The following is a 121,896-nucleotide window of genomic DNA, read 5'->3' as shown; positions in this document are numbered from 1 at the left end:
TCTCCAGGGATCAGGGTGCCCCAGAGGCAAACTTACCTGCTTGGAAAATGCCAGCTGCTTTGGGTGTCTGACTGCCCAGACAGGCCGTGCTGGATATTCTCTGTTTGGCCCTCCAGATCCACTCTCCACCTTTCTCCACCCTGCTTTATGCCCTGGGAGGGTGGCTTGTACGGACTGCATCACCCAGGCTTCCTTGCCATTTAACTTCCAGCTGGGTTTTGTCAGTGGTGAGGCACTTGTTTGAGAAGATGTGGGTCTTTATTTCCCTGCCCTCTCCCTGCAGGTTTCATTAAAGGGCACAGCTGCTGCCAGGCGGGCCTCTCTTACTACAGCTCTGTTACGGGTTGAATTTGGCCCCCCACCCGACAAAAGGTATGTTGGAGTCCTAATCTCCAGTACCTCAGCATGTGTCCTTACTTGGAGACAGCGTCTTTCCAGAGGTAATCAAGTTAAAATGAGGTTTTAGAATGGGGCCCAATGCAGTATGACTGGTGTCCTTATAAGGGGAAATCCCAACCCAATGAGAGACAGGTGCACAGGGAAGAGCATGTGGCGAGGGAGATGACGGTTATCTAGAAGGCAAGCAGAAGGGCCTGAAACACATTCTCCCTCACAGCCCTCAGAACGAACCAACCCTGCCAACACCTTGATTTCAGACTTCTAAGCCTGTGAAACAAGAAATTTCTGTTGTTTAAGCTACCCAGTTTGTGGTACTTTGTTATGGCAGCCTTGGAAAACTTTTTTTTTTTTTTTGAGACGAAGTTTTGCTTTTGTCACCCAGGCTGGAGTGCAGTGGTGCAATCTCGGCTCACTGCAACCTCTGCCTCCCAGGTCCAAGCGATTCTCCTGCCTCAGCCTCCCAAGTAGCTGGGATTACAGGTGTCCACCACCATGCCCGGTTAATTTTTTTTTGTATTTTTAGTAGAGACGGGGTTTCATCATGTTGGACAGGCTGGTCTTGAACTCCTGACCTCAGGTGATTCACCTGTCTTGGCCTTCCAAAGTGCTGGGATTACAGGCGTGAGCCACCGTGCCCGGCCCCTGGCAAACTATTAATAATAAACCTCTCCCTGGGTTATGATAACATCTCCCTCGTTTTCTCCCTTTAGGCCTAGATGGTTAAAACTCCAGCTGCTGCTAGTCCCTGGATGTCTGACTATCCCTTGTTTGTCTTCCTTAACACCTTTATTCCTTCATTACATTCTTTTTAATTAGCCTTTAAATGTGCCATTTGTTTCCTGATACCCAGGCCTATAACATAATTATAGATTTTCTCAATACAATTCACAAAACCACGTATCCAAAAGGCGAGAGAAAGTTTTGTTGGGGTTCTCCAATTATGCAGACAGCTATTGGAAATCTTATTCAGAATAAATCATCTCATGTATTTTCACTTTCTCCTGTTGTCCATTTTATGTCACAGGACATCGGGAACGTCATAACGGGATGTGCTGCTTTGGATTTAAGTCATATTAAAACTTTAGAGAAAGCATAATAATTTGTGATAATCAAGGCAGAGAATGTTGGGTATGAAGAAACATGTGAACTCAACTTTAGACGTTCAGACTTCAAAAATGTCAAAGAAGCATTAGAGAAGATTCCAGGGCAGTCTTAACAAGTAAGTTAGCTCAAAAGGGATAGGATCTTTTCAGAAATTAAATTCTGAGACAACCCATGAGCAGCCAAAAATATGATGGGTTATGGTTTCTGAATACCTCTACTTTTAAAGGGACTTGCAGGAAAAAAAACAGCAATGGAGAAGGGTATGCATGTAAGAATGAATAGCTACCACTTTTTTTGTCTTTTTTTTTTTTCCCCCCCTTTTTGTGCAGAAAGGGGTCTTGCTGGATTGCCCAGACAGGTCTCTAACTCCTGGATTCAAGGTATCCTCCCGCCTTTGCCTCCCTAAGTGTTGGGATTACAGGCGTGAGCCACCGTCCCTGGCCTATACTGTTTTTTTGTTTTTTGGGGTTTTTTTGAATTATTTTTGCTACCACTTTTAAGAACAGTTTCTGGGGAGCCTAAGGCGAGCAGATTGTTTTAGACCAGGAGTTCCAAGCCAGCCTGGGTAACGTGGCAAAACCCCATCTCTACAAAAAATACAAAAATCAAGTGGATATGGTGGCATGTGCCTCTAGTAGTTCCAGCTACTGGGAAGGCTGAGGTGAAAAAATTGCTTGAGCCTGGGTTGCAGTGGGCCAAGATTTCGCCACTGCACTCCTGCCTGGGTGACAGAGTGAGACCCTGTCAAAGAAAAATAAATAAATAAATTCTGGAAGGGTAAAAGTCCAGAATAGGCCAAGTTCTGCAAACTTAGGAGAAAAAACTGATTTTAAAGTTAGATTTAAAGCAAAATGCACAAAAAGGGGATGGTTGTAGAATAGGGGAAATGAACAAACTTACTTATATGAACAATTATAGAGATCTTAGACAAAGTGGAGAGCCAAAACATGATGGAGGAATAGAGAAAAACAGATGGACAAAAAAGAGAAACGGTCAATTCTGGGAACTCAGTCCAGTGAACTTCACATTGACTCTGGAAAAATTCTGAAAATGAGTTATCAAACAGATGGTTAGTAAGCTCTTAGAGAAGCAACAGTCACTCAGAGTCAGAATAGGTATGACTGTCTCATGCTAAGCTGAACATATTTCCTTTTTGATGGGTCTGCAATAACCAATTCAGATTTAATACAGCTCTAATATTGTCCCTCTCAGTGTTTTCTCTTTCATCCTGATATTTCTCATAAACTGCAGATCATTTATTCTTTTTTTTTTTCTTTTGAGACGGAGTTTCGCTCTTGTTGCCCAGGCTGGAGTGCAATGGTGCAATCTCTGTTCACTGCAACCTCCGCCTCCCAGGTTCAAGCGGTTCTCCTGCCTCAGCCTCCCAAGTAGCTGGGATTACAGGCATGTGCCACCACGGCCAGCTAATTTTGTATTTTTAGTAGAGATGGGGTTTCACCATGTTGGCCAGGATGGTCTCAATCTCTTGACCTTTGATCTGCCCGCCTCAGCCTCCCAAAGTGCTGGGATTACAGGCATGAGCCACGGTACCCGGCCCATTTATTCTTTTATTAGACAAATATTTGAGCACCTACTAAGTGCCTGACACTGTGTAGGCACTGAGTATACATCAAGGAAAATCTAAGCAGGGTCTCTACACTCAAACAGTTTACTTTGGGGTGGACAGTACTTTCCCAATTCTGGGATTTTTCCTAGCCATCTGCTCTCTCCCTGTCTTTTCTAAACCACATGTAGTTATCCTGAACTCACACAATCCTCAGAGTCTAGGGCTTCCCTGTCTGTCCTAACCTTCCTTTGTTTTCAACTTTACAGCAGGGAATAGACTGGGCTGCATCCTTCCTTGGCCAACAGGTACTGTCTTCTTTTGCAACATACCCAGACATGCTATCATTCAGGTTCCATGCAACATATATCAATTATCTAAATTTCAAATTTGGCTAACCTGCCTTTCCAGCCTCACCTTCCATTTCATCCCTTCAGTTGTTACCAGCCCCAATCCTAGCCCCCACCTACAGGTGTCCATGTCTGTGCCTTTTTGCTCAATGTATTTTCTCATTCAGGAATGCCTGACATCTCCTTCTCCACCTACAGAAATCTTACGTATTTCCTAAGACCCAGCTCAAAAACGGCCTCCTCTGTGGATGGGCTTAATTACTTACTTTGCTCAATAAGTCCTGCCAAAGCCCCCATGCTTGACTTGTGCTGTACTATTGCCCTCTCATCTTCCCTTCTCAATTACTTGTTTAGGGCAAAGGTCTTCAGAGCTTCCACTCTGACCAGCTGTGGTACTTTACAATAGGGGCTGGTAAATTAAGATCTGAAATAAGAATAGTTAAAACGGTTGAAAAAAGATCAAAAGGGCCTGGCTCAGTGGCTCACACCTGTAATTCCAGCACCTTGGGAGGCTGAGGTGGGAGGATCACTTGAGACCTGGATATCCAGGCTGCAGTGAGCCGAGATCATGCCACTGTACTTCACCTGAGTAGCAGAGCAAGACTACTCCTCTTTCTTTAACCCTCACCTTCCCTTCAAAACCTAACAAAGGCCATGTTTAAATCAATAGAAGAACATTTTATGACATGTGAAAATTATATGAAATTCAAATTTCAGTGTCCATAAATAAATCTTTATAGGAACAAAGTCCATATTTTCTATGACTGCTTTTGAGCTCCAGTGGCAGAGTTGAGTAGCTGAGAAAGAGATCTTATGGTCCACAAAGCCTAACTATTTACCATCTGGCCCAAAGAAAAACTTTGCTGAGCCTGCTATACAATAAGGGCTTGATGATTAAATAACTGGGTCGTACACCAAGATTCTGAACATATAGGCAGGTCCTCTTAAGTTTAGTGTCTTTGTGTAATGGAAGTAATAACTATTTTGCCTTTAAGTTGCCATAAACATCAAATGAGATAATGCACTTAGAAAAGTAAAAAAAAAAAAAAAAAATCTTATAAACAAGACAACTTCATCATGTATTGAAGGTGGTAGAATAAAAAAACATTAAACGTTTTTATTCTCATTTCCCTTTCTTTCCTTTACAGCTTTCATTTAAACTTGAAATTTCAAGAGAAAATTCACTTTTGAAGTTTTTACTTTTCAAGTGATAATAGGGTCACAGGTTCTTTCCTTCCAGTCTTTCTGTGTTGCTCCCACTCCCTTTTCTTTCTCACATGTAATTTTTTTCCATTTTCTTTAAATAGTATCTCAACTGGGCTCACAATAGCTCAGGGAAGGAGAAACTGGGACATGCCTGATTAATCCATTTTACAGGCCAGGAAACTGAGGCAGATCCCAATTGCCTCTGAAGCTCTGACTCAGCAGCATGCAGGGAGCCCTGCCGCTCTCTGCGCCTTTTCTAAGCAAATAGAACAAAACTAACCTTGCCAGGTTTCCAAGCTTGGATCTCTAACACTCCTTCAACGTTCACCCCCGACGTTCCTCCTCTCAGCGCCCCCTCCCTCTCCTTGCCGCCCCCTCCTCGGGAGCAGGTGGTAGGCTCCGCTCCCAACGCGCATGCGCGCGGCACGGTGGGGCGGGGGCGGGGCGGGACTGGGGGTGGAGTGTGCGCGGGCTCGGTTTTGGGCCGCGGCGGGAGCTGGAGTCACCGCCACTCGAGTGCGCAGGCGCTTGGCGGTTACCGGTCTCACCATGGAGCGGAAAGGTGAGCGGTGGAGCGGCCTCCGCCACGAGGGGCAACGGCCGCCGGGGCGAGGCCCGGGTCAGCGCCCGGAGCTTCGCCTAACTGCCGCGGTTCGGTCCCCGAGCTTGCGGCGCCCCTCCACTGAGGTGGCGCCGCCCCACACCCCCCGCCTCTGGGCTGCGGGTCCGCGCCCCTCAGCCCGGGCGTCCTCCGGCGCCGGCCGTCGCCGCCCCTTGTTCCCTGCCAGGCCGGCTTGCGCCTTGGGGCCACTCCAGGGCCCAGACCTTGGCGGGCGAGGCAGACCTCCGCCCGCCCGCCCCCTGACCCGGCCTGAGACCCCTCCGGCGCATCCCGCCCGGGCGCTGCTCTGTGCCCCGTGGGCCGCCAGCCCCCCGGCCGGCCGCCTTGCCGAAGCCTCCGCGCTCGTACCGCAGCCGCCCCTGAGACAGGCCCCGCAGCCGGGCCTGGCGCCCCTGCTGGGTCTCCACCCTCACCTTGGTCACCTCCTTTCCTCCACATTCGCCCTTCATCCATCCCTCTCTCCTGCAGTGCTTGCGCTCCAGGCCCGAAAGAAAAGGACCAAGGCCAAGAAGGACAAAGCCCAAAGGAAGTGAGTCTTGTACCCCAACATCCCATTCTTTGGATTTTCCTCCGGCACCTTCTCTGCTCTGGTTTCGCGTCTTGAATGTGCACAGGGTTCGGGCACCCTGTGGCCGCAGCCACATGGCCTCGGGGCAGCTCGGAGGGTCGCTCTCCAGCAACCATGTGGAAGAGGGCTGCTGTTGCTGAACGCCAGGCCTGGGTCTTAGCAGCCCCAGGCTTGCTGGAAAGGGCTGTCGGAGGAGGACCAGAGCCCGCCCGGTACCTTTCCTCCCCAACTCCACAGAGGAGGCACAAACTCCCCTAGCTTGGACCCCCCCACTGGAGCTGGTAGATCATTATCGTTCTGTTTCTGAACTCTGGTCTCTCTCTCTTACCTGCTCCCCAACGTCTTAACTTGCCTCCAACGTCTGCACGGTAGGCCTTAAGGAAATTCTTGAATGAGTTTTTCCGTGTTTACTTTGGGTTCTACCAACCACACACTCCCTTTCATAGAGGAGGGCATGGGGCTTTTCTTTGGGTTAGTCAACTTCCTGAGCCTGCAAGGCGCATCGGCTTTTTTGCACTGTGCCGGCAGACCGCTGTGTATACAGTCAGTATCTGTTAACTGCTTCTTTTCTGTCTAAACCTCAACCAAATGCAGATAATCTTCCGGAGTGGGCATCACAATAGTAACGGGAGAGTTCTTTAACACACATTGATGGTTCTGGTTTGGTGTATTAAGCGCCACATGTCCAGTTTTGTCAGTGGGATGCATAACAGTAGTTTAGTGCTATCGTGGCAAGTTCAAAAGTTGGTCACAGCCTAATAGAAACTCAGGTAGCAGGCTTCATTCAGCAAGTGAGGCTAAGCCTAAAGAACTTTCATCATGTACTAACGTTTAACTGCAAAGGGTCTTGGAAATCAGCTCTTGGAAATCATCTCTCAGAGAGAGATTCTATGCCTAGTTCTTAATTTTAGATGTATTATCTTTATACTTTTAAATTTATTTGATGTTTTGTGGCATTGTATGCGGTCTAATTCCCTCTGAGTTGATACAACACATTTAAAAGGCCTTCCTAGGTCACCCCACTGAATGACAATACCAGATTTAGGGGGGCGTAGGGGTGTGTGTTGTTTTTGGAGGCTACCTACTGTATGGGGAGAGCACATAATGACTTCTCTCTTTCAATAGAACTAAAGTGGTAGGTGACCTCACCTCTTGCTCCATTTTCTATTCTGTCTTATGAAATGTATTTTGTAAGTGCTTGGTGACGAAGGTTTGTAAATGGTGAGTTTGTGTGTGTCTGTTTGCCTTTGGATTATCCGTATATGGGATTATTCAAAACCATTTTTTAATACTAGATTGTTTAATAGAAACAGCAAGGTGCTAACTTGGTTCTAGTATGCAGTAGGAATTGAAATGTTACTTTTCTGTGCCTAGTTGAGTTATTCTTTGTGGAATTGATAAGAATGTGTTAAAACGTTCTTTTCTATTGATACGAGGAAGTTGCGGTTTTTATTATATTACTGTATTTTTTAGAAATCCTGGTCTCTCAGACCATTTGTCCAGATCTCTCTTACCACTTGGAAATTAATTTGAGATTAGCCCAAATCAAGCTATAATTTGAGGGGTAAATGTATATAGGTGATCATATACTTTAAGCACCAGATATCTATTACTTCTGATTATCTATTTCGACTATGTGCTTTATTTCTAAAGCCAAATATATGTATATCTGTTACCCCATTCACTACTATGGATAACTTAGAGTTATTTGTGTTGTTAATTGTTTGCAAGTGTGGATTATAGATAACGTAGCAGTCATTTTACTGAATATTTTATCTTGAACAACTTTGACTCCTGAAAATATGCGTGAATGAACTGCCCCATTTACTTGTAATTTCAGAGGTGTTTTATTTTTGGTTTTGTTTCCAATTAATACGTTTTTGCGTTTTTTTGTTTTAAATTTACCTGCCTTTTTTTTCTTTTTCTTTTTGAGGCAAGTTCTCTCTCTGTTGCCCAGGCTGCGGTTTAGTGGTGCGATCTTGGCTCACTGCAACCTCCACCTCCCAGATTCAAGCAATTCTCTTGCCTCAGCCCCCCAAGTAGCTGGGACTATAGGGGTATGCCACTACGCCTGGTTAATTTTTGTATTTTTTGTAGAGATAGGGTTTTGCCATGTTGCCCAGGCTGGTCTCAAACTCCTGAGCTCAGGTAATCTGCCTGCCTTAGCCTCCCAAAGTGCTGGGATTATAGGTGTGAGCCACTGCACCCTGCCCTTTTTTTTCCTTTTTCTTTCTTCCTTTTTGTTTTTCTTTCTTTCTTTCTTTGGTATCCCAGCCTCCTTTTAAGTAGCTGAAATGTCTAATTAAGTTGGTTAGAGTACTGTGTCAGAAGTTCAAGCCTCAACTAAGATAACTTGACTCTCTTCCATGACTTCTGATTGCACTCCTGATGACTTCCATTTACTTTGCAAAGGCAAGCTGCTAGTTGCAGAAGGTGAGTCAGGAAGATTTGAGGAAGAAGCATGCCATAGAGTTTGGTCTTTGGAGATAGATGTGGTTTTGAATTCTGATTTTGCTACTGTTTAGCAATCTGACCTTAAGACAAGTTGGTTAAGGAAACAGTCTTTTTTTTTTTGAGACGGAGTCTTGCTCTGTCGCCCAGGCTGGAGTGCAGTGGCCGAATCTCAGCTCACTGCAAGCTCCGCCTCCCGGGTTTACACCATTCTCCTGCCTCAGCCTCCCAAGTAGCTGGGACTACAGGCGCCCGCCACCTTGCCCGGCTAGTTTTTTTTTTTGTATTTTTTAGTAGAGATGGGGTTTCACCAGGTTAGCCAGGATGGTCTTGATCTCCTGACCTCGTGATCCGCCCGTCTCGGCTTCCCAAAGTGCTGGGATTACAGAAGGAAACAGTCTTATGTATAAAACTGACTGGCAGTTTAGTCATAATGAAAACTGATCAGGACCTAAAGGTATAAAAACTAAGCATTTAAATGAAAATTTTAGAAAGTTTTGGAAGTAATACTTTTGTAAGTAATACTTCGGCTTATTTACAGTAAATAGCATCCTTAGTAGTCTAAATAGTCTGACTAAATAGTCGTGTTGTGTCACAGGCAGAAGGGATTTTCAGTCCCCTGGTACTGTAGATCTTAAACCCAGAGTCTTGAAGCTGGTGACAGAAGAACCAAAACTTGGAATTCAGGGTCCCTTTCCAGCTCAGTGTTTGTTAGAGTGGATTTCCTTTGGGTTCTTTTCACTGTGCTGGAGTATTTGACTTTTGGGATTTTTAATTTTCTTATTTAGACAATTCCTTCTTCGTTTTACTTTTTCAGACACTATGCTTTTATTTACTAACATTAACTAGTTGGTGATGATCTCCATTTTACTTTACAGATAAGAGAATTGAGGTTTGTCAGCTTACTCTCCTAGAAAATTGCAAAGCTAGGATTTGAACCCAGGTCTGACATACCCAAAGCCCTGGTTACCAGTCATGTGTTTCTAAGTGACAGACCTTTTGGTGTGTCTTACAACAGGTAAGGTAGAAGCTGAGTTGAAAGAGGCTTCTGAATGAGAGACCTCCGGATGCTTGGGGGTTTGGGTGCCCTTTCATGACCTACTGTCCTGTGTCTTTGAAACAGCACAATCATCTATCTCCCTCTGAACATTTGTTTTCAGTGTTTATACCAGTAGCTGTGAGCCTTTATTTATTTGTCATAAGCTTTTATAATTTAACAGTCTATGTCTGTTTTTGTTTTGTTTTGTTTTTTGAGACAGGGTCTCTTGTCACCCAGGCTGGAGTGCAGTGGCATATTCTCAGCTCACTGCAACCTCTGCCTCCCGGGCTCAAGCGATTATCTTGCCTCAGCCTCCCAAGTAGCTGAGATTACAGGCACCTGCCACCACGCCCAGCTAATTTTTGTATTTTTTGGGGTAGAGACAGGGTTTCACCATGTTGGCCAGGCTGATCTCAAACTCGACCTCGAGTGACCCACCTTGGCCTCTCATAGTGCTGATATTAGAGATGTGAGCCACCGTGGCTGACCTATATGTCTGCTTTTGAAGTTATTTCTGTGGAATGTAATTCCAGAATGGATTTCATACTTACTGATTTTATTACTTTATTAGGAAGTTAGTTTGGACGGTAATTTTCACTTTATTTGCAGTTAAATAATTATGGATTTGGTATACATTTGGTAGTAAGATTAATTCAGCTCTAACACTGATTTGTGGAGTCAGTTGGGAGCTATATTGAAAATTTACTTGAATTTGGCCACAAATTTAAAAAAAAAATTTGCAACAGAAAATACTTAAATATCTAACATTTTTATTCAGTAGGAAGTAGAGCCAGTAAATTTGAACAATTTTAAAAAATGAAATGGTATTTGATGCTTTTTACACTTAGCAGTGCACCTTAGAAATTGGTTCTATATTCCTTATAGTGCAGCCTTACTATTTTTTTTAAGGTCTACCTTTTTCACTGAATCTTAGAAATAGTTCCATATCAGGAGAGAAAGAGAACCTCATCTAGCATTCCGTTAAGTTGATACGCCATAATTAAATTTATTTATTCATTTATTTGAGGCAGTCTTCGCTCTTGTCACCCAGGCTAGAGTGCAGTGGTGTGATCTCAGCTCACTACAACCTCTGCCTCCTGGGTTCAAGCGATTCTCCTGCCTCAGTTTCCCGAGTAGCTGGGATTACAGGTATATACCACTGTGCCCAGCCAACCATAATTTAATTTTTATTAAACAGATGTATATACTTTTTTTTTTTTTTTGAGACAGAGTCTCGCTCTATCACCCAGGCTGGAGTTCAGTGGCACATTCTTGGCTCACTGCAATCTCTGCCTCCTGAGTTCAAGTGATTCTCCTGCCTCAGCTTCCAGAGTAACTGGGACTACAGGCGTGTGCCACCACACCCCACTAATTTTTTGTATTTTTAGTAGAGACAGGATTTCACTGTGTTAGCCAGAATGGTCTCCATCTCTTGACCTCATGATCCGCCCACCTCCATCTCCCAAAGTGCTGGGATTACAGGCGTGAGCCACCGTGCCCGGCCTGTATATACTCAAAAAAATGGAATCACTGGACATACTTTTCCCTAGTTATCATTATAATGAGTATTTTTCATGTATTAAATATTCCACTATGGGCTGTTTCCAGTTTTTCACAATTCACAACTATAGTGAATAATCTTTTGGACAAATCATTGCTCACATCAGTGATTATTTCCTTAAGATAAATACTTAGAATGGTATATACATTTAAAATATTTTTACTTCATATTGTCAAAATTTTCTCCAGCAAGATTTTTTTTTTTTTTTTTTTTGAGACGGAGTCTCACTCTGTCGCCCAGGCTGGAGTGCAGTGGCGTGATCTCAGCTCACTGCAAGCTCCCGCTCCTGGGTTCACGCCATTCTCCTGCCTCAGCCTCCTAAGTAGCCGGGACTACAGGCACCCGCCACCATGCCCGGCTAATTTTGTTTTTGTATTTTTAGTAGAGACGGGGTTTCACCGTGTTAGCCAAGATGGTCTCGATCTCCTGATGTCGTGATCTGCCCGCCTTGGACTCCCAAAGTGCTGGGATTACAGGCATGAGCCACCTTGCCCAGCCTTCCTCCAGCAAGATTTAACAGATTTGGCCAGGCACAGTGGCTCAATCCTGTAATCCCAGCACTTTGGGAGGCCGAGGCAGGAGGATCACATGAGTTCAGGAGTTCAAGACCAGCCTGGCCAATATAGTGAAACCCTGCTTCTACTGAAAATACAAAAATTAGTCAGGTGTGTTGTCAGGTGCCTGTAATCCCAACCACACATGAGGCTGAGGCAGGAGAATCGCTTGAACCCGGGAGGTGGAGGTTGTAGTGAGCCAAGATCACACCACTGCACTCTAGCCTGGGCAACAAAGCAAGATTCCGTTTCAAAAAGAAAAAAAAATTTAACTAGTTTAACTCTTGTTCATTAAACAAATAGTTTCTGAACTCCCACCCTGTCCCAAGCACTGTTTTCCATATTCGGGATTCAGCAGTGAAAGAAAAACATTCCTGTCCCCTTGGCTACTATATTATTATAGTGGGAGGGGAGACAATAAACAATAGACATAAATAAGTAAATTATATAGTATATTAGGTGATAGGTAGAGAGAAAAGAGAAAGATAAGTGGGGGTTGAGAAGTGGAGATAAGGTTACAGTTTCATATAGGGTGATGGAGGCCACACTGAAAAGGTGACATTTGAACAAAGACTTGGAAGAGGACTGCTCTAGGCAAAGCAGTAGAAGTGGGAGTGTTCTTGTATCTCCTGTGAAGCCACCAGAACTAGGTAATATTACTTGAAAAATCTTGCCAAATCCGGTAATCTATGAAGTACCTTGTTATAATTTTGAATTTTTTGGTCCATTTTTAATATTAGATTGTTGATCTTTTTCTTGATCTTAAGAGCTCTTTATTAAGAATGTATCCTAGCCGGGCGTGGTGGCACACGCCTGTGATCCTAGCACTTTGGGAGGCTGAGGCAAGTGGATCGCCTGAGGTCGGGAGTTCGAGACCAGCCTGACCAACATGGAGAAACCCCGTCTCTACTAAAAATACAAAACATTAGCTGGGCGTGATGGCACATGCCTGTAATTCCAGCTACTTGGGAGACTGAGGCAGGAGAATTGCTTGAACCTGGGAGGCGGAGGTTGCAGTGAGCCAAGATCATGCCATAGCACTCCAGCCTGGGTGACAAGAGCGAAACTCCATCTCAAAAAACAAAAAAAGTATCCTTTGTTGTGTGGCAGACTTTTATTTCTCAGCTTGTTATTGGTCCTTCAAATGTCACTTATAGTGTGCTTTTTACATAAATTGATTTTTAAAACTGTGGCAAATCTGTCTTTTCCTCTGCTTTTTCCTTTTTTTTTTTTTTTGGGACAGAGTCTTGCTCTGTCACCCAGACTAGAGTACAGTGGCATGATCTTGGCTCACTGCAACCTCCACCTCCTGGATTCAAGCAATTCTGCTGCCTCAGGTTCCCGAGTAGCTGGGATTACAGGTGCGTGCCACCACACCCGGCTAATTTTTGTACTTTTAATAGAGACGGAGTTTCTCCATGTTGTCCAGGCTGGTCTCAAACTCCTAATTTCAGGTGATCACCTCCCTTGGCCTCCCAAAGTGTTGGAATTACAGGCATGAGCCACTGCACCTGGCCTCCTTTGCTTTTTACTTTTTTTTTTTTTTTTTTTTTTGAGACGGAGTCTTGTTCTGTCGCCCAGGCTGGAGTGGAGTGGCGTGATCTCAGCACACTGCAACCTCCACCTCCCAGGTTCAAGTGATTCTCCTACCTCAAGGTCAACTGTTATGTATTTTTTAAAATTTGCATTTTTAATTGTATGTGATTCCCTTAAATATAAATATGTACTTGCAAAATTGAATTTCTAGAACTCCTCTTGTCAGAAAATATTTTGTTCTCTTCTTCCTCTGTAGTTTCATTGGTTAGTAAGTTTTGTTTACATTAGTATGTCTACTACAGTGAGTCCCAGGCTTGACAAATTACCATTTTCCTTTACATTACTTGAAAGCAGCAACTTGTGGAAGTGCCAAAGTGAATAAGGCTGTGGGTGCTTAGGAATTCCCTTATTAAAAGTGAAGAAGGCTGGGTACAGTGGCACATGCCTGTAATCCCAGCACTTTGGGAGGCCAAGACCTTGAGCCAGAAACTTGATACTAGCCTGGGCAACATGGCAAGATCCTGTCTTCTAAAAACACAAAAGTTAGCTGGGTGTGGTGGCACGTACCTTTAGTCCCAGCTACTCAGGAGACTGAGGTGAGAGGATCTCTTGAACCCAAGAGGTAGAGGCTGCAGTGAGCTGTGATTATGTCACTGCACTCCAGCCTAGGTGACAGAACGAGACCCCATCTCCAAAAAAATAGAAAGAAAGATGATCAACTAAAATCAATTTAGACCTTGTGGAATAACTGGCACATTTTTGTGGGCCCACTTTAGGTAAACTCTTTTGCTCATGCTCTCCAAATCCTCTCTATCACTGTTACTAGTTTGGGGATATTTTTAAATTGGCTAAAAGTATTACAGGCATACCTCGGAGATACTGTGGGTTCACGTTCAGTTCAGAGCACCTCAAAGCGAGTCACACAAATTTTTTGTTTCCCAATGCATATAAAAGTTATGTTTGCACTGTACTGTAGTCTATTAATTTTGCAGTAGTGTCATGTCTTTTAAAAATGTACAGACCTTAATTTAAAAATACGTTATTGCTAAAAAATGTTAAGGATCATTTGAGCCCTCAGTGAGTCATAATCTTTTTGCTGGTATAAAGTCTTGCCTCAATAATAATTTTTGTTTAAGAGGGATGGGGTCTGGTACTCTTGCCCAGGCTGGAGTGCAGTGGTGTTCTCATAGCTCACTGCAGCCTCAAACTCCTGGGTGCATGCGTTCCTCCTGCATCAGTCTCCCAAGTAGCTGGGATTACAGGCACATGCCACCTTGCCCAGCTAATTTTTTTTTTTTTCCTCCAGGAATGGAATTTCATTATGTTGCCCTCAAACTGGCCTTGAACTCTTGGCCTCAAGCAATCCTCCTGCCTTAGCCTCCTGAGTAGCTGGGATTAAGGGTGTGAACCACTGCACCCAGCTGTGGTCTTGCCTTAGTATTGATGGCTGCTGACTGATCTGGTGGCTGCTCAAGGTTGCAGTGGCTGTGCCAATTTCTTAAACAATGAAGTTTGCTGCATCTGTTGACCCTTTCTTTCACAAAGCTTTTTCTGTAGTATGTGATGATGTTTGATAGTATTTAACCCACAGAGGAACTTGTTCCAAAATTGGAGTCAGTCCTCTTAAACTCTGCTACTGCTTTATCAATTAAGTTTGTTATATTGTAAGTCCTTTGTTGTCATTTCAACAATGTTCACAGCATCTTTACCAATAGTAGATTCCATCTCAAGAAACCACTTTCTGCTGGGTGTGATGGTATGCACCTGTGGTCCTAGCTACTTCAGAGGCTGAGGTGGGAGGATCACTTGAGCCCAGGAGTTCAAGGCCAGCCTGGGCAACATAGCGAGACCCTATCTCTTAACAACAAGAAAAGAAGAAACTACTTTTCTTTTTTAAAAAAAATTATTTATTTATTTATTTATTTATTTATTTATTTATTTATTTTGAGACAGGGTCCCACTATGTTGCCCATGCTGGTCTTGAACTCCTGGGCTCAAGCCATCCTCCCACCTTGGCCTCCCAAAGTGCTGGGATTACAGGCGTGAGCCACCACGCCCGGCTAAGTAACCACTTTATCATCATAAGCAGCAGCTCCTCATCTGTTCAAGTTTTATCATGAGATTGGAGCAATTCAGTCACATCTTCAGGATCCGTGTCTAATTCTAGTTCTCTTGCTATTTCTACCACATCTGTAGTTACTTCCTCCACAGAAGTCTTGAACATTTCAGTCATGCATGAGGGTTGGAATCAACTTCTTCCAAACTCCTGTTAATGTTGATATTTTTACCTCTCCCCATGACTGTTCTTAATGGCATGTAGAATCATGAATCCTTTCCAGAAGGTTTTCAATAGATTTTTCCCAGACCCATCAGAAGAATCACTATGGTAGCTATTGTCTTATCAAATGTATTTCTTAAATAATAAGTCTTGAAAGTTGAAATGACTCCTTGATCCATGGGCTACAGAATAGATGTTATGTCAGTAGGCATGGAAACAATATTAATCTCTTAGTACATCCCCATCAGAGCTCTTAGATGACTAGGTACATTGTGAAAGAGTGGTAATATTTTCAAAGGAATCAATTTTTCTGAGCAGAAGGTCTCAATAGTGGCCTTAAAATATTCAGTAAACCATGCAGTAAACAGATGTTCTGTCATCTAGCTCTTGTTCCATTTATAGAGCACAGGCAGATTTAGCATAGATTTTAGCTAGCATAGATTTAGCATAATTCTTAAGAGCCCTAAGATTTTTGGAATGGTAAATTAGTATTGGCCTCAACTTAAAGTCACTAGGTGCATTAGCTGCTAACAAGAGAGTCAGCCTGTCCTTTGAAGCTTTGAAGCCAGTCATTGACTTGTCTCCAGCTATGAAAGTCCTAGATGGCATCATCTTCCAATAAAAGGCTCTTTTGTCTACACTGAAAATCTTCTGTTTAGTATAGCCACCTTCATCAATTATCTTAGCATCTGGGTAGCTTGCTGCAGCTTTTTCATCAGCACTCACTGCTTTACCTTGCACTTTTATGTTATGGGGATGGCTTCTTTCTGTAAACTTCATGAACCAGCCTCTGCTGCCTTCAAATTTTTCTTCTGCAACTTCTTTACCTCTCACAAACTTCATAAAATTGAACAGTTAGGGTCTTGCTCTGGATTGAGTTTTGGCTAAAGAGAATGTTGTGGTTGGTTTGATCTTCTATTCAGGCCACTAAAACTTTCTCCATCTCAGAAATGAGGCTTGTAAGCTGGGCGTGGCGGCTCACTTCTGTAATCCCAGTATTTTGGGAGGCTGAGGCAGGTGGATCACCTGAGGTCAGGAGTTTGAGACCAGCCTGACCAACATGGTGAAACTCCGTCTCTACTAAAAATACAAAATTGCCGGGTGTGGTGATGCATGCCTGTAATCCCAGCTACTCAGGAGGCTGAGGCAGGAGAATCACTTGAACCCAGGAGATGGAGGTTGCGGTGAGCCGAGATTGTGCCATTGCACTCCAGCCTGAGCAACAAGAGCGAAACTCCATCTAAAAAAAAAAAAAAAAAAAAAAAAGGTAAGGCTTGTATTAGTCTGTTCTCACACTGCTATAAAGAATATTACCAGAGACTGGGTAAAGGAAAGAGGTTTAATTGACTCACAGTTCTGCAGGCTTAACAGGAAGCATGGCTGGGAGGCCTCAGGAAACTTAGAATCATGGTGAAAGGCAAAGGGGGAGCAGGCATCTTCTTCACAAGTCGGCAGGAGGGAGTGTGTACAAGAACCAGAAGTACAAGGAAATACCACACTTTAAAACCACAAGTGTGTGCAAGGAAGTACCACACTTTAAAACCATCAGGTCTCATGAGAACTGTCATGAGAACAGCGTGGGGGGAACCACCCCCATGATCTGATCACCTCCCACGTGGTCTCTCCCCTGACATATGGGTATTACAATTTGAGAAGAGATTTGGGGTGGGGACACAGAGCCAAACCATATTACTTCATTCTTGGCCCCTCCCAGATCTCTTGTCCTCACATTTCAAAACAATCATGCCTTCCCAACCATCCCCCGAAGTCTTAACCCATTCCAACATTAACTCAAAAGTCCCAAGTCCAAAGTCTAATCTGAGACAAGTCCCTTCCACCTATAAGCCTATAAAATCAAAAGCAAGTTAGTTACTTCCAAGATACAATGGGGATAACAGGCACTGGGCAAATGTTCCCATTCCAAATGGGAGAAATTGTCCAAAACAAAGGGGCTACAGACCCCATTAAAGTCTGTAATTCAGCCGGGCAGTCATTAAATTTTACAGCTCCAAAATAATCTCCTTTGACTCTGTGTCTCACATCCAGGGCATGCTGATGCAAGAGTGGGATCCCATAGCCTTGGGCAGCTCCTTCATGGACTGGCATCGAGTGCCTGTGGCTTTTCCCGGTACATGGTGCAAGCTATTGGTGGATCTACCCTTCTGGGGTCTGGAGAACAGTGGCCCGCTCCTCACAGCTCCACTAGGCAGCGCCCTGGTGCGGACTCTGTGTGGGGGCCCCAACTCCACATTTCCCCTTTGCATGGCCCTAGCACAGGTTCTCTGTGAGGGCTCCAACCCTGCAGCAGACTTCTGCCTGGGCATCCAGGCATTTCCATATGTTCTCTGCAATCTAGACAGAGATTCAATTCTTGACTTCTGTGCACCTCTGGCCCAACACCTTGTGGAAGCTGCCAAGGCTTGGGGCTGGAACCCTCTGAAGCAATGGCCCAAGCTGTACCTTAGCCCCTTTTAGCTTTTTCTTCCTAAGCCTCTGAGTCTGTGATGAGAGGGGCTGTCACCAAGATTTCTGACATGCCCTGACGACATTTTCTCTATTTTCTTGGTAATTAGCAGCCAGCTTGAATTTCTTCCCAGAAAATGGTTTTTTCTTTTCCATCCCATTGTCAGGCTACACATTTCCCAAACTTTTATTCTCTACTTAGCTTTTAAACATTAAGTCCCAATTTCAAATGATCTGTTTCTGAATACATAAAACTGAATGCTTTCAGAATAACCCAGGTCACGTCTCGAATGCTTTGCTGCTTAGAAATTTCTTCTGCCAGATACCCTAAATCATCTCTGTCAAGTTCAAAGTTCCACAGATCTCTAGGGCAGGGGCAGAATGCTGCCAGTCTCTTTGCTAAAGCATAGCATGAGTGACCTTTACTTCAGTTCCCAATAAGTTCTTCGTCTCCATCTGAGACCACTTCAGCCTGGACTTCTTTGTTCACCTCACTATCAGCATTTTGGTCAAAACAATTCAACAAGTCTCTAGGAAGCTCCAAACTTTCCTACATCTTTCTGTTTTCTTCTGAGCCCTCCAAACTGTTCCAACCTCTGCCTGCTACCCAGTTCCAAAGTCGCTTCCACATTTTCAAGTATCTTTATAGAAGTACCCCACTCTCTGTGATACCAATTTACTATATTTATTAGTCCATTTCACACTGCTGTAAAGAATACTACCTGAGACTAGGTATATAAAGGAAAGTGGTTTAATTGACTCACAGTTCCACAGGCTTAACAGGAAGCATAGTGAGGAGGGCTTAGGAAACTTACAATTATGGTGGAAGGCAAGGGGAAGCAGGCACCTTCTTCACAAGGTAGCAGGAGGGAATGTCTGCGAGAATGAGGAAGTACCATACTTTAAAACCATCAGCTCTTGTGAGAACTCGCTAACTATCAGGAGAACAGCATGAGGGAACCATCTCCATGATCCATTGACCTCCCACTTCATCCCTCTGCTGACATGTGAGGATTACAATTTGACTTGAGATTTGCATAGGGACACAGAGCCAAACTATATCAAGGCTGTTTCTCTTGTTATTCATGTGTTCACTCCATCTTATTTATTTATTTATTTGAGACAGAGTTTTGCTCTTATTGCGCAGGCTGGAGTGCAATGGTGCAATCTTGGCTCACCGCAACCCGTACCCCCCAGGTTCAAGCGATTCTCCTGCCTCAGCCTCCCAAGTAGCTGGAAACACAGACATGTGCCACCACGCTCAGCTAATTTTGTGTTTTTAGTAGATATGGAGTTTCACTATGTTGGTCAGGCTGGTCTCGAACTCCTGACCTCAGGTGATCCACCCACCTCAGCCTCCCAAAGTGCTGGGATTACAGATGTGAGCCATTGCGCCTGGCCTCACTCCAGCTTGTCTTAAAGCAAATCCCGGGCGTCATATTATTTTATAAATTATAGACTCTTAATTTTTTTCAAAGCATAGCTACAGTAGTATAATTGCCCTAAATTTTTTTAAACAAGTCATTAATGTCAAGTATTCAATCTGTGTTCAAATTTTCCTAATTTTCTTTGGATCAGGATCCACAAAGTCTTTCCATTGCCTTTGTTTGAAAAGTCTCTAGTCTTTTATTCTGTGGGTTCTCTGTGGTTCTTTTCCTTGCAAATTTTTTTGGCAAACTACCTATTGGTGGTAGTGTAAACTTTCATCAGGAAGCATCAATTCTGGTTGTCTCTTCTTTTCTAGTGTTAGTGGCTACTGATCCTTGCTTAGATCCATTAATTTATTTAGGGTTTCAAAAATATTCTATTCCTTAATTTATTGTAATACTTCTATAAACAGAAACTTTATCTCATAACTTTGGTTACCCAGAGAGAGAGTTCACAGATCCCTAGCATGCTCCAAAATGACCAATAAACATTTGAAAATAAACTCAGAAATTTGAACATATTTGTGGTTCAGTCCATTAGAGTGGGGTATTTTTTTTCCCTACAGTTTTATGGAGGTATAATTAAAGTTCATTTTAACTGTGCAATTCAGTGGTTTTTAGTATGTTCATAGAGTTGCGCAAACATCACTACAATGTAAATTTAGGTTGTTTTCATCAACTCCAAAAGAAACCTGGACCAATTAGTAGTCATCCCCCGTGACTCCTGACACTGCCTCACCTTCAACCTTAGGCAGCCACTAATCTACTTTCTGTGCCTATGGATTTTCCTGTTCTGGACATTTCATATAAATTGAATCATAACATGTGATATTTAGTGACTGGCTTCTTTTACTTAGCATAATGTTTTTAATATTCATGCATGGCTCACATCTGTAATCTCGGCACTTTAGGAGGCTGAGACCGGTGGATCATTTGAGGCCAGGAGTTTGACACCAACCTGGCCAACATGGCCTAACCCCGTCTCTACTAAAAATACAAAAATCAGCTGGGTGTGATGGTGCACACCTGTAATCCCAGCTACTCAGGAGGCTGAGGCATGAGAATCACTTGAACCTGGGAGGTGGAGGTTGCAGTAATCCAAGATCATGTCACTGAACTCCAGCCCATGTGACAGAGTGAGACTCTGTCTCAAAAAAAATAAAATAAAATTCATATGTGTTGTATCGTGTGGTTATTTTTTTTTTTTTGAGACGGAGTCTCACTCTGTCACCCAGGCTGGACTGCAGTGGCCGGATCACAGCTCACTGCAAGCTCCGCCTCCCGGGTTTACGCCATTCTCCTGCCTCAGCCTCCCAAGTAGCTGGGACTACAGGCGCCCGCCACCTCGCCCGGCTAGTTTTTTGTATTTTTTAGTAGAGACGGGGTTTCACGGTGTTAGCCAGGATGGTCTCGATCTCCTGACCTCGTGATCCGCCCGTCTCGGCCTCCCAAAGTGCTGGGATTACAGGCTTGAGCCACCGCGCCCGGCCTTCATGTGGTTATTTTTATTGCTTGTCCACTGTTTGGCTAATTGGAGTTTTTTTTTTCATGATAGCTCCTGAGTTCATTTTACTCAACCTGAGATGTCTTTGATAGCTTTTTAAAATCTGATATGACAGTATGTCTAGAGACTTATCTTGTACATTTTCTGCCCCTGGCTAGGAAATAGGTCTGTCTCCGAGAAGCCTTTTAGTGGGAAATAGTATTTGGAGAACATAATCTGAGTGCTTAAGGAGTTTATTACTAGTGAGTTAGTTAGTCATTGTTTTTAGGCCTTTTCTGTGACTAGAGCTAGGAAATAAGTTGTGTTTTTTCTTTTAAAAAAAATCATGAGTTCATGCTATACTTAAACATGGAATCATAGGACCCAAGGATTTTTCTTTGATTTTATATTTCACTCTTCTTTTCTCCCACGCTGAAAATCCCAGTTCTCAACAGCACCATGGTTGCTCATTTTTTTTTTCCTGCAATGTATACACAACAGTCTTAGAATTACAATTCCAGCACTACCCCAACAATATGATTACTAAGGAAGATGACAATTTTTGTTCACTGAGGATGTAGAATCAAGTGACTAAATTTTGTAGTTGCATTGACTAGTTCCTTGCTGTAGGATTATGCTGCCACCTAGTTTCTCAGATTCATGTGTTTCATTTTGCTTTCATTTTATATCATCTTTGACTTTTTTAAAAAGTCCAAGTCTTGCAGAATTATTTGGGTCATCTAGGCTTATTGTGTAAAATAAATACTGTATGTAATTTGTGATTATGTTGGTTTTTTTAGAATATGGCTTATGAAGCATACTATGAGTAAGACAAAAGAGAATGGTTCTGTGCTTATTAGAGTGTGTGAAGTATGCCTCCTTCTTTATATCTAAAGAAGAAAAGGTTTCTCAGCTCCTGTTACCCTGTGAGAAGATGAGTCCACTATTACCACGTCTTCAGCTTTTTCAAGAGAAGCTAGAACTTTGTTTTTATGTGATTCTTCAGATTGTTTAGTGTTCACAGCTTTTGTCTGTTTTTTATTCTTTGTTTGGGATAAGGTCTTAGTCACCTAGGCTGGAGTGCAGTGGTGTGATCATAGGTCACTGCAACCTCAAACTCCTGGGCTCAAGCATTCCCTCTGCCTTAGCCTCTGGAGTAGCTAGGACTACACCACCAGGCCCCCTTAATTTTTAATTTTTTTTTCTTTTCTTTTCTTTTTTTTTTGGAGAGATGGGGTCTTGCTATGTTAACCACGCTGGTCTTGAACTCCTGGCCTCAAGGGATCCTCTCACCACCTTGGCCTCCCAGATTACTAGAATCACAGGTGTGAGCCACAGTGCCCAGCCCATGACTTTGTTTATTTTTTATTTTTTAATTTTCCTTACTTTTTTTTTTTTTTTTTTGAGACAGAGCTTCACTCTTGTTGCCTAGGCTAGAGTGCAATGGCGTGATCTCGGTTCACCGCAATCTCTGCCTCCCAGGTCCTGGTTCAAGCAGTTCTCCTGCCTCAGCCTCCTGAATAGCTGGGATTACAGGCACCCACCACCATGCCCAGATAATTTTTGTATTTTTAGTAGAGACAGGGTTTCACCATGTTGGCCAGGCTGGTCTCAAACTCCTGACCTCGTGATCCGCCCGCCTCGGCCTCCCAAGGTGCTGGCATTACAGGCATGAGCCACCGCACCCAGCCCATGACTTTATTTAAAAACCATTGTATACTTTTGTTTACAGGCAGGATTCAGCTTGCAGCCTGTAGCATATGTAATCTTTGCCTCAGAGTCTTTATGGTGAAAGGTAGGCATTAATAGGCCTACTGTTGCAAGTTCCCTCTCTGAGTGATAGTATTAAGCACAGTTATGGAAGAGCCCCATGGTTCCAAGGGCCTCTTTGGAGGATTAGCTTTGGAAATTTGAAAAAGACCAACAAAGATCAACTGTGAAGACCATAGTATCCAGTTTTTCAACTAATTTAACAAGGTATAACTTCAGAAAGTTACCAGAAGCCCACAAAATAATTTGAATACACTTGATTTTCAGGTAACTGTAGTAAAATGTTTCCACTAAACACAAAAATCAGTTGGCAGGAGCTAGATAAAATAAAAATCATGGCTTGGCATGGTGGCTTGTGCCTATAATCTCACCATTTTGGGAGGCCAAGGTGGGAGGATCACTTGAGCTCAGGAGTTCAAGACCAGCCTGGGCAATTCAGTGGGACCCTGTCTTTAAAAAAAAAAAAATTAGCTGGGTGTTGTGATGCACGCTTACAGTTCTAGCCATTTGGAAAGCTGAAGTGGGATTGCTTGAGCCTGGAAGGTCAAAGCTGCAATGTGCCATGATTGTGCCACTGTACTCCAACCTGGGTAACAGTGAGACGCTAACTCAAAAAAATATATAATAAAATAATATAAAAATCATGTTTATTTGTACCATGGAGTGCCTTTATTTGTGTTCTTAAAATTCAGGTATGTAATTCATTGCTATTGGGTACTTTATCGGTGGCTTAAATGCCTTAATATTGATGAGTATTTTAGGATGGCATATCAAGAAGTTTCAGAAATTTTAATATATATTTTAACTACCACGTAAGAATTGTCACCAATTCTTGTTTGGTGAACAAACATCAATAGTATGAAGTTTGGTACTTGTAGTCAATCATGTTGATAACCTTTTTTAATGTACTCAAATTCTAAAATTTGTGATCTGAGTGTCATAGAGGCCTATGCATTTTGAACAAGGCTAACAGTCCTTTTGTGGGTAGTCTTGTGATTTTTTTTTTTTTTTTTTTTTGGAGACAGAGTCTCACTCGTCTCCCAGGCTGGAGTGCAGTGGCACAATCTTGGCTCACTGCAAACTCTGTCTCCCGGGTTCAAGTGATTCTTGTGCCTCAGCCTCCCAAGTAGCTGGGATTACAGGCACGTGCCACCACACCTGGCTAATTGTAGTATTTTTAGTAGAAGTGGGGTTTTACCAGGTTGGCCAGGCTGGTCTCAAACTCCTGAGCTCAGGTAATCTGTCCACCCTGGCCTCCGAAAGTGCTGGGATTATAGGCGTAAGCCACCACAGCCTCTTGTGAACTTTTGTTTCCTGAAATACTAGGGTAAGCCTTATTTTGTAACTGATTATCAGTTACCGTGTAGGCAACCGTATCTTTCTGTTCATTCACTTTGCTTTTTTTTTTTTTTTTTTAAAAAGGGTCTCACTGTGTTGCCCAGGCTGGTCTTGAACTCCTGGGCTCAAGTGATTCTCCCACCTTGGCCTCCCAAAGTGCTAGGATTACAGATGTGAGTCAGTATGCCTGGCCCACTTTGCTTTTAATTATGGTGCTACTCTTCAGCTTATGAACATTTTTTGATGTGCCTCCACCTAGCAATTTGATCAGAGATGCCAGGTTTTTTCTGTCTACATATGAGCTTGAGGACAATTTCCCTTCTAGTTTTCATGCCTTTTAGAATAGATTATACAGGAATTGTATTTTGCATTTTTCTTTACTAGAAGAATGCGGTGGGATAAATTAGGTAATTCATGCTAGTATTTCTAGGTAGAAGGATAATATAGGTATATGCTCATATGCTGTTTATCAAAAAGAGCTTGTCCTTTTGAATTACACAGTCCCGGATTTCAGCCTGCCTCCAACACCATTGTTAGGTGAACATGAACAGTTTCTTTTGACTTTCACCTCAAGTTGCCTTATCTGTAGATGGCAAGGTTATAAGGATGAAACTGCGTTGAGTGCCTAGGCCAGTACTAAGGTGAAATCAGTTTTCGGATGACTGCTTTCTTTCTTGTGCTTCCTTCTTTACCTTAGATGGGTTTATCTTTGTCTTTTATGTGACTTTTTTCTTGAATTTTTATTTTATTATTATTTTTTATTTTTAGAAACAGGGTCTTACTTTGTTGCCCAGGCTCTGGAGTGCAGTGGCGTGATCATAGCTTACGGCTGCATCACACTGCTGGGCTCAAGGGATCCTCCTGCCTCTGCTTCCTTAGTAGCTGGGACTACAGGCATATGCCAAGACTGGCTAATCTTTTTTTTTTTTTTTTCTTTTTTTCTTTTTTTTTTTGTAGAGACGGAGTCTTGCCATCTGGCCCAGGCTAGGCTCAAGCATTCCTCCCGCGTTGGTCTCCCAAAGTGCTGGGATTACAGGCATGGGGCCACCGTGCCAAGTCTATGTGACATTTCTTAATACTATTCGTGTATCAAACTAATAGTTTTAGCTCATGTGTTGGTGTTTCATTTTCATGTATATTTCATGTATATGTATGTGCATATATATATGGTAGAGTTTGGAATATAGTCACCTGAGGATCAGGGTTGAATTATATTTATTCGTATGTAACAGCTCATAAACTTAGGCACTCAAATTTTTATTTTGATATTGTTAGACCCTGGCTGCAGCTTAAGATTTCTGAGTTGAGAAACTTAGACTACTTGTGAGTATGTCTCAGAAGTTAAGTTCAGATAAAATTAGATATGTAAAGGATTATGTCAATTTGCAAAAGAAAAAAAAATCTTTCAGGAAAAATATATATGGAAAAGGTAGTGGGAGAAATTTAGCATTTATTGAGTTCCATTGTGTGTAGGTGCTAGAACTTAAAATAGCGTCTTGTTAAATCTTTGCATCAGATCTAAGTAAGTGTGATAACTCTAGAAGGGATACAGAGATGACTGGAACACAGTCCTTTCCTTCAAGGGATTTAGGATTTCTTAAGGGAAATAAGTGTACAAACATGATTTTCTTCAATCTTCTGTAACAGTACCAAAAATTGGGTGGCTAAACAACAGAAATTTATTGTCTGACTGGCTAGAAGTCTAAAGGGTGTCAGAGGGTTGATTCCTTCTGAGGGCTGTGAGGGAGAATCTGTTTCAGGCCTCTTCCTTGCCTTATAGATGGCCATCTTTTCCCTGTGTCTCTTCACATCGTCTTCCCTCTGTATGTGTGTGTCTCTCGACATCCAGATTTCCTCTTTTTAAAAGGACACTAGTCATATTGGATTCAGGCTTATCCTGATAACCTCATCTTAACTTGATTACCTCTGTGAAGACCCACCTAAATAATGTCACTCACGGTTATTGGATTCCAGTATGTTGGACTCCAAAATATCTTTCTAGGAGGGGCACAATTCAGCCTCTAACACAGGCCTCAGAGCGTAGTTCGCTGCATTAGGAGATCTTAACCATTCCCCACTCCCAAGACAGAAAAGACTAAAGTTTATATGTAAGTAAACTAAAGTTTCAAAGATGCTTTTTCCAGTCAGCTTTTAGTCTCTCTCTCTCCCTCTTTAATTTTTAGATTTTTTTGTTATGTAAGAGATGGAAATCTCACTATGTTGCTCAGGCTGGCCTTGAACTCCTGGGCTTAAGTGATCTTCCACCTCAGCCTCCTGAGTAGCTGGGACTACAGGTGTGTGCCACCACGCCCAGCTTTAATCCATCTTTTAGAGCCATAACTAAATCATTTCTAAGACCCCAAACATACCATCTTTTTTTTTTTTTTTTTTTTTTGAGACAGAGTCTTGCTCAGTTGCCCAGGCTGGAGTGCGGTGGCGGGATCCCAGCTTACTGCAAGCTCCGCCTCCCGGGTTCATGCCGTTCTTCTGCCTCAACCTCCTGAATAGCTGGGACTACAGGCACCCGCCACTATGCCCGGCTAGTTTTTTTTTTTTTTTTTTTTTTTTTTCGTATTTTTAGTAGAGACGGGGTTTCACTGTGTTAGCCAGGATGGTCTCGATCTCCTGACCTCGTGATCTGCCCATCTCGGCCTCCCAAAGTGCTGGGATTACAGGCGTGAGCCACTGTGCCTGGCCACATACCATCTTTAAATCAGTTCCTCTTCCTGAATTTCCATTTTCTGAAATCACCATTTTGAATCATTGCAGATAAACTCCAGCATCGCTCACCTCCTTACTCAAATGTCACAACACTACTTAAAATAGCATGAGCACACTGTGTCCCCTTGCCCTACTTAATTTTTCTCTATAGCTCTTTTCATAACCCGACATTGTAGAGCATGTATCTCCTGGAGAGACTGAGGTAGGACTTTGCTGTCCCAACTTTTGCTGTTCACCAGCTAAAACTCAAGAACCAGATAGGTTCGGATAAATTAGTGCTATTTTTTGTCACTTCATGCTGGAATGTAAACGCAATGAAGGCAGGGACCCTATACTTGCTCACAGCTGCATTCTCAGTGCCTAGAAAAAAGTACCTGGGATATCTACAGACACTCAGTAAAACTAAGTTGAATAAATGAACGAATACTTGCTTGTTTCTTTTATTTTCTACCTACAATGCTAAAATTTATGTTCAGGCACTGCATTAACCACAGGATTAACATATCCTCACAAATGCCCTATGAGGTAGGCATCATTTCTGCTTTCATTTTACACATAAGGCAAGAGGCGCAGAGAGCTTCTTACACTAACAGTTTATTCAGAGTTTTGGAGCTCTGGTACAAACTATGGAGCCAGGATCAAACTCAAGTCTCCTGACTCCAGAGACCTTTGCTGTAACTATTACCTCTGCAGTGGTCCCCAACATCTCTGCTTTCTGGTTCCCCTACATTTTACAAACCTCCTTACCAAATAAATCTTTTCTTTTTTTTTCCCAAGATGGAGTCTTGCTCTGTCACCCAGACTGGAATGTAGTGGTGGTGCAATCCCAGCTCACTGCAAACTCCGCCTCCCGGGTTCAAGCGATTATCCTACCTCAGCCTCCCAAGTAGCTGGGGTTACAGGCGCCCACCACCATGCCCAGCTAATTTTTGTATTTTAGTAGAGATGGGATTTAGCTAAGTTGGCCAGGCTTATCTCAAACTCCTGACCTCAAGTGATACACCCGCCTCGGCTTCCCAAAGCTCTGGGATTACAGGCGTGAGTCACCGCACCTGGCTCCAAAAGAATCTTTCTAAAGCATTTCTTTTGTAGGGCCACTCTAATGGCTCCACTTCCTTCCATGTAAAGTGCTTCAATGCTTGACATTTAAGGCTCTTCACAGTCTAGTTTTGTTGGGGGCAGAGGGGTAATGGACTTTAACTGAAGAATGAATAATAACTAAAGACGAAAGAGAAATACCTTGTACACATCCCTGTTCTAGGCATTTAGGATACGCCATTGAACAAAAAAAGGCTGTCCTCATGAAGCTTACATTCTGAGAGTGTCTGGAGGAAGACAATAAAATGTCAAGTGCTGAAGAAAAGTAGCAGGGTAAGGGGAATGGCAGAGGGCATGTGGCAAAGACTGCTGTTTCATGTAGGAAAGTCCAGGAAGTTCTCTGAAAGGGTGCTACTTTCGCACAGACCTAAGAAGATATGTATAGAGAGATGGGTTGGAGGGGGCAATGAAGAGACAGATCATGTCAGGTCTTGTAGGCCATTGTGAAAAAAAATCTGGAGTGTGGTGGTTGCCTAACTGTGCTTCATTAAAGATCACCAGTGTTTTGTTTTGTTTTGTTTTGTTTGTGAGATGGAGTCTCACTCTGTCGTCAGGCTGGAGTGCAGTGGTGCGATCCCAGCTCACTGCAACTTCCAGCTCCTGGGTTCAAGTGATTCTCCTGCCTCAGCCTCCTGAGTAGCTGGGACTACAGGCACGCGCCAACATGCCCAGCTAATTTTTATATTTTTAGTAGAGATGGGGTTTCACCATGTTCGCCAGGCAGGTCTTGAACTCGTGACCTCAGGTGATCCGCTTGCCTCGGCCTCCCAAAGTGCTGGGATTACAGACGTGAGCCACCGCGTCCAGTGTTTGTGTAGAATTTGTTGACATTTTTGTTTTGTTTTAGAAAATGTAAACTGGAGTTCAGAGGGGTTTAATGTGAACTGGAGGTCAAAGGGCTTTAAGAGAGAGGTTTTAGGGAAAACAGATAAGAAGGCATGCTTGACACTGGAAGAACCTGGCAATATGATAAATGAACTTTTTTGAGATGGAGTCTTGTTCTGTTGCCCAGGCTGGAGTGTAATGTCATGATCTTGGCTCACTGCCACCTCCACCTCCTGGGTTCAAGTGATTCTTCTGCCTCTACCTCCCAAGTTCAAGTGATTCTTTTGCCTCAGCCTCCCAAGTAGCTGGGATCACAGATGCCTGCCATCATGCCTGGCTAATTTTTGTGATTAAATTAGCTTGTAAAAAATATAGTAATACATAGTTAAAAAATAATTTCTTTATTTCAGTAGTTTTTGGAGTACAGGTGGTTTTTAGTTACATGAATGAGTTCTTTAGTGGTGATTTCTGAGATTTTAGTGCACCTGTCACCTGAGCAGTGTACACTTAACCCAATATGTAGTCTTTTATCCCTAACCCCCCCATCTTCTCCTCAACCTTAAGTCACCAGAGTCCATTATATCATTCTGTATAAGTCCTCATAGCTTAGCTCCCACTTATAAGTAACAACATACAGTGTCTGCTTTTCTCCATTCCTGATTTACCTCGCTTAGAATAATGGCCTCCAGCTCTATCCAAGTTGCTGCAAAAGACATTTCATTCCTTTTCATGGCAGAGTGGTATTCCATGGGATATAGATGCCACATTTTCTTTATCTGTTCTTTGATCGATGGGTACTTAGGTTGGTTCCATATCTTTGGAATTGAGAATTGTGCTGCCATAAATACTTTAAAAGTCCATTGCATAGATACATATTCAAATATAATAAACATTCATAATGCAATGTATTGATCAAGGGGCCTGAGTAGATGATCCTTTTAGCAATTACTGGTTTTACCTTATGTGAACAAATTGGTAATCAAATTTAAATAAACAGATACAGGTGACTTATGCAGCTAATAAATATATTCTACTCACCTCTTGTTGGACATTTAGATTTCTAATTTGTTGCAATAGAATACACAGTGGAAACCTTTTAAAATAAAAGCTACAGGCTGGGTACAGTAGCTCATGCCTGTAATCTCAGCAATTTGGTAGGCCGAGGCTGGAGAATCACTTGGGCCCAGGAGTTTGAGACTTGTCTGGGTAACATAGTGAGATCACATCTCTAAAAAATTTAAAAATTAGCCAGGCATGGTGGTGCACGCCTATAGTCCCAGCTACTTGGGACTGAGGTGGGAGGATCACTTGAACTGAGGAGGACAAGGCTGGAGGGAGCCGTGATAGCACCACTGCGCTGCAGCCTGGGCAGCAGAGCAAGACCCTGTCTCAAAAATAAATGCATGAATTAATGAATTAATTAAATAAATGCTACATAGTCCTCTGTCTCACCTTTTCCCTAGACATAGGCCTGCTTCCTAAAATAACTACTTTTACCCATTGCTTTTTGTTTATTTTATTAATAGTTGGATAGACGTGCACATCTCCAGCATACTTACTGCTATTCCTTGATTCATCAGCTTTAGCTATTACCATAAATTCTTGCTATGATTGAGGAAGATAGAGTTCACCTTGTACTATCACCACTTATCTCTCTCTTCCTCTCAATAAAGCATTGTATTTGGACCTAGTTATCTAACAGCTTTATTGAGACATAATTTGTATGCCATAAATTCACCCATCTAGACCGGGTGTGGTGGCTCATGCCTGTAATCCCAGCACTTTGGGAGGCCGAGGCAGGCGGATCACGAGGTCAGGAGATCCAGACCATCCTGGCTAACATGGTGAAACCCTGTCTCTACTAAAAATACAAAAAATTAGCCGGGCGTGGTGGTGGGCGCCTGTAGTCCCAGCTACTGGGAGCTTGCAGTGAGCCAAGATTGTACCACTGCACTCCAGCCTGAGTGACAGAGCGAGACACACACGCGCACACACACACAATTCACCCATCTAGTGCACAGTTCCATTGTTTTAATATAATCAGAATTGTTATAGCTCACCATGATCTAAATTTAGAGCATTTTTATCCTCCTGTAAGAAAACTCCAAACCCATTAATAGTAACTCACCTTTACTCCCTTTACTCAGACCCTGGCAACTGCTAATCTACTTTCTGTCTCAGTGGATTTCCCTTTTCTGGACATTTCATGTAAATAAAATCTTATGATTATGTGGTCTTTTGTAGCTGGCTTCTCTTAGTATAATGTTTTCAAGGTTCATTCATCTTGTTAAAGCAGGTATCAGTACATTATTTCTTTTTATGTATAGAGATGTGAATTTTGTTTTGTTTTGTGGATACTCAGCAGTTGGTGGACATTGGATTATTTCTACTGTTTGGCTATTAATGAATAATGCTGTATTTGTATATTCCACCCTGCCCGCAGGAATCAGTCAGCATTTTACTTTATAGTAAAAAATTCATAGTAAGTTCCTGCATTTCCAAGTTAACCAGATCCCATTCAGGTTAACACTACTGGTAACAAAATCATACAGCTATGCATTGTGAACATCCATGTACAACTTTTTGTGTGGATACATGTTTTCATCTCTTGGTATATACCTAGAAGTGGAATTGCTGGGTCATATGGTAATTCTAACGTTTAGCATTTTGAGGAATTAAACTTTTCCAAAGTGGTTGTGCCATTTTACATTCCCACCAGCAGTGTGTAAAGGTTCCAGTTTTTTTCACTTCTTCACCAACACTTGTTATTATCTATTTTGATTGCTTTATAACTTTAATATACCTGGAGTAGTAAAACTTCAAACTGTTTTGTCTGCTCTCACACCACAACAATGAACACAGACTCCTGTGCCAAATGTGTGAAACTTTCTCCCCCGCCATACACCATGCAATCGGTTCTGCAGCAGATACCAGCTAGATGTCCTCTGATGCAATTCAGTTCTGACAGTGTCTTCCTGGAGACCCACCCCACGGATTGAGGGCTCACTCCTCAAGACTGCCCTTCCCCCATTTCCAATGCCAGTTGCAAGCCCAGGTTGTTTTACCTGTGCTTCTGATCAACTGGATATAAATTGGATTTTCCATGACACCTCCTTGGGTTGAATTAATTTGCTAGAGGAGCTCACAGAACTCAGGGCAACATGTTTACTGGGTTTTTTTTTGTTTTTGTTTTTAATGAAGGATATTACAAAGGATAGAGATGAATAGATGCATAGGGCCTAAGAGAGCTTCCATGCCCTCTCTGGGTGCACCACCCTCTAGGAATCTCTACTTATTCAGCTGTCTGGAAGCTCTCCATACCTCATCCTCTTGGGCCTTTCATGGAGACTTCATTGGATAGGCATGAACAAAGCATAGACAACTGTGTAGAAATGTGATTGGACAAAAAGAGTACGACCTAATAGACTGAGTATAGAAACCCAGCAGGGCCTGTCTGTTCAGATTCTTGGCCTCTCTGTGCATCATTCGTTCCCCCAAGGTATGGGGCAGGACCTCTGAAATGAGGATCCTATGAATCAGAATCAGATAAGGTAGGTCAGATAATTTCTTTATGGAAAGGCACGGAAGGATTACATTACTGCAGTGGGAAGAAAAAGGAGCAGGTGAAAGAGGGCAGGAGGTCTGTTTTCCGAGGCCTGCTTTTGAGACCTAAAGAGCCCCAACATTATAACAAAAAGACTGATGAGGGCTGTGGGAGTTATGAGCCAGGAACTGTGAATGAAACACACACACACACACACACACACACACACACAAGCATATGCCTCAACCTTTCTTTTTGGTTTCATCAACTGTAGGCGCTTTAACTTTGTAACATGAGAATATTGGTGGACTTTTCTTTCTTTCCCAACTGCCCCCTAAATTCTGTCTTTACAATCTTTACAAAGAATCCTTACGTTCTAGTTTGCAGCCATAATTAAGTGTTTTGTGCTTTATCATTGGGTTGATTTTGAAGTAGAAAATCAATAATCTGCATTTATGTTATTTTGACTGTGTCTTGTGACTATAATTGTGTAACTTTTTTTGTTCAGATTTTGTTTCTTGGAATTTGTAATTACATTTTTCTCCCTTATGTTACCTCTTTTTTATCATATTGTTAGATTCTTCCAGAAAGTATGTCTCAAGCATACTTTCTTGTCTTTGTTTTTTTCCCTGGAATATCTCAGAGCCCTCTGGTCTCTGGCTTTAGGTCAGATTAAATGCATTTCAGGCCTTCTCTATAGTTGTGCTCTTGTAACTTCCTTTTTGGCTCTTCTGTTTTTCATCTGTAAAACAGAATCCTATGGATCCTATGTCCTCTTTCTCAGTTTTACTGCTTTGTTTTCTTGACCTCAAGTAACTTCTTCAGACAAGATGAATGAGAGATAAGTTTCAGTGTCTGTCCATATTTGAAAAACTTTATTCTGCTCTCAAATGCTGTTGAAACTTAGACTAGGTTCAAAAAAATCCTCAGAATTTAGAAGTCATTGCCTCATTGTCTTTTAGTGTATTGGCTTTCTGATGAGATAGATAATGACAGTCTAATTACTGCTCTTCTAGCTTTTTTTTTCCTAGAAGCCTTTAGAGTCTTAACACTGGGATTTTTAAAATTCCCTAATAATGATTTAAGTGGAGCTTCCATTCAATCTCCAGAAATTTCTTGAATTTCTTTAATAATTTTATCTCTACTATTTTCATAAGTTTCTCTTTCTGCAACTCTGATTATTCAGATGTGGGAACTTCTGGATTGATTGTGTTTGTCTCATCTCTTTTTGAGCATTATTATCTTGAATAGAGATATTACGGGATAATGGGCAATTATGAGATAAGTGGGCATTTTTTCCCCCTACATTTAGGGAATGGTCAACTTTATTTTCTAAAACTTCTTTCTGACTTTACTCGTCTTTTAGACTACAGCATCATAGTCTATATGGAAATGGACATCATTTAACATTTCTCTATTCATATTAACTAGTTTTTAAGTTTTGTGTTTCTCCTGAATGCATATCTCTCCTCTAGGGTCAGTTTTCCAATTGCTTATCTTGGTCTCTGTCTTTGGGGCTGTGGACTTTCCTCAAATGTTCAATGATCTTTAGTTACCTTTTATTTTTATGGATGAGGCATTAGAGACCTGATTGATAAACCCTACGTCCCTTGCAAGGCTTTTTCTTTCTTTCTTTTAATTTTATTTGAGACAGAGTCTTACTCTATCACCCAAGCTGGAGCGCAGTGACATGATCTCGGTCCATTGCAACCTCTGTCTCCCGGATTCAAGCGATTCTCACACCTCAGCCTCCCAAGTAGCTGCGATTATAGGTGCGTGCCACTGCACCTGGCTAATTTTTGTATTTTTAGTAGAGACGGGGTTTCACCATGTTGGCCAGGCTGATCTTGAACTCCTGGCCTCATATGATCCACTGACCTCGGCCTCCCAAAGTCCTGGGACTACAGGCATGAGCCACTGTGCCTGGCCAGCTTTTTCTTTAGGGTAAATAGGTAGGAGGGTACCTGTGTGATGTTTGGTCCCCCTGAATGCCAGAATCTGGACAACTTTACTCTGGGGTACCATCATCTACACTAACAGCATTTGTTCTTTCCAGTTTATTTCATTTTCTTTGGAGAATAGACCTCCCTTTTTTCCCCTGCAAGATAAATACCAGCCTGTCTGCTGTGCAGTGTACAGTGTCAACTCCATTATACAAGCCTTCAGTTAATCTCCCGCCACCCCCTTTTTTTGAGACAAGGTCTACTCTGTCACCCATGCTGGAGTGCAGTGGCACAATCATGACTCACTGCAGCCTCAACCTCCCAGCTTCAAGCATTCCTCCCACCTCAGTTCCCCGAGTAGCTGGGACTACAGGCATGCACCACCAAGCCCGGTTAATTTTTGCATTTTTTTTTTTTTTTTTTTTTTTTTTAATGATGAGGTTTCACCATGTTTCCCAAGCTGGTCTTGAACTTTTAGGCTCAAGGGATCTGCCCACCTTGGCCTCACAAAATGCTGGGCTTACAGGTGTGAGCCACTGCAACCGCCCCATTTCATTAACTTTCATTAAGTTTGAATCAGAGCATCTGTTTCAGAATTCCATCTTAATCTCAAATTGGAGAATGTTGTTCATTCAGACTCCTTATTTTCACTTAGGAAAGTGGGCCAGTGTATTACTAAATAAATTTCCCAAAGACATGTTTTCAGTTACAATGGACATTGAATCGTGCAGTTTTATAGCTAATTTTGTGTGCCCTGGGGGATTAAAAAGAAAATCAAGAATTGAGAAGGTTGGAATGGCCACCAAAAATCTAAATCATTAGTTGCATCAAGGTATTTCTTATGTCTTAATAGCTCAGTCATAGCATGTAACTGGTTTTGCTATTAAAATGTTTTTCTGTTAATTGAATCTTTTGAAAAAATAATCTGATGGAACAGGTTGATGAAAAGGTAAATAAATACTGAAAAATGTAAGATGTATTTTCCTTTAGCCATTGAAAGGAATGCTGTGTACCCTACCTTTTGTTTTTGTTGTTGTTTTTAGACAGAATCTTGCCCTATTGCCCAGGACAGAGTGCAGTGATGCGATTTTGGCTCACTGCAACCTTTGCCTCCTGGGTTCAAGTGATTATTGTGCCTAAGCCTCCCAAGTAGCTGGGATTACAGGTGCCTGCCACCACACCCAGCTACTTTTTGTATTTTTAGTAGAGATGGGGTTTCTTTATGTTGGCCAGGCTGGTCTCAAACTCCTGGCCTCAAATGATTTACCTGCCTCGGCCTCCCATAGTGCTGGGATTACAGGCATGAGGCCCAGAGGTACCCTGCTTTTTTTGCTTAAAGCTCCTAGAAGACAGGCAACTAATAAGTGTCAGAGCCTGAATGCAAATTCAGGTTTTTCTGCTGCTTGAACTTCTCAGTGCACAAAAATTGTGATATAACTAATTGAAGACATACAGAGAAGGAAATCAGTAAATATTTTTAATGCATTATAAAATGAAATATTTACCTATCAAATAAGCTAAGTTTTCAGAATGGGGTAGTACTTAAATACCAAAAGCCCATGTGTGGCTGTGGGGGGGTGTAACTTAGTACAACCTTTTTGGGAAACAGTCATACTACATAAAAATCATTAGAAGCATTCATGGCCACTGACTAGAAGGAAATATTCCAAAATGTTGATAGTTATGTCTTGAAACAAGTGTTTTCCAAATTTTCCTCATTTAACATGTTATTTTTATAAACAGGAATGTTTTAACCCCACTTAGTGGTTTAATTTTAGGGAAATAATTCTAATTACAGTATAAAGATTATCCAAAAGTATTCAACAACTATATTTTTAGTAGTGAAAAATTAGAAATAAGTTAAATGTCCAACTGAGCAGAATGTGCCAAAGTAAGCAGTGATACTTCTAAGGGAAGCTTGTTAAGATTTTTTTTTTTTAGGCCGGGCACGGTGGCTCAAGCCTGTAATCCCAGCACTTTGGGAGGCCGAGATGGGCGGATCACGAGGTCATGAGATCGAGACCATCCTGGCTAACACGGTGAAACCCCATCTCTACTTTAAAAAAAAAAAACAAAAAAAACTTTTTTTTTTTGTTTTTTTTTTTTTTTTTTTTTGGAGACAGAATTTTGCTCTTGTTGCCCTGGCTAGAGTGTAGTGGCGCAATCTCGTCTCACTGTAGCCTCCACCTCCCAGGTTCAAGCAATTCTCCTGCCTCAGCCTCTCAAGTAGCTGGGATTACAGGTGCCCACCACCACACTGGGCTAATTTTTTGTACTTTTAGTAGAGATGGGGTTTCACCATATTGGCCAGGCTAGTTTCAAACTCCTGACCTCAGGTGATCCACCCACCTCGGCCTCCAAAAGTGCTGGGATTACAGGCATGAGCCACCATGCCCAGCCTGCATGTTAAGATTTAAGAGATTTCATAGAAATTAAAAAAGTTTATGATAGAAAAAGCCAGATGCAAATTTGTTTATATAGTATGTGATTACAGATAAATATTTTTATGAAGATACAGCAACATAGTGGAAGAAGATTCAGTAGTTTATCAGTGATTATGTTTGGATATTGAGATTCAAGTAATTTTTCTCCTTTGTACTTTTTAATATTTTTCAGATTTATCATGTACTGAAGTTGTAAAGTATTTTTCTAACATGAGGTAAAACTACAGCTAATGTTTTCCTAGGCGGCCACTTGGTAATACTCTGTTCGTATTATCTGAAGATTTAGTTTTTTGTGGGGAGGGCGGCATTTGATAATGTCTTATTTTCTTCTGTCCAAATGGAATGGGCATTTTTGTATCATTTCTTAGATCTGAAACTCAGCACCGAGGCTCTGCTCCCCACTCTGAGAGTGATCTACCAGAGCAAGAAGAGGAGATTCTGGGATCTGATGATGATGAGCAGGAAGATCCTAATGATTATTGTAAAGGTAAGTTCATAAGGAGGTATGAAGTGAGACATGATCCATCTATTTGCAGTTTCTCATTTGGATGTTTGATCTATCAGCATAAACACAGTTTTATTGCTGTTTACTTGTATCCTTTTCTCTAAAACTTAGGAAATAGTATTTGTTCTTAGTCTGACTTAATTTATCAAAGCCTGATTTTATATTAAATGTTTTTACCTTTTTCCTCTTTAAAAGTTATAATACATATTTACCTTAGAAAATTCCAGAGCTGTGTTAAACAGAAAAGAGTGTAAAAGCCTTCTGCAATGCTATCAGCCACGTATAACCATGGTAACATTTTGGCATATAGATTTTTACAAAATACCTTCTTACTACTTTTTTTCTCATAGTGATGGCTGTTAAGTTAAACTGGAATTACAGACACTTAAATGGTGTCATCAGGTTGCCTGTTATCTTTTCTGTTTCTTGATGAGACTTTCCAGAGTCTTTGGGTAGGAACACAAAATGGAATGTATCATACCATCTAGGAGAAGAACGTGGCCCTTATTGTCAGCTGGCAAAGATAAATATGAAAATACCTTGATTCTTGCCTCTGTTGGCAGCTTTTTTGAGGCCTTCCTCTGTTTTCTTTTTTTTAGGGGTTTTTTTGTTTTGTTTTTTGAGACAGAGTTGCCCAGGCTGGAGTGCTGTGGAGTCTCAGCCTACTGCAGCCTCTGACTCCTGAGTTCAAGCGATTCTCATGCCTCAGGCACCCACCACCACGCCTGGCTAATTTTGGGGTTTTTGTTATTGTTTGTTTGTTTGTTTTTTGTGTTTTTGTTTTTTTGTTTTTGAGAAGGAGTCTCGCTCTGTTGCCCAGGCTGGAGTGCAGTTGGTATGATCTCAGCTCGCTGCAAGCTCCGCCTTCCGGGTTCACGCCATTTTCCTGCTTCAGCCTCTAGAATAGCTGGGACTATAGGCGCCTGCCACCATACCCGGATAACTTTTTGTATTTTTTCAGTAGAGACAGGGTTTCACCGTGTTAGCCAGATGGTCTCGATCTCCTAACCTTGTGATCTGCCTGCCTCAGCCTCCCAAAGTGCTGGGATTACAGGCATGAGCCACCTCGCCTGGCCCTTTGTTTGTTTGTTTGTTTTTGTTTGTTTGTTTTGAGACAATCTCACTCTGTCGCCCGGGCTGGAGTGCAGTGGCACGATCTCAGCTCACTGCAACCTCTGCCTCCTGGATTCAAGCAATTCTCCTGCCTCAGCCTCCCGAGTAGCTGGGACTACAGGCATGCACCATGGCACCAACCAATTTTTGTATTTTTAGTAGAAGACACGGTTTCACCATGTTGGCCAGGCTGGTCTCGAACTCTTGACTGCAAATGATCCACCCTCCTCAGCCTCCCAAAGTGCTAGGATTACAGGCGTGAGCCACTGCACCTGGGCTGTTTGTTTTTATTTAGAGGAACAAAATCCCGTTTGCTTACTTGTTTTTGTTTGTTTTGTTTTGTTTTTTGCTAAATAAACAATTATTCTGTCTCGTAAAAAACACCTGAGACTGTAATTGTAAATAGATATATATTAGATATATATGTTTAGATAAACCTATTGGATTATTGAGAGACAAGAATATTGTGATATACAACCTTTTTATTGTTTTTGGATGAGGCTGTTGTAGGCTTAATCTAAATCATTAATCTTATTCACTTTTTTTATAACATGAAGTCAGTAATACTATGTGGCTGATTTGACTATTAAGGTTTTCTTCTGTTGAATTGATTGTATAAAAGAAACTTTTTGTTGATAAAAGGTATATAGATGTTGAAAAATGTGATGTAAAAATGCCTTTTCTTACCATTGTTTCTCGTCCTGGTTTTTCTGATTTCCCCTGTGTCTTCCAGGAGGTTATCATCTTGTGAAAATTGGAGATCTATTCAATGGGAGATATCATGTGATCCGAAAGTTAGGCTGGGGACACTTTTCAACAGTATGGTTATCATGGGATATTCAGTAAGTTTTAGTGGTTCTGTAAAAGAATTAGTTAGATGATGTCTAAATATGTTTGTCTGAGTTTCCACTGCTGATCCAGACTTCAATCTATCTCTAGCCTGATTCATTTATCAGAATTTTGTTGTTGGCAATAGTCTCTATATTCTTGGAGAAATCACTTTTCTTTTGTGAAGAATCGGTATTATATATCTCCCTTTCTACTTTAGAGACAAGAGTGATTAAATTAATGCTGGTAAAGCTTTTGTCGTTTGATTTTTTGTTATTTTTATCGTTTTCTTTTCATCCAAATATTTCTTCTGGCTGCCTGTGGGAAAATATTACAGCTATTAACCTTTTAGTTTTTGCCTATATACAGATACAAGAACACTTGGAATTTGGTAATATCTTTCCCCTTATTTATCCTCATTTTGAAGTTTTGCTTGAAATTCAGGGAGATATTCAAAAGAAGGATTTTAACTCAGAGAAAATGTTCAACAACTGAGATTATCTGAGAACAGATCTTTTATTCTTCCTACAAATGAAATCTGGCCAGTTAGCATCATTAACAAGTACAAATGTTCCCACAGAAGTAGCTTGTTTGGGCTACAGGGAAACATGAAATCAGTATTTGTCCTTTTTAACCATCTTATAGCTAAACCTTAGCTTCCTAAAGTAAGGGTAGGCTATGTAGTCTTAATTGCCTGTGTTTGTTTCTTAGGGGGAAGAAATTTGTGGCAATGAAAGTAGTTAAAAGTGCTGAACATTACACCGAAACAGCACTCGATGAAATCCGGTTGCTGAAGTCAGTGAGTATTAGATTATATGTATGAATGCAAAGAATTATAAATATATCAAGTTTCATTGAATTAAAGCACACCAAGTGGAGACTCTTCAGCATGGATAATTTTCTCTATAAAGTTCTAGTATCCTTAAAGAGGTTAAGGAAGACAACAATATTTACACATTCCATGCATGTAGTAGGGAACTGGTGGGAAATGCTATGATTAGAATTCTTCTTACACACATGAACCAAAAAAAACCTTTCAAATGAATAAAAATATTCACTGAGCATGTTTTACAGGCCAGGTAACTACTGTCATAATGTTTTTCTTTCCTACTATGGTTAAAAGGAAAGTTGTGTAAATAAATGTATAGCATCTTTTTTGTTGTTTTCAAATATGTTATAGAATACATGATATAAAAATACTGTATTTACTGATTCTATTTATACCTGGAAACTGAGATAAATTCTATCAAAAATGTACTTTTAATTTTGTTTTAAATTAGGAATATGCCATTGTGGTAGAAGGAACTTAAACTCAGAATTAGAAAACCTGGGTTTAGGTCACCTTTACCCCAATACGTTCTCCATGTTACTGTGTTTTTCTTTCTGAGTTTAGATTTTTTATTCATAAAGTGAGAATGTTGCACCAGGAGATTTCTATGGCAGTAGTTTTCTTATTTTCGACTCCTGGCCTCAAGTGATCTGCCTTATTGGCCTCCAGAGTAACTGGGGTTACAGGCACAAGCCACTGCACCTGGCTTAAGACAGTACTTTTCAGAATGTCCATTTGTGACAAGTTTAGGAGCCTTGTACCTACCCAAAAGTAAATTAACATAAATGTTTTTCCATGAAAAAAAAAATATCGGCTGAAATAAACAGTGCTGTTGGTGCTATAGTTGATTCGCATCCTGCAAAAGCTGCTTAGTTCCTCATAGCCTGGTAATCTGCAGTTAATTTGGAGGCCACACTTTGATATCAGGGAGCAAAATAGTTTAGCAAAATTAGAAAAATAGTTCCTGTTGGTTGTATTTCCTCTTATGAATTGACTAAGATTTTTCTCCATTAAAGCTATTGAAATGTTAGTATATTTTAAAGATAGATTTATGTGAGCTCTTTCTTGTAGTTAATTTGCTGTAAGTATTCTTCCCATACCATTTGGCTTATTTCCATGCTTTACTGTCTTTTCCCCACTACAGGTTCGCAATTCAGACCCTAATGATCCAAACAGAGAGATGGTTGTTCAACTACTAGATGACTTTAAAATATCAGGAGTTAATGGAACACGTATCCTTTTAAAAACCTATTTGAGAATAAATCATCCCAATCCCAAAGAAAGGAACTAGATTTGTTGTGTAGATGGCCTTGGTGTCTTTTCTCAAGGCAAATTATAATAAAATTACCTCTTTTATTGTATACTTCTGAACACAGATCTGAATTTTGTCTGATTTTGTGTGGTGTGATTTTTCAGGATATTGCTTTAAGTTTTTTGTCCCCTTTTCAGGCAATTAGACCGAAATCAAAGAAACTTTTAGAAAATGCCTTGTATCACCAAGTAAAGAATCTATGATTTTTGTTAGCACGGAAACTTTAAGGGAAGTAATTTATTATGAAAAATAGTGTGTTGGCTGGGCATGGTGGCTCACACCTGTAATCCCAGCACTTTGGGAGACCGAGGCAGGTGGATAACGTGAGGTCAGGAGTTCGAGACCCACCTGGCAAACATGGTGAAACCCTGTTTCCACTAAAATACAAGAATTAGCTGGGCGTGGTGACAGGCTTCTGTAATCCCAGCTACTGGGGAGGCTGAGGCTGGAGAATCACTTGAACCCAGGAGGCAGAGGTTGCAGTGAGCCGAGATTGAGCCCACTGCACTCCAGCCTGGGCGTCAGAGCCGGACTCTGTCTTAAAAAAAAAAAAAAAAAGATACTGTCTAAAAGAAAGAAAGAGAAAGATAAAGAAAGGAAGAAACTGGGTAAACAATTTAAAGTATGATTGTATTTATTATACTAAGCCTCAACTTTGAAGAGGCTGTGAATGTAGATTATGTTTAGAGTCTAAAAGGGTATAATTATTCGTGTTCTGTTATAATGAAAAACTGACTTGTTTTATGTTTTTATCTGGATTTTTAGAATTGTAGAATTGGAAGGAACTATAGCTGATTTTCTTCACAGGTATCAAAGTGATGTGTGGTGAGCTAATTGAAAAGTTGTTGAAACAGCTATGCTTATAAAGGCCAATCAGATTTTTCAGTAAAAGATGAAGTCGAATCTTACTTAGATTGGAGAATCTAAAATACCTGTTTATAAGCTAGTCTTAAAATGTATAAAGACATTTCATATATTATTTTACTTTTCATGCATGTTTAGCTTCCTTTAATGCACATTCCTAATTGCTGTTGATCTTTTTTTATTTAAAGGAGACAGGATTACATGTGACTGTAGTTTCATGTAGACTATGGGAAGAGATTTGAACAGAGAAGCAGGAAGGAAGTTGGAAAGGAGATAAAACAGTTGATAATGTGGAAAGACTATTGTTCTAAAGTCAATTCTGAGTCATTTCTTAGAAAAATACAAATCACAGATCCCCCAGATGTCTAAAGAAAACTGCTGCAACCATCTTAAAACAGTATCTTGTGCTTATTGTGGTCATTTTGTAGATGGCTTTCTCTCTCTCTCTCTCTCTCTCTCTCTCTCTCTCTCTGTGTGTGTGTGTGTGTGTGTGTTTTCAAAGAATTAAGAATTCTAACCAAGAAATTTTTTTAAAACACACACAGGGTGTCACGATGGCCGTATCTGTTTTTTCTATTATTTAATCTTGTAATGTTTTTCATTGTGCCAGATTTCTTTACTAATTTGCGAAAGTTCCAAGTAAAACTATAGAAATACTCTCGAATCTCCCCGGTAATGCTGAGTACCTTTATTTGACCCTAACTAAGCAAAGAAGGCTTTTTAACTATTGAAATATCTTAGTATGTTTGAATTTCAAGTTCCAAGATATTTTTCTTTTCTTTTTCTTTTTTTTTTTTAGATGGAGTTTCATTCTTGTTGCCTAGGCTGGAGTTCAATGGCACGATTTCGGCTTGCTATAACCTCTGCCTCCCGAGTTCAAATGATTCTCCTGCCTTAGCCTCCCGAGTAGCTGGGATTACAGATGCATGCCACCATGCCCAGCTAATTTTGTATTTTTCATAGAGACGGGGTTTCTCCATGTTGGTCAGGCTGGTCTCGCACTCCTGACCTCAGGTGATCTGCCCGCCTCGGCCTCCCAGAGTGCTGGGATTACAGGTGTGAGCTACTGTGCCCTGCCCTCAAGATATTTTTCAAACATTGCTAGGTGATTTCTCTGTAGCTTCTGTCCATTGATTCCCTATTTTCTTTTCTCCCTTTGTTCTTAGCCATTTTTTCCTTTCTTCATCTTTATCTCCCAGCTGTCTTTGCTCCTGCATTATTTACTACTATTAGAGATTGAAAGGATATAACTCAGAACACTATGTTAAGGGTTAGTAATGGCTCATGTCACTGTCCTGCTCCTACCCATTTTCCCAACATAACATACCCACACAGAGCTGTACATTCACATTCGTGTGTTTATGTTTGTTCAGGCATTTTTTTCTCTGGACCACTATCGTTTCTCATATTAAAATATAAAGGACACTAAACTAGAAAGTTAGTTCTTACAGAATTCCATGTAAACTGGCTCACTCTACTTGCCTGGAGGGTGAGGGGAAAAGAATGATTAAGAAGGAGGACAGTTGGTTTCTCTGTATAATGTTGACATTAGCCAGTCATTATTATCTACCTATATGACTTCCTATGTCTTTAGGATACTTTTTTTTTTCATGCTATATGCTGTCTTTTTTGCTAGCTCCTTTTATTCATAATGTGCCCTAAGTGTGCTTACTCAATAATGTAAGCCTTTTATTTTCAGCCTTTTGTTATTTTCTTTCCACTGTCTCCCCAAGAGATTTTTTTTAAATTTAACCTTGAGATTTCAATTACCAGTGCTTCTGATTGCTACTCATTAGCTTTCTTTCACTCCAGTTATTTGGCTCTTCCTTTTTGCCAATTGATTATGATGTTCTATCAAATATTTTTTTAAGCTACTATATGTTTGGTCATTTTAATATCACTGCTTACAAATTAAAACAACATTTTCAAATTGTAATATTTCTCTCAACAAATAAAAAGCAGATCAAAGCTAGAAACATTAAGAGAATAGCTTTACAATCCTATTTTATGTTTAGTCTTTTTAAGTAATCTGCATTTTAAATAATCTTGTTTTGATAAATTTTTTATTTAATTGCTTTTTAATTTTTATTTATTTATTTATTTTGAGACAGAGTTTCGTTCTTGTTGCCCAGGCTGGAATGCAGTGGCTCAATCTCGGCTCATTGCAACCTCCGCCTTCTGGGTTCAAGTGATTCTCCTGCCTCACCCTCCCGAGTAGCTGGGATTAGAGGTGCACACCACCACGTGCGGTTACTTTTTGTATTTTTAGTAGAGGCAGGGTTTTGCCATGTTGATGAGGTTGGTCTCTAACTCCTGACTTCAGGTGATCCACGCGCCACAGCCTCCCAAAGTGCTGGGATTACAAGCGTGAGCCACCGTGCCCAGCCTATTTAATTCCTTGTTTAAAAACATTTCTTGGCCAGGTGCAGTGACTCACACCTGTAATCCTTGCACTTTGGTAGGCCAAGGCAGGTGGATCACGAGGTCAGAAGTTCAAGACCAGACTGGCCAACATGGTGAAACCCCATCTCTACTAAAAATACAAAAATTAGCGAGGCGTGGTGGCACGTGCCTGTAATCCCAGCTACTTGGGAGGCTGAGGTAGGAGAATCGTTTGAACCTGGAAGGCGGAGGTTGCAGTGACCTGAGATCATGCCACTGCACTCCAGCCTGTGTGACAGAGCAAGACTCCACCCCAGGGGGGTAAAAAAAATTTTTTTCCCAGCAGTATTGTAGGTAAATTTCAAATGTAAAGAAGTAGGAATAGTTTAACAAATCCCCACAGATCCATTACCCATTTCAGGAGTTATCAGCTTATAGCCAGTCTTGTTTTGTCTGTACCTCTTGATAATTCTGTAGCCAATCTTAAACATTTTATCAGTAATTGTTTTAGAGTGCATTTCTAAACGGCAAGGACTCTTAAAATATAACCTAGCCAGTCACTGTGGCTCATGCCTGTAATCCCAGCACCTTGTGAAGCTGAGGTGTTCAAGACTAGCCTGGGCAGTGTAGCAAGACCCTGTCTCTACAAAAATAAAAAATACTAGACAGGCGTGGTAGCTCATGCCTGTAGTCCCAGCTACTTGGGAGGCTGAAGCAGCAGGGTCACTTGAGCCTGGGAGTTTGAGGCTGCAGTGAGCTGTGATAGCACCACTATACTCCAGTGTGGCTGGCAGAACAAGATGCATTCTCTGACAAAAAGATTTGTTAATTAAGAAGATAACCTGAATGCAATTATTATACCAAAAAAAAAATTGGGGCCAGTTTTAGTCACAAGTTTCTCTAGTCAGTGTTTCAATCTCTCCAAATGTCTTGTGCTTTATTTTGTTTTTGTCTGCTGCTGCTGCTGCTACTATAACTACTGCTACTACTGGTTGTTATTATTGTTCTTATTGTTTTTCTTCCTCTTTGGTCTAATTTTTTCTTTATTGTGGTAAAGTACACATAACATAAAATTGTGCAGTCATTACCATCATCCATCTTCATACCTTTTTGTCTTGTAAAACTGAAACTCTACCTGTTAAATGACTATTAGATCTCATTGGTTTATTGTGTTAAGTCCTCTATTTCCTTGCTTATCTTCTGTCTGCTTGTTCTATACATTATTGAGAGTGTGGCATTAAAGTCAACTATTATTGTAGAACTATTTCTCCCTTTAATTGTCAATTTTTGTTTAATATAGTTTGGTGGTCTTTTAATAAGTATGTAAATGTCTATAATTGTTATATCTTGGTGGTATGTTGAACCTTTTATTAATATATATAATATCCTTCTTTATCTCTTGCAACTTTTTCTGATTTAAAGTCTATTTTGTCTGATATTAGTATAGCCACCCCTGATTTCTTTTGGTTACTATTTGCATGGAATCTTTTCTTCAACCTTTCACTTTTAATCTGTTTGTGTATTTGGATCTAAAGTGAGTCTCTTGTAGACAGCATATAGTTGGATCATTTTTTTATATATATATTCTACCAAACCAAAGTTATACTAGCTTTTAGACTAATAATTATTATTTGACATATTGGGTTTTTAAATCATGTAGAAAACAAAAAGAGTTATAAACCATTATTACAATAATACTAGCTTTTATAATTACTCAAGTATTTACCTTCATTGATAATCTTTATTTCTTCATATGGATGCCTGGCTTTGTGTTATTGTTTAGTGTCTTTTCATTTCACCTTATAGGACTCCCTTGACCATTTCTTACAAGACACATCTGGTAATGAACTCGATCAGCTTCTGTTTACATGGGATGTCTTAATTTTTCTCTCACTTTTGAAATACTGTTTTGCTTAATACAGGATTCTTGGTTGACATTATTTTTCTTTTAGTATTTCGAATATATTGGCCCACTGCTTTCTGGCCTCCAAAATTTCTGATGAGAAACTTGCTGATAATCTTATTGAGGATCCCTTGTATGTGAAGAGTCACTCTTCTTGATGCTTTCAAGATTCCCTCTTTATCTTTCAAAAGTTTGATTATAACATGTCTTGGTGTGGGTCTCTTCGAGTTCATCTTACTTGATGCTCATTAAGCTTCTTGGATCCATGTCTTTCATCAAATTTGAGAAGTTTTCAACCATTGTTTTTTTCAAATATTCTCTCTGGCTGTTTCTTCTTTTTTTTATTTTTTATTTTTTTATTTTGAGATGGAGTCTCACCACTCTGTCACCCAGTCTGGAGTACAGTGGTGCAATCTCAGCTTACTGCAATCTCTGCCTCCCGGGTTCAAGCTGTTCTCCTGCCTCAGCCTTCCGAGTAGCTGGGATTACAGGTGCACACCACCACACGCAGCTAATTTTTGTGTATCAGTAGAGACAAGATTTCACCACGTTGGCCAGGCTGGTCTTGAAGTCCTGACCTCAAGTGATCTACTTGCCTTGGCCTCCCAAAGTGCTGAGATTACAGGCGTGAGCCACCGTGCCCAGCCTCCTCCTCTGTTCTTCTGGGACTGCCACAGTGTATATTTGGTCTACTTGATGAAGTCCCACAGGTCCCTTAAGCCTCTTCACTTTTCTTCAATCTTTTTTCTTTCTGTTCCTCACACTTGATAATTTCCATCATCCTATCTTCTGCCTACCCAGATCTGCCTTTGAATCCCTCTAGTTAATTTTTTATTTCAGTTATTGTACTTTTTAGCACCAGAATTCCTTTGGTTTCTTCTTAGTTTTTTTCTTATCCTTATTAATATTTCCATTTTGTTTATATATTGTTTTCTTGACTTTCTCCACATCTTTTGTTCTTTGAGCTTTTTTTTTTTTTTTTCCCCTGAGATAAGGTCTTGCTCTGTCAAGGTCTTCACACCACCCAGGCTGGAGTGTGGTGGTGGGAACACGGCTCACATCAGCCTTGACTACCCAGACTCAAGTGCTTCTCCTGCCTAAGCCTCCAGACTACGGGTGCATACCACCACACCCAGCTAATTTTTTAACTTTTTGTAGAGATGGAGTCTCACTGTGTTGCCCAGATTGGTCTTGAACTCCTGAGTTCAAGCAATCCTCCTGCCTTGGCCTCCCAAAGTGATAGGGTTACAGGAATGAGCCACCACACCTGGCCTGAGCATCTTTAAGACGTTTGTTTTAAAGTCTTTATCTAGTAGGTCTGCATCAAGTCTTTTTCAGGGACAGTATCTATTGATTTATTTTTGTCAATTGAATATGCTGTACTTAACTATTTTTTCATATGCCTTGTGATTTTCTTTTGAAAACTGGACTTTTAAATCTGATATGGTAACTCTGGAAATTAGATTTGGCCATATCCCTAAGGTTTGATGGGGTTTGTTATTTTATTTATTTATTTTTTTCTGAAACAGGATCTCACTCTCTTGCCAAGGCTGGAGTACAGTGACACAGTCATGACTTACTGCAGCCTCGACGTCCTGGATTCAAGCAATCTTCCTGCCTCACCCTTTCAAATAGCTGAGATTACAGTTGTATGCCACTACACCCAGCTAATTTTTTATTTTTTGTGGAGATGGGATCTTGCTATGTTGCCCAGGCTGGTCTCAAACCCCTGGACTCAAGCAGTCATCCTGCCTCGGCCTCCCAAAGTGCTGGGGTTACATGCATGAGCCACTGTGCCTGACCGTGTTTTGTTTTTGTTTTTGTTATGTAGTCTGTCTCTTCCAAGGATCCGCCTGAGACGTAAACGAAAGGTCTTTGCTCAGTCTGCATCTTTCCCTGGACATGCACAGTCACTTTCTGATTTTACCTCTATATGCAGTTGCTTTTGAATGTCCTAGTCTATTTATTTATTTAGAGACAAGAGTCTCTCTCTGTCACACAGACAGGTACAGTGGCACCGTCTCAGCTCACTACAACCTCTGCCTCCTGGGTTCAAGCAATTCTTCTGCCTCAGCCTCCCATGTAGCTGGGATTACAGGTGCATGCCACCATACCTGACTAATTTTTGTATTTTTAGTAGAGACAGCATTTCACCATGTTGGCCAGGCTGGTCTCGAACTGCTGGCCTCAAGTGATCTGCCCACCTTGGCCTCCCAAAGTGCTGAGATGAGAGGTGTGAGCCACCATGCCTGGCCATAAATGTCCTAGTCTTAATGTCTAACTCCCAAAGGGGAAAAAGAAAGAAATGAAGGAGAGGAAATAGGGCACTGGCCCTATAAATCCTTGCAAGATCACTTCAGCCAGAGGAGGGGCTTAAAACAATGGAGCGGGGGTACAAAAATGGCCACCCGCCTTTCTGATACTTGGAACAGGATCCTTTTTGCTCACTGTGGCTCCAACAAACTGTGTGCAGGGCTGCTTGCTGTAGGATTAGGGGATAGGTGGGTGCCACTGTGCTAAGAGCTGAAATTGACCAACATTTATAATAATTTATTATCCAAGCCTCTTCTTCTGGAAGTTGTGAGCATTCAGTAGACTCCAGAGTTTCTTAAGAATCACATTAGACAGATTCTGCCAATGCATTGGTTGTCTAGGTGGGGAAACAGATTTCTGGTGGCTTCTTACTCTACCATCTTCTCAGAATCTTCTCTAGTTTGTGATTCTTACCTGAGTCAGGATCTGTATGACATTTTGGCAGTTTATTACTTGGCATCAAGATGTTCCAGGCTCACTTTGTGAATTTCCTGTCTTAAATCTAGAATCAGTTTTTCTCTAAGAAACCCTAATTCTGTTGAGTGGGAAATGATATCCAGAATCTAAGCACTTCGGGGTATGCTTTGCTACTTGGTGAATCTTTACCTTTATGATTTGTTGATTCATTGCAAAAAGCACATACTTTCACCTCCTTCCTGTCTTCCCTTTTTGGGGGTCACTATTTGAGTTGCCCCCACAGCTTACTCTTTTGTGGATGTGTGGATTTGTTTGGATTATTTTTCCAAATTGTTTTCTTTTAAACTAATTCTGTTGCTGTGCCGTCAAGTTCACTAATCTTTTTCTTCTACAATAATCTGCCATTTATTCCATCCAGTGTGTTTTCATCTCTCACATTGCGCTTTTTGTCTCTGGAAGTTCATTTTCAGTCCTTTTTTTTTTTTTTTTTTTTTGAGATGGAGTCTCCCTCTGTTGCCCAGGATGGAGTGCAGTGGCGCAGTCTTGGCTCACTGCAACCTCCGCCTCCTGGGTTCAAGTAATTCTCCTGCCTTAGCCTCCTGAGTAGCTAGGACTACAGGTATGCGCCACCACACCTGGCTAGTTTTCTTTGTATTTTTAGTAGAGACAAAGTTTCACCATATTGGTCAGGCTGGTCTCGAACTCCTGACCTCGTGATCCGTCCGCCTCGGCCTCCCAAAGTGCTTGGGATTACAGTCATGATCCACCACGCCCGGCCCATTTTCAGTCTTCTAAAAAATACCTTTCATATCTCTACTTAATTTTTTGAACATATGGAATACAGCTATAATAACCATTTAATGTCCTTGTCTAATTCTAACATCTGTGATGGTTCTGAGTCAGTTTCACATGACTGATTATTTTAAATTTGGATATGTTTTATTGCCTGGTGATCACATTTGTAAGTTTTACCTTGTTGGCTGCGGGATGTTTTGTATTTCTGTAAATCTTCTTGAGCCTTGTTGTGGGATGCTATTATGTTACTCGGAAAGTGTTTTATCCATTTAGATTTTACTTTTATGATTTGTTAGATGGATCCAAAGCATTGCTCAGTCCAGAGCTAATCATTCCCTCTGCTGAGGCAAGACCTTCCCAAATATATCCTACCCAATACCCTGTGACTGAATTTTTCTAGTCTCTTTGCTGGGAACAGGCACTGTTCCAAGCCCTATGCGAATGCTAGGCATTGTTCTCTATAATCCTTTAAGATGTTTTTTTCTTCTCTGCCTCTGCTAGTTTCCTCACACACATGTGCTTTGCTGAATCCTTAAAGGGGCGGGCCCCCTCTGCAAATCTCCAAATTTCTCCCTTTCTGCAGCTCTCCCCTCTCTGATACCTTGTTCAGTGATTTATAGCTGCCTTGGTCTCTCCATACTCTCAACTATTTGAGTTGCCCCCACAGCTTACTCTTTTGTGGATGTGTGGATTTGTTTGGATTATTCTTCCAAATTGTTTTATTTTGAACTAATTCTGTTGTTCATTGATTCAACTTGTGGAGTCTACCTGGAAAGCCTCAAGGCAATAAGATGGGGCAATCCCCGGGTTCAGCTCTTGTTTCTTTTTTTCAGGAACCACTGTACTTGTTGTCTAATGTCCAGAGTCTTCTGTTGTTTCTGTATTTGGTCTATTTGAGTATTGTTTTTTTCAATAAGATAAATCCAGTCCCTGTTACTCCATCTTGGCTAAAGCAGAAAACTTGATAGGTGCTAGGTTTTTTTTTTTGGTTTTTTTTTTTTTGTATTTTGTTTTCTTTTTGAGACAGGGTCTCACTCTGTCATTCAGGCTAGAGTGCAGTAGCATGATCTCTGCTCACTGTAGCCTTAACCTCCTGGGCTCAGGTGATCCTCTCACCTCAGCCTCCCGAGTAGGTGGGACTACAGGAACACGCCGCCACACTTGGCTAATTTTTGGATTTTTCTTATAGAAATGGGATTTTACCTTGTTTCCCAGGCTGGTCTCCTTGAACTCCTGGGCTCAAAGGATCCACCTGTCTCGGCCTCCCAAAGTGCTAGGATTACAGGCATGAGCTACCATGCCTGGCCCTTCATAGGTTTTATATTTAAGAATTTGCCAAGCAGTTTTCCAAAGCACGTGTACCGTTTTAGACTTCCTCCTAGCATAATACAAGAGTTCTAATTGTTGGACAACCTCACCTACATTTGGTGATGTTTAGTTTTTTTATTTTAGTCATTTATTAGTTTGAGATGCTATCTTATTGTAATTTTGTTTTTTGTTGTTGTTTTTTTTTTTTTTTTTGAGATGGAGTCTCGCTCAGTCACCTAGGCTGGAGTGCAGTGGCCAGATCTCAGCTCACTGCAAGCTCCGCCTCCTGGGTTTACGGCATTCTCCTGCCTCAGCCTCCCGAGTAGCTGGGACTACAGGCGCCTGCTACTTCGCCCAGCTAGGTTTTTGTATTTTTTAGTAGAGACGGAGTTTCACCGTGTTAGCCAGGATGGTCTCGATCTCCCGACCTCGTGATCCGTCTGTCTCGGCCTCCCAAAGTGCTGGGATTACAGGCTTGAACCACCGTGCCCAGCCTCTTATTGTAATTTTGATCTGTGTTTGAAGTTGTCATGTACTTTTAATTTTAGGTAATTTGGAACGTTTCTTTTATGAAATTGCCTTTTTTTTTTTTTTTTTTTGATTTATTTAAGAATCTAGGCTAGTTGTTTTATGCCACCTTAGTTTGGATTTGTTTGACTGTTCCCTCATAATTAAATTCAGGTTAACCGTGTTTGTCAAGCATATTACATGGATTATGTTTTAGTCTTCTCAGTATATTGCATTAGAAGGCACATGATGTGAATTTGTGCTTATCATTGGTGATAATAAGTTTGATCACTTGGTTAAGGCAGTGCCTTCCAGATTTCGCAATTGTAAAGGTACTTTGTTCTTTTTGTAATTAATAAGCAATCTGTGGAATGATATTTTGACACTGTGACAATCCTTTTTCCCAACAGTCTTTCACATATCGTTTTAGTATTCACTGATTCTTATCTGAATCAGTAATAGTATATACTGTAGTGATTGTAAAATAGTGATTTTCTATTTCTGTAATCCCTTATATATTTATTATTTGGTTTTCTTCTCTAAAGAAGATGTTTCTCTTCCTCCTGCCTCCACACTTACTTTCAGATCAGTGTGGACTTGTTCTGTTTTCAATTCATATATTAACTCGTAATTTTATTTTTTAAAATGGTCTGGCCGGGTGCAGTGGCTCACGTCTCTAATCCCAGCACTTTGGGAGGCCAAGACGGGCCTAGACCATTACTGTATATGTATGTCTTGCATGTAGAAGCTAGTGGGGGTGGAAGACATCAAGATACTACTAAAATCCCTGTTGTGCCCTGCACAATTTTAGACTCAGAGTATTCCTACTGTGTGGTGTCATCAGGTTGTTCATACATAAGGACAACACATGGTGGCGCTGGAATCAAGATTAGTTTTGTAAACTGCAGAGCATTAAGCAAGTTTCCTATTTAAAAAAATGTTGGCATTTATGTTTTTGAGATTTAAGTCTTTCTTGTACATTTGTCTCTTTTATAGTTAAGGAATGATTTGTGTTTCCTTGCTTTGAAACTGTGAGTGTGGGAATTTTTACCCTGGACACCAATTTTGATATTAGGGAAGAAACTAATTTACCTAATCAACAGCTTGAGCCTAGTGCTTTCTTTCACTATTTGCATATGTAGGTTTCACTTTTTCTTTTACCATTGAGTATTTTAATGTACATAATAATACTGATAAGTCAACCGCCCACAATTTTATGTTTCATGGATGCTTTCATTGACTATAGAATTAGACTTTGAAATTTTAGAATATTGACAGCTACATATTTATTCATTCAAGCTCTGTAACTTTTTATACTGAAAGAAAACAATACATAATATTTTAATGGGTGGAATTCACAGCTTGTCTTGCCCTGTTCTTTTGTGCCTTTTTTTTTTTTTTCCTCCTTAATGAATTCCTAGATATCTGCATGGTATTTGAAGTTTTGGGGCACCATCTGCTCAAGTGGATCATCAAGTCCAATTATCAGGGGCTTCCACTGCCTTGTGTCAAAAAAATTATTCAGCAAGTATGTATCTTAGTCTTAACCTTGTAGTGATTTTTTAATATTCTTAAAGTGTCAGGAGTTTATTTTTTCCAATAGAATTTTTGTTTTAAGGCCGGGTGCAGTGGCCCCCACCTGTAATCCCAGCACTTTGGGAGGCCGAGGCAGGTGGATCATGAGGTCAGGAGATCAAGACCATCCTGGCTAACACGGTGAACGCCATCTCTACTAAAAATACAAAAAATTAGCTAGGTGTGGTGGCTGGCGCCTGTAGTCCCAGCTACTCGGGAGGCTGAGGCAGGAGAATGGCGTGAACCCAGGAGGCAGAGCTTGCAGTGAGCCAAGATTGCGACACTGCACTCCAGCCTGGGCAACAGAGCGAGACTCCATCTCAAAAAAAAGAATTTTTGTTTTAAAAAGTAAGTTATTGGCTGGGCACAGTGGCTCACGCCTGTAATCCCAGCACTTTGGGAGGCCGAGGTGGGCAGATCACCTGAGGTCAGGAGTTCAAGACCAGCCTGGCCAACAATGCAAAACCCTGTCTCTACTAAAAATGCAAAAATTAGCCGGGCATGGTGGCAAGCACCTATAATCCCAGCTACTCGGGAGGCTGAGGCAGGAGAATCGGTTGAACCCGGGAGGCGGAAGTTGCAAGTTGCAGTGAGCTGAGATCGTGCCACTGCACGCCAACCTGGGCGACAGAGCAAGACTCCGTCTCAAAGAAAAAAAAAGTTAATTTTAATTGCTAAAATTAAATATTTCATGCAACCTTTAGAGTTTATTGTGCTTATTCTGTTTTTAAATGTTTTAACATAACTATTTTCGCCTAGGTTTGCCTCCCATAATAATTAGAAAGGGAAGCTGAGATTCCTGACTTGGGAACATTGGAGCCCTTATCCAGAAGTTCTGGTTGCAAATAGTAATTTTACATGAATAGATAATTGCTATGTCAGATTATTGCCATCTCTTTATACAGCATGATTCATGGGAATTTTCTAATTTTCTAAAGAGCCTTCAATATACAGTATAGAATTTTACCATCAGGAAAATTTTAATACTTCAAGGGGCAAAAATTTGTTTGGATAATATGTCCTGGAAAGAGCTCCAAACTGGGCGGCAAGAGACCTCAGTTCTTCATCAATGAGGAAATTTGAATTAAAGATATCTAAATCTCTGTCATCACCTACATTACAACACTTAGAGGGTGTGTTGAATGTTTATTCTCAGTCTTTGCAATGTACATAGTTGAAGAATATCTCCAAATAGAATTAGCTTTGTAAAACATTGAAGAATTTCTTATTGTAAATAAATTCTTGCCTTTTTCATAGTTTAATCTTTCTGAGGGCCGGGCACGGTGGCTTACGCCTATAATCCCAGCACTTTGGGAGGGCCAGACGGGTGGATCACGAGGTCAGGAGATCGAGACCATCCTGGCTAACATGGTGAAACCCCATCTCTACTAAAAATACAAAAAATTAGCCGGGCATGGTGGCAGGCTCCTGTAGTCCCAGCTACTCAGGAGGCTGAGGCAGGAGAATGGCGTGAACCCGGGATGCGTAGCTTGCAGTCAGCCAAGATCGTGCCACTGCACTCCAGCCTGGGCAGCAAAGCGAGACTCCGTCTCAAAAAAAAAAAAATCTTTCTGAGAAAGTTTCTTTGTGCTTTTTTTAAAAGGTGCTTTTATTCTCTATAGAAAACTCTATCATATCTTTTTTTTTTTTTTTAATGTCCTGTTATAATCTCTTGCTTATCCAGAAAACCTGTATTTTGTGTTTGCAAGTCTGCCACTCTATTTCCATTCAGGTGTTACAGGGTCTTGATTACTTACATACCAAGTGCCGTATCATCCACACTGACATTAAACCAGAGAACATCTTATTGTCAGTGAATGAGCAGTACATTCGGAGGCTGGCTGCAGAAGCAACAGAATGGCAGCGATCTGGAGCTCCTCCGCCTTCCGGATCTGCAGGTATATTTTCTTTTAGGGACTTTGCTCTCATTAGAAGTTAAAAGAAATTTCTATTTTTATTCTGTTACCAGGGAATTAAACACTACTCAATCCATTTCAATAATAACATATTTAAGAAATATTATCAGCTTCCAAGAGACATTCTCACTGTTACTTCCATAGGGGAAGGAGAAAACTAGATATTGTTGTGTCTTTGTGTTGTATCTTATAAAAGCTGGTGTGTATTGTTTAAAAATATTTTTTCTTATGATTTGATGGTTTTTGAAGTGTTTACCTCTTACTGTGATCACACATGCTCATTTATAGGACTGGTAGTCTATAGAGGGACAAGATAACATTGCTATTAAGAGTTTGGGTTTAAACACTGGAGTAGACACAGTTGGTTTGAATTTGGGTTTCATCCTACACTGAGAAACCTTAGCTGAGTTATTTTGCTTTATTTTCCCTCCACTGGGAATTGTTGGGATTAAATGGTGAAGCAGTTAGTAGTGTGCCATACAGTATTATATACCAAATAAATTATGGGACCAGGCACAGTGGCTGATGCCTATAACCCAACACTTTGGGAGGCTGAGGTGGGAGGATCATTTGAGCCCAGGAGTTTGAGACCAGGCTAGGCAATATAGTAAGACCCTGTCTCTACAAAAATTTAAAAAATTAGCCAGGCATGGTGGTGCATGCCTGTAGTCCAGTTACTCAGGAGGCTGGGGCAGGATGATTGTTTGAGCCTAGGAGGTCAAGGCTGCCACGAGTTGTGATAGTGCCACTGCACTCCGGCCTAGGCAACAATGTGAGACCCTGTCTCAAGACATAACATTAAATAAATAAATATATAAAGGCTGCTTTATGATTTTTTTTTTCTTTTGAGATACAGATTTTAGTTTTAGTGGTGTCACTTTTTAGGAACTTGTTTGATTCTCAAGTTGAAGTATTAGTTATATACTTCCTTTAAAAAGGAAGACTAAAGAAGGGGGAAATGGGGAGTTGGTTGTTAAATGGATGTAGTTTCTGTTTTACAAGATGAAAACATTCTACAGATGCTGTTATACAACAGTGTGAATAGTGTTAAAACCACTGAATGTACACTTACCCAGAGTATAAATTTTTATTACGTGTTTTTTTAGCCAGAGTTATTATACAAATATTTTTAAAAGAGGAAGACTGAAGATCTGCCTTCCAGCTAAGCTACAGTTATCCATGACATGCTATAGAGCAAATTACTATAGCTCTTGATGTCACCTAGACTCCCCTTTTAAAACTGACAGATTCTGGATAGCATTTGAGGTGAAGAGGTTGTTGCTTGTCCCTTTCTATTTAAAGCAGTGCATAGGAATGGAAAATAGGTGATTTTAGCAGCTTTAGTCGTGGAAACCAGAAATGGGAACTTGGTTCTTTGCACTTACTGATGCTACCTTTTTTTTTTTTTTAAGTTTGGCAATTTCTGTTATGCATTATTTTCTTTAAAAATGTTAACAATAATATGGCTTCTGCTTAAGTCATTTAAACATAATAAGTTTTTTCTGCAATGTAGACTACGTAAGAAAGACTTTTCATTCTGGTAGAGTGTTTTATCTGAGCCTTAGTTTATATTGCCTGATGAATGCCAGAATTCTTACTTGGTTTTCTTTTCTTTTCAGTCAGTACTGCTCCCCAACCTAAACCAGTAAGTATAAGGTGTTTCTATATCTAATTCTGATCTATGGACTGCGGGCATGGGTTCTTCCGTTGTGGATGGTAATAGTTTGTTTCAAGTTTGAGAACCAAAAGGAAAAAAAATTCCTGCGCTTCTATAATTTTCTCCAGTAAATTCCCATGCACCTTCATCAAATTTGTACTGGTGAGGCCTCTAAAAAATTTGAGTTTGTCTGAATGTAAACCAGCCCCACAGACTGCTCAGAAGACCACACTTTGTTATTTTATTCTGTTTTTATTTGGGTTTATAAGAGTATCCCACATCTTTTAATTTAATGAAAGACTTAAGTGCTATGTTAGGGAAAGATTTGTGAAATTTAATTAGGAGGTAATTAAAGTTAACAACTATCTCCAACTGGGGGTAATTAATTAGCCACCTGAAGGCTTTATCTGTTTGTAATCTCCGCCCAGGCTGACAAAATGTCAAAGAATAAGAAGAAGAAATTGAAGAAGAAGCAGAAGCGCCAGGCAGAATTACTAGAGAAGCGAATGCAGGAAATTGAGGAAATGGAGAAAGAGTCGGGCCCTGGGCAAAAAAGACCAAACAAGCAAGAAGAATCAGAGAGTCCTGTTGAAAGACCCTTGAAAGAGAACCCACCTAATAAAATGACCCAAGAAAAACTTGGTATAAATAGAACATCACAAAAATTACTTTACAACACACTTTAATGTTAATTTATCATTGCTATATAATACAGTGGTTTCATACATACAATATATCTCTGGGGGTATCTTTATAAGAATATGGATCTTGTCATAAATGTTAGGCAGGTAATGTTTAAATGTAATTTGTAACTTTTCTCAGGACATGGAACATAGATTTCATTTAACAATTGGGTAAAAGGTAAGGTCTTGGCCCTTCCAGAAATGGGTTTTAGATGTTTAGTCATGTTTTTATGTCACTCAGTATAGTTCTAGAAAATGTTTTAATCTTGTGAGAAATGTTTCTATTGTTTCATTCACACACATATGCATACATCTTTTTTTGTTCATTTGTTCCTTAGAAGAGTCAAGTACCATTGGCCAGGATCAAACGCTTATGGAACGTGATACAGAGGGTGGTGCAGCAGAAATTAATTGCAATGGAGTGATTGAAGTCATTAATTATACTCAGAATAGTAATAGTGAAACATTGAGACATAAAGAGGATCTACATAATGCTAATGACTGTGATGTCCAAAATTTGAATCAGGAATCTAGTTTCCTAAGCTCCCAAAATGGAGACAGCAGCACATCTCAAGAAACAGACTCTTGTACACCTATAAAATCTGAGGTGTCAGACACTATGGTGTGCCAGTCTTCCTCAACTATAGATCAGTCATTCAGTGAACAACACATTAGCCAACTTCAAGAAAGCATTCGGGCAGAGATACCCTGTGAAGATGAACAAGAGCAAGAACATAATGGACCACTGGACAACAAAGGTACCTATGCAGCTATACTTCCTCAACACTCCTTCCCTGCACAACACAATCATAGATTTCTAGACTAAAAGTATCATTGTTTATGTAACTATAGCTTTACAACAGATAGGTCTAAGTTACCTTTAAATTGTAGTCTATAACTAACTTTATCCATCATGTACTGGGTACACAGCATTTCATTTGTTGCTATGAGGGCAGAGCTTTTTAATTCTAGAAACTCAAGGTGTTGCTATGCTCTTTTTGTCTTAGAAAAATGTAAGTTGTCTCTTGGGTATTGCTGACTGTATTACTCTTACCTTGGAGAACTTTATTACTCATTGGGTATTTCTCTGTTCATTGAACAGTCTTATTGATGATGCCTGTTGTCTGTAGGAAAATCCACGGCTGGAAATTTTCTTGTTAATCCCCTTGAGCCAAAAAATGCAGAAAAGCTCAAGGTGAAGATTGCTGATCTTGGAAATGCTTGTTGGGTGGTAAGTTAAACTTGTCTCAATGGTGTTTTGAAGTGACTAGGAGAATGAATGAGAATTTGGACTTAGTTATGCAAAACATCTGTAGTTCTGTACCCAGATTGACACAACACTTCAGTGAATATTTTTTCACATTTAAAATAACCTTTTACTGTGGAAAAGTTTAAATATACTTATGAAAGTAGAAAGAATGGTAATGGTGATCATGAAAAGTCCTTCTGTTACCCCACCCCACTTCCGATACCCATTACCCAGATTCAGTAATCTCAACTCCTGGCCAGTCTTGTATATATATATTTCGTTATTAACTTTTAGACACTCAGTGTTTATGTTGATACTCCCCTACTCCCATTTTCAAAATGATGACTAACTTATAAATTGTAACCTCCTTTTAATTCACTTAACATATTTTGGACACTTTGCTTTGTCAGCCAAAAATTTAAATACAATTCAGTTCATTACATAGTTTCCCTAGTACACTTTAATCTATGTATTTTTGACAGCTCTTTGTGATGAGACTCTGCACACAAATCTTTGTATATTTTCTTAGGACATGTCCTAGACATAGAATTGCTAAGTCAGAAGTTCCATGATTTCTAAAAGGGCTTTATAATGTATAGTGTCATTTAACTTACTTTTAATTATTCTTAATGACATGTAATTATAAATAATTATATATTTTTTGATGTATAGTGTCATATTACACTCTAGAAAAGATACATCAGTTAGCCGGGCATGGTGGCTTACACCTGTAATCCCAGCACTTTGGGAGGCAGAGGCGGGCGGATCACGTGAGGTCAGGAGTTCAAGACCAGCCTGACCACATGAAGAAACCCCATCTCTACTAAAAATACAAAAAAATTAGCCGGGCATGTTGGCGCATGCCTGTAATCCCAGCTACTCTGCAGGCTGAGGCAGGAGAATCACTTGAACTTGGGAGGCAGAAGTTGCAGTGAGCCGAGATTGCACCATTGCACTCCAGCCTGGGCAACAAGAGTGAAACTCCATCTCAAAAAAAAAGAAAAGAAAAGATACATCAGTTATTCTACCTTTAACAACTCAGAAAAGTATTTTCTTCTATGATCTTCAGACTAAATAGTGGAATCTCATTTTAATTGGCAAATTATTTATACTGTTGTTTTTTACTATGTATCTAATAAGAAAGTGTTTTAAGGTTTTTTTGTTTGAGACAGAGTCTCGCTCTGTCACCCAGGCTGGAGTGCAGTGACACAATCTCAGCTCACTGGAACCTCTGCCTACCGGATTCAAGTGATTCTCCTGCCTCAGCCTTCTAAGTAGCTAGGATTACAGGCATGCGCCACCATGCCCTGGCTAATTTTTGTATTTTTAGTAGAGGAGGGGTTTCACCGTGTTGGGCAGGCTGGTCTCAAACTCCGGACCTCAAGTGATCTGCCCTCCTCGGCCTCCCAAAGTGTTGAGATTACAGGCATGAGCCACCATGCCTGACCAAGGTTATTTTTAATGGACATCTTTTTAAAAATCTATGATAGAATGATTCACACATAAATGACAGTACTCAAAGAGCCATATGCTTTTAAATGGGACATGGTTCAGACCTCAGAAGGATCTTATTTCCCATATTGATTCTAGAATATTGTGATAACCTTTTAGAAAAAACAGCTTAGCACTGACTGATAAGAATGTGGAGCAGCTTTCCAAGTAATTAGAATTATTCCACTGTGCTATCATCTGCTCCGGGTCACCCTGGATAACTTCAGTAGTGACTGCAATAGCTTCTTCACTTTCTCCTTTCTGCTGACCTTGCTCCCCATAGACTGTTGGCAACACATCTATCAGAGTGATACTCTTATTTTTTAATTTGTACATGTTCATGAGGTGTAAGTGCAGTTTGCTAGGTTGATATATTGCATTGTGGTGAAGTCAGGACCTTCAATGGACCCATCACTGGAACAGTGCACATTGTAACCACCAAGCAACCTCCCTTCATCTACCCTTTCACCCCACCCTCTGAGTCTTCATTGTTCATCATTCCACAGTGCCTCCACGTGGACACATTATGTAGCTCCCACTTACAAGTGAGAACATGTGGTATTTATCTTTGTTTGAGTTGTTTCAATTACGATAATGGCATCCAGTTCCATCCATGTTGCTGCAAAACATGTGATTTCATTCTTTTTTATGGCTGAATGGTATTGTGTACCATTCCATACCACATTTTCTTTATCTACTCCTAGAAACTTGGGTTGATTCCACAGTTTTTATTATGAATAGTGCTGTGATAAACATACAAGTACAGGTATTTTTTGATATGATTTATTTTCTTTTCCTTTGGGCAGATACCCAGCAGTGGAACTGCTAGATCATGTGGTAGTTTTATTTTTTGTTCTTTGAGAAATTTTCATACTACTTTCTTTTCTTTTTTTTTTTTTTTTTTTTGAGACGGAGTCTTGCTCTGTCACCCAGGCTGGAGTGCAGTGGCCAGATCTCAGCTCACTGCAAGCTCCGCCTCCTGGGTTCACGCCATTCTCCTGCCTCAGCCTCCCGAGTAGCTGGGACTACAGGCACCCGCCACCTCGCCCGGCTAGTTTTTTGTAATTTTTAGTAGAGACGGGGTTTCACCGTGTTAGCCAGGATGGTCTCGATCTCCTGACCTCGTGATCCACCCGTCTCTGCCTCCCAAAGTGCTGGGATTACAGGCTTGAGCCACCGCGCCCGGCCTCTTTTCTTTTCTTTTTTTTTTTAAATGGAGTCTCACTGCGTTGCCCAGGCTGGAGTGCAGTGATGCGATCTCTGCTCACTGCAGCCTCTGCTTCCCAGGTTCAAGCAGTTCTCCTGCCTCACCCTCCGGAGTAGCTGGGACTACAGGCACGTGCTGCCACAGCCGGCTAATTTTTTGTATTTTTAGTAGAGACAGGGTTTCACCTTGTCGGCCAGCATGGTCTTGATCTCCTAACCTTATAATCTGCCTACCTCGGACTCCCGAAGTGCTGGGATTACAGCCATGAGCCACCACGCCTGGCCTTTCATACTATTTTCTATAGAGATTGTGCTGATTTTCATTCCCACCAAGAGTGTATAAGAATTCCCTTTTCTCCACATCCTCTCCAACATGTTTTTTTTGGGTTTTTTGTTGTTGTTGTTGTTGTTTGTATTTTTAGTGATAGCCACTCTGATTGGTGAAAGATATCTCATTGTGATTTTAATTTGCATTTCTCTGCTGGTTAGTGATAGTGGACATTTTTTCATGTATTTGTTGGCCATTTGTCTTCTTTTGAAAAATCTCTATTCATGTCCTTAGCCTACCTTTTAATGGGATTATTTGGGGGTTTTTTCGTTGAGTTGAGTTTCTTGTAAATTCTGGATGTTAGTTCCCTGTTGGGTCATATAGTTTGCAGATATTTTCTCCCATTTTGCAGGTTGCCATTGACTCTTGATTGTTTCTTTTGCTGTGCAAAAGCTTTTTTGTTTAAGTCCCATTTGTCTATTTTTATTTTTGTTGCCTGTGCTTTTGAGGTCTTTGTCATGAGTATCAGGTCTTATATTCAAGTCTTTAATCGGTCTTGAGTTGATTTTTGTGTATGGTGAGTGATAGGGATCTTTTATTCCTCTGCATATGCCAGTGCAGTTTTCCCAGAACCATTTACTGAAAAGGATGTCTTTTCCCCAGTGAATGTGCTTGTTGACTTTTTAAAGATCAGTTTGCTGTTAAGTATGTGGCTTTATTTCTAGGTTCTCTATTCTGTTCCATTGATCTGTGTATCTATTTTAATACTAATACATGCTGTTTTAGTTGCTATAACCTTGTATAATTTAAGTCAGATAGTGTAATGTTTCTAGCTTTTTTCTGTTTGCTTAGGATTCCTTTGGCTGTTTAGGTTCTTTTTTTGTTCCATATGAATTTTGGAATTGTTTTTTCTAATTCTGTGAAAAAATGACATTGGTGTTTTGAAAAGAATTACATTGAACCTATAGATTGCTTTGGACAGTGTGTGATTGTTTTTAAAATTTTTTTTAATTTTTAATGGGTGCATACTAGGTGTATGTATTTGTGGGGTATCTGAGATGTTTTGACACAGGCATGCACTGTGAAATAATCACATCGTGGAGAATGGGGTATCCATCCCCTTAAGCATTTATCCTTTGTGTTGTGACAATCCAATTATACTCTTCTAGTTATTTTTAAATATATAATTATTCACTATAGTCACCCTGTTGTGCTATCAAAGAGTAGATCTTATTATTTGTAAGTAATTTTTTTATACCCATTAATCATCCTTACCTCCCCACTTCTCCCACACTACCCTTCCCAGCCTCTGGTAACCATCCTTCTACTCTCTGTATCCTTGAGTTCTATTGTTTCGATTTTTAGCTCCAACAAATAAGTGAGAACATGTGAAATTTGTCTTTCTGTGTCTGGCTTATTTCACTTAACATAATGATATCCAATTCCATCCATATTGTTGTAAATGACAAGATCCCATTCTTTTTATGGCTGAATAGTAGTTCATTGTGTATATGCACCACATTTTTTTATTCATCTGTTGATGGACACTTCGGTTGCTTCCAAATCTTAGAAAATGTGAACAGTGCTACAACAAACATCAGAGTGCAGATATCTTTTTTGTATACAGTTTTCCTTTTGTTCGATTATTTACGCAGCAATGGGATTGCTGGATAGCTCTATTTTTAGTTTTCTGAGGGACCTCCAAACTATTCTCCATGGTGGTTGTAATCAGTTTACATTCCTACCAACGGTGCATGAAGGTTCCCTTTTCTCCATATCCTTGCCAGCATTTGTTATTGCCTATCTTTTGGACGTAAGCCATTTTAACTAGGGTGAGATGCTCTCGTTGTAGCTTCAATTTGCCTTTCTCTGATGGTCAGTGATGTTGAACAGCTTTTCATATGCCTCTTTGCCATTTGCATGTGTTTTGAGAAATGTCTATTCAAATCTTTGGCCCATTTTTTGATCAGATTATTAGATTTTTTTTCCTATAGAGTTGCTTGAGCTCCTTTTATATTCTGGTTATTCCCCTGTCAGATGGGTAATTTGCAAATTTTTCTCCCATTCTATGGGTTGTCTCTTCACTTTGTTGATTGTTTTCTTTGCTGTGCAGAAGCTGTTTAACTTCATGTTATCCCATTTGTCCATTTTTGTTTTGGTTGCCTGTACTTGTGAGGTATTGCTCAAGAAAATTTTTGCCCAGACCAGTGTCCTGGAGATTTTCCCAAATGTTTCCTTATAGTATCTTCAAAGTTTGAGATCTTAGATTTCAGTCTTTGATCTATTTTGATTTGATTTTTATGTATTATGGGAGATAGGAATTGAGTTTCATTTTTCTGCATATGGGTATCCAGTTTTCCCAGCAACATTTTTGACTGTCTGTATCTTGAAAAGTTGCTGTAGTTATTTTTGATTGGTTGATCTGTCTTTCTACTTAGGGTAAGAATAGTTTACACACTACAGTTAACAGTGTTATAATATTCTGTGTTTTTCTGCATATTTACTGGTGAGTTTTGTACCTTCACATGATTACTTATTGCTCATTAATGAGTTTTTCTTTCTGATTGAAGAAAGATTTTCTTTCTTTAAGATTTCTTATAAGGACAGGTCTGGTGTTGATAAAATCCCTCAGCTTTTTTTTTTTTTAATCCCTCAGCTTTTGTTTCTTGTGGGAAAGTCTCCCCTCCCTCTCCCCAGTATTTGCCTGGGGATCAGTGGGCCTCCTGTATCTGGATGCCTTAACTCACTTGTTAGACTTGGGAAATTTTTATCTACTATTTTCTTAAAAAGGTTTTCTAAACTTAAAAAAAAAATTTATTCATTTAATTAATTAATTATTATTATTATTATTTAGAAACAGGGTCTCTGTTGCTCAGGTAGAAATGAAGTGGTGCCATCATAGCTTGTTGCAACCTTTAACTCCTGGGCTCAAGCAGTCCTCCTGCCCTAGCCTCCTGAGTAGCTGAGACTACAGGCACATACCACCAGGCTCAGCTAATTTTTTTTATTTCCTTATATTTATCTGACTAGAATATTTCAGAGGACCTGTCTTCAAGTTCTCAGATTCTTCTGCTTGGCCTAGTCTATTATTGAAGCTTTTGAATGTATTTTGTATTTCCTTGAATAAATTTTTTATTTAATTTATTAATTTATTTGAGACATTGTCTCACTGTGTCACCCGGGCTGGAATGCAGTGGTATGATCACAGCTCACTGCAGCTTCAATCTCCTGGGCTCAAGCGATCCTCCTGCCTCAGCCTCCTGAGTAGCTGGGACCCCAGGTGCATGCCAACACACTTATCTAATTTTTTTTAGTAGAGACAAGGTCTCACTATGTTGCCCAGGCTTGTCTCGATCTCCTGGACTCAAGCACCTTAGCCTCCAAAAGTGCTGGGATTACAGATGTGAGCAACTGTGCCCTGCTTCAATGAGTTTTTTAGTTCTAGAATTTCTGGGGTTTGTTGTTGTTGTTAAGATATCTGTCACCGTGGTAAATTTCTCATTCAAAATCTTGAATGGATTTTCTGATTTCCTGGTATTGATTTTCAGATTTCTCTTGCATCTAATTGAGCTTCTTTAAAATTAATATTTTGATTTATTTGGCATTTCAAGGGATTCTTTTTTGTTTGGATCTGTTGCTGGACAATTGTTGTGGTCCTTTGGTGCTGTCATATTTACCTGTTTATGTTTTCTGTGTCTTCCATTGAAATCTGCATGTTTGTTGCAGTAGTCACTTGTTTCAATTTTTTTGAAATTGCTTTTGTAGGGGAGAATATTTTTCTGAAGTTGTATATATATGTTGTTGGTTAAGTAAGATACTTTTTGATTTTGATTTTGGGTACCTCTGGTAGTATGGTTTTTGTATAACTTTTTTGGCAGTACACAGGGTCAGGGGTATCTGCAGTTTCCTCTGTGGCTTAGGGTACAGTTTAGGTTGTGGTGAGGTTTTGCTGCGGACTTGGATGCCAACTGAGCCAGTCTTTGAACCCTGATGGTGGCATTAGTGGGCTGAGTGTTCCTGTTTTTAGGCCCCAGAGCAGTTTACGTTGGTTCCCGTGTTAATGGGTCTTGGAGGGGTGAATTCTTGGGTCTCTGACTGGGTATATGGGCAGGTTCTCAGGCCCCTGGGCAGCTGGTATAATGTGGGGGATGGCAGTTAGAGTGGTGGAGCAACCCGCTGGGACCCAAGCAATCTGTGTTGTTGTTGTTGTTAGCTATGATGGGTCGGAGGGGGCTAGTCCCTAGTTTTACAGCCGCTCATAGCAGGGCAATGGATATTTTCCTAAGTGTGCTTAGAGAAGCTTGGTCTCTGCTGTCCGTCTCCCAGCTGGGTGGCAGTTGCAGCCGTGTCACCCAAGGGCAGCGCATAGCCCAGCTGTAAACTCTCAAAATGGTGCCAGCTGTTGGCCTGTGACTGAAAGGGTAGATTCCCTCTCAAATGAACAGCATGGGCAAGAAACTGTGGGGAGTTATGGTACACTCAGGTCTCAGTCTCACAGAAGCCTGTTTTCTTAGGTATGCATAGGAGAGCCTGGTTTCCCTGTCCCTCCTCAGCCAAGTGGCAGCTACAGCCAGGTCAGCCCAAAAGGGCAAGGCACAACCTAGCATTAAACTCTCAAAATAGCACTTTATGCCTGGGACCAGAGAAGGGAGGGTCCCTCTTAGGCCAGCAGCATGGGGAAGGAGCTGTGGTCCACTCACATCTTGGTCTCAACAGCAGCCCATGGCAGGGTGATAGGGACCCTCCCGGGAGTGCATGAGAGTGCCTAGCCTCCCCTCTCCTTCCTCAGAGCAGTGGAGTGACAGCAGCTGTGTCTGCAGATCCCTGGTATCAAGGCTGTCAAAATGGCACCCAGCTGAAGCCGCTTAGACTCAGATGCCTGTGGGATTCTCTTTGGGTTCCCTTTTTGGAGCAACATCTGTCCAAACTTTAGGCAGTTCTGTATGTCAGGCCTGAGGCCCTAGTTGGTTCAGGGTTTCTCCCATAACCAAGGTCATAAAACCCATTTTCAGAATGTGGAATGCTGGGGATTTTTCTCTTACTGTATGCCCATGCCAGTTTCCTAAAACCCTTTCCTTACTTCTGGTGCTTCCTATCACTTCTCTGGTGAATCCTAGCATTCTTTCCTGGACAATCTGTTCAAAATGTGGGTATCTTCTGACTGTTCTAGTTCCTTTCTGTGGATGAGGCACATACTACCTGTGTCTAGTCAGCCATTTTAAATGTAAGTCAAGTCATATATTCTCTAAACTTTGCAGTGGCTCCCTTCAGAATGAATACCAAAGTCCTTACCCGCACACCACCAAGCAAAGAGAACTTACTCTTCCTTCTGCTTGGAATCCTCTTCACGTACAACTCCTTCATTTTCTTTAAGTTTTTACCCAGATATCACTTAACAGGGAGATCTTCCCCCCTAAACACCTAATGTAATTAACAAACTGCCACTCCGCAAACACTTATACCTTTATCATATTCACTCATGTATTTGCCTACTCTTCCTTTCTCCCTGTAACTTTTTTTTCTCCACAACACTTAACACAACCTAATATTGTATGTTTATTTGCTTAATAATCCTCTCAATAGAATGTACATCGTATCACAACAAAGTTTTTCTGGTTTACTGCTGTATCTATATTTAGTACTTAGAACAGTGCCTGGTACATAGCAGGTACTCAGTAAATATTTTAGCAAATAAATTGTGGAGAAATGTATTGACTCTAACAAATATCACACTGCACAAACGTCAAATGCCAGTTTCCTGTCCACACCATGTTTCAGGCTCCTGTGCCTTTATGTTTGGAACACCTTCATGTGTGTTTTGTTACCTATGTGGCACACTTTTCTTTATTCCGGTAGAGTCGTCTGTCACTTACATCACAACAGAATTAATCTCTCTTCAACTTTTATAACAAGTCTACTCTGTTAATTCATTCCCACTCTGTGATAACCCGTTAGTCCATTCGTGAAGGCAACCCCTCATGACCCAGCCACCTCTTAAAGGCTTAAAGGTCCCACCTGCTAGTAGTACTGTGAACATCGGACATGAAATTTCAATATTAGTTTCAAAGGGGACAGACATTCTAACCATAGCAGTGTCTCTGCATTTAAAATGACTGCGTTCTTGGCTCACACCTGTAATCCCAGCACTTTGGGAGGCTGAGGCGGGCGGATCACGAGGTCAGGAGATCGAGACCATCCTGGCTAACACAGTGAAACCCCGTCTCTACTGAAAATACAAAAAAGAAATTAGCCGGACTTGGTGGCGGGCACCTGTAGTCCCAGCTACTCGGGAGGCTGAGGCAGGAGAATGGCGTGAACCCAGGAGGCGGAGCTTGCAGTGAGCCGAGATCACACCACTGCACTCCAGCCTGGATGACAGAGCGAGACTACGTCTCAAAAGAAAAAAAATGACTGTGTTCTTTTCACCCATTCACTCATTCAGCAAACATATTGGCACATACTCTGATGTAGGCATTAGGACACAGTGGTGAACAATACATGTGTGTTGCACCCCATTGGATTCAGATTGGATCTCACTTCTTGATCTCTTCAGCACATCAGCATATGGCATTCAGTAATGGAATTTTACATAATTTTTAATGAGCTGTATTATTAAAAATATTAAAAATACAGTCAACTTTTGAACAACATAGGTTTGAACCACACAAGTCCACTTAATACACAGATTTTTTTTAACCAAACAAGGATCGAAAACAGTATTCGAGGAATGTGAAATGCACATATATGAAGGGCTGGCTTTTTGTATATTTGAGTTCTGGGCCAACTGTGAAACTTGAGTTTGCACAGATTTTGTTATGCTCGGGGAATTCTGAAACTAATCCCCAAAGTACACTGAGGGACCACTGTACTAAGCTTTTTATTCTTTTTTTTTTTTTTTTTTTTCTTTTTCTTTTTTGCTTATCAGGCATGCATTTATTTACACAGTGGGGGAGACAGTGAGTTATTGAAGCTTTTATTTAAAAATCTGCCTACTTCTTTCACCAGTTTTTCATTCCCCGTAACAGTATTTACCTTTATATTACTAATAACAGGTTATATTACTCCAATTTTGTTTTCAGTGTTACATATTATTTTTTTCCTCCTGGAAAATGGGACTTACCTAGCATCACAGCACAAATTCCTCATTTCCCCAGTGTAATCTAATTTTTGGCTACATGATCATTCCATGTTTATATCATTGAGACTCTAATGCTATCCTCAGCTGAACTGAGCATATATTGTGGTTCCTTTTCCTTTCTGAACCTTTCCATGGTTTCCTTCCATTCTGAAACATGTTATGAAACATAACATAATGAAACATAACATGTTTCATTTGCTTAGTTTTCTTTGTACTGTTGATCACTTAATTCAATCCCATACTTTTACCCAGTGTTGTAAATACACTTTAATATGTACAGATACATTGAGTGTTCGTTCTACTATTATCTTTCTAAAGCGCTCTATCCTAGAACCTGGAGTCTTCTAATCTCTGTTCATCTGATTGGGTTGCCCTGTAGGTCTGCTACATAACTAACATTTGGGATTTCCCTTCACCGTCATCCTGGAGATTTATTATTTTCTCTCTATATATATCCCCTGTTTTCTGTGTCTCCTTTCTTTCTTGGTTTATGTCATCTTTTTTTGTAGAGTACATGCAACATAAAATAGTTTCCTGAGAAAGGGTATGAGATTGGGTGGGAGAAGGGTAGGATTTGCACATCTGATTGTCTTTATTCTGCTTTCACACTCAGTTTCCTATGTAGAGAATTCTAGGCCAGAAAACATTTTCTTTCAGAATGTCGTTGCTCCATTGTTTTCTAGTTTCCAGTCTTGATGGTACTAAAGACCGATGCCATTCTAATTCTTAATCTTTATATGAAACCTCTTCCCCCAGTGGAAGTAACATAATTTCATAGTGATGTGCCGCACTCAGCCTGTTTTCACCTCTCATACTAAAGATTTGATGTTCACTTTCAACATTGAAACTCTGATTCTTTGGTTTTGAATCTTAATTTTTTTTTTTTAGGTGACAAAGTGTCACAGTTAAAAAGAGTACTCTTTCAGAAAGCCGTATTTATGAATGAAAATAAAATGTCTAGTATGTACTTCAAAATCTGGTGTAGGTGCAGTGGCAGGGTTGGGATACAGTTGAAAATAGACTGGCAATGAGTGGTAATTGCTTTGTGACACTAGTATAATAAATGGCATGGAGTTCATGATTCTTTCTACTTTTGTATATATTTGAAATTTTCCATGATAAAAATAAATGAATAATGAAGGAAAAAAGAAGCTTAGTATGAGTCATATACAGGAAACAAAATTCAGTTATTCAAATGTGATAGGAAAGTGTGGAAGATGATTCTCTAATCCTATTGAAATTTAAAAACAGGGAACAGTGTTTGTGAAAAGAGGAAATTACACAGAGAAAGCCTTCAGGTAGAAAACTAGTATAGACCAGGGCTTCAAAGGGTACTAGATGAAATTTGACTAAAACAGCAAAAAGTACTCTAGGTAGAACATCAACATCACCAATAAAGGCACAGAAAGCTACTTATTAAAGACAAGTATAGTAAATTGCAAGGCTAAAGAGTTTGGATTCCTTGGTGTGGTAACTCACGCCTGTAATCCCAGCACTTTGGGAGGCCAAGGCGGGTGGATCACTTGAGCCCAGGAGTTTTGAGTCCAGCATGGGCAACATAGCAAGACCCCATCTTTACTAAAACAATTTTTAAAAAGAATAAAGCTGTTGTTGTTTCCTAGACCTGTGTATCTATATTAAGTTTAGGCTCATTTGTTTGTAAAAATAATTTGGAGTAGCTGTGTGTAAGGCAAAGGATTGTTGGAGCTAATAACATAAAAATGTTATTTAAGAAATAAGCAAAGTGAGAACTTTGGTTTGGGAAAAACTTCAGAGAGTTTGTTTTCATCTTCATTGTTAAGCAGTATTGACTTGTTACTTTTTAGAATGAAGTTTAAAATACTATTTCCTTCATTTTCTCAGCACAAACATTTCACTGAAGATATTCAAACAAGGCAGTATCGTTCCTTGGAAGTTCTGATAGGATCTGGCTACAATACCCCTGCTGACATTTGGAGCACAGCATGCATGGTAATGTTTTTTCCCCTTGGCTTTCACTTGTTAGGTAGTACATATCTTGCGCTGTTTGCTAATTTCAGTAAACCAGCAAATTAACTAGCAGAAAAGAACGTAACACAGATGATTTACCATAGGAATTCTAAATTCTATGTCTAGAGAGGTCCGAATTCAAAAATCTGTCTGGCATTTCATTTGGTTACTGCCAAGTTCCTGTTAGGTGAAGGAACTAAATGTTTCTTACTACAGATTGTTGGGGGGAAAAATAATGAAAATAACTACTAAGAGGTGTTGTTGGTTTTGATTAGGAGATTACAAGTATCTTTGCATTTTTAGCACTCATCTGTTTTCAGATCAGAGAAACCCCTGGAAACTGCTTCATTTTGTACAATTTTGCAGCTCCTCAGATATCTTTGTAGCTCCCAAGATGTGAAGTCCAATCATTCATAGATTCGTAAATGGCTATTTAGCCCCCGGCAAGCAACTATTCTAGTGGTCAGATTTAGTTGATCATAAATGATTTCCTACCAATAGCCTCATGTTGGAATGTGTTACGTTGTTTCTTAAAATGTATTATACTCCTTAATATCTTTAATCACCACAATTTCTAACCATGTTTGTTTACTTGTTTCTCTTCTGTGTTGTAAGCCCCATACTGTCAGGAATCATGGCTGTTATGTATTCATTGCCTGACACATTTTGAGTGATCGCTTACAATGTAGTTCCGATGCTAACTACCCAGAGTTATCGCACCCTTCATAGGTTAAGAGCATGGTTCCCCACAAGATTGCTCTCACTTCAGACACTAACCACAAGCCTCAGGATCCACAAGCCACCTGTACTTCTAACCAACTGGCTACAAATTAAGAGGTTTGCATTACGCCCTCAGAAAGTGCTAAGCTTGCTATGGTTTGTTTATAAAGAATACAAATCAGGACACATAGGGGAAAGTCTGAGAGGGTACTAAACATGAAGCTTCTATGTCCTCAGGACTTGTCACCCTCCTGGCACATTGATGTGTGTCGCCACCGAGGGATGCTCACCCAAGCGTCAAGTGTTCAGAGTTTTATTGAGATGCCATTAATTAGGTATTGATTGAATCATTGGCCATGTGATTGAGCTCAGTCTTCAAGCTTTCCCTCCCTTCCCTGGAGGTTGGGAAGTTGGAAAGCCCCAATCCTCTGATCATGTGGTTGGTCTTTCCCGTATGTCCAGCCTTGATCTTAAAACTATGTAGGGGCTGGCCGCAGTGGCTCATGCCTGTAATCCCAGCACTTTGGGAGGCCAAGGCAAGTGGATCACTTGAGGTCAGGAGTTTGAGACCAGCCTGACCAACATGATGAAACCCTATCTCTACTAAAAATTAGCCAGATGTGGTGCATGCCTATAATCCCAGCTACTTGGGAGGCTGAGGCAGGAGAATCGCTTGAACCTGGGAGACAGAGGTTACAGTGAGCCAAGATCACACCATTGCACTCCAGCCTAGGCAACAAGAACGGAACATCAAAAATCCAACTATATAGGGCCCCAACATGAGTCACTTTGTTAATATAAACTTAGATATGGTCCAAGAGACCCACCATGGATAAAGACACCTATCTCTTGGAAATTCCAAGGGTTTAGTGAAGGGGTGGCCTGCCCCTCCACACCTGTGGGTGTTTCTCGTTAGGTGGAAAAAGAGACTTGAGAAAAGAAATGAGACAGACAAAGTATAGAGAAAGAAAAAGTGGGCCCAGGGGACCAGCGCTCAGGATACAGAGGACCCCCGCCTGCACTGGTCTGTGAGTTCCCTCAGTATTTATTAGTCATTATCTTTACCATCTCAGAAAAAGGGAAGTGGCAGGGCAATAGGGTCATAGTAGGGAGAAGGTCAGCAGTAAGACATAGGAATAAAGATCTCTGTGACTTGAATAAGTTTAAGGAAAAGTGCTGTGCCTTGATATGCATATGTAAACATCTCCATAAACTTTTTTAGTGCAGAAAGAGCAGCATTGCCGCTAGCACATCCCACCTTCAGCCCTAAGGCGGTTTTCTCCCATCTCAGTAAATAGAACGTGCAATGAAGTTTTACACCGAGAGGTTCCATTGCCCAGGGACGGGCAGGAGACAGATGCCTTTCTCTATCTTAACTGCCAAGAGGCCTTCTTTCCTCTTACACTAATCCTCCTCAGCACAGACCCTTCACGGGTGTCAGGCTGGGGGACAATCCAGTCTTTCCCTTTCCACAAGGCCATATTTCAGACTATCACATAGGGAGAAAACTTGGACAATACCTGGCTTTCCTAGGCAGAGGTCCCTGTGACTTTCCGCAGTGTATGTGTCCCTGGGTACTTGAGATTAAGAGAATGGTGATGACCTTTTTTTTTTTTTTTTTTTTTTGGGGACGGAGTCTTGCTCTTTCGCCCAGGCTGGAGTGCAGTGGCATGATCTTGGCTCACTGCAAATTCCGCCTACCCCTGCCTCAGCCTCCCGAGTAGCTGGGACTGCAGGCATCTGCCACCACACCCAGCTAATTTTTTCGTATTTTTAGTAGAGACGGGGTTTCCCCGTGTTAGCTAGGATGGTCTCGATCTCCTGACCTCGTGATCCACCCACTTCGGCATCCCAAAGTGCTGGGATTGCAGGTGTGAGCCACCGTGCCGGGCCCATATCATTGGTCTTTAAAGCTGGTGGACTGTCTGAAGTAAGGTTTTAATATTGTTGCACAAAATGAAAGAATATTGGAATAAAATCTCAGGCTTCTTTCTTGCCACACTTTAAAGCTTTGTATTTTGAGGAATTTTATTTGAGTTAATTCGCTATAGAAAATGATAAATGATGGAGATGCCGCCAGCTATAAAGTGTACCTGGTTAATAGATGGCATCTGATTTATTAAAAAGTGGATTTGCTAAGATGTAGTTTTTAGTAGTGGATTAATTGTTTACTGTAAGAAGATGAGGACTTTTTTTTCTTATTCCACAGTTCTATTTTGTTTGGGGGCAGTAGATCCTGCTTGATATTTAATAAAGTATTTCTAATGTCAGGCTTAAGAAGTAAGGCTGAAATAAAGGTGTCATTAATCTTGCCTGATAGTTCTGGACCCACTCACATGTCAGAATTTTCTTCATCAAGGAACACAAGGTACTTACCTGACATGAGACAATATCATGAAAAATTGAACCCCATTTGATCCTCAAATTTTATTTTGCCAGTCGACATAGAAAAACAAAATGTTGCTTTAAATTTGAGCATAGAGGCCAGGCGTGGTGGCTCACGCCTGTAATCCCAGCACTTTGGGAGGCCGAGGCGGGCGGATCACGAGGTCAGGTGATCGAGACCATCGTGGCTAACACCGTAAAACCCCGTCTCTACTAAAAAATACAAAAAAAAGTTAACTGGGCATGGTGGCGGGCGCCTGTAGTCCCAGCTACTCGGGAGGCTGAGGCAGGAGAATGGCGTGAACCTGGCAGGCGGAGCTTGCAGTGAGCCGAGATCGTGGCACTGCACTCCAGCTTGGGTGACAGAGCGAGACTCCGTCTCAAAAAAAAAAAAAAAATTGATCATAGAGCAAAAATTCTGGAATATCAGAAGTGCCTGAAGAGATGGATCATCCTGCATCCAAAGTAATTAATTGATGGAAAGATTAGAACCCTCTCTGAGAGGTAATGAGATGAACAAGTTGAGATTGCCTACCACATTGATGATTGAGGAATAGATAGAAGGGCAATTATAAAAAGGGAAAAGGCGACCCAGGTGTGGTGGCTTATGACTGTAATTCCAGCACTTTGGGAGGCTGAGGCAGACAGATTACTTGGGGTCACGAGTTCAAGACTAGCCTAGCCAACATGGAGAAACCCTGTCTCTACTAAAAATACAAAAATTAACTGGTCGTGGTGGCACATGCCTGTAATCCCAGCTCCTCGGGAGGCTGAGGCACAAGAATCTTTTGAACCTGGGAAGCAGAGGCTGCAGTGAGCTGAGATCACACCACTGCACCCCAGCCTGGGCAACAGAGCAAGACTCTGTTTCAAAAAGGGGGGGGTGGAAAGGAGAAAATATTTGTGTAGAACATGACAGAGGGAGACTCTGTCTCAAAAAAAAAAAAAAGAAAAAAAAATTTTCGAACATTGGAGTCAGGACAGGTAGGACCATAACTGGCAGGATGAGATTATCTTCTTCTCTGGCCTTTGAATGCCCTTCCTCCTGCTGTGGGGAAGTATGTTTATAGTCCCCAGTTGTCTTCCTTTTCTGGTAAATTCCTCTTTTGAAGTGATTGCTTTCTGGCATATGTTCCTTTTCTTCACCTTTTGCTCTCTGAAATTCAGGACAGGATTTGTGGGACTCCCATGGGCACTTGTGAGAGGTTCGGTGAGTATAGCTACACATATTTAGGACATGGGGTGAAGTCCATGTCTTTGTCAACCCCAGAAGTTGGCCAATTACTAATCAAGGGAAAGGTTAGGGGAAAAGCTAGAGAATATGCAGTCATCCCTCAATGTCCTCAGGGGATTGGTTCTAAGACCCCTTGCAGATACCAAAATCCACAGGTGTTCAAGTACTTTACATAAAATGGCGTAGTGTTTGCGTATAACATATATAACCGTATGGCCTCTGTATACTTAAATTGTTTCTAGATTACTTATAATACCTAATATAATATAAATGTTATGTAAAGTTGTTGTACCATATTTTTTTAACTTGGTTTTTTTGTTGTTGTTTCATTTTGTTTTTTTTAGGGATGGGATCTTGCTCTGTTGCCCAGGCTGGAGTGCAGTGGTGTGATCATAACTCAATATAACCTCAAACTCCTGGGTTCAAGGGATCCTACCACCTTACTCCCCGAGTAGCTAGGACTGTAGCATGTGCCACCCACTTGGCTCATTTTTAAATTTTTTTCTCATAGAGACCAGGTCTTGCTATGTTGCACAGACTGGTCTCAAACTGCTGGCTTCAAACAATCCTGCTACCTCAGCCTCCCAAAGCACTGGGATTACAGGCATGACTCACTGTGCCTGTCCTTTACTTGTTTTTTTATTGTGCTGTTGTTGCTGTTTCTGAATATTTTTAATCTGCAGTCAGTTGAATCTGAGCATGTGGAACCTCAGACACCCAGGGCTGACTAACTTAATTCTTGGTCAGGTGTTTCAGTAAGGGAGTGAATCTTTCAGAAATGGGATCCAAAGGGGTTTATCCGTAACTGTCTTTGTCTAGAATTCTTAAGGCTACTGAAATCCTTAAACTATCAAAATCCAAAGTGTAGTAATTTAACCCAAGAGCTCTTTCTCCATCATCACCAATTCACAATCTGAGCTGCCTGAATGAAAAGGCAGAAATGTCTTCAGGTGGTTATAACTTTCTAGCACTATGCACAATAGCTGTTTAGATTTCACCAGATTGTCACCTTTGTTCAACAGCAATAAGTCAGTGGAGGCCAGATTTTGAATGCTATTTTAGTAAGTAATATTTTGAGTTCTTTTTGTACAATTTCCTTATCCTATACAATGAAAGCTATAGGTTTGCTTTTATTTATTTTTTTGATTTTGCTGCCACAGTGTTCTGCTAAACAGAGGTAATACAAACACCAAAAAACAGAGTATAATCTCATCTCTTTCACAGTTCTATAATAAAATCACTAGGACCTGTGTCTTACAGTAGATTCCTGCAGTTGGTATGTGCAGAAATATCTGGATCCCAGGCATTGCTGTCAGTGAAGGTAAAGGAGAGCTGGGTATTTGCTGTATTCAAGAGATGGGAGTGATTAAATGCACAGCTCCCAAAGTTAGACATTCTAAACAGGGAAAGAAGCAGGAGGAATTGAGAGAGGCAAGCATTTATTCCCCAGGAATGATGGAGTTATGGTTAATTAACTATAGGACCTTCATTATAACCCCAGTGAATAGCACACAGTTGAGAGGAAGGCTTTAAGCTGACACCAGCCAGGGTGCACTAGATCCCTGGGGCAAGATAGTCTCCATTTTAATCATTCATAGCTTGTACGTGTCTGTTCACGTAACTGTATGTTGGAATATTTATTTTAGGCATGCTTTGATTACCAAAGAAAAATTAAAGCTTTAAGTCTATAGTAGTACCTTGCCCTTATTGTTTACTTTTTGTCTATATCAATTAATGAGAACTTAAATGGATAGGCCTTTCCCCTTAACTGAAAAAGGACTCAGCCATTGGCCCTCTTCTCTCTCTTCCTGGGGGATTTCATCAAGTCCCATGATGTCTCTAGCCTCAGCTCATCTCTATACTTAATCCAGCTTTTTATGTCCAACTGTCTGCTTGACAACTCCATTTGAATATCTGATAAATATCTCAAATGTAACATTTTCAAAATAGAGTGCTTGGTTCACCCTACACATCCTGTTTTTGTAAATTATCCCCCTGTTCACCCAGCCACTCAGACTAAAAGCTTAGAACCTGAACCTTTTAGGTTAATTCTTAATTCTGTTTTCCTCTGTCTACATCTAGTCCATCAGCTGTTTTTATGTGTTTTACCTTCAGAATATATCCAATACCGGCTAGGTGCAGCTTATACCTGTAATCTCAGCACTTTGGGAGGCTGAGGCAGGTGGATCACCTGATATCGGGAGTTCAAGACCAGCCTGGCCAACCTGATGAAACCCTGTCTCTACCAAAAATACAAAAATTAGCCGGGTGTGGTGGTATGCAACTGAAATCCCAGCTACTGGGGAGGCTGAGGCACGAGAATTGCTTGAACCCAGGAGGCAGAGATTGCAGTGAGCCAAGACTGCACCACAGCCTGAGTGACAGAGCGAGACCCTGTCTCCAAAAAAAACACAAAAAAAACAAAAACAAAAATCCAATACCAACCACTTTTTACTTTTTCCATCAACTCATTATAACCCATGCCATCATCATTTCACAAATGGATCAATACAGTGACCTCCTAATTTCCTTTCTCTGCTTCTGTTTTTCTCCCTTCATGTCACATTATCACATAGTGGCTTAAGTGGTCTTAAGTGTTAATCAAATCATATTACTCCCCTGTTTTAAATCCTCTAATTGCATCTATTCCACTCAAAGTCCTATTTTCTTTCCCTAGTCTTGTGAAGCTCATTCTTACCTTGGACCTTTGGATGTGCTTTCTCCTTCACTTTATGCAGGTCTTTGTTCAACAGAATCTCTTTAGAGATATCTTCCTGATGACTTTATTTGAAATAACCCCCACTTTATCACTTTTCTTTGTCACATAGAACTTGTGACTCCCTGAAATACATGGGGTTTTTTTATGTTTGCTTTCTATATGAGGCAGGGAAATTGTCTGTGATTCTTAAATAGGAAAGGGATATGTGTAGTAGACATATGCATTTTGGAAAAGTTCTTCAGCAATTCTTACGTACACCTTTGATACAGAACCATTTATTTGCTTTGACTAATATAATTTACAGCTGTGTTAAGACTGGAAAAATGCTACTTTTAAAACTGGAAGTGAGTGGTAGAATATATTTAGTAACAACAAAAAAACTAATAACTGAATTCTGGAGTTTCCCAACCGTCCTTTTTGACCTGTGGCTATTATAACCCTCTTTCATCCTTTCTAGTGCTGAAACATTGCTTCCTTGCTGTTAAGACATCTTTCCTTTGCTTCATTCCCCTGCTATTGGTTGTTTGCAGAGCACTAACCACTAGGACTGGGTACTTAATTATGTTACTTCTCCATATCAAGAGGAGCAGTAAGTAGACTTCTAAACAAAATTTGAACAAAACTTGGCATATCTGGTTTGAAATGAGTTTCAAAGCCACCTTCAACTTAGTATCTTCATGATTTGAGCAATTAAATATGGTTAGTAACAGAAATAAGGTATGAATGATACTCGTCAGATATTTCTAGAAATATTGTTATAGTTAAAACTAAATTTACTTTTTCCCTTTTTTTGTCTTTTTTAACTCTTTAATCATTGTCTCCCCATTATCTTCACCCCCCAGCCTCTGTAACCACCGTTCCGCTCTCTGCTTCTATGAGTTCAATTGTTTTAGATTTCACATATAAGTGAGAGTGTTGCAGTATTTGTCTTTCTGTGCCTGGCTTATTTCACTTCATATTATGTTTTCCAGTTCCATCCATGTCATTGCAAATGACTGAATTTCCATCTTGTTTTTAAGACTGAATAGTATTCCATTCCATTGTGTGTACAAGTTGAATATCCCTAATCTGAAACACTTGGTACCAGTTTCAGTTTGGGAAATTTTTTAGATTTTGGAATATTTGCAGAATACATACTGTCTGAACATTTCTAATCCAAAAATCTAAACTTCGAAATGCTCCAAATGAGCATTTCCTTTGCATGTCGTGTCAATTTTGGATTTTGGAGCAACCTGTATATACCACATTTTATTGTCTGTTTATCTGATCTGTATAGACTCTGATTGATGTTAAAATCAACTTAGGTTGATTCCATAACTTGACTATTGTGAATAGTGCTGCCGTGAATATGGGAATGCAGGCATCACTTAAACAAACTGATTTTAAATCTTTGAGGTAAATATCCAGAAGTGGGATTGCTGGATCATATGGTAACTCTACTTTTAGATTTTTAAAGAACCTCCATATAGTTTTCCATGAGGGTTGTACTAATTTACATTCCCACCAATAACATTCAAGACTTCCCTTTGCTCCACATTCTCACCAGCACTAAATCTTTCATCTTTGTGATAACAGACATTCTGACAGATATGAAATGATATCTCATTTTGGTTTTAATTTGCATTTCCCTAATGATTAATGATGTTGAGCTATTTTTTTAGTAGATCTGTTGGCCATTTGTGTGTCTTTTCAGAAATGTGTATTTAGGTCCTTTGCCTGTTTTTTAATAGGGTTTTTTTGTTTGTTTGTTTTCTTGCTATTGAGTTGAGTTCCATATTATTTTGGATATTAACCCCTATCAGATGTATAGCATGCAAATATTTTTTCCCATCCCATAGGTTATCTGTGCACACTATTGTTTCCTTTGCTGTACAGAAGTTTTTTAGTTTGATGTTATCCCATTTGTCTGTATTCGCTTTTGCTCCCTGGGCTTTTGGGGTCAAATCCAAAAAAATCGTTGCTCAGACCAATGTCATGTGTGTTTCCCCCTTGTTTTCTTCTGGTAGTTTTTCAGTTTCAAGCCTTATGTTTAAGTCTTTCATCCATTTTGATTTTTGTATTCGGAGTGCAATTTCATTCTTTTTATATCCAGTTTTTCCAACACCATTTATTGAAGAGACCATCCTTTTCCCATTCTGTATTCTTGGGATTTTTGTCAAAGATCACTTGACCATACATGCATGGGTTCATTTCTTTTTTTTTTTTTGAGTCAGAGTCTCACTCTGTTGCCCAGGCTGGAGCGCAGTGGCACGATCTCAGCTCACTGCAAGCTCCGCCTCCTGGGTTCACACCATTCTCCTGCCTCAGCCTCCCCAGCAGCTAGGACTACAGGCGCACACCACTGTGCCCAGCTAATTTTTGTATTTTTAGTAGAGACGGGGTTTCACCATGTTAACCAGGATGGTCTCAATCTCTTGACCTTGCGATCCACCTGCCTTGGCCTCCCAAAGTGCTGGGATTATAGATGTGAGACAACGCGCCCAGCCATGTGGGTTCATTTCTGGGCTCTCTATATTGTTCCTTTGGTCTATGCTTCTGCTTTTTTTGCGAGGACCATGCTGTTTTAATTACTATAGCTTTGTAGTATAGTTTGAAAGTAGGTAGTGTGACGCTTCCAGCTTTGTTCTTGTTTTGAGATAGGGTCTCATACTATCACTCAGGCTGGAGTGCAGTGGCGCAATCATGGCTGTCTTCAGCCTCCGCCTCCTGGGCTCAAGCGATCCTCCCACCTCAGCCTCCCAGGTAGCTGGGACTACAGGTGTGCCCCACCACATCCAACTATTTTTGTATTTTTTGTAGAGATGGGGTCTCCTTGTGTTGCCCAGGCTGGTCTCAACTCCTGGGCTCCAGTGATCTGCCTGCTTCAGCCTCCCAAAGTGCTGGGATTACAGGCGTGAGCCTCCACGCCCAGCCCAACTTTCTTCTTTGTGTTTGTGACTGCCTTGGCTATTTGGGATTTTTTGTGATTGCATGTGAATTTTAGGATTGTTTTTTCTATTTCTATGAAAAATAACATCGCAATTGTGATAGAGATTGCATTGATGAATCTGATAGATCACTTTGAGTAGTGTGGACATTTTAACAATAGTAAGGCCAGGCACGGTGGCTCACACCTGTAGTCCCAGCATTTTGGGAGGCCAAGGCAGATGGATTGTGTCAGACCAGCCTGGGCAACATGGCAAAATCCCATCTCTACAAATAATTTAAAAATTAGCCGAGTGTGGTGATTCATGCTACTTGGGAGGCCGAGGTGGGAGAATCACCTGAGGTCAGGAGGCAGAGGTTACAGTAAGCCAAGATTGCACCACTACAGTCCAGCCTGGGTCATGGAGCAAGACCCTCTCTCATAAAATTAAATTAAATTAAATTAAAATTAAAATCTTCTAAACCATGAACATAAGATATATTTTCATTTATTTGTGTCTTCAATTTCTTTTCTCAGCATTTTATAGTTTTCAGTGTACAGGTCTTTTACCTCCGTGCTTAAATATGTTTCTAAGTGTTTTTTTTTTTTTTTTTTTTTTTTTTTTTGTAGCTATTGTAAATGGAATTGATCTCTTGGTTTATTTTTCAGCTAGTTGTTAGTTTACAGAAATGCTGCTGATTTTTGTGTGTTGATTTTGTATCCTGCAACTTTACTGTATTTGTTTGTTAGTTCTAATGGGTTTTTGGTGGAGTCTTTAGGGTTTTCTGTATATAAGATCATGACGGGCCAGGCTTGGTGGCTTATGCCTGTAATCCCAGCACTTTGGAAAGCTGAGGCAGGAGGATCACTGGAGCTCAGGAGTTTGAGACCAGCCTGGATAACATAGTGAGACCCCATTTCTACCAAAAGAAATGAAAAAATTAGCCAGGTGTAGTGGCACATACCTGTAGTTTCAGCTACTTGGGAGGCTGAGGCAGGAGGATCAGTTGAACCCAGGAGACAGATTGCTATTAGTTTTTCATTAAATATTTGGTAGGATTCAGCAGTGAAGCCATCAGGTCCTGGGCTTTTCTTTGATGGGAGACTTATTACAGATTTAATCTCTTATTTTTTATCTGTTCAGGGTTTTTATTTCTTCATGGTTCCATCTTCATAGGTTATATTGTCAATGAATTTTTCCATTTTTTCTGGGTTTTCCAATTGGTTGCCATATGATTATGCATAGTAGTCTCTTATCCTTTGTAGTTCTGTGGTATTCATTATAATGTCTCCTCTTTCATTTCTGATTTATTTATTTATTTATTTATTTTAATTTTTTTTTTTTGAGATGGAGTCTTGCTCATCGCCCAGGCTAGAGTGCAGTGGTGCAATCTCAGCTCACTGCAAGCTCCGCCTCCTGGGTTCACGCCATTCTCCTGTCTCAGCCTCCCAAGTAGCTGGGACTACAGGCGCCTGCCACCACGCCCGGCTAATTTTTTGTATTTTTAGCAGAGACAGGGTTTCACCACATTAGCCAGGATGGTCTCTGTCTCCCGACCTCGTGATCCGCCCGCCTCGGCCTCTCAAAGTGCTGGGATTACAGGCGTGAGCTACCATGTCCGGCCCATTTCTGATTTCTTGAGTCTTCTTTTTTTTGGAGACAAGGTCTCACTCTGTCACACAGATTGGAGTGCAGTAGTGCAATCTTGGCTCACTGCAACCTCCACATCCCAGGCTCAAGCAATCCTCTCACCTCAGCCTCCTGAGTAGCTAGGACCACAGGCATGTGCCACTATGCCTAGCTAATTGTTTGTATTTTTGGTAGAGACGGGGTTCACCATGTTGCCCAGGCTGGTCTCGAACTCCTGAGCACAAGTGATCCACCTGCCTCAGCCTCCCAAAGTGCTGGGATTACAGGCATGAGCCAGTGTACCTGGCCTGTATTCACATTTTAATACAACTTGTCTTTAGAATTTTTTTTTAAGAGATGGGATCTCACTATATTTCCCAGGCTGGTCTTGAACTCCTGGGCTCAAGCAGTCCTCCCGCCTTGGCCTCCCAAAGTGCTGGAACTACAGGTGTAAGCCACCCTACCTGGCCTCTTTAGAACTTTTTTTATCTTTCAAAACTGAAACTCTATATACCATTGGAGAAAAACTCCTTGTTTCCCTTTTCCCCTATTCCTTGGCAACCTTTTTAATTTAAAACAGACTTAATTGTTCCAGCCTCCAGCCCTGCTCTGGAATTTTACTTCCCTTTGGTATAGATTGTTGAAGACAGGAAATTTGAATCATCTTTTAGTTCCTTTTTTCTAAAATAACGTATCCAGCACTTCAGCCCTTCTTAATGTGGTCAAACCTGGGGTCAATATAAGGGGCCTTCAGTTAATACATTAAGCACACCTGTATCTCTGCAGAAGGACAAGCATCAGAACTCTGACTTGTCTTCCTCACTTTGAGACAGCCATTGGCCAGCCCATTGATACAGATGATGGACATGTTACTTTGTAGAAACAGCTCTTACCTGAAAGTCCTCATTTTCTGTTTGGTAGTCACTCCTTGCATTCTGACCACACACAAACATTGCTTATGAAATGCTAGATTGCCCCTTAAGCTGTGTCAGTATTCCTTTCTGCTACCTAGTGTTTGCAAGTTACTTCTGGATCTGAATGTGATTAGTCTGTTTAAATTGTCATTGTTTTAACTTTTCCATGCATTTCATGCTATCTTCTAAGCCATTTTTCTCAAAGGCAGTAGTCTAGAGAAGGTTAACAAAGGATGGTACACTGGTTTGTTTCTTAATAGACTTTATTTTTTAGAGCAATTTTAGGTTCACAGAAAAATTGAACAAAAAGTACAAATAAGTTTTATATGCTCCCCACACACAGAGCCTCCCCCATGAATGGATCTGCTGCTCCACAGTGATACATTTGTTACAATGAACCTACATTGACACATCATTATTAACCAAAGTCAGTAGTTTACATCTCATTTCACTCTTTTATGAGTTTTGACAAATGTATCTATCATTATTATATGCAACATCATTTCACTGCTCTAAAACTCCTCTGTGCTCTGCCTGTTCCTCCCTTCCTTCCACCACTCCCTGGCAACCACTGATATTTTTATTGTCTCCATAATGTCAAATAGTTGGAATCATACAGCATGTCGCCTTTTTAAAGATGGGGTTCTTTCACTTAGTAATATGCATTTAAGGTTCCTGTATATCTTCATGGCTTAATAGCTCATTTCTTTTTAGCACTGAAGAATATTTCATTTTCTGGCCTCCTGAATAGCCGGTACCACAGGCATATAGCACTGCCATGACTGGCTCATGTGTTTTTTTGTTTTTGTTTTTGTTTCTGTTTTTGTTTTTGTTTTAACTTTAATTTCAGTATCTTTACTGAACTCTATGAGACCATGAGTTGTTTTTTTTTTTAAGTCCTGGTGTCAGGAATGATTGACAAGTTTTGGTGAATAAGAATCATGATTTGTTTCTCTGTTGCTTTGGGACTATAAACCTCAGGACAACTCAGGGTGGAACAAGTATCTGCTCTATCACTGTGGTTCAGTTTCATAATAAATGAGTGAAGTGTAAAACAAGCAATGCCAAGCAAGAAGCCATATAGCACTCTTGACATTTAGAGATAGTATTTGATTCCTAAACCTATCCTGAAACTTCTGGTTTTGAGGTCTCCCTCTGGACGGTAGTACTGTTTTGAGAAAGGCTGTTCTGTCATGAAATTGCAGGAACTGACACTGGTTAGCCACCAAGACCTAAACTTGGGTCTAAATTGAGAATATGCCCCAACTAAGTCCTGGAGTCTACAGGTTGAGGTTGTTTGGACCACTTAGTACCATTGATTTAATCAAAATTGACCTATGACTAGCACTTATTTTATAACTGTGTTTCCCTATCAATAAGGTTATTTTTAAAAACTGCTGTTGGCCGGGCGCAGTGGCTCACGCCTGTAATCCCAGCACTTTGGGAGGCTGAGGCGGGCAGATCACGAGGTGAGGAGATCAAGACCATCCTGGCTAACACAGTGAAACCCCATCTCTACTAAAAATACAAAAAATTAGCCAGGCGTGGTGGCGGGCACCTGTAGTCCCAGCTACTCAGGAGGCTGAGATAGGAGAATGGTGTGAACCTGGGAGGCGGAGGTGGCAGTGAGCCGAGATCGCGCCACCACGCTCCAGCCTAGGCAACAGAGCAAGACTCTGTCTCAAAAAAACAAAACTGCTGTTGTACTGATTTTTAAAACTCAATTTATAATCAGTGAGATTTATGTAGCCCCGCTGTTACCCTAACACTATCATTTCATTCTGCATGGCACTTATTCCTAAGGATATCATTTCCTAAGACGCTCTCGAACACTGTAAGAGGTTTTTCTATTACAGGAGACAGGCTTTTCTTTTCCTGATTAGGGAGTACTGACTTGCCAGTCACATAGGCTAGGCTCCTGACTCCCTTTACACTTAATCTTCTGATTTTCTAAAAGACCTACGAATTGGCCAGGCACAGTGGCTCACGCCTGTAATCCCAGCACTTTGGGAGGCCAAGGCGGGTGGATCATGAGGTCAAGAAATTGAGACCATCCTGGCCAACATGGTAAAACCCCATCTCTACTAAAAATACAAAAATTAGCTGGGCGTGGTGGCATGTGCCTGTAGTCCCAGCTACTCCGGATGCTGAGGCGGGAGAATCACTTGAACTCCGGAGGCAGAGGTTGCAGTGAGTTAAGATCACGCCATTGCTCTCCAGCCTGGTAGGCAGAGAAAGATTCCATCTCAAAAAAAAAAAAAAAAAAAGACCTAGGAATCAGGAACTTTCCATCTGGGACAGTCTAGGGAGTACTTCCTATGCAAAAGTTAATAGTGTACTTGTCGAACACTAGAGTCATAAGTAGACATCTGAATTTTTTTGTTTGTTTGGTACAGAATCTCAATTTCTAGCCGTGTGTGATTATAATGTAAGAAAGACCTGTTCTTCTCATGCATAATAATTTAGAATCACCTTAATATCCAGGTGTGCCTTTTTCTGGCCAAAAAAGGGAAACTCAGGAGGGCTGAATTGCTGGGGTTTAGGGTGGGGAGGTCTAGGCATGAGATAACCCACATGTTAGTATTTACTGAGTCTTTGCTGTTTTCTCCATTTTATTAAGATAGGGATGTGGAAGATGCTTTAGGAATAATCTTATGGGTTTTTTGTTGTTGTTGTTTTAATCTGTAAATTTTCCCAAGGGAACAAGAGTTACTTCATATTGAGCCAAATAGCAGTAAGCTTTCCAAAGGCCTTCTTTTCTGTTGTGCTTTCATATACTGTCCTCTTTTTTTTTTTTTTTAGGCCTTTGAACTGGCCACAGGTGACTATTTGTTTGAACCTCATTCAGGGGAAGAGTACACTCGAGATGAAGGTGAGAACCCTTAACCGTGGATGTGTGTGTGTGGCATTTACACTTTCCACATTTAGCTAACATCATTTGTTAGTACTGAAGAGCCTTAGTCTTGTTAGTGTGCAAAGCATATGCAAATCCCAGAACAGTTAGAAATATAAAAGACATTTTATAGTAAGTTTTTAGATATTTTCTGAAAAATACTAAAGAGCTCTGTCAGAGTCAAAAGGCCACAGTTAACCTAAAACTTCTGTGTGCTGGACAATTTTTTTCTTCAACATCTAGTTATCTTCCTTTCTATATATATCAGTGGTTCATTCTTTACCCAGTTTGAGTTTACCTGTTCATCAACCTGTTGCTCAATTATGCCTCCAAATTTATTTAGAGGTCAGTAACTTTAATATACGCACACTACTTAAATGCAGAGACTATATCCTATTTCTATAAATTCTGCCAACATTTAGCATTCTTTTTTCCCTTTTCTGAATATAAAACTGTAATTTTTTCTTCTTTGGAATTCCATTTTAAAACAAAATAGAATGGATTTACATGTTGTGGTAGCCAGTGGGAAAAGCTTAAGCTGCCAGTAACTTTGTCTGAGAGACTGTGGAAGCAGGCAACTGTATATGTCTGATTTTTCTATTATGATGGCATCCAGATAACTAAATGGGTTAATAATTTGAGTGAACAAACAAATTTTTTTTTTTTTCTTTTTGAGACAAAGTCTCACTCTGTTGCCAGGCTGGAGTGCAGTGGTTCAAGTGATTCTCATGCCTCAGCCTCCCGAGTAGCTGGGACTACAGGCGTGCACCACCACACCCAGCTAATTTTTGTATTTTTAGTAGAGACGGGGTTTCACCATGTTGGCCAGGATGGTCTCTATCTCTTGACCTCGTGGTCCACCCCTTTCAGCCTCCCAAAGTGCTGGGATTACAGGCATGAGCCACCGTGCCCAGCCAAGAAAATGTTTTATACAGTTGAGGCAGCTTATGTTTTATTTGTAAGATTAATGAGGATTATTTTGAGAGATCACTACAGCATCTACCCTCCCAATGTAGAGAACATGTTCTTTTTGTACTTTCCTTGAGTCTTTGGGAACACGTATTTCATGCTCCATGGAACCAGGAGTGCTCTTTGTTTCTCAAAATGTGGTCTTCTGGGATATTAATAGGTAATGTTAGTAGGACCTGCTAATATCCCTAATGAATACCATTTGGAAAATGCTATCTATCTAATTCCCGTGAATGCCTATTTAAGTGAGTACATATTTTGTATGTATAAGCCCCATGTTAGAGGATACTATAATTACTACTTGATTTTACCCACTCTCTGCTTGCTATTTTTTTGGGTTATAGGCTTGGGGTTATAGGCTTACAGTGTTTGGGGTTATAGGCCTAGAAACTACCTACTATATTTGTTGGGAGGGTAATTAATTTTTTTTTACTTCCCTAGATTCTCCATAAATGTTAGTGTGTGGTACAGAACACGTATAGTGGCTAGAATTATATCAAGTAGTATTATGCTACCAAACCTGAAAATTTTAATATATATGCAGAGTCCCAAATAAGGGGACAGGGAAAAACTATCTTCCCTAGATATTTAAATTCTAATTTATTCCATCCTATTCTAGTTAGTACTAATAGTCCTTAGGTCAAACATCAACCCTACCTGTGCTATTCTACTGCAGTTTGGCCTGTAAGAGCAGGAACAAGCAAACCCTTACCCCTGACTAGTGTGTGCAGTTTGTTAGAAGTCATGGTAGGACAGGAGCCTGAGTACCATGTCCTCTACTCTGGCTTTCCACAGCCCTAACTCATGGGATAATACTTAATAATTTTGTCTGTCAAGTATATCAATCCTCATAAGCCAAAAATAGGTTGCAGGAATTAAATGTAAAGTAACAACTTCAAGGGAATTCCTTGAAAAATAGGAAAAATATTTAAAGAACCAATATTTTACTTGGAAGTTTACTTAAGTTTCTAAGAACTTTAAGAAGCTCTCTTAGAAACTATAGTCTAAGTTTTTCCTTGGTATTCTCATTTTGGTTATTGTTAATGGTAAAAACACATTTGCAGGTCCTGCCAAAAACCAGCAGAAAAATTCTTGGCATGCAGGTACTTGTTACCAAACCATAAATTCAGTCAAAACTGCTCAAAGGTTGTAGGGAAGTCATAAATGTGAAGTCTTCTTTAAATGACACCTACTCCTTTACATGAGAAAGATATAACCTGAAACCTTCACAAATTCCCAGATAATATGAATGTCTCTAGCATGTTATTTCCCCTGTAAGATACATAACTGGAAGTGTAACACTTAATGGTTCTGTAACTACAGGATAAAAGTATTTAATAAAGCTTTTTTTCTGGCCAGGAGCCATCATTTTTTTAAAAAAAACTTTTATATTCTGCCTGGGTGTTCACGCCTGTAATCCCAGCACTTTGGGAGACTGAGGTGGGTGGATCACTTGAGCCCAGGAGTTTGAGACCAGCCTGGGCAACATGGCAAAACCCCACCCATCTCTACAAAAAATACAGGCCAGGCACAGTGGCTCACACCTGTAGTCCCAGCATTTTGGGAGGCCAAGGCAGGCAGATCACCTGAAGTCAGGAGTTCAAGACCAGCCTGGCCAACATGTGAAACTCTGTCTCTACTACAAATACAAAAATTAGCTGGACGTGGTGGTGTGCACCTGTAATCCCAGCTACTCAGGAGGCTGAGACACAAGAATCACTGGAACCCAGGAGGCGGAGGTTGCAGTGAGCCAAGATCATGCCATTGCACTCCAGCCTGGGCGACAGAGCAAGACTCCATCTCAAAAAAAAAAAAGGTTTTATATTCTTAATTTCTGTCACCTGCAGAGGAAAAAAAAAAAAAAAGACAGTAGATCTGCCTGAGGTGTGTGTACTGGTTGTTCCCAGACTCACCTCCTGGTTAAGAGGCTGCATGCCTCCCTGGTGGCGCTCATGATCCATATTCATACTGTGACGATTACAGATCATCAAGTAGCTATACTTTAAAATGTTTGTGCTAATCTTTTAAAAAATGATTTTAGGAAAAAAAGCTTTAGACAAGACATAAGATAATTGGTTTTCATTTGACTTTTAGCTCATATTAGCCCTGAAGTTTCAAGTTAGGCCATTTGTGCTTTTTGAAGTTCTGTTTTCTCATCTTTAAAATGGGGTATCAGCCAGGTAGTGACCCAGGCCTGTGATCCCAACACTTCGGGAGGCCAAGGCAGGAGTATTGCTTGAGCCCAGGAGTTTGAGACCAGCTTGGCAGTATGCCATGACCTCATCTCTCCAAAAAATATTTTAAGTCAGCAGGTGTGGTGGCACATGCCTGAAGTCCCAGCCACTGGGGAGGCTGAGACAGAATGATCACAAATAATAGTTCCAGAATGTCTAACACATATTTGGACAGTTTTTTAAATCTTACCTGAAGAACCTACCTGAACCTAGATATATAGACAAAAGAGAAGTAAAGATGAAGATAAGCCTCCAAAATCCAGAATGGTACTTGCCCGACACTATTGGGTGACCAATCACCAGAAATAATTCTTGGCCTTCCCAGTCAGTCTTCCCTTCATTATCCTTGGTTTTATTTGTAGTTACTTTTAAACAGCTAGTCCTTGAAAAAGCTAATCATAGAAAAACCTCTTTTACAGCTTGTCCTTGATCTGTTCTTCTTACCCTTCTATTTTAGACCACATTATGCACATTATAGAGCTGATAGGCAGAATTCCAAGATGCTTTGCCCTCAGTGGGAAATATTCACAAGACTTCTTCAATCGCAGAGGTAGTATTGTTACATGAGTTTTAATCTAGGACCCAGGGGATACTTCAGGAAGCAGAGCATTCACACCAAGATTGTTTTTAGTTATCACTGAATCCACAAAAATTTGACTTTGTGAATTCTCCATTAGATGGATAGAGTCTTCCTCTTCCCATTTAGGATAGCAAGCAAGCCTGATATGCTTTACAAAGAGGTGTGCATGCTACTCTTTCTGCTGTTTTCTAGAGCTGCATTTGTTACTCTTGCTATGTATCTTTTTTTTCCCCCTTCTTGAAATGTTTGAAATATACAGATCACATTGCATTGATCATAGAACTTCTGGGGAAGGTGCCTCGCAAGCTCATTGTGGCAGGAAAATATTCCAAGGAATTTTTCACCAAAAAAGGTAAAGTAAATGTGTTCCCAGACATTAAGGAGGCAGAAGTGTTTTAAGAGGTAAGCACATATTCCCAATATCCTACAGAATGATGGGCCTACCCTGAGTGCTAACCTGTGACTTAGCAAAGAGGTAAAAAAGTGGTCAAGAGCAGAGACTGAGCCAGGCGCGGTGGCTCATACCTGTAATCCCAGCACTTTGGGAGACTGAGGCAGGCAAATCACAATGTCAGGAGTTTGAGAACAGCCTAGCCAACATGGTGAAAGCCCATCTCTACTAAAATACAAAAAATTAGCTGGGAATAGTGGCAGGCGCCTGTAATCTCAGCTACTTAGGAGGCTAAGACAGGAGAATCACTTGAACCTGGGAGGCAGAGGTTGCAGTGAGCCAATATCGCGCCATTGCACTGTAGCCTGGGCAACAAGAGCGAAACTCCATCTCAAAAAAAAAAAAAAAAAAGGCAGAGACTGGAGCCGGGCATGGTGGCTCACGCCTGTAATCCCAACACTTTGGGAATCCAAGGCAGGATGATCACTTGAGTCTAGGAGTTCGAGACCAACCTGGGAAACATAGGAAAATCCCGTCTCTACAAAAGTTTTTTTAATTAACTGAGCATGGTGGTACACACCTATGGTCCCACCTACTCCAAAGGCTGGGGTGGGAGGATCACTTGAGCCTGGGAGGTCAAGGCTGCAGTGAGCCATGATTGCCACTGCACTCCAGCGTGGGCAACCAGAGCAAGATCCTGTCTCAGGGTAAAAAAAGAGCAGAGACTGGAGCCAGACTGTCAAATCCTGGCTGCTCCCCTAGCCATGTGACCTTTGCCAGGATCTAACTGTGCCTCAGTTTGCTGATTTCTTAATGGAGATAATAATAATGTATACTTCTTACTAAGTTAGTTAATATGTATGGTGCCTGCATGCAGTTGGTTGATTACTTCTATAGCAATTCTGAAAAATGGACAAATTTTTTGCTGGCGTTTGGTCTAAGAACTGCCTCTACCAAAGGGCAGGTCATTTAAGCTTCTTACATAAGGGCAGGGACTACATCTCACTCATCTTTGTATCCAGTGACACCTAACACAGTCACTCGAAGTACATTAGTCATACAAACGAACTTTACACTTTTTAGTTTTATGTATTTGTTATTAACAAAAAAAAAAACTTCCAATTTTTGACTTGATAATATATTTCTTAAGCATTGCAAAAAAAAAAAAAAAAAAAAAAATTGAAATGTGAAAACCTGACCTAGAAGCATCTTAGGAAACGGTCTGGTTTTTTTACTCCCATTGTGCCATGGTTCCCTTTTTCCTCACAACTTCTACAGAAGTGCTGAGAAAAGTGACTTTTCTTAATCCTTGACAGGAGCCATCCTCAGAAACATTACCCTTTCTTAAACCTCTTTTAGGTGGGAAAATTTTAAAATGTTTCATAAGAGTTCCTCCTTATGTACAGTCAGATTAAGGCATGTGTGTTTACCAGGTAGGTAATCAAATAGGCACTCACTGCTCACAAAAGAGACTTAAAATTTTTATTTTAAAAAAAAAATTATTATTATTATTATTATTGAGACAGGGTGTCACTCTGTCACCCAGACTGGAGTACAGTGGTGCAATCTTGGCTCACTGCAACCTCCACCTCCCAGGTTCAAATGATCCTGCTGCCTCAGCCTCCCAAGTAGCTAGGACCACAGGCAAGTGCCACCACACACAGCTAATTTTTTGTATTTTTGGTAGAGGCAGGGTTTCACTATGTTGCCCAACTGGTCTTGAACTCCTGAGCTCAAGTGATCCACCCAACTCAGCGTCCCACAGTGCTGGAATTACAGGCGTGAGCCGCTGTGCCTGGCCAACTTAAAATTTTAAAGCAGCATTTGCCTTAGCTATTAATAATTGACTATCTTTTAAATTTTTTTCACTTCAAAGAAGCAATTAGGTTGATACTCCAGTATAGTATAGAGCAGCGGTCCCCAATCTTTTTGGCACCATGGACTGGTTTTGTGGAAGACAATTTTTCTAGGGACAGTGTGGGGTGGGGGGGTAGGGGGATGTTTTAGAGATAAAACTGTGTCACCTCAGATTGTCAGGCATTAGGTTCTTTTATGGAGCATGCAACCTAGATCCCTACTGCAGTTACAGTAGGATTCACACTCCTATGAGAATCTAATGCAGCCACTGATCTGACAGGAGGCAGAGCTTAGGCAGTAATGCTCTCTGGCCCACCACTGACCTGCTGCTGTGCAGACCTGAGAGACCACAGACTGGTACCACAGAGGGTATTGGTATAGAGTTGAGGACCCCTGGTATAGAATATATGAAGCTGTTGTATCTGAAAGCTGTGTAGGATTTGGGGGTTTTTTTGTTGCTTTTATCCATGCTTGACGTGATGATTTAATTTTAAATTACTGCCTCATTGTGAAGCAACATATACTAAACTATTGAGCACATACACAAAAAAGAGTATAAGCAAATTATTCTTGGTATGTGGTGCTAGAGTGCCTCTGCACACCATATAAGACCATGTTGAAGACAGGCATTTCATGTTTATTTTAGTAGTAAATACCTATCCTGATTGTCATACCCAGTTTGACTGGGACCCAAAAAATCCTAGAATAGGGGAAAAAACAAATTACCTTAAATTTTTAGAGCCTTATGAAAAATAGAGGCACTTCTTTCTGAGGCATATGCCAGAAAAAAAATGCTTTGTGAATGCAGGATTAGATTCTGATTGCAAAATCTGATTCCTCATAGACTACATGGGTTAGTTCCACAAGAGGACCTTGTCATTTGTCTGTGTTGATCAGTGACTTTTTCTATACTGTCTTCACTGCAGGTGACCTTAAACATATCACGAAGCTGAAACCTTGGGGCCTTTTTGAGGTTCTAGTGGAGAAGTATGAGTGGTCTCAGGAAGAGGCAGCTGGCTTCACAGATTTCTTACTGCCCATGTTGGAGCTGATCCCCGAGAAGAGAGCCACTGCCGCCGAGTGTCTTCGGCACCCTTGGCTTAACTCCTAAGCCCCTGCCCACCACCACAGCAGAGATCACACACTGACCCTCCGCCCTTCCCCTCCAAGCATTTTCCTCTTCCCTTTTCAGGGTGAAGCTCTTCCTTCAAGAGTTTCTAGATCTTGTTTTTTTTTAATCCAACATGTTCATTTGGGTTTGCTTACTTGACCCTGTGGAGATCCCCACAGCCATTGGGCATCCTAGGTGAATTTGGCCTTGGTTGGGCTCTGCCAAAGACTAATGGACTAAAATGTGAAACAGCCTCTTGCCCTGTACCTTTCCTTCCCATTAGGACATCCTTTAAATTATAAGCATCCTTTTTGAAAAGAGCTATGAAGGTGTATGAGCCCATCCTTTTATTCATTGACTCTAAGAGTCAAATTTTCTAGTGCATATCCTATTGCCAGCATAAGGATGAGGAGGGGAAAGGGTGTTAATTCTGTGTACAGCAGAGACATTAAACTTGCTGTGTCCAGGCTGCATCATCTTCCTGGACTGTTTCTGTTGTTCTCTATGTTCACATTTTTTCCTGCAACTTTTAAGCTACTGTCTTTTAATTAGCTGTATGAACACCAAATTTGGGTACCATTTTATCCTGTTCAAAGCACTGTCGAATTCCTTTCATCCTTTAATAGTTAAGATCTTTGAATCTTCAGTCTGATTTTTAATGTAAGCAAAAACAGAACCATTGAATAGTAATTTCTTGAGAACCTCAGGTGTTCTATAAACAGTCCTTTCCTATATGTCTTCTGTTACCCTAAGACCAGAGTTATTTTGGTTGGCTGTTTTGTTTTGTTTTGTGTTTTTGTATCCTTGGCTGGCACTTTACTCATTGCACTTGAGTTTATTGCCCCATAACTAAAGGATCAGGATGACGTTAGAACGGAGATCTGGATTTCAGAGCTTTCCCACTTAAGAGAAGTAGATCTTGAGATTCTGATTCTTTTCCAGACAGTCCCCTGCTTTCATGTACAGCTTTTTCTTTACCTTGCCCAAAACTCTGGCCTTGAAGCAGTTTTCCTCTATGGCTTTGCCTTTCTCATTTTCTCAGAGGCTCGAGTCTTTAATATAACCCCAAATGAAAGAACCAAGGGGAGGGGTGGGATGGCACTTTTTTTTGTTGGTCTTGTTTTGTTTTGTTTTGTTTTTTGGTTGGTTGGTTGTTTTTTAAGATTAGCCATTCTCTGCTGCTATTTCCCTACATAATGTCAGTTTTTAACCATAATTTTGACATGATTGAGATGTACTTGAGGCTTTTTTGTTTTAATTGAGAAAAGACTGCCATTTTTTTTTTTAGGATGAGCCTCTCGTAGACTTGACCTAGATATTACATATTCCTCCAGTAATATTGAAGAGCAAAAGAGGGGCAGGACTGGGGTCACAGCCGCTTCTTCAGCATGGACCAAGTGGGCCTTGGGGATTACAGCATTCTCGAAGTGGCTATAGGACTCGAATTTACAGAAAGCCACAGAGGTGCAACTTGAGGCTCTACTGCTAGCAAGCCACCAGTGAGGCTGTTGGGTAACCACCTTTCTATACGGGAGATTGGAGTCTACTTTGTCATTTATCCACCAACAGTGACAAAGGAAAAGTGGTGCCGTTACGCAATCCATTTAATTCATAAACATATTACTCTGAGTAACTGGCCAGCCATTCTTCGGATCCTTCATTGGGTACTCCTGAACTCAGACATGTTCCTGTAGAAAGAATTTTAAGTTAGGCTTTCTATGCACCTATCAAGAATCAAGAGAATAGATTGTATCAAACAACGGCAGGGAAATCCTTCAGCAATTCTAATCCACTTTGGGTTTTCAGCTGTTTTTACATCTAAAGCAATAGACTAGAACTGAATTATCTTCTACACTGTAAAATCACAATTGTGGAATTACAGGAATTCTGGTGATATTAAGGTGAAATAAAACATGCAAAAGGCCCTATTTTAACAGTTGATGTGACAGTAAATTTTAATAGAACCTGTAACTTCATTTTGGAAGTGCTCCTCCACCAAATAAGGGCTTTCCCCCCTATTGTTTAAGGAGCCAGATGGATTGAAAGATGTGGAAATAGGCAGCTGTAGAACTTGATCTTCCAAGTACCCCATGTATCTTTATTGAGCTTAATTATAATACTGTCAAATTGCCATGATCTCACTAAAGGATTTCTATTTGCTGTCAGTTAAAAATAAAGCCCTAAATACATTTTTATTCTTTCTACTGAGTGCATTGTCTGTTTTCTTTGTAAATGCCGTACAATAAACAAATTATTTAATAACCAACATGTTTCCAAAAATCTCTGTTCATTTGTTGTCCAAATTGCTCTGCCCTGAGTAGTTGGAGGAAAAGATCGGTTGAGTATGCTTTTTTAATTTAAATGTGGAATGAAACAGTACAGATTGCACACTTGCCATTTTGTGGGGTTCATAGTTTTGCTTCTGCTTTAAATTGGGAGTGGGATAGAATTAACAGCCAAATTAACATTTGTGGAATACTATTTTTCAGCCTGTTTTTTTGTTTGTTTGTTTGTTTGTTTGAAAATTGTTTTTCCCTATGTCCAATAGATAGCACTTTCTTTCAGAAGATTTGTCAGGGGGTTGTTGTTTTTCTCAAATTATAAATGCACAGTATGTGCAAAATCCAGAAGACTTAGAAATACAAGCTCTTACTAAGGCAATGGCATGATGTGTTACACAGGCTTTCATACACTTGTCTCTTCATTTCTTGGATAGATTCTTGAACTGTCTGGGTCAGAGAACACATTTTTGAGGCTTTTAATATTGCCGCCGGGCACGGTGGCTCACACCTGTAATCTCAGCACTTTGGGAGGCCGAGGCGGGTGGATCACAAGATCAAGATACCGAGACCGTCCTGGCCAACATGGTGAAACCCCGTCTCAACAAAAAATGCAAAAATTAACCAGGTGTGGTGGCGGGCACCTGTAGTCCCAGCTACTCAGGAGGCTGAGGCAGGAGAATCACTTGAACCTGGGACGCAGAGGGTGCAGTGAGCCAAGATCATGCCACTGCACTCCAGCCTGGGTAACAGAGCAAGACTGTCTCAATAAATAAATAAATAAATAAATAAATATTGCCTAACTTATCTGGACAACTAGCAGAATGGTCGGACTGTTTCTCTGTATACACCAGTGCATGAACAGGCCTCTTACAAATCACTAGTTTGGGCCCTGCGCCTTCCCCACAGGAATATCATAATTTGCATATTGGATTACTAGTGAGGTCATAAACTTGTTTTCATAGGTATTTGCATTTTTTGATTTTTTGTGTAAATTGTCCAGCTTTGTGTTGGAGTGCTTCTGTATTGGATGACTTGGTCAGGACTTGTTATACTAGAGAGAATTTATTTTTTGCTTCATACACTTGTCTAGTTTTTAATTTTCATTTTTATTTGTGGTAGTTTTTAGTGTTATTTGTCTTTTCCCACCTACACCTGAACTACATAAATTGTTCTAGTTAATTTGTTTTAATTGCGCAATACTCAGAACACAGTGTTTTCGTAGTGTTAAAATGTAACCTGTTGGGATCCGTTAAACCAGTTTGTTCACCAGACTGACCAACCTAGGCAGGCCCTCCTACACCTTGTGTTAAATATATGGACCTAGAATTCCCAGTTTGGGGGAACCTTAGTGCTGTTATAGGAGAGCTTGTAGTTCTCTCAAAAGAGCCAACAAACAGGTGGGTTTACAACCCCCTTTAATTCTGAATTTGCTCTGCGTGTCCACAGGGAAATTAGCTGCTGCAGAGCAGTCTCAGCTTCTAAGTGGACTTCGTTACTGCCCATTCTTTTCTTTTGAAACCTGTACTCTTACCAGTTTAGCCTTGTAAGGAAACTGCTTTGCCTTAGATTGTTATATCACAGAAAATTGGCGATTTGCTGATAATAGAATCTGAACTTATATTTGCTTTAAAATAAGGCCTTATGGCCGGGTGCAGTGGCTCACACCTGCAATCCCCACACTTTGGGAGGCCAAAGCAGGAGGAACACTTGAACCTAAGTGTTCAAGATCAGCCTGGGCAACATAGTGGGACCCTGTGTCTATAAAAAAATTCAAAATTAGCCAGATGTGTTGGCTGGCACCTGTAGTCCCAACTACTCAGGCTGAGGCAGGAGGATTGCTTGAGCCCAGGATTTCAAGGTTGCAGTGTGCCGCGATCATGCCACTGCATTCCAGCCTGGGCAACAGCATGAGACTCCATCTCTACAAAAATAAAAATAAGAACTTCAGGCACCAGAGAATTTTGAGTTAGTGCAACTTGGGAGTTAGCAAAGCTTTATAGCATAGCATAAAGCTGTTACAAAATCTTCAGAATATTAATACAGAAAAGTGACTAAACCTGAGGCCAACTGAGAAGGAAGTCTGTTTTTGTGTTGCTAAAGACATTTAAGTTGGAGGTTTGGGAAGGTAGATTCCAATAAAATAAAAGTTGGAGTTTAAAAACTACATGTGTAGGCCAGGTGCAGTGGCTCACGTGTGTAATCCCAGCACTTTGGGAGGCCAAGGCGGGCAAATCACCTGAGGTCAGCAGTTCGAAACCAGCCTGACCAACATGGAGAAATCCCGTTTCTACTAAAAAAAAATGCAAAAAAATTAGCTGGGCGTGGTGGTGCATGCCTGTAATCCCAGCTACTCAGGAGGCTGAGGCAGAAGAATCACTTGACCCCGGGAGGCAGAGGTTGTGGTGACCCAAGATGGAACCATTGCACTCCAGCCTGGGCAACAAGAGCAAAACTTCATCTCAAAAAAATAGAAACTACATGTATAATATGCATTTAACTTTAAGTCCTTGCAAAAGTATTAATCCACACCAAGTTCTTATGATACAAGAGAAATATCCCCGTTTAAAGGCCAGGACACTTGAGATAATGTTAAGTGTTTAGAAATTTGGGGCCGGGCGCGGTGTCTCACGCCTGTAATCCCAGCACTTTGGGAGGCCAAGGCCGGTGGATCATTTGAGGTCAGGAGTTCGAGACCAGCCTGGCCAACATGTTGAAACCCCATCTCTACCAAAAATTTTAAAATTAGCCAGGCATGGTGCTGCACACCTGTAATCCCAGTTACTCAAGAGGCTGAGGCAGGAGAATTGCTTGAACCTGGGAGGCGGAGGTTGCAGTGAGTGGAGATTGCGCCACTGCACTCCAGCCTGGGTGACAGAGCAAGACTCTGACCCCAAAAAAAAATTGTAACCAGGGAATTAAGCAAGTTTACTTCAGTACGTAGTTGTGTTTACAGGCTGCACCATTTCTTGTAAAGGGAGGAGACTTTCTAGTACGAACATCATATCCTTCCAAGTTCACTTTTTAAAATAATAATACCTGCCTATTGTCCTTAATTTAGATCTAGTTTTTGCCCATTTTAATACAATAACAGGCGTTGCCCTCCAAATGACAGAATGAGACGGTTTATTGAAGTGCATCAGCTGCCTGCCATTTGAGCTGTTCTTAATAGTTGTGCCACTAAGACTGAGTGTTTGCATTGGTTGCTTTGGATTCACTAGGTATAGAGGAGAGAGTGGTTGATGTTGGAAATAAATTTAGTAGACCTTAATTACAAATCCTTTGAAGATAGATGACAAAAGTGAGATGGGTTTTCAGGGTTGGAATCCTTAACCATTCCTCTTCATCAACTTAATTTACAACAAAACCAAGTATCCATCAGCATATGAGGATACCAGAATCTAATTTCTGTCCTGATAAAGCATTCTGATGGCCAGGTGTGGTGGTTCAGGCCTGCAATCCTGGCACTATGGGAGACTGAGGCAGATGGATTTCTTGAGCTCAGGAGTTCAAGGCCAACCTGGGCAACAGGGTGAAACCCCTATCTACAAAACAGACAAACATTAGCCCGGTGTGGTGGCGCATACCTAGTCCCAGCTACTTGGGAGGCTGCAGCGGGAGGATGGCCTGAGCCTGGGAAGTCGAGGCTGCAGTGAGCTGTAATCACACCACTGTACTCCAGCCTGGGCAACAGAGCAAGCAAAACCCTGTCTTTAAAAAACAAAAACAAAACAAAAAATTCTGATAAATGCCCATTTCCGCAGAAAATTTAAGTAATTGTGAAAACCTTTAAAAAGGCCCCTGTGATTCCCACCTGTTGGTATTCATATAATCTATTTGCCTTCAGTGTGGGCTGAACTTTCTTCTGTTAGAAAAGGGCAGAAGCAATGGGATATCACTTCTGAGACAGTTACAAATGGTCTGGCTTCTGCCTGTGCACACTACCTTCCTCTCCTTTCAAAACCTTGTCCTAGGAAACAAGCTGCCATATGAGTAACCCTAAGCAGAGGCTAACAGCCAGCAAAGAACTGAGACCCTCCATCCCAACAAACTGAAAAACAATCCTGCCAACCACCACTGAGCTTGGAAGTGGATCCAACACAATTGCAGCTTGTGAGAAACCCTGAGGCAAAAACACTTAGCTAAACCTTGTCAGGATTCCTAATCCACAGAAACTGAGATATGTATGTTGTTTTAAGCCACTGCATTCTGGAGTAATTTGTTAAGCATCTGTAGGTAACAGGATCATCAGGTCATGAACACTGAGGATATTCTTCAGGTTCATGTTTCACCTGTAAATGACTGGCCCTTCCTATTTCGACCATATCTACTCAGGGCTGTCAGTGAAGCCTGAGCACCATAACTGACTCTACAGAATAGCCCAAAGCAGAGAGAGGCAAGCCAGAAGTGAGAAAATAATAAAGTTGGCCGGGCACGGTGGCTTACGCCTGTAATCCCAGCACTTTGGGAGGCCGAGGCGGGTGGTTCACGAAGTCAGGAGTTCAAGATCAGCCTGGCCAAGATGGTGAAACCCTGTCTCTACTAAAAATATAAAAAATTAGCCAGGCGTGGTGGAACGTGCCTGTAATCCCAGCTACTCCGGAGGCTGAGGTAGAGAATTGCTTAAACCTGGAGGGGTGGAGGTTGCAGTGAGCCGAGATCGCACCACTGCACTCCAGCCTAGGTGACAGAGCAAGACTCCGTCTCAAAAAAAAATAAAGAATAAGGTTGACTTGATAAGAGGAGTGCTAACATTATTGATTTTTCTTTGGTTTTTTTTGTTTGTTTGTTTTATTTTTTGAGACGGAGTCTCGCTCCGTCGCCCAGGCTGGAGTGCAGTGGCACAATCTTGGCTCACTGCAACCTCTGCCTCCCAGGTTCAAGCAATTGTCCTGCCTCAGCCTCCGGAGTAGCTGCAATTACAGGCACCCACGACCATGCCCAGCTAATTTTCGTATATTTAGTAGAGACAGGGTTTTACCATGTTGGCCAGGCTGGTCTCAAACTCCTGACCTCAGGTGATCCACCTGCCCTGGCCTCCCGAAATAACTTTTATTTTATATGCTTTCAAAGATTAATGAGATTTGAGATGGCTTTAAGAATTTAAAGATAAAGCCCCTGAAAAGAGCTGATACAACATTAGCTACATGTATGAACCAAAATCATTGTGGTTACTAGACTGAATTCTGAGTTTCTTTGAAGATAAAGCACAATATGAAATACTGAGTCATTTGACTCATAAAAAGATTTGCAGGTCCCTCCCCAGCACTGGTCATTAGTGAACATCAGCTCCTACTTTGGTGAAACTCACTGTTCTGGCGGGAGCAAGGTGGGATACAGGCAGATGCACCTTAAGTCCTCTAGCAGCTTCTGCGGACCACTAAAGTTGCCGTTTCAGTGACATATTTTGAGAATAGACTTTTTTTTTGAGACACGGTCTTGCTCTGTTGCCCAGGCTGGAGTGCAGTGGCACAATCATGGCTCACTGCAGCTTCAACCTTCCAGGCTCAAGTGATCCTCCCACCTCAGCCTCCCAAGTAGCTGGGATTACAGGCGTGCGCCACCAGGCCCAGCTAATTTTTGAAATTTTTGTAGAGATGGGTTTTTGCCATGTTGCCCATGCTAGTCTTGAACTCCTGGTCTCAAGTGATCCTCCCACCTCAGCCTCCCAAAGGGCTGGGATTACAGGCGTGAGCCACTACGCCTGGCCAAGGATAGACTTCTGGAAATTTTTTTGTACCTCTTCAAAAAGTAAATTATGATATAAACAAACAAATAGAAAAGTCACTAAACTACAGAATTTGTCAAATTTTGTCATTCATCAAGCCTGCATAAAGTAGATACCCAACTGTGAATTTTTTTTTTTTTTTTTTTTTGACACAGAGTTTCACTCTTGCTGCCCAGGCTGGAGTGCAATGGCACGATCTCAGCTCACTGAAACCTCCGCCTCCTGGGTTCAAGCCATTCTCCTGCCTCAGCCTCCCAAGTAGCTGGGATTACAGGCATGTGCCACCACGCCCAGCTAATTTTGTATTTTTAGTAGAGATGGGGTCTCACCATTTTGGTCAGGCTGGTCACAACTCCCAACCTCAGGTGATCCACCCACCTTGGCTTCCCAAAGTGCTGGGATTACAGGCGTGAGCCACAGTGCCTGGCCGACTGTGAATTAATTTTATCAATAAAAGAAAATATGAATGTCCAGGCTGGGCAACATGGTGATACCCTGTGTCTACAAAAACTAAAGATTAGGCAAATGTGGTGGTACATACCTGTGGTCCTGGCTACTTGGGAAGCTAAGGCAGGAGGATTGCTTGAGCTCAGGAGACTGAGGCTTCGGTGAGCCATGTTCACTCCACTGCACTCAAAACATACATACAGGCTGGGCATGGTGGCTCATACCTGTAATCCCAGCACTTTGGGAGGCCGAGGATTTTATACACACACACACACACACACACATATACACACACACAAATTTGGTTGCGTGTGGTGACTCATGCCTGTAATCCCAGCACTTTGGGATGCCAAGGCGGGTAGATCACTTGAGGTCAGGAGTTGGAGATCAGCCTGGCCAACATGGTGAAACCCCGTCTCTACTAAAAATACAAAATTAGGCTGGGTACGGTGGCTCACGCCTGTAATTCTAGCACTTTGGGAGGCCAAGGTGGGTGGATCACAAGGTCAGGAGACCAAGATCATCCTGGCTAACATGGTGAAGCCCCATCTCTACTAAAAATACAAAAAATTAGCCGGGTGTAGTAGTGGGTACCTGTAGTCCTAGCAACTCAGGAGGCTGAGGCAGGAGAATGGCGTGAACCTGGGAGGCAGAGCTTGCAGTGAGCCGAGATCATACCACCACACTCCAGCCTGGGTGGCAGAGCAACACTCCATCTCAAAAAAAAAAAAAAAAAAAAAAAATTAGCCGGGCGTGGTAGCACACGCCTGTAATCCCAGCTACTCGGGAGGCTGAGACAGGAGAATTGCTTGAACCTAGGAAAGAGAGGTTGCAGTGAGCCGAGATCGTGCCATTGTACTCCAGCCTGGGTGAGAAAGCGAGACTTTGTCTCAATACTTGGGAGGCTGAGGCAGGAGAATTGCTTGAACCTGGGAGGCAGAGGTTGCAGTGAGCTGAGATCGTGCCGTTGCACTCCAGCCTGGGCAACAAGAGCGAGACTTCATCTCAAAAAAAATAAAAATAAATTTTATATATATATATATACACACACACACACACACACACACACACACACAAATGTGATCATTCTCATAAACTAGCTGCCATGGACCAAGTGACAAGATCAAATCCCATTATGGAAGTTCCCACCACCAATTACTGTGACAACACTGGGATACTCATTCCTAGTGACAGAGCAGGTTGTCACAGTGCATTGGCCAAACACAACTGACAGCCAAAGATAGAAAAACTTTCTGTATCACTGATCGGTTGATCAAGCAACAAGATTCATCTGTTCAGCTCTTTACCCACACTTCACCTATGAGAGAACAGCACACCCAGGTAGTTTCTTTACCAACTAAATGGACAAGGACCAGAAAAAACACCTTTTCCTCAGAATCATTCACTGCAGACAATCAACAAAACCCTGTTTTTATGCACCACTCCCCAGGAAGGGGACAGCCTGGAGAATCCATTTCTGTCTTGGCTTTTGCTACAATGAACTATTACCTAAATTGAATTCCCCTTTGGAGGCCAACTGAAGAGTCACCATTTAGTAGCTGGTCCTCCATATCTGTGGGTTCCGCTTACCAGAGTCAATCAACCACAGATGTAAAATATTCAGGAAGAAAAGCCAGTAAAGAATAACAATACAGGCCTGGCACGGTGGTTCACACCTGTAAACCTAGCACTTTGGGAGGCCGACGAAGGCAGATCAGTTCCAGACCAGCCTGGCCAACATGGTGAAACCCCATCTCTACTAAAAATACAAAACTTAGCCAGGCATGGTGGCAGGTGCCTGTAATCCCAGCTACTCAGGAGGCTGAGGCAGGAGAATTGCTTGAACCCAGGAGGCGGAGGTTGCAGTGAGCCGAGATCATGCCACTGCACTCCAGCCTGGGCGATAGGACGAGACTCTGTCTCAAAAAAAAAAAAAATTAGCCAGGTATGGTGGCACATGCCTGTATTCCCAGCTATTCAGGAGGCTGTGACGGGAGAATCGCTTGAACTTGGGAGGCAGAGGTTGCAGTGAGCTGAGATGGCGCCTTTGCATCCCAGTCTCAGCAAGAGGGTGAGACTCTGTCTCAAAAATAAATAAATAACAATACAACAACAAATACAAATTAAAAGCCACACAGTACAAGTATTTACATAGCATTTACATTGTATTAGGTATTATAAGTAATCTAGAGATGATTTAAAGTATACAGGAGGATGTGCATAGGTTATATGCAAATACTACGCCATTTTTAGCTGAGGACTTGGGCATCCATGTATTTTGGCATCTGCAGGCGATCCTGGAACCAATTCCCCTATAGATGACGATATGCCAAATCCAAAGTTTTTGAAAAAAAAAGTAATCTATTCCTATAACAAATTACTTGAACATAAGTAACACATTTCTGAAGCTGGTAGCCAGTTCTGGTTGAGTCAGTGTGGGCACCATAGGGAAATGTGATATTTGGTTCCTGGGAGGAAAAATGTCAAATTAGTCTCCAGAGATTTTAGATCCTATCACCCACTCTAAATAAAACTTCCTGGTGGATGTTAAAGGATTCAGGTTCTGATGGCCCCTCCATTCCTTACCCCCCTCTGAGCAGCAATAAGAAAACAAAATATGAGAAGGGAGAAGCAAAAGACCCCCTACACCTTACCCTAAAATGACCCAGCACATGTCCAGCCACCTCTTCAGTAGCCGTCTTAGAGCTGGTTGGGCATTGTGTGTGTGTGTGTGTGTGTGTGTGTGTGTGTGTGTGTGTGTGCACGCTATCAGACACAGACCTGGAAGGGAAGGTCCCTAGAGATGGACCCATTTAGCCCTCTCGCTTTACAGAGGAGAGGCCTCAGGAAGGTGAAGCGATTTGCTGCTGTGTGGAGCTAAGAAGAGGACTTGGATCTCATCCCCAGCAAGTGAGCACTCCCCGCACCGCTCAGCCTCTGAATATCTTTGAAGTGGGTAATTGCAGTTCTGCTTCCCTGGAAAGAGTACAGTAGGAGGTCTTGTCTCAAGAGACTGTCCGGTTTTAGTGTTATAATAAAAGGCTTAAGGCGTCAGACCTATAGCAGCCAGGAACAAGGAAACTTGGAAGAACAAGTTCTTATCTCTGAAGAATTTGATTCCCTAGTTTTCCATTGTCTGGGAAATAGATGACCTGTGGTATAAGAACAAAAGATTGCAAGAGTTTAAAATCAGACATTTTAAAAACCAATATAGGCTGCGTGAGGTGACTCACGCCTGTAATCCCAGCACTTTGGGAGGCCAAGCCGGGTGGATCACTTGAGGTCAGGAGTTCGAGGCCAGCCTGGCCAACATGGTGAAACCCTGTCTCTCTTAAAAATACAAAAAATTAGCCAGGCATGGTGGCACATGCCTGTAGTCACAGCTACTTGGGAGGCTGAGGCAGGCTGGGTGACAGAACAAGACCCTGTCTCAAAAAAAAAAAAAAATTGTTGCACACTAGTGCTGTGGAGTTTCTGGCTTTGAAAAACCTAAATTAAAAACATGGCAAAGGCTGGGCGCGGTGGCTCAAGCCTGTAATCCCAGCACTTTGGGAGGCCGAGACGGGCAGATCACGAGGTCAGGAGATCGAGACCATCCTGGCTAACCCGGTGAAACCCCGTCTCTACTAAAAAATACAAAAAACTAGCCGGGCGAGGTGGCGGGTGCCTGTAGTCCCAGCTACTCGGGAGGCTGAGGCAGGAGAATGGCATAAAGCCAGGAGGCGGAGCTTGCAGTGAGCTGAGATCCGGCCACTGCACTCCAGCCTGGGCGACAGAGCGAGACTCTGTCTCAAAAAAAAAAAAAAAAAAAAAAGGCAAAAACATAAAAACAGGAGCCACGCATGGTGGCTCACTCCTGTAATCCCAGTGCTTTGGGAGGCTGTGGCGGGCAGATCCCCTGAGGTCGGGAGTTTGAGACCAGCCTGACCAACATGGAGAAACCCCATCTCTACTAAAAATACAAAATTCGCTGGGTGTGGTGGTGCACGCCTGTAATCCCAGCTACTTGGGAGACTGAGGCAGGACAATTGCTTGAACCCGGGAGGCGGAGGTTGCCATGAGCCAAGATCGTGCCATTGCACTCCAGCCTGGACAACAAGAGTGAAACTCCGTGTCAAAAAAAAAAAAAAATCCACAAAACACACACACCCACACACACATACACACACACCCCAAGGTTATGCTCTAATGCTTTTTTATTCAAAGTGTGATTCTTGTTTGAGCAGCCCGTCACCCAAAAACTGGTTAGAAATGCAGGATCTATGGCCCCAGACCCACCCAACCAACTGAATCAGAATCTGCAATTTTTTTTTTTTTTTTTTTTTTTTTTTTTTTTGAGATGGAGTCTCGCTCTGTTGCCCAGGCTGGAGTCCAGTGACGGGATCTCAGCTCACCGCAACCACCACCTCCCAGGTTCAAGTGATTCTCCTCCCTCAGCCTCCCGAGTAGCTGGGATTACAGGTGCACGCCACCACACCCAGCTAATTTTTGTATTTTTGGTAGAGACGGGGTTTCCCGATGTCGGCCAGGCTGGTCTCCAACTCCTGACCTCAGGTGATCCGCCTGCCTCAGTCTCCCAAAGTGCTGGGATTATAGGCGTGAGCCACTGCGCCCAGCAGAATCTGCATTTTAACAAGATCCCCAGATGACTGTATGCACACTGAAGTGTGAGAATCATGCTCTAATAAGTGCGGGAGGTGGAGGTGACAATTTTATGTATGATTATTTTTAAAATATATGTGGTCAAGAATTGGAAGGTACTTGGCAAAAATAAAAACAGCTTAAATGGAGGTAAACCCTCTTTCCCACACAAAGTGCCTGGCCAGCTGTAGGTCCTCAAGGCAGCTGTTAGGGAGGCAACACTGTTGTGAGGGTTTCTTTTTCTTTTTTTAAATGCATTCCTGAATGTTCTTGTTAAATCACATTTAACAAATGTTTGGAAACTTAAAAGATGAATGAACATGTTGCACTTCTTTTTAAACCAGACATTAAAACTGGTTAACTTACTGTTTTCCTTTTTGCCTCAGCTATCAGGAATCAGAGTTAAATTTAATACTCAAGACAGTAATACTATTAGCCTAGTTTTTTGAATATTTTTCTCTCTATGACTTTTATTTTCTATTTTATTAGGTTTTCTAGTATGTTTCTTACAAATCACTTAAAAATTCTTTTTGAAAATAAGGGTCCAAATTATAATTATGACTTCTAAAAACAGCCTGTTCTTGTGTGCCAGGCTCCACAAAACATAAATTTGTGAAACTAACTACCTGCCTGTTTTAAATTATTTCTTATTCCCCTGATCATTTTTCACCTCTCAAGACACAAGTAAAGCCAGACGCGGTGGCTCATGCCTGTAATTCCAGCACGTTGGGAGGTGGAGGCGGACAGATCACCTGAGGTCAGGAGTTCAAGACCAGCCTGGCTAACACGGTGAAACCCCGTTTCTACTAAAAGTACAAAATATTAGCCAGGCATTGGGGCACGCGCCTGTAATCCCAGCTACTTGGGAGGCTGAGGCAGGGGAATGGCTTGAACCTGGGAGGTGGAGGCTGCAATGAGCCAAGATCACGCCATTGCATTCCAGCTTGGGCAACAAGAGCAAAACTCCATCTCAAAAAAAAAAAAAAAGACACAAGTAAAACTAAAGGTTTCCTGTTTGCTCCACAGTAAAGGTCTCAGAGGCCAAATAGCTCCTGCCCCAGTGGGGTGTTGTTTCTCTCTACCCAGGCAGCATCACAGCCTTACAGCCCAGTCCCTAGTGTCACGCTGCCTGAGGATTCGGTAAGGAAGCAGAGAACCCCAGCCCTTCTAAGGACACGCAGACCACCCTCCCATAGAATTACTCACCGACCCTTCAGCTGCTTCACACCTCCTCTGTAATGAAGGAGAGAACAGTATATGTTACTACCAAGCCTCGTTTTTAGGATAATTTGCTGCACACTACTCCGTCTCCAAACTCCATCAGATTCCTCTTACTCACTCTCAAGAAAGCTTGCACTTTTTTGTCATGTCATTTATCAGCTTGTAACTGTATTGCATGATTCTCCCTTACCAGACCATAAGCTCCAATTGAGATTGCCCTTAACCACTGTACTTCCAGTGCCTAAAGGCATTGTTCAGCAACTAGGGCACATTAGCTGTTATCGGTTGGGCAGATGGGTGATGTAAAAAACGAATATGGCCCGATGCAGTGGCTCACACCTGTAATCCCAGCACTTTGGGAGGCTGAGGAGGGTGGATCACTTGAGGCCAGGAGTTCGAGACCAGCCTGGCCAACATGGTAAAACCCCATCTCTACTAAAAATACAAAAAATTAGCCAGACATGGTGGCAAGTGCCTGTAATCCCAGCTGCTTGGAAGGCTGAGGCAGGAGAATCGCTTGAACCCGAGAGGCAGAGGTTGCAGTGACCCCAGATCATGCCACTGCACTCTAGCCTGGGTGATGACAGAGCAAGACTTTGTCTCAAAGAAAAAAAAAAAAAAGGTGAAAATACTGGAAAGACAGAAAGGAGAGAGAACTATCAGACTTGCTACTGTGGCATCAAAAAAATAAATAAATAAGGGAGAACTAATTTATTAATCACTTGCAATGTGCAGGCATTGTTAGTGCTGTATATACGCTATGGGATCCTCAGCACAATCCCCCCTTTTTTTTAAAATTAATATAATTCACTAACAAGCTGGGTGCAGTGGCTCACGCCTGTAATCCCAACACTTTGGGAGGCCAAGGTGGGCACCAGGAGTTTGAGACCAGCCTGGGCAACATGGTGGAACTCCGTCTCTACAAAATTTTTTTTAGAAAAAGCGAAGTGTGGTGGTGTGGGCCTGTAGTCCTAGCTATTTGGGAGGCTAAGATGGGAGGATCACTTGAGCCCAGGAGGTGAAGGTTGCAGTGAGCTGCAGTGAGCTGAGATCGTGCCACTGCACTCCAGCCTGGGTGACAGGGCCAGAATCTGTCTCAGAAAAAAAATATATATATATATAAATATATATATATATATATATATATATATTTCACCAACATAAAATTCACCCATTTAAGGTATACAATTCAGTGGTTTTTAGTATATTCACTAGATTGTGCAGCTATCATCACTAATTCTAAAACATTTTCATCACCCCAAAAAGAACCCCGTGCCCATTAGCAGTCACTCTTGTTTCCTCTCCTTCCTAGCCACCTCCTAATCTGCTTTCTGTCTCTATGGATGCCTATTTTGAATATTTTATAGAAATTGAATCACATATGTACAAATGGAAGCCAGTCTTTTGTGTCTGGTTCCTTTCATTTAACATGTTTTCAAGGTTCATCCACATGGTAGCAATTCTTACTACTTCATCCCTTTTTATGGCTGGATAATATTTCATTGCACGGATATACACATTTTGTTTATCTGTTCATCAGGAGATGGACATATATATGAGTTGTTTCCATTTTTTGGCTATTATGCTGCTATGAACATTTGTGTATAAGGTTTTATGTGAACATTTGTTTTTAATTTTCTTGTGTATGTACCCAATAGTGGAATTACTGGGTCATATGGTAACTCTATGATTAACCATTTGAGGAACTGTCAGGCTGCTTTCTGCAGCAGTTGCAACATTTTAGATTTGCGTTAGCAGTGAATGAGGGTTCTAATTTCTCCACTTGCTCACCAACACTTGTTATTATTCACCTTTTTTATTATAATCATCTTAGTGGGTGTGAAATTGTATCTCAATGTGGATTTGACTGGCATTTTTCTAATGACTAATGATGTTGAGCATCTTTTGGTGTGCTAATTGGCCATCTGTATATCTTCTTTGGAGAAGTATCTATTCAAATCCCTTGCCCTTTTTTCTTTTTTTTTTTTTTAAGATGGAGTCTCACTCTGTCACCCAGGCTGGAGTGCAGTGGTGCGAACTTGGCTCACTGCAAGTTCTGCCTCCCGGATTCACGCCATTCTCCTGTCTCAGCCTCCCGAGTAGCTGGGACTACAGGCACCTGCCACACGCCTAGCTAATTTTTTGTATTTCTAGTGGAGAGAGGATTTCACCATGTTAGCTAGGATAGTCTCAATCTCCTGACCTCATGATCTGCCCATCTTGGCCTCCCAAAATGCTGGGATTACAGGCGTGAGCCACCGTGCCCAGCATCCCTTGCCCATTTTAAGCATTGGGTAGTCTTTTTATTATTGTGTTGTAGGAGTTCTTAATATATTCTGGATTCTAGATCTTATCCAATTATAATTTGCAAATATTTTCTTCCATTCTGTGGGTTGTCCTTTTACTTTCTTAATGGTGTCTTTTTAAACAAAAAAAAATTAAATTTGATGAAAGCCAATTTACCTATTTTTTTCTTTGGTTGCTTGTGCATTAGGTGTCATATCTAAGAAGCTATTGCCTAATCCAAGTTCACAAAGATTTACAACTATATTTTCTTTTAAGATTTTTATAGTTTTATATCTTGCATTTAGGTCTTTAATTTGTATATATGGTGTGAGGTAGGGGTTCAATTTCATTCTTTCATATATAGATATCTGATTGTTCCAGCATCATTTGTTGGAAAGACTATTCTTTCCCCTATTAAATAGTCTTGACATCCTTGTTGAAAATCAATTGGCCATAAATGTTTGGGTTTATTTCTTTTTTCCCTTTTTTTTTTTTTTTTTTTTGAAGATGGAGTCTTGCTCTGTCGCCCAGGCTGGAGTGCAGTGGCACAATCTCGGCTCACTGCAAGCTCCACCTCCTGGGTTCACGCCATTCTCCTGCCTCAGCCTCCCAAGTAGCTTGGATTACAGGTGTACACCACCACGCCTAGCTAATTTTTGTATTTTTAGTAGAGATGGGGTTGCGCCATGTTGGCCAGGCTGGTCTCCAACTCCTGACCTCAAGTGATCTGCCCACCTTGGCCCCCCGAAAATGCTGGGGTTACAGGCATAGGCCTCTGCACCCAGCCCTACTATTTCATTTTTTTTCTTCCCTTTATAGAATCCGCAAGGGATCCAGGCCCTAGGTGTTTCCCTGGCCCAGGAACTATGGAATCTACCCTACTGTGATGGGAAGAAATCTCCCTCTTCTCTCCTCCTTGGCCCAGCTCTTTCTAGTAATTTGTTTTCTTTTTCGTTTTTTTGAGACAGAGTCTCACTCTGTCATCCAGGCTGGAGTGCAGTGGCATGATCTCAGCTCACTTCAACCTCTGCCTCCCAGGTTCAAGAGATTCTCCTGCCTCAGCCTCCCGAGTAGCTGGGACTACAGCTGCAAGCCACCACACCCAGCTATTTTGTATTTTTAGTAGAGATGGGGTTTCACCATGTTGGCCAGGATGGTCTTGATCTCTTGACCTCATGATCTGCCCACCTTGGCCTCCCAAAGTCCTGGGATTACAGGCATGAGCCACCGCACTTGGCCTGTTTACATCTTTAACCACATAACAGGTGGGTTATCCTTGTCCCACTCCCAAAGAAGGAAGAAATGTTTCCTATCACTTCTTTATGGAGAAGTGAGCCCCAGTCTTGGCCAGAGAGGACCTGAGTTCTGGGCTCTTCTTTGCCATTGCCTTTCTGGGAACTTCTGAGTTACTCTCCCTTTGGGGCTTCAAGTTCCTCATGTGGGAAGAGTCCTTGGTTATAGTGGACAGAGGAGTTTGGCTGCTTCTTCTAGTCCAAGGGCTAATGTGAAGACAGCTATAGGGAAAAGAGACTGGAGAGGTCCCTGAGATGTAACAGGTCCCCAGTGATGGCCACCTGCTGAGACCAGGCATTTGGGGATCCACAGGGGTGCAAGACAGTCCTTGCCCTTGACTCAGGGAAGAAATTAATGCTCTGAAAAAGTTAGCCTCTCAAAATGGGCAGGGGAAGAGCCCAATAAGAAACAGAAGTGAAAAGCACCCTAGGAAGAAGGGAGGTAATGGGAAGCAGTCAGGGAGGGCTTCCTGGAGGGTCTGCTTGGGCCTCGAGGATCAGCTACAGCTAACTTTTATGACTGACAGGTAGGATTTGGATGTGAGGGAATTGAAACAGGATGAACATTACGAGAATCCCAAGGCTGCTGTTCCTCCAGGGATCTTGGGCTCCCACCAGCTGCACTCCAGGAGCTGTCACTTCTGCACCCTCATTGATCTGTTCTAAAGGTCTCTGCCTTCCTACTTCCTCCCCAGCAACTCATCCCCCTGTTGTTCTCCTCTCCACCGAGCAAGCTCCCAGGAATATTACTTCGAGACCCAGCCTCAGTGCCTCCTTCTAGGGCAGACCACACTTAGCCCCCAAGGCTAGATTGCAGCTCTCTCCCCTATAGTCTCTGAGAGTGTAGAGGGGTGAGGGGGACATTCCTTTATCACAGATCACCTTATCACCTGCTAGCTTGCAACCCTCCACTGGCCTTTGATTTCAGGGAGGACATGGGCTGTGTCTGATTGTCCCCATCCCTTGGCCAGGGACCAAGCCTTAGAGAACTGGCTAAGATGAACCCCTACCCACATCCCAGGTTCTCCAGACAGGGGACACCATTGTGGAGTTGGGGGATTACCAGTTCCATCTGCCTTGTAGTCATCAGGGAGGAGCTTGTCCTGCCGGTAGCCCAACACGAAGGCCAGGAAGGAGAGGATGAGGGCATCGCCAATGCTGAGGATGGCCAGCATGAAGGCCCAGCGGATGGTGCAGTGACCCAGCGTGTACTTGCCCGTCTGCTCCCCACACATGCGCCGTACCTCACTTGAGTCCCAGCCGTCAGGGTAGACCAGGCAGCCAATCATTAGACCTGTGGCTGAGGGAGAAGGAGGGGTGCAGATGGCATCAGGCTGAGTGTGCCCAGTCCACTACCTCCCACTTTGCACTGCTGTTATATTGTCACCTCCCTTCTCCTTCTGTTAACAGCCTCTGGAGGCATGAGAGGTAGCTTCTACCATCCTTCTTGCAGAACGCAGGTGAGAAAACTGAGGCTCTGAGAGTTAAAGCAACTGGCCCCTGAGACCCAGCAGTTGGGGCAGAGGCAGAGAGGTGAACTCCTCAGCCCAGGCAGGCTCTGCCACCACACCGGGTGGTCCTCCCAGGCCCTCAGCCATTCTCCTCACCTTGAACTCAACAACGTACCACCTGCCCTAGCTTCAAAGCCCTCCAGTATCTGGTCCCAGCCCAAAGACCTCATCACTGCTGAGATGCACATTTCTTCATACTTACAACATCTGTGAAATAAGTGTAATAAGAAAGTGTCGGCCAAGCACACTGGCTCACGCCTGTAATCCCAGCACTTTGGGAGGCTGAGGCGGTTGGATCACCCGAGGTCGGGAGTTGGAGACCAGCCTGACCAACATGGAGAAACCCCATCTCTACTAAAAATACAAAATTAGCCCGCCGTGGTGGTGCATGCCTGTAATCCCAGCTACTCAGGAGGCTGAGGCAGGAGAATTGCTTGAACCCGGGAGGTGGAGGTTGCAGTGAGCTGAGATCGCACCATTGCACTCCAACCTGGGCAACAAGAGCGAAACTCCATCTCAAAAAAAAAAAAAAGAAAGTGTCTAGGCTGGGCGCGGTGGCTCACACCTGTAATCCCAGCACTTTAGGAGGTCGCAGCGGGCAGATCACCTGAGGTTGGGAGTTTGAGACCAGCCTGACCAACATGGAGAAACCCCGTCTCAACTAAAAATACAAAATTAGCTGGGTGTGGTAGTGCATGCTTGTGATCCCAGCTACTGGGGAGGCTGAGGCAGAAGAATCACTTAAACCCTGGAGGCAGAGGTTGTGGTGAGCCGAGATCACGCCATTGCACTCCAACCTGGGCAACAAGAACAAAACTCCATCTCAAAAAAAAAAAAAAGAAAAAGAAAAAGAAAGTGTCAAGCCGTGGTTGGATTATCAGTATTTTTTGTTTTTATAGTACATAGAATAACACTGTGTCCTAAAACTCAGGTATCTTAAATTTGATGAATACAGGAAAGCTTTCCAGACTGTCCCTGGCTGCTTCCTTCAAAAGTCTTCCATTCAAGCAAACAGGTTTCCTCCTCACTCTTACCCAGTACAGCATAGTCCAGTTGCTACACGTCCCTAAATTTAAGAATCCCTTGGAGGCTGAGTGCAGTGGCTCATACCTGTAATTCCAGCACTTTGGGAGACTGAGGCGGGTGGATCACCTGAGGTTGGGAGCTTGAGACCAGCCTGACCAACATGGAGAAACCCCGTCTCTACTAAAAATACAAAAATTAGCCAGGTGTGGTGGCACGTGCCTGTAATGCTAGCTGCTTGGGAGGCTGAAGGAGGAGAATCGCTTGAACCCAGGAAGCAGAGGTTGCGGTGAGTCGAGATTGTGCCATTGCACTCCAGCCTGGGCAATAAGAGTGAAACTACATTTCAAAAAAAAAAAAAAAAGATTCCCGTGGAATCTTTAACGTTGGTTCCTTCACCTATAACCTATGCACAAAAAAATAAGGTAAAAAGCTAGTTCCTAGGTCATGGTTGGGTTCAATAATCTCTGTTTTCAAAAACACTCTTCCAGGTGATTTTCTCAGTAGGAAAAGCTGATAAACACTAGACTAGGCTGCCTGGATTTCAAGCCCAGCTCTGTACTACCTAGCTATGTGACTCAGAGCAAGTGACTTAAGCTTTCTTTTTTTTTTTTTCCTTTGAGACAGAGTCTGTCTCTGTTGCCTAGGCTGGCGTGCAGTGGCGCGATCTCAGCTCACTGCAAACTTCGCCTCCCGGATCCAAGTGATCCCCCTGCCTCACCCTCCCGAGTAGCTGGGATTACAGGCATGTACCACTGCGCCCAGCTAATTTTTGTATTTTTAGTAGAGACAGGGTTTCACCACGTTGGCCAGGCTGGTCTTGAACTCCTGGGTTCAAGTGATCCACCCACCTCGGCCTCCCAAAGTGCTGGGATTACAGGCATGAGCCACCGTGTCCAGCCATACTTAAGATTTCTTTGCCTCAGTTCCTCATCTATAAAACGGAGATAATAATAACCCCAACCTTCCTGTTGTGGTTACAGCAAGGTTCAAATGAGTTAATACTGGAAAAGAGTGTAGAACACTGGCACAGACTTGGCCCTCCATAAGAGTTGACTGTGAGAGTTATTATCCCACTCTGTGCCTTCCTTGACTTAGTATTTACAGCTAAAAATTCTGTTGCTCCCACTTTCCCCCCACTTCTTCCATCCCTTTCCATCAAACTACTCCCTCAACTTAGTTTCGCTGGGGTGAAGCACAGACAGGTGACATAATCCAGGATGCAACTGGGGCAGCCCCAGGCACAGCTGCCCCACGGGCAGGGGGTGCTCCCCTTATCTGTGCCGCTTTCCCACAGGTCTGGAGGCTCTCTAGTCCCAAGGTTGTACCCTACTCAGAAGCCCCTCAGAGAAGCACCTCTTCGGGCCCAAAGTTACCTTCCCTGTACCCAGCTTGTTCTGCAAAAAAGGTCAGGAGGTCAAACAAATGCACAGTAAATGGAAATATCAGGATCCCACCTCCCCACCTAAATGTATCACGCTTCCTCCAATTTTTTTTTTTTTTTTTAGGAGAAGCTTATTTAGATAGTTCTTTATAGATCACAAAATACTTCATGTACCATCTTGACTGTGACCACTGTTCTGTGAAGTGGGCCAGCTATTAATATCCTCATTTTACAGATTAGAAAACTGAGGGCTTGGCCAGGCGCGGTGGCTCACACCTGTAATCCCAGCACTTTGGGAGGCTGAGGTGGGCAGATCATGAGGTCAGAAGATTGAGACCATCCTGGCTAACACAGTGAAACCCCATCTCTACTAAAAATTACAAAAACATTAGCCTGTACTCCCAGCTACTCTGGAGGCTGAGGCAGGAGAATGGCGTAAACTCGGGAGGCGGAGCTTGCAGTGAACCGAGATAGCAATCCACTGCACTCCATCCTGGGTGACAGAGCGAGACTCTGTCTCAAATACATAAATAAATAAAATAATAATAATAATAATAAAACTGAGGGCTCAGAGAAACCAGGTGACTTACCAGCCATCCAGTCATCCAGCTATGACAGGACCAAGGCCTGAATTCTCCATTCCTGACTTTCCTGACTTCAAAGTTTATTCCCTCCACCCCCAGAACATGACACCTCTCCTGGGAGCTGAATGCAATTAGTGGTGACATTTCAGACTTCCTACGTGTTCAGCGATCAACTAAGTTTTCAGGAAGATACCCACGGTGGAGGAGAGGGAGCCATCCACAGCTCGGTGGTGAAACCTATGTAGCCAGCCCTTCCCCGACTTGGTGTGAGTCCAGCCCTCCAGTGCCTGGCAGGGCCCCTGGCTTCAATGGCAGAGGTGAAGGTGGGAAGGAGCTGCCCTTCCAGGCTTTGCATTCTCTCCATCACTTCCTCCCTTGGCCCCTCCCCTCCTGCACCATCTTCCTGTGGGGGCTCTGGAAAAAAGCCCAGGGCCTCTGACCTGGAAACAAGTGTGGGTGCCACAGTCCCCTGTGAGCATTCCACCCGTCCACCCATGGTTCTGGGGACAGTGGATGTCAGCTCCAGTTGTGGCATTTCAAGGCTCTAAGTAGCAGCCAGCACAGTGTTCTCAGGCCGAGTTACTTCCTCTCTCTGACTACTGCCCTGTTGTCTCTAAAGTACCTGACTCATAGCCGTACTGTGAGGATTAAGTGTGATCATTTACAGAAAACACTTACTACGATGTCTTGTACATGGTAAGTGGCCAATTAATGTTAGTCACTGCTATTATTATTGACATTGGAGTCAGACAGAAGCTGCCTCAGTGACATGGATGCCGTTAGAGCTGCTCATGAATATTCCAGATGCAAGGCAAGGTTGTACTTCCTTGCCCCGCTCTCTTGAGGTTAAGTGAGGCCATCTGCCTTCCTCTGGCCAATGACATGTGAGCAGAGATGTGTGTATTTCTGGGCCATGGCACTTAGCTGCAGTGGGAGACCTCCCAGAGCTCCCTTCCCTCCGATGCGAGGACAGCTGATGGTGAATGATGCCCCTAGTGATGGTCCCAGGAGAGAGCAGAGTCCCCACCGATCCCCAGTTGGCATGGACCATAAGCAAGAAATACATAAACCTTTGTTCTAAGCCACCAAGATTTGGGAGTGGTTTGTTACTATGGCATCACTTCTCATGCTCACTGATAAAGTCGTTTTTTGTGTTTTTCACAGGTACTGAGCACCTACCATGTGCAAGGTGTTTTACATCCATTCTATTATCCCATCTTCACAGAACCCCAATGAAGCGGGTCCTGCTGCTATGTTCTACAAATGGGGTACAGTGGAATGTTTGTTCCCCCCAGAATTCCTGTGTTGAAATCCTAACCTCCAGCGTGGTGGTGTTAGGAGGGGGGGCCTTTGGGAGGTGATTAGGTCATGAGGGTAGGGCCCTCACGAATGGGATTGGAACCCAGAGAGGAGGGGGAGCAGCTAAAGGTTGGTTAATGGATACAAAAGTATAGCTAGACAGGAGGAATAAGCTGTAGTGTTCTCTAGCACTGTAGGGTGACTATAACCAACAACAATCCATCGTATATTTTCAAATAGCTGGAACAGCAAATTTGAAATTGTCCCAACTCAAAGAAATGTTTTAAATGTTTGAGGTGATGGATATGCTAATTACCTTAATTTTCTCAGTAGGAAAAGCTAGGAAACATTAGACCAGGCTGCCTGGATTTCAAGCCCAACTTGTATACATGTAACAAAATATCACAGTGTAACCCATAAATATGTACAATTATCATGTCAATTAAAAATAATAATAAGGCCAGGTGTGGTGGCTCACGCCTGTAATGCCAGCACTTTGGGAGGCTGAGGCAGGCCGATTGCCTGAGCTCAGGAGTTCCAGACCAGCCTGAGCAACATGGTGAAACCTCATCTCTACAAAAATTAGCTGGGTGTGGTGGCATGCTCCTGTAGTCCTAGCTACTTGGGAGGCTGAGGAGGGAGGATCACTTGAGCCTGGGAGGTCAAGGCTGCAATGAGCCGTGTTCATGCCATTGCAGTCCAGCCTGGGTAAAAATAACAATTTTTGAGAAGCTGACTCAATAATAATAATCGTCAATGCAAATAAATAAATAAAAGGGACCTCAGAGAGCCCTGTCACCCTCTTATAACCATGTGAGGACATCAAGAAGTCAGCAGTCTGCAGCCTAGAAGAGGCCTTCATCAGATATCTTGTGCTGATGCCATGCTGGCACCCAGATCTCAGACCTCCAGCCTCCAGAAGTGTGAGAAATGAATTTCTGTTGTTTAAGCCCCCTGGTCTGTGGTAATTTGTTATGGCAGCCCTGACTAAATAGAACTAAGTAAAACTGACTAAGACATGAAGTTACCAAGACTCAGAGAAGACAAGCAGTTTGGCCTACCTGTGTTTCTAGGGGCTGGGACCACTCCCAGCCTACACCTGGCACCCAGAAGCCCAATTAATCTTGTTAAGCTGCAGCCCCACATCACCCAAGCATCAGTCCTCATCCTCCCCTGCCCCTGTCCCTTCCCTGCTCCCAGGCTTCTTGGCAAGGGTACTAATAAATGGATGTATCTCCCAACTGCTGAATGTGGGACCCACCCACTCTGCATCTCTCCCTTCAGCTCATTTCCCCTTCTGCAGCACAGCAGAATGGAACATGACACCAGTCTTGCCTTCCCCAACTTAAATGTTGCATGAGATGGCACCTGGCCACCTCTGCTATCAGTGTCTCCAGCTCTGCAACCCAGATAGTGTCTGACTCAGATGGCCTGGCAAACCCTCCCGCTCCTGGCACTGCCTGCTCACACATGGCACCTGTTGGGGGATGTTTCTGGAGAAGGGGGGTTTGCAGACAGCCTTGAGACTGAGAGATGATTGTGTCTCCAGCATCCCATAACCCTGATATGGAAGAACAGCTGGCAAGCATTATTAGGGTCTATTTCACTCCTCTTTGGCATTAAACTGCTACATCTTCATTTCCCCTTTGTTCATATATATATATATATATAAAATGAATACACATGTTAAAGAATATATATATACTCAATATTTATATTAAATCAGCTAATTTTTGTATTTTTTTGTAGAGACACAGTTTCACTATGTTGCTCAGGCTGGTCTCAAACTCCCAAGGTCAAGCAATCTGCCCACCTCACCCTCCCAAAGTGCTGGGATTACAGGCCTGAGCCACTGCAGCTGGCCTTATTATTATTTTAATTGATATATATGTGTCAATTATATATATACATATAAAATATATTATGTACATATATAAATATATAAACATATATATAATACATATAATTTAATGTATGCATACATTAAATATATATGTGTATATATAAAATAGAGATAGGGTCTCACTATGTTGTCCAGGCTAGTCTTGAACTCTTGAACTTCTGGCCTCAAGCAGTCCCCTCTCCTTGGCCTCCCAAAGTGCTAGGACTACAGGCATGAGCCACTGTGCCTGCCCCCACCATCATTCTTGACATGGCCACTACCTACCTTGCTCCCCACTGCCCACCCCTGCCCCAGACTCTCCCTTATCATACAGAGAGACTACAGAGAAGAGGGAGGTGGCAAGGCGATTTGCTCTGAAGCCATGGGGGGAACTCTGAAGCCATGTGAGTAGCCTGGGTGCAAGATTTGGAATCAAAGGTGAATCCCTTCCTACTTGTATGCTCAAAATGAGTTACCCACTAGGGGCCTTCTTTGTAAAATGGAGAAATACCCACCTCAATGGGTTTTGCTAGGGCTCCTCCAGATAATATATGTAAAGATATTTCATAAATCATTATACTTATGTAAATATGTGGCTCAGTAAAAACATCTTAGGAATACATCTAGTTTCTTGGGAACTGCTGCCTTAATTCTTCCAGGTCCTCAGTTGCCCACTGATCTGCTATAGCCTTGGCCAAGTCTGGTCCTCTCCGCAGCAGATCCCTCATCTATAGTTGGGGGGTGGATATAACTCTCTGGGGTCCCCTCCAACTCTGCAGTCTTGACTCTGTGTGTTTGGTGGCCTGGGATTCAGAGGCTTGTTTCAGTCTCCCTCTTAAAGATTACAGCACTTCTCTTTTTTTTTTTTTTTTTTTTTTTTTTGACATGGAGTCTCGCTCTGTCATCCAGGCTGGAGTGCAGTGGCGCGATCTCAGCTCACTGCAGGCTCCACCTTCTGGGTTCACACCATTCTCCTGCCTCAGCCTCCCAAGTAGCTGGGACTACAGTCACCCACCACCACGCCCAGCTAATTTTTTTTTTTTTTTTTTGTCTTTTTAGTAGAGATGAAGTTTCACCGTGTTAGCCAGGATGGTCTCCATCTCCTGACCTTGACAGCACTTCTCATTCTGACCAATGATATCAAGATGGTTTCACTCTAGTTTCCAGTCCCTGGCACTACTCCTGGACATCTCACTGGCATGGACAGTTTATGTGTGGTCCCTGAGGTGGGCAGGGACCAAGGTACCAGAGCCTGCAGCACAAGGTGTTAACCCTCTTCCTGGGCTACAGAGAAGAGCAAGATCACTTGGCACAAGGACCAAGAAGCCTTCCTGAGCTAGGAGCAGGAAAAAGGACCAGGGAGGTCTTGCCTCAGGACAAAAGTGGCTGCCTACCCCACAGTTTTATTTGTTTCATTTTATTTATTATTATTTTTAGAGACAGGGTCTTGCCATCTTGCCCAGTCTAGTCTCAAACTCCTGAGCTCAAGTGATGTTCTCTCCCAAAGTGTTGGGATTATAGGTGTGAGCCACTGTGCCCAGCCCCCACATTGTTTTAAAGGACCCTAGGCCAGGTGCTGTGGATCATACCTGAAATCCCAACACTTTGGGAGACTGAAGCGAGCAAATCGCTTGAGGCCAGCAGTTCGAGACCTGCCTGGGCAATATGACAAAACCCCATCTCTACAAAAATTACAAAAAAATTAGCCAGACATGGTGGTGCACACCTAGAGTCCCAGCTACTTGGGAAGCTGATGAGAGAGGATCACCTAAGTCCAAGGAGGTTGAGGCTGCAGTGAGCTGAGATCATGCCACTGTACTCCAGCCTGGGCCAACTCTGTCTCAAAAAACAAACAAACAACAACAACAGGACCCTAAATAGCTTCCTCCACCTCACACAGTATCACTCCATTTGCTGCCTTAAGTATAAAATCCCATAATCAAGGAGAAAAGACTTTCACTCCACAATGAAAGAGGGGACTTTAGATGAAAGTTTCTATAGGCAAGGTCATACCCTGCATAATAGTAACACTCCAAAATCAGCAAGAGACCTTAGAATCTGAGAGCAGTTTGGAGTGGGAGAGAGAGAATGAGGACAGAGTTCTGGGCACTCTTAAAAAGAACAAAAGCCCAGAGGTGGGAGATGAGGGCATCTAGAATGTGCTTGACTGGTGTCACTACTTTGTGCTGGGGTTGAGTCCTGTTCCCACATGGCCAACAGTGGAAGCTTCCTTCTTTCTCTCTCTCACAGCTGCAAAAGCTGATGTGATGGCCTGGGAGTCAGGACCAGCAACTGTGTACTCCTGGGCAAGTCACTTCCCCTTACAGATGAGAGGGTTGGACAGCTTGATCTCTAAGGTCTTTTCTGCCTCGGCCATTCTAAGATTCTCAACTCCTCAGAATCTTCTCAGAGCACTGAGTAGGACTGGGCTGTAGGAGAACAGCTAAATTTAAGGCCCAGAGCCCCAGCAGAGGGTGGGATGGTGCAGCTGCAGCTGTGGCCCCGGGGTGGGCCCCTGCCTGCCCTCCCACCATCCCTGCTTACCCGCAGCCAGCTGCATCCATGCACAGATCTTGTAGACTGTGGCCGTGTTGCAGATGAAGAACAGGCTGAAGCAGATGATGGAGCCAATGATGAGGAACATGCCCAAGGCCACAAAGAACATGGCAGTCTTGAAGGCTCTAGAGGGGATGGAGGAGAAGTCTAGGGGACCACCCTTGCAGATGAGCTCCGAGGAGAGCACATTACCCACGCAGTAGGAGAAAAGGCCGAAGTAGCCTGCCTGCGGTGTGTTGACGCTGTCGCCGATCCAGTAGGGCTGGATGAAGAGGGCCATGACCAGCACGGAGAAGCAGATGGTGAGTGTACCCCACATCACGCCCACGGCCCGCGAGTTCCGCACATAGTTGGTATGGTAGATCTTGGCTGCCTCCTGGGCCGGCAGCAATTTCACCATGGTGAGGGCAGCAGGCCCTGAGCTGGGGTCCCGTGGGCTGCAAGTCCGTGGCTTTGTGGATGGAGGCCTAGAAGCAGATCACTCCCCAGCGGGGTTTGGGGAGGAGGCTGAGGTCAGGGCACCAGATGAGGTCCCTTCAAGGCAAGGAGAAGAGGCTTAATAGGACAAGGACAACCTTGGCTTGATCAGGGGAAGCTTGCCAGGTGCCTGTGTCCGCTCTAGCCGAGGTTGTCTCCAGTATCCTGCCCCCTCCCAAGCCCCCCAGGGTCTCGGGCCTGCTGGCGC

General features: G+C 41.9%; 2 protein-coding genes across 6 annotated transcripts in view; one reads left to right on the top strand and one right to left on the bottom strand.

The window, feature by feature from the left end:
• The first annotated feature begins 5,085 nt into the window (after positions 1-5,085).
• On the top strand, positions 5,086-95,344 carry SRPK1 (SRSF protein kinase 1). Of its 2 annotated transcripts, XM_007972817.3 has the most exons (16): positions 5,086-5,185; positions 5,714-5,774; positions 36,657-36,775; positions 38,640-38,748; positions 39,446-39,533; positions 40,708-40,795; positions 52,786-52,892; positions 54,672-54,837; positions 56,475-56,500; positions 56,941-57,154; positions 57,534-57,953; positions 58,326-58,426; positions 70,411-70,518; positions 85,846-85,915; positions 89,979-90,071; positions 92,894-95,344. In XM_007972817.3, exons 1-16 carry the CDS (start codon positions 5,173-5,175, stop codon positions 93,076-93,078), a joined length of 1,968 nt encoding a protein of 655 aa, XP_007971008.2. In that variant the 5' UTR covers positions 5,086-5,172; the 3' UTR covers positions 93,079-95,344. The 2 variants fall into 2 exon arrangements, with proteins under 2 accessions (XP_007971008.2, XP_007971007.3); XM_007972816.3 differs by having other exon boundaries at positions 5,158-5,774.
• An 8,323-nt stretch (positions 95,345-103,667) lies between these two features.
• Positions 103,668-121,896, bottom strand: part of LHFPL5 (LHFPL tetraspan subfamily member 5) — an 18,731-nt gene continuing 502 nt past the window's right edge. The window contains exons 1-4 of one of the 4 annotated variants that reach the window (XM_007972818.3): positions 121,200-121,896; positions 111,983-112,272; positions 107,380-107,406; positions 103,668-104,000 (exon numbers count right to left, since the gene is read on the bottom strand). The exon at positions 121,200-121,896 is cut by the window's right edge and continues 502 nt beyond it. In XM_007972818.3, coding sequence (XP_007971009.1) covers positions 103,845-104,000; positions 107,380-107,406; positions 111,983-112,272; positions 121,200-121,611 — 885 coding nt within the window. In that variant the 5' untranslated portion in view covers positions 121,612-121,896 and the 3' untranslated portion in view covers positions 103,668-103,844. Of the gene's footprint in view, positions 104,685-107,379; positions 107,407-111,982; positions 112,273-121,199 lie in introns of all 4 variants that reach the window. The other 3 variants (XM_007972819.3, XM_007972820.3, XM_007972821.3) reach the window with 3 other exon arrangements.

The sequence above is a fragment of the Chlorocebus sabaeus genome, chromosome 17 (assembly GCF_047675955.1).
Source record: "Chlorocebus sabaeus isolate Y175 chromosome 17, mChlSab1.0.hap1, whole genome shotgun sequence".
Lineage (NCBI taxonomy): Eukaryota > Metazoa > Chordata > Mammalia > Primates > Cercopithecidae > Chlorocebus > Chlorocebus sabaeus.
This window is presented reverse-complemented; position numbering and strand designations above follow the sequence as displayed.

Coding starts and splice junctions, on each gene's coding strand:
- SRPK1 (XM_007972816.3), top strand. CDS start 5,173: ATGGAGCGGAAAGGTGAGCGGTGGAGCGGCCTCCGCCACGAGGGGCAA. Junction 54,838..56,474: donor TCCGCCTTCCGGATCTGCAG/GTATATTTTCTT, acceptor TTTTCTTTTCAG/TCAGTACTGCTCCCCAACCT. Junction 70,519..85,845: donor TTTGGAGCACAGCATGCATG/GTAATGTTTTTT, acceptor TTTTTTTTTTAG/GCCTTTGAACTGGCCACAGG.